The sequence below is a fragment of the Neolamprologus multifasciatus genome, chromosome 22, assembly GCF_963576455.1.
Source record: "Neolamprologus multifasciatus chromosome 22, fNeoMul1.2, whole genome shotgun sequence".
Classification (NCBI taxonomy): Eukaryota; Metazoa; Chordata; class Actinopteri; order Cichliformes; family Cichlidae; genus Neolamprologus; species Neolamprologus multifasciatus.
Window position 1 is genome coordinate 9,650,899 of NC_140459.1, and position 144,179 is coordinate 9,795,077.

At 40.8% G+C, this 144,179-nt stretch overlaps 3 protein-coding genes, 1 long non-coding RNA gene and 3 other non-coding genes across 12 annotated transcripts; 6 read left to right on the forward strand and 1 right to left on the reverse strand.

Annotated features, from left to right (window-relative positions):
* Positions 1-9,105: 9,105 nt before the first annotated feature.
* Positions 9,106-13,085, forward strand: LOC146492929 (uncharacterized). The gene is made up of 5 exons (XR_014871905.1): positions 9,106-9,545; positions 9,649-9,737; positions 10,235-10,334; positions 11,018-11,104; positions 11,211-13,085. It is a non-coding gene; the product is annotated as an uncharacterized LOC146492929 (long non-coding RNA).
* LOC146492930 (small nucleolar RNA SNORA9) lies at positions 9,428-9,562 on the forward strand. Its single transcript, XR_014872160.1, has one exon. It is a non-coding gene; the product is annotated as a small nucleolar RNA SNORA9 (small nucleolar RNA).
* Positions 9,776-9,910, forward strand: LOC146492931 (small nucleolar RNA SNORA9). The gene has a single exon (XR_014872162.1). It is a non-coding gene; the product is annotated as a small nucleolar RNA SNORA9 (small nucleolar RNA).
* On the forward strand, positions 10,388-10,521 carry LOC146492932 (small nucleolar RNA SNORA9). Its single transcript, XR_014872161.1, has one exon. It is a non-coding gene; the product is annotated as a small nucleolar RNA SNORA9 (small nucleolar RNA).
* A 108-nt stretch (positions 13,086-13,193) lies between the features above and the next one.
* rbm43 (RNA binding motif protein 43) lies at positions 13,194-17,720 on the forward strand. Of its 2 annotated transcripts, XM_085148417.1 has the most exons (4): positions 13,194-13,292; positions 13,746-13,835; positions 14,320-14,395; positions 14,489-17,720. In XM_085148417.1, the coding sequence occupies exons 3-4, from the start codon at positions 14,387-14,389 to the stop codon at positions 15,662-15,664; spliced, it is 1,185 nt and encodes a 394-aa protein (XP_085004543.1). In that variant the 5' UTR covers positions 13,194-13,292; positions 13,746-13,835; positions 14,320-14,386; the 3' UTR covers positions 15,665-17,720. The 2 variants fall into 2 exon arrangements, with proteins under 2 accessions (XP_085004543.1, XP_085004542.1); XM_085148416.1 differs by lacking the exon at positions 13,746-13,835 and having other exon boundaries at positions 14,489-17,719.
* Positions 17,721-17,725: 5 nt separating this feature from the next.
* On the forward strand, positions 17,726-90,939 carry myo1g (myosin IG). 4 transcript variants are annotated; one of them, XM_085148414.1, is made up of 22 exons: positions 17,726-17,760; positions 26,599-26,807; positions 29,128-29,221; positions 29,377-29,542; positions 32,009-32,062; positions 32,250-32,345; positions 32,553-32,669; positions 32,774-32,980; positions 33,140-33,285; positions 33,388-33,502; positions 35,113-35,283; positions 38,609-38,679; positions 47,422-47,496; positions 47,677-47,809; positions 51,026-51,192; positions 52,556-52,763; positions 53,273-53,496; positions 54,686-54,830; positions 58,306-58,410; positions 59,058-59,171; positions 65,570-65,727; positions 89,731-90,939. In XM_085148414.1, the coding sequence occupies exons 2-22, from the start codon at positions 26,666-26,668 to the stop codon at positions 89,891-89,893; spliced, it is 2,871 nt and encodes a 956-aa protein (XP_085004540.1). In that variant the 5' UTR covers positions 17,726-17,760; positions 26,599-26,665; the 3' UTR covers positions 89,894-90,939. The 4 variants fall into 4 exon arrangements, 3 of the variants coding, with proteins under 3 accessions (XP_085004540.1, XP_085004539.1, XP_085004541.1); XR_014871904.1 differs by lacking the exons at positions 17,726-17,760; positions 89,731-90,939 and adding exons at positions 19,361-22,135; positions 76,756-77,468 and having other exon boundaries at positions 65,570-76,708; XM_085148413.1 differs by lacking the exon at positions 17,726-17,760 and adding an exon at positions 19,361-22,135.
* Positions 90,940-103,025: 12,086 nt separating this feature from the next.
* LOC146492935 (cyclin-dependent kinase 5 activator 1) lies at positions 103,026-110,257 on the reverse strand. 2 transcript variants are annotated; one of them, XR_014871984.1, is made up of 3 exons: positions 109,698-110,257; positions 105,956-109,028; positions 103,026-105,881 (listed from the first exon to the last, which is right to left on the reverse strand). XR_014871984.1 is itself a non-coding variant. In XM_085148976.1 (2 exons), the coding sequence occupies exon 2, from the start codon at positions 108,890-108,892 to the stop codon at positions 107,900-107,902; it is 993 nt and encodes a 330-aa protein (XP_085005102.1). In that variant the 5' UTR covers positions 108,893-109,028; positions 109,698-110,257; the 3' UTR covers positions 103,026-107,899. The 2 variants fall into 2 exon arrangements, 1 of the variants encoding a protein (XP_085005102.1); XM_085148976.1 differs by having other exon boundaries at positions 103,026-109,028.
* Positions 110,258-144,179: the final 33,922 nt, after the last annotated feature.

Consider the following 144,179-nt stretch of genomic DNA (forward strand, 5'->3'; position numbering starts at 1 on the left):
TGTTAATTGATTTTCCCAGTAGAACTGCTGTGCAGATTAAAAAAGGTTCCCACATGTGCACCATTAAACCCCAAATACGTGGACTCCTGGCAGGAGGCGCAGTGACACTGTGGCTTCTTTTTGAAAACACCCACAGGTAAGCAGAGAAACAGACGACCAATTATAAGCGGCAGCAGAAGATCAGCATGTTCCGGACTTCCTCCCTCTAACCTGGCCTGCTGTCAAGCTGCTTGTGCTTTGCCCCCCACCTCTGTCTGCCTCCTCACATCTATTTCACAATTACTGCCTGTCTGATGGAGTGCTAGTCACTGCAGCAATCAAATCAGTCCGCTCATGAGTCTCTGCTGTGGATCTGCGATGTGTGCCAAGCTGCTGCCGCGTGGGTCAGGGAGGCTTCCAGTATAACCAGCAGTCACTTCCTCTGGCCAGATCATCACAAACAGAGAATGCTGGAAAGGTTTGATCGTACGGTATTAAGAACAACAGACATAGTGAAACCAGTGTCTTTGACCTGCACTCTGACCGGCGAACAGGAGGCAGATCCTCTGACAGATGAAAAAGTCCTACAGTGTTCACATGATTTATTATAGCAGCAATGCATTTCTCTAATACTTTTCAGTGTAAGTTCCCAGTTTTCTTTAACAGAGCATGATATTCATTTTTAAATTTATGGTCCCATTTACAGCAAAACAGACAATAAAGCAGGAGATGCTGAAGGTTATGAGTTAGTGCCATATGAGCATGCATTTGCCTCAGGAAGATTGCTGTGGCTATGTCCACCTTTTACTTCCAGTCTGTGAGTCTGACTCAGATCTGGCTGCAGATAAGGAAAATACTGAGATTTATTAGGCACCAATGCTGACAAGGCTCCTATTGAACCCCTCACTGGTTTTATTTGCAATGGCCAGTGAACGAGAAGAGAAGAAGAAGTGTATTTATTACACAAAAGTAGCCAAAGTCCTTCATTACAGCAGCCAAAAGTCACTCAGAATCTATAGCAAAATAGCTTAAATAAATTATCAAATTAAATCACATTTAATTCATTACATTTTATTTAATATGAAAAAACAAGACAGATTCAGTTACTTTCATTTCCCAAAGGTTTAAACAGCGAATTGTTCTGCATGTCGGATTTCACATAGACTTCATGTCGGATGGCCTTCCTGATACAAAACCTTCCATTATCCCAGGTTTGAGACCACCACGACCTTATGACATCACGAGGCTGTTGTTTGTGACAAAACAAATCATATAAAAATAACACAACACAAAAGAGTTCAATCAAAGTAAAAAAAAAAGAAGTGAAAAATAGAATATATCTGCTGTACTTAATCAAGATGTCACAAAAAGTAATACTTTCGTTCCAGATTGATTCCAAAATTGATTTTGAAGGCACTGAAGACACAACACTATAACAATTTGTTGCGTTTAAATATATAATTAAAAAGTTGCTGGTGCTTTTTTTGTGCCAAATTTGGTCATTGTATATTTCAAAAGTATCGTTACTAACAGTTTTTTGGAAATGTCTCATATAATCACATCACAGAGAGATTTAAATTACATTTTAATGTTGGTTAACGGGCTTAAAGAGCACCAGAACTAAGACTGATGATTTAGTCGAATAATAAAGAAATGCAAACATGACATCTAAAATGCAAACTAACAATAGTCAAAAATGTGGGACTAAAGCACTGAAACAGCAGTAAAAACAAACGGAAAACACTTAAAAACTCCAAAGTGACTTAATCAGAGGCAACGAGCATTTTGATCAGCTCCAATTTACAAAAGTGTGCAAAAGAATTTCTCAAGAAGCATGTGGCTGAAGTCGAGATGTGGTAATCTGCGAGTGTATCCCCAATGAAACCCAAAGATGATCAACAGAGTGACAGAAGAGCAGCTCCCTAACAGTTACTGTTAAGACCATAAAAGTAGAAAAGAAAAAAAAAATCCATTTGTGCTTTTCTACTTAGTGAGGCATTTTGGGAAGCAGGTACAATTTGTCCTTCACCAACCCCGAAGCCTGCATAGTTCATTCAGTCTGTGGCCAACCTCAGGCTGCACATAAATGACCATAAATTAAAGTTATTGTGTTCTTTTTCTGTTTTAGAGCTCCTACTGAAAGGAAATTGTATCTGCTTGTTTGCTGTGCAATGTTGATTATTTATGTTTAAATGGAAACACTGGGGTTTTTTTTTTCAGGTTTGATTGTGTGTTTTTCCATCATCCAGGCCCGAGTGTGAGAACTCAGGATGGATCAGATTAAGTGTGTCGACCGCATGTGGCTAAAGCCCTGCTGTGACCTGAGGATTTTTCCACACGCCCAGACGTATCAGTCACTCTTCTGTTAGCGTTGCCCTGCATGTTCGCCGCATGTGACAGCACAAGAAACCATAAATGCAGAAACGTGGAAGAAAACAACCGTGGCACTCATTCTAATACCTGATGTGACTCTGGTATTTTTATTGGCTTGTAGTTGCAGGGGCCGTACAGGATTGCTATAAACGGTGACAACAAAACAATCGTCACCTCCCATTGTGAAACATTTCCGAGCAGGCAGTGTAACTCCGGTTGCTTATCATAAAAATGCTCTTATCACTAATCCTATTGCTTTACCTTGGGGAAATCCTTTTTCATGTGCAATGCGTTCTTGTTTTGAAGTCTTAAGAACAAAACATTTTGATCCACTTGGACTGGAAACACTAATGAGTAACATTTTTTTTCTTACTCAACACTGCAGGTTGTGAAATGTACCAAAGGCAGCGTGCATAAGCTGAATAATGTTGCTCCGGACTGAATACACTCTCAACACTTTTTTAGATTAAAATAAGAATCATTTAAGCATCCTTCTTGACTTCTAGAAAAGGATACTGACTGCACTTCACTAACTCATGATGCACATTTCCCCCAAACCCTCGCAGGCAACGAGTATCTGCATAGTCATGAAGTCAGGAGTGTATGCCATCTGATAAGGCTATTAGCGGAGGATCTGGCCTCTTTAAATAACCGGGGTTTAAGCTTTCTATAGTAGTGCCATTGATAGAAAGAGAACCGGGGGGAAAGCTGGCTAGGAGTTGGGAGAGGGCATGGATTAGTGGTGCAGAGGTGGAGATATGGTGCCACACAGGAGGCAGGTGGGTGATGAGAAAAAGCTGACTCAGTGGGACAGCGAGGGAACATCCTGCCTTGAGCACTGTGTGGTGTTAAGAGCCTGACTCACAGGCACAGTGAGAATATCGTGCACTGGAAAACTTCTTAGTGTGTGTGATCCAGCTCCTGAGTTATAACCACGGGCGTAAATGGACCGGATGCACTCTTCCTCATCCTCCTGGGGTTCATATGTGATGTTTGTCAAATTTCAGTCGAGTTAGACAGAAAATCAGGTGCCGACTTAAACCATTTAACTCTGCTGGGTTTCCATGTTTCTCAACCTAGCGTCTTGGAGGCTTTCACCTCTTTTCAGAGGGGAGAGATCAGGTGGAAAGGATTATGTGTTCACTAAAAAAAACCTCTGCGTCAAACCTCAATTATTCCCAAACCGCAGTCCTGCAAATTACGGCGCTGTTTCATAAGAGTAGCTGGGAGCTCCTGTACAGGGGGAGGAACCAGCTGGAGCCTCAGCTGCACCTCAGCTCTCCTTGTTTTCCATCATTGATGTAGCATGCAGATCAGACCGAACTGAGAAGGGCCACAAGAATGTGCCCCAACACGAAAACAGAAGGGGCCCTGCCAGTAAAGATCAAAATCAGGGGGGTAAAAATGGAGACAGACATTGCAGTTTGTTAAATTGGTAAACTTGTTGTAATAGGATTTAAAATGTGCATCAATAACTTATGAGGCTGCTTTTTAGATTTATATGTAAACTTAACATGGTTTTAACATCTGATCAGTTCTGTCACAGCTCTCTCAAATTTAAAGCTCTTGTGGTTAAACAATAATCAAAATAGTAGTTATGGGTCAGTTAATCGTTAGCTTCAGCCGTCCCTTCATTGGTCAGCTGACTTACACAAAGGCGTTATTCACATCCCGACCCAATATGGTCTAATGCGCATTACATAAGTGTCACTTAAGTCAAACAAATCCTGTAGCTCCCTTTTTGCATACTGCATTTATATAAATATACATAAATGGGGGGATGTGAATGCACTTGGCAGCTGGATTTAAAGTAAATTATGTGACCTCAAAGTGATTCTGAGAAAAGGCTCTTAGGGTGGAGTCGTTACGTGTTACTCTCTCAGTTGGCCTCAGAGTGTCACCTTGAAACAAATCAGAGGCGGTGACGTCATGTGGAGCAGTATTCGCTGCTGTGCCTGCTCGCCAAAAGGCCTTTAGCTGGATTACACTTCAGGTTTGGCAATGAAGTGGTTTCTGTGACGCCAGAAATTTAATTTTGCTGTCTAACCTTTCTCCAGCCATTCAACTTGATTAAGACTCACATGGTTCCTGTTTCTTTCTATTCAGTATAATAAAGCTTTTTATTACCCACGACAATTAACTTTGCAAACTTTCAGGACATTTTTTGTGGGTGGGTACGCTAAACTCAATTATGCTCAGTATTAATTTTATTTCCTTGTAAGTTTATTGGTGCGGTCCTCCAGAACAGTCCCAGTTTCTCATGTGGCCCCCTGGGAAAATTAATTGCCCACCTCTGGTCTAAAGCAACCCACAGTGGTGTAGTGGAAATCTTTTGAGACTGGGTTCACTCATGCAGTAAGGACCAAGGGGCACCTTTAAGAGTTCACATAACAAAGAAGCCTCAATTGTATGAATGTAATGACTCAGCTTCTGCGTGGAGGCATCGAGGACTATCGGAGCTCCTCTTATAAGTGAACTGTGCTTGGTCCCTCTGGGAAGTGACCTCTGTAACCCCTCCAATGAAACAAAATGTTCTACAGCTGCCATAGATAACAATTTAGTGGCGTCATTATAAGATGATAAAGGTATTAATGTCATGCTTTTAAATTAGGGAATACAATACTGCCTGTGTTTTGGAAGGTTTTCTTGTATATAAGCCTTCTTCACACATGATCTCAGATCATTTTGAGAGAATAAGTTAGACATTTTTTGTATAGTTGCAACACACAAAGCAGGAAATAATCTGATTCAGATGACTTTACAATGCTGGGTGTGGTTTAGATACAGGTGCTCCCTGGGTAGAGTGTGCATCCAACCACTGGTGGGTAACACACTATGCTGTTACGTGTGCTATCCAACATTACAAAGACTTTGTGTTCAGGATCTGGCAGTGTAAAGACCAGCTAACGTCCACTATGACTTTTTTTGTGCATTTGTATCCTCACACTCCTGTGTGTGGTGATGTGGTTAAGAGCTCAAAATAATAAAATTATTTTTGACACTTACGTTGAAAACTTTGAGAAACTGAAAAATATGAAAATAAGTCCTTCTTAATTTTTATTCAGTGTACGTTTCCTGGGGCAGAATTGGAAGTAACACACAAACTTCAAACGGGCCATTAGAATAATTTCATGTTGGTATCTTTTCTTTTTTTTTTTTTGCCTGTCCCGTTTGGATCTTTAGCCCTCAGAACTGTTGTCTGAAGGCCAAGAAAGATGCCAAGTGGATTTACTTTACCAACTGGAAAATCATGGCTTTGCCATTTTGGTCCGTTTGATTGACCTTTATTATAATTATGTATTTATTTGATTTGATTTTCCGGTTGTTACAGACGGGACAGACATGACTGGCGGATAGGACAGGGAGAGAGAATGAAAGAAAGAAAAGGAGAGAAAGAAAAATAGAGGGGAGAAGAGATGGTGAGAAAGGGGGAGGAGAGAAAAAAAAGAAAGAAAAACAAGCAAAACACTTGGATCACCTGTAAGGGGATAAGAAAAAACAGACGAGAAAACAAACAAAACAGAGCAACATAATAAATACAACACCATCACAATAAACTAGTTAACAGTAGATAAAAGTAGATACTAAATATTACATGTTATTTTGCAGCACGCAAGATCGACAGTGTGCTTTGAGGTAGGTGTAGTTTGTGTCTGTGAAAACCTGTGTGTACACCTGTGTGCACACCTGTGTGGATTTGCACGCTTGTATTCAAAAGGTTTCTCCATGTAATGATCTGCTAGGGAGTGTGGGGAGCCATAGCCCCGTCCCCCAGGGCATGAAGCAGGTATGGAGGAGATCCAGGCCCCAGACATCCAGAGGCCCCAGAATACGAGGACCCGAGGAGGACCACCAAGAGGGCAACCGTGCCACCCTCATGGGAAGAGCTGAGGAGAGCCCCAAATGTCTTTTCTGTGATTACTTTAAATCAGTGGTGAGATGATCATTTGTTTTATCAAACTCAAATCAACTCACTCGCACAAAATTAGTTTAATTTACTGCAATCTCATGTCGGGTGTCTCAGTACACAGCGGTGCCATCAGTGGCACCATACTCACTAACTGAAGCCGACTGAAGCTGGGTTTGTGCAGCTGAGCTGTTGCTGCAGCTTTCCTGACTCACATTCAGTGCCAGTATGTCTCCTATTGAACATGTCTGGGATACACTGGGTCAGCATGTTCATCAGACGCAGCTACAACCAATCAACACAGCACAGCTGCTGCCTGCACTCACCCAAAAATGAGTTTTCTTCTGAAGATCTGGGACACTATTGTGTCCTTCTTCCTGGATAAATAAAGCTAAATCATTTTTAATACATTGTTTATATAAAACAGTTAAGACATAATTTAGTTGATTTTCTTTTTTATTTAAATATTGAAAAAAACTTGGTGGCAACACCCAAGTTTTCGATATTGTTTTGTAAAAATCCCAAAGTTCCATGTAAAAGACCTGAGCACATGACACCAGCAGGGACTACTTTCCTCTTTTTTATGATCTAATACCTGATATGTAAGGAAAGCCAACATTAGAATATAGAATTTGCTTATTTTTGGTCATTTTTGACCAGAGGCTGAAATAAAATCATCTCAATTTCAACCTCTCTCTGAGCTGTTTCGGGTAGATCTCATGAAACAAAACACTTTTGGAATTAAAGGCTGAAATAGGATTATTATATATTTGGTTTATTGTTTACAGTTTATGTAGGTTTTAAAAATCTATCAGTTTCTCTTTAAGTCTCAGCATCTTGCCAAAAATATTAACCTGTGTTTTGTCACTTTTAGGCCTTCATCTGTACGTAGGCCGTGTCAGCTGAGCGAGCGTCACTGCAGGCAAACAAAGCTGAAATTCTTTTCGGACGTCTGCTGATGGTGCAGGCCCGGGCAGACGGTTGCTCGTCTGTAGCTCGCATTGTTGTACCGCCATGCAATATGAGTCATCGACCACAACAGAGCTCCTCATGGACGCTCCAGAGCTGCCAACACCCACCACCAACGGCTGTCCACTGGGTTATAAAAGCCCTCCTACGTAGAAATAGTCCATGCTGGTAGATAAAAAGCACTTTTCAAAATGTTTTTCTTTTATGGGTAAGGTTCTATTCAGTAAAGTATTATGTAACATCCATTAGAGAAACTACTGCTAATTAAAAATTTTATTAGAAGAGCACAACAGCTCGGTCCAAGGAAAATGAAATATTTTTAAAGCACTTTCCTTAAACCTGCATGTATTTGCTTTGGTGTTATCCCATAATGTGGGGATTCTAAAAATAATTAACAGTAGTTTAGTGTTTCTGGCTTGAGAAAAACAGATTTATTAAGCCCAAGTTTTTAATATATTATGATTTGCTTAATATGTATTGGTTTTTGTAAATTCTTCTTAAGAATTTTTTTTTTCTCTATTTAACTTCAGTGTTGGTGATGTTTTCCCACAGACTGTACACTAAAATTCCTTTGCGTACTTACCAACCAACAGCATCAGGATTATGGATGAACCTCAGAGATCCAGGCCAACCCAAGCCAATATGCCCCCTTAGGTGAATTCTACTGATATACTTTAAGTTACAAATATTCTTACAATTTGGTAATGCAAATCTTAACCACCCATATTGCCATCAAGCTATTGCAGTATAGCATCAGTCTAATTATTCCTGTCACAGTAACTAGTGTTCTGCAGAAATCGTGGTACCCAGCATTACTAAGGACACTGAAACCATGAAGAGCTTTTACATCTAGTTTTTAAGCATAACCTTATTTGAAAACTGCAAAACAAATGGATATGTGTTAAGGATAATATCTGCTCAAAGTTAACTGTCCCAATGATGATCAGTTCATTGATCTGAACAGCAAAGTGACCTGAGCCAAAGGCCATCGTCAAATGACTCTGTGGCGGGGGCGTGGTTTGCTGGCCTGCTGCAGAGGAAGGGTGACACGGTGAGCTCTCTGGGCAGCACGGAGGCAGGGAGGCAACAGGTGTACGGGACTGTGTTAATGTCTTTTTGTGTGCCCACAGTGAGCTGGAGCAGATGATGCTGGCAGAGAGATGGAGTGGCTGCGTCCACGCTGGATGCCAAAAAAACGCAGATTATTTTCAAAATAAAAAGACACTAAGCATAACCTGTGTCACAGACTCCCATCAAAATTACAGTAGTTGCCTATCTGTCTTCAGTGGTCTGCTGCCAACCCTGCCAACCAACTACAGCTTCTTTCCTCACCACCACCAGCTTTTTTCTCTGCTTTAAGAACTGGAATGTACCTTTTGTTTGAGAATGTGATAACTGTAACCCACATAATATCCCTTAGGGATTAATAAAGCATGCTAATTCTGATTCTGATAAGATTGCTTAAAAATTCCTTTTTTCACTTAACAAGTGCAACAATCTGTGTGGAAAGTGTTGTCAATCCTTTATTGTTATTAGGGAGGCTTGCTTACACATAAAGTAAGTACTTCAAAACTGATCATGTATAAATCAGTGGATGAACAAGTTTAACATCCTGAGTAAGTCACTGAAACTGGTAACCAATAGAAAACCCCTATCCTTTAAACAGATTTTAACTTATTTTCATTTATTGTGTTTATTATTATTTTGTCATAGTTTTACATTCTTAACCGTGTAGCTTTACTTATCTATGCATGTATGTATTTTTCTATGTATTTATGCATTAAAAAAATTACAAAGGAAAAAAAAATCAAGCCAACATTCGGTAGCCATCTTTGGTGTTTTACTGCCCCCTGCTGGGAAACCCCGTGCACATGCTAAACCTACGTCACATCCGCACAGAGTCTCCAGTTGAATTCAGTGGACGAACATGGCGGTGCGTTTGATTAATCTGCTACCATCCAACCTGAAATATGAAGTGTTTCAGCTTTCACACACCAAGTTATGACTTTGAAGCGGGTAGGTTACGTTACAATGTACTCATTTTTACATTAGTCGCGTTTTAACGTTTTACACGCCGCGTTTCTTTTTCGTTTCTTCTAACTGGCTGTCTCACACACATGGCAGACTGAGTTTAACAACAGCCGGTGTTTCTTACTTTGGGCCCACAGGCTGAAAACTTTTTACGGTGTTCTGAAAATCCCGCAGACCTTTCCAGCGAGGCTCAGCCTGCGGTGGCTCTGTCCTTTCCTGTTGTGTCTGCTAGAGATATGTGAGGCTGTTTGAGGCCCTGCTGTGACCCATCATGGCAGGGTTATAGGTAAACCTCAGACAAAGTAAAACAGATTTTAAAGTGAGTGATTTTAGCCATTTTGGTTTTCAGTGTATCAAATAGTTGTCTCTGTACATTTGTGTTTATTCAGGTGGCTGGATTCTGCATTAATCCATAGGGGCAGTGCACGAAGGCTGGCCGCTGCCGTCGATGGCATATGGGTCACGAGATGTGACCATGGTAATTTCTTCATCATAATCTTCCTTCTTGTAGTTGGTTTGCAGACCTTTCCAGCGAGGCTCAGCATGCAGTGGCTCTGTCCTTTCCTGTTGTGTCTGCTAGAGAAATGTGAGGCTGTTTGAGGCCCTGCTGTGACCACTCGCTGCAGGGTTGTAGGTAAACCTCTGACAAAGTGGACAGGTTGTTTTCTTTTTTTTTCTTTTAAGTGATTTATCAGTTACAAAGCAGGCATTGCTAATGTCCACACACAGATGGTGTAAAAAAATAGCAGCAGCTTCAAGGTGTGAAAAGATGTGTGTTAAACCTTCTGCAAAGAGAATTTTGGTCCTGATGAATCTGAAACCTTCAGTATTTCTAATAAGTTCAAAAATACTGTCAGGAGTAAAGTTAGGTAACATTTCAGGCAAAATTCCTTGCTGAAGTTTACAGATGCTAATATTTGAAATGGATCTCAAACCATGTAAACCTCACATTTATCTTTCTCTGTGTTTACACAGGCGGCTCGCTTCTTCAGGAATGACTCATGAAGAGTAGCACGTGAAGATGGGCAGCTGCCATCTTCAGTTCCAACCGCGTGGACCACGAGTTGCAAATAAGGTAATCTCTCCATTGCCATCTTCCGTCACGCGTGATGTGAATGTGTAGGTGGTGTGCAGACTTTCCAGCGAGGCTCAGCCTGCAGTGGCTCTGTCCTTTCCTGTTGTGTCTGCTAGAGTAATGTGAGGCTGTTTGAGGCCCTGCTTTGACCACTCGCTGCAGGGTTATAGGTAAACCTCCAACATTATTTTACTGTGTTTAAATTGAAGCTGAAGGCTTGTTGTAACACTCGAGCGTTGTATTTTAGCTTCTTTACTGAACCACAGCATGTGTCTGCTGTTGATGTCTCAATAGACGCCAAGTGGTACGTTCACCTGGACATCTCTTAACTGTAATAAGTGTCATAGCAGCAGTTCTGGACTAACACAAAGGCTCTTTCATTAAATCCAGAAGTGCGAATTGTTTTACGGTCCTCTCACAGAGGCCTCACTCAGCTCCCGTTACCTACCACTAAATCCTGTGTTTACAAAAAGAATTACGTGTTTAACATCAGTAAGATATTTCTGTTAAATGCACCATGTTTCAGCATTTAGACGTCAGGCGCAAATAAATAAACAAATGTTTATTTAGTGAACTTTTGTGTGTGTACGTTTAGTCCTGCTCAGTCAGGTTGTTGGGTGATGTCTCTCAGTTTGCACATAAACAGTTCTGTAAGTGAAACCTGTGCTTCTCGTCTTTTCTAGCATGGCGGTGCTTCCAGAGAATAGCTCTCCAGTGCAGATGGTTGTTGTTGCTCAAAGCGCCAGAGATTTAAGAGTCTGGCCTCACAGGTGAGAAAATGAATCCATGAGTATCTGACATATTTTTATTTTTATTTTTTAAAACCATTTTACTAAACTGTCTTTTTTTTTTTCTTCTTAAATTTGTTCTCTGCAGATTTCATCCAGAGAGCTGGAGAACCAGTTGATCAAGCAAAAGAAATAAATATTAAAGTATTTTTTATTGCACTGCTTTAGTAATGTACAGGTTGACTGTCATTTGAAGCACTTGTTGGTTAAGTTGACTTGATTTTGTGGTTAAATGTGGAAAGAAACTAGAAAAATGTATTTGCACAGAGATAAATCGAATATAATCTGTTACACATTTAAACACATGAAAGTGTTCAAACAATTGAAATGAATACTAGAGAAACATTAAAATAAAATCATGAAAATGGAACTTGTTTTATTTATTTAATTCCTTTGAGGAGCCAGAGCAGGTGACGTTGGGAAAAATTGAAAACTGCTGGCTAAGGCTAAATGTAAATTCAGTAAAATTGTAATTCACATCGTCAGTAATGACACATTAGACCTGGAGTGACATGCTTAGCTGCTTGTTCTCTGTAAATTGCTGTCTGTCTGAGTGGTGGCCAAAAAACCGATGTGGGCTTTATAGATAATTGGGAAACTTTCTGGAGGAAACCTGGTCCTGTTAGGAGAGACTGCATCCATCCCACTTTGGATTTTGCTCTGCTCTCATTTCTAGAAATCTGGCCAAATTTATTAACCCTCCAAAACGTGACTATCTAGAGTTGGGACCCGGAAGCAGAGTTGCAGTCTCACACTCCTCTGCAGCTTCTCTGCTCCTGTTATCCCACCCAAAACCCCCTCCCCTTAGAGCTGGGTGGAGAACTCCAGGCCTGAAGGTCCGGTGTCCTGCATGTTTTAGATCTCACCCTGGGTCAACACACCTGACTCAAATGGTGAGTTCATTACCAGGCCTCGGGAGCACTTCAAGACAGGTTGAGGAGGTAAGTTAACTATTTAAATGATCTGTGTTGAATTAAGGACACATCTAAAACCTGTAGGACACCTTGAGGCCTGGAGTTCCCCGCTCCTGCTTTGGACAGAAAACCCAAACAGACTAAAAACCAGCAAAAAAAAGAATTTAAACAAAAAATTACAGAGACAGAACAATACAGTAACCAAAACTGCACTAAGATGTAAAACAGTGAAATACGGATTATTAAACAGAGGTCTCTCTTCTCTGCAGAATTTGTTAAATGCACATTTATCTGTCTCCTGATTGAATCTGTGATGGGTAACCAGCTTGTCTTCTTCTGGCTGCTCCCTTTAGAGGTGGCCACAGCAGATCATCTGCCTCCATCTCGTTTATAATTGCGATAACTGGAGAACGATTGGAGTTGATTTGATACTGTAGGTACATCTATTGAAAATCTTGTAGAGTTCAAATCTCAGTGACCTTGACCTCAGAGGTCAAGTTTTCTGATAAAGTCGTGAATGTGTTAACAAGGTGACAGGATTTTGAAACTGATGCCAGAGGTGTATCTAGTAGGATGCTGAGGGGTATGATGGAGTATTAGGGACACATTAAGAAAACAAATATTGAAAAAATTACTATTTCAAGATAAAAAGTTAAAACGTGGGGATTACAGTTGTTATTTGAAGACAAACTGTCACGGCTGCTAATGCCCTCTGCAAAATGTTTTGTGTAGATGCTTTATGTAGGGGGATTAGCAGCTGTGGAGGTTTGTCCCAAAACAACTAATTCTGCCTACATGTTTAATTCTGCATTACATCCACGTGAGGGCGCCATTGCACTACATGTAGACACTAAAGGTTAAAGACCTGTTTGACTTTAAAGGGTGACCGTGACCTAATTGGGCTTCTCTGTTTATCTAACACTAATAAATTGATATGACAAGTTTAATGGCTTTTAACGGCCTTTACACAGCAGTGAGACATTTTTAGTCTGTGAACGAGGCGGAAATGAACCAACACCTTTTTAAAGTGTAAATAAACCTATTTTAATGTATCCCAAGAGATTTCCATTTAAAACTGGTTTATTTTTAAGCTATAATTTAATTATTGATGGTAATAAATTATATGTTTTGCATGGTTTTCTGTGTAAAAAGTGTGTGGCGGACGTGACGTGTGAGTTTCGATTTCGTCCTGACTTCCACGGGGCTGTGGAGTAAACAAAGCCGGTGTCATGAAGACAGAGAAGTGAGCAGTAACAGTAAGTTGTGGGTCGTCAGATCCTCGGTGTCTGTCTGTTTCTGGTATCTTTACTGAAACTATGATGGAGTAATCTCATGAATCAGCAGGAGCAGTGTTCGTAAAAAAAAAAAGTTTAGAGGGGTTTAAAAAATGAAGTTTTTGCTTTGCATTTGCTGCACATTATACCTGCACATCTTTTGTTCAGTTTTGCGGGTCAGTAATGCTAATCTGCACATGTTTTGTGTCTATGACTGACCTCAAAGCGCTACTTTCACTTTCGATTAAACTAACTAAACGCGACAGATCCCGTGCTGCCTCTCTGGCACCAGAAAGTAGAAAACAAGTGAGTCTCAAGGTGTTTCCAGCTCCTTCCTGGACATGCATAAGCAGAGGAGCCTGGTTAGGCGGTTGGGGGTTCCAGGTGTTTCACCAGGTGACAGGACAGCTGAAAAACATCGGTTTATTTCCTCAGACCTAAGCACGGAGGAGGGGAGGGGCTGTAGGTGTGGTGTGCCCCTCTCACCAGCCCGGACAGGCTGTCATCATAGTCCAGGACCAGAGGGTGAGACCACCTGGACCTCAGCTGGCCTTAAACAGGGGGTCAGGTGGAGGTGAAGGTGTTTGCTGTGGGTTGGACGTTTCTGTGTGGATAATAATAATTTCAGCCATTCAGGGTGCATTAATCTGTGATACTTTAGCGCCCTCTGTAGGCATTAGAATGAAATGCAACAACAGTCAAATTGCCTCAGCGCTCCCGTTTTTGTCTTGGACTATGATAGAGTAGCTTTGCATGATTCACAGGTCAAAATAGTCTTTCTTTATCTGATCCTGGGCCCTAATGCAGACCCTCAGTTCATCCTCTGAAACAAGCTGTGCAGTGAATATTGTTGTTTTTACTTCAGTTTTATTTAATTTAGTTTGCAGAGTGGGTTTATTTACCAGGTGAGAGGAATAAGGGATTTTATTTTATTTTATTACAGTAAATCAGGACACTTTAACGCCCAAGTTGAGGCTATAAAATAATTTTAACATCTTTTTTTTAACAGTTCCTGCTGAGTTTAGCAGACTGATGTGCTGCAGATCGATGATCAACAGTATCGTTTAACCGTGAAAATGTCTGAGGTAACATTTACTGTTTTTTATGTTCTATTAGGTCAGATTTATCCTTTATGTATTTATGCTGTTGGTCCTTCTCTCCCTCTCCCTTGTCCTCAGATGGATTTCCCAGTGGAGGCAACACTACATTTGAAAGAGTTTCAAGATGAGAGAGAAGTGAAGAATATCCTCAGGTCGCATGGCTTTGAGATGTATGATCTAGGAGAAGGTCAGGTGCGTGTAAAGGGTCATTTTTCTAAGCTCAAAGAGGTAAAGGCTAAATTAGAACAGCTTCCCTTATCACAAACAAAGATGTCGCCATCCTCTTCATCCTCACCAACCCCAGCTGCATCCTCTGGAGCCATTCCCAAAAACTACAGTCACAGAGACAAGCCCCCACACGCTGCTCTGTCTTCCCCCACCTCCTCATCATCATCAGCGCCAGGCCCTTCTCGTAGCCGTCCAGCCTCTCATGGGTTCGCTGCAGGCTCATCCCCAGACCAGCGTGGCTCCCTCAGGCACGGAGAGAAGACTTTTGTCATTGATGCAGATGTGTTCAAGTATGCTGACCGGTTCAGGAAAAACGAAATGGACAGCATCCGGATCAGCCATGATGTGAAAATGAAAGCACAGGATTGTGGTGATATGGTCAACATCACTTTAACGGGGAGGAACTCAAAGACAGCACTGAGCAAAGTGCAGAGCCTTATGGCTTCTCTTAGCAATATACTACGCACACAGGAAGTTCCTCTGCAGGACATGAGTGATGATGGCAAAATGCTTTTAGCAAAAATTAAGAAAAAAGGAAACGTCGACGGTTCGGTGCTGGTGTGCGAGATAGGCGACAGGCTTCATCTTATTGGCTCGTCTCGCGAGAGCTTCTTGTTAAAGCAGAGGTTTGTGGATGGGCGTGACCAGCAGGGACGCACGGGGAGAGCCTCAGCTAAAGGCTCCAGAGGAAGGAGCAGCTCCGCTCCACCGACTAATCGCAAGAGCACAGAAACAGCTGCCAACCCTGACACACCCGGTGGAGCCACAGGTTACTCCCCATCGAAGCACCAACATGATGAACAGAAAGATGCCACAACTGGGCGGGAAGTTGATGCTTTCCACAGTCGGCCAAGAGCCCGGTCTCTGTCCCGTGAAAATAAAGATGCAAAGAGGGTCAATGGTAACCCGAAAGATAGAGAAAGTAAACCTCCACCTCAGAAGTCATTCAAGTTAAAAAGCCTTTTAACATTTAATGATATAAAGAACGCATTTAAAAAGAAAAATAGAAATTTAAAAAAGAAATGAGAGAGAATCTCTCTTGACACAAAACAGAGCACCGCTGCTCTTCTTGTGCGTGAGTATTAAAAAGGGTCTAAATGCATTTTTTTTCTTACTGAGTACCTGTGTGGTGTTACACCACTAATGCTGAAACCAGGGCTCAAGCTTGAAAGGAATATGCGTTCGCCTTTTAAGGAAATGCAGCCTGGATCAGTGGTTAGCTTAGCTTAGCATAACGACTGGAGAATGACAATAAACCTGTTTGTTGTTTATTTAATCCAGACAAAACACGTGTTTTGGGGGGAGAATATGTCCTAGCCTGGTGCTGTTTCTGCAAAGAATAACTTGACATTTAAAAAAAAAAAGATTTAAAATGAATCTACATATTTTTCAAAATGTCTGATTGTTCTTCTGAAAAGAGACAGAAGGTTATATTTTATTTTTGCAGATTCCACCAGTGTGTCTGACTTGGCTCTGTTAAACTAACAATACTGAAACAGAGCTCATCATTCAAACGTCTAAAAGCATCTGAAACCAGAAGTAATAAAATGTCTGCATAAAGCATGAGACTGTGGACCTCCCCACCACTAAAAAAACACACATCAGTTTCCTGTTTAATAATGACATACAACAACAGAGGAGGTAGAGGTGAGCCCTGCCTTCTTCCCCTTTTCTGAGTCTTCTGGTCAATATGTAGTGGATGGAGCCACCCAGTGATTATTTGTTTTAACGAAACAGCTCCATCCTAACTTTTTTGTTATTATCTGAGGAGTTTCAAACCTCACTGTTACTTAAAATTAACTAAATGAATAAATAGTGTGTGTAGTGTTGTGAGCAAACTTTCAAAATCCAAAGAAATGTGAATCAATGTTCTGTTTAAACAAGAAAAAAAAAGCTGTTTTCATGTTTAAGGAGCTTAAACCAAAGGATGGTTTCTGTTCATTTTCTGTTGATGATTGAATTGTTTTATTGCTGCTTTTTTTACACTCAGACTTGTTAGATGATGGTGTAATCTGTCAGTCGAAGGTCAGGCCGATGGCCGGGTCAGATCTAATTATCCTCTGGTGACCCTTGAATGAAGTCGGTCATTTATGCTGTTCAGACTTTGGGAGATTTTCCAGAGGTTCATTTGGATAAAGTCCAGACTGCTTGAAGAATGAAGGTTTGTGCCTTAAACCTGTCAGTGCTGGCAGATACACCACTACCAGTACGCCTGTCTTTATAATATCAGCTGTGTAGATGTATCAGTTTAGCTCCGTTGTTTACCTTTAACTTTTTTTAATACTTTAAGTGTAAACATCGACTTATTTCTGTTTTGTGGTGCAATATTCTGATTTTGATTCTGACACAACACTCTTCAAAAGTAGATTTTTTTAAAACATTTTAAACACTAAAAATAAGCTTTACATAAAAAGGATTAACATTAGAGAGGCAGGACACTGACATGTGCAGAGGAGGGATAATGGATATACTGGACATGCTTAATATGAAGGGGTAAAATAGGAAGACCTGGATGTCGTGACGGAGGGTGCAGAGGGTCGGTGTGACAGAGGGGGATGATAAGGACAGGGAGGACAATGAGACTAACTGAAAATACCATGACTCTGTATTTAATAGTTAATGAAACGTTTTTATTGTCAACTCAGTTGACTGACATCTCTTAATCGTTATTTTTGATGGTTGCACCACCATTCTTTAATATTTTCACACATCAGTATTTGCTCTGGATCATAATGGCTCACTGAAATGCAAAGTATGTGAATGTATAAACCAGTGAATAAAAAACAAGCACTGTGCACATTTTAAGGCTACGTGATGTTTATGAAATGTGGTACACCTGTGTTTTTCTTCTGGATCTTTTAGTGACTGTGTGCTCTGTGTTATTACATTTTCCCTGTAACACCGATGGAGTCAGAAAAAGATGAGGGGAAGCCAGAGCAGGAAGTGAAAAAGTCTCTGACGTTGATCTGACCTGAGAGAGGAAGTATTGATGAGGATCTAACAGACTCACTGTAGTAACTGAAAGACCAGCTGAGTGTTTGAGTGGATTTTGCTGCCATTTTGTGGTAATAAATTTAGGATTGGACACGGATGTCAAGAGGTAGATGAACGCCCTGTAGTAGGTAGGCGTTTTGTTTTTCGGTCAAAAAGTCCCTTTACACGTCTATCTTCCAGTAAGTGTATGTATCAAGTGTAAATCATAAAGACCACACACTGATGACTATCATTATGATTCAAAGGCTGTTTTTTTTTAACGTAATAATGAAAACACATTAGTATGGTGGGAAATGTCTCCACGCAGCCTAATGTTGTGGTTTCCCTGTTTTGTTATCGGTCTGTTGCTAGGTTCAGTCACACACTGAACATGAAATCAAATACTGACATATTTTTTATTCATCAAGACAGAAAACGTAAAGATAACCACTTTTACTTCAAGGATTAGAGTAGCCACATTACACCAATCCCATCTCAACCTCGAGTTAGTGCTTTATTGAAGCTTTCAGCTGTTTCACAGACTTCATCAAATGACTTTTGTGGGCATTTTTTATCATAAAGACTCCCCCATTCATGCTGACTTAAAGGTTAAGCAAGTTGGTTCTTAGCATTAAATATGAAAACCACAGACAACAGCTTCAGTGTCTGAAAAGTATAGGAGAACGTGAAAAGTGCATTCTTTTTATTGAGCACCAGGGGGCGACAATTCTAGATGCAAAAAGATTTCCACTTGCATAGTCTATGGGAAAACAACCCTCAACTTCCTTAATCTGTGACCACAGTACACTTTTTTTTGATGAATTTTCTGCTGAATTAATTAGGGAAATTAAGTGAATTATGATCACTAGTGCTTAAAGAGCTACAGTGTTTTTGGCCTGTTTGTGATGCTGGAAAGCTTACATACAAAGTCACAGGGGCTGTAGATGTTGTTAAAATGCTAAAAAAAAAAAATAGTCAGTGCTAGTGTTTTGCTAGGTGGTTGCTATACAGTTATGATTAAACTTTTGTGGATATAAATTACATAGTTATTGTTGAGCTACTGACAAGAAATTAAAATAGAAAAAAAAACAGGTATTTTTTAGCCTGTTGCTAGGTGGTTGCCAGGAAATGTAATGGTGTCATAATATACAATGCATAATTCAGCACTTGTGGATATAAATTAGGTGTTACTGTCATCAAATAAAAATGATATAATGTATTTTTTTTTTCCCGGTGCATTAAGACTTTTTAGGTTGTTGCTAAGTGTTCATAGCATGATGTCATCATTATATCTGAAATAGATAAGAATCTTAAGAGGCTAAGATGTACCTGCGCACTAAGTTTGAGTGCTGAAGGCATAGGAGGAGTTTTCAGATCCAGTTTGGTGAATTGACTGACTCTTATATATTGCTTTTCTACTCTACTTGAGCGCTTTATAGAAAGTAAAAGTACTTTATAGACAGAAACAAAGACACAGATTAGAGATTTTGTGTCATAGCCAGAGTATTAGAGTAAAAAAGAACAATTATTCAGGACATGGTGACCGATCACAAGTCATTAGCCAGTGAGTGTGTGGATTTACCAATTACTTGATTCATGGCGTGACTGACTGTGGTCTGACTTCAGGATACGGCATAAAGCCCGCACCCTAAAAACATTTTTCCCAAATATGGTTTCTATCATTTATAAGTACAAGTAGTTGTACTTGTACTTATAAATGTACAAGTACATTTGTACAAGTACAACACACTGATCAGGGTTCAAAAGTTCCATTTTCTTGTAAATAGACAGGAAAGTTTAGTTAACCCAGATCATGTGTATAATTCTTCTTGGATAATTGGTTGGGTAAGTGGGGATTGCCAAAATATGTCCATTTCCCAGTGTGCACGTTCTTACTTCCTCTCCTCACATCTTAATCTCTTCCACAAGAGATACAAGTGGAGGAGGCAAGGGAAGACAGGAAATTGAAGCAACAGGCATTTAACAAAATGAGACATCCTTTCGGTGAATGTCCTTAAGCACATTTAAAGGACAATATAAAACCAGGCTTCTTCGCCCAGAGGAGTTGCTGCTTGTTGGTCACTGGAAAAAATGCAGCTTTAAAAGCACTTCCACATTATATTAGAGCAAAATGTTTATGGTTTTTCATAAAGAGCGGCTTCTTATTCTTATCACAGACTCCATTTATCAAAGAGACAATACAGGCATGGATTTGGCTCATCATGGCAAAAACAGTCCAACTGAGTCATGCTGTGTCACTTGTCTGTGCTTGGAAAGATAAGTGAGAACTGCAGGAGCATGTTGGAAATGCAGATTGAGTTTAGACTCACTGACTCGGTGCTGAGAGGAATCCAGATGTAATCATCTGAATGTATAAGTTCATCCACATGGGCTAAATGGGCTTCAAGGTTTGAGAATAAATACATTTTTAGACATATATTCATCAAGTCTTTGGTCTTACTCTATACTTAGACACATTTAGAGGAAGTGATGTTTTTTTGTCATTTTCTACACATCACCGTTTTTATCTGAACATGCTCCTAATAAAGACTGAAGATATAATTAATCAAAGTCAACTGAAAGCCAAATTCATCATTAACCACTCAGAAAAGATGAGGTTGAATATACATATATATTTATAAATGAGACTGCCACCTTTATAAAGCAAAGCTAATGTGGAAGCGTCTGAAATACCTGCATTATTACTGATCACCAGCAGGGGGCAATGTTTTAGTTTCAAAAGGGAACTCCACTGTATTGATTTCTTTGGAAAATTGACCTAACTGCTCACTTGATTTTAGACCCCAATAAACACTTTCCTGATTAGTTACTGTCCTCAATCTCTACTTTCAAGTCCTATTTAACAAGAACTGATGCTCTTTTTGTGAGTTACAGCCCCATTTAGAGACAAACAGACAATAAAACAGGGAAACGCTTATATGCTGGGAAAGATCTGCCTTTCTAGGCTTCTCAGCCAGATTAACCATTCAACTGAGAAATCTACTTAAGAAACAAAATTGACTTTGATTTATGTTCCTTGTTTGTTCAGTTTAATTTGTGCATTTTTGCTACATTTTTTGATGTTTTCTTCAATGAATTATCAGATAATGGATAAAACACCCAGTGCAGTTGCTCCATGGTGCCAAAGAAGCAACTTAAAGTATCTTAAATAAAAGATCCAGAATACTAATGCTTGTTTTTGTTATTAGATTTGAAACTGGTGCAGTAATAAGCCCCGTGACACTAATGCTTAAAGTTGAGTGAGTGTCAAAGTGACTTTAGCTTGAGGTTCTGACTCTTGAAAAGGCTGTGAAATTAATTAGGTTGCAGTTTTTCACAGAGATTTAACACCTTTTGCAGTTGAGAGAATGAAACGGATCAGGCAATGTAAAGAGTGCCAACCCCACCCCAGTGTATGCACTACAAGAGCCTGAAATTTTCACAGTATGAAGATGAAATTTAAGTTAACTTAAGTTATTGTAGAAAAGAAATTGATGATTCTGAGTGTGTGAGGTGGGAACGTTTCCTAGATTTGAGATCTTGAGTGATCTTGAAGTTAATAGCTGCCTACCGTATGTTGATAGTGGATAAGTCTCGATAATTCTTTTTTTGATTGTCAACCTTTTATCTAAATTTAGCTCTTACTTATTCATTGCTTCATGATCTTTGACTAAAAGCCAAAAATGAGGCAATGTTTAGTCAAAATGGGTTTGGAAATCTGTCTTTGTCAACATTCCTGTAGCTCTGAACTAAATCACTAATACGTACATACTAGCATGCTGCTGGAAAACCTTATCTTCACCATCTACAAACTGGAAACTGGTTTGAGAGAAATCTCTGAGGAACATGATGCATTGCTGATGCAGAACTAAGAAAGGAAATGCCACGAGATAAAAACCATTTCTCTGCCCCCAAATTAGTAAGGTTAACTGCTCTTGTCTGGCAGCTTCTCAAATGTGAGTTTCTGTTCCTGGAAAGTAAAGATGTAAGTAAAAATAAGTGCACATCTACACACATACACACACAGACACACAAAAAGACAAGGCTGAAAGGCAAGCGCATTAAGCACTGTTCAGTGACAGCTAAGAAATTTGGACGACTTGTGGCAGGAAGACAGAGCCGGAGGAGGATGCAGAAGCGGTTTGAGCTTTTAAAGATAGCCTCCTCCTATTTATATAGGTCCGTGTGAGGGCACAGGCGAGTGACTGACAGCGTGACGTGCTGTAGCATGTTACCACAGCAGTGACTTGACTGAACACAGCCTCAAGACCCAACCAAAGATCACGCCACGCCTACAGCGCACTCTCTACACACTACCGGGTCCCAGAAGTCGAGCATACTTCTCTTTCTTCTTCCTTGAGGTGCTTTCTATTCCCCCGGGTTTGGTCTGTCTTTTATTTTTTTGTGTGTCTAGCGAGTTCAAACAGGGATGGCGGAGCTGGAAGGCCTGGAGTTTGGGAAGTCAGACTTTGTGCTCCTGGACGAGGTCACGATGGAGCAGTTTATGGAAAATCTGAAGCTGAGGTAAGGCCTGAGATACAGTTAGAGAGGAGGAAGGGAGGGGAGGAGGAGGGTGGAAGCAGCTGGATGGTAGAGATGCAGAGGGTTATACTTCACGTGTACCGGATGGTATGTGAAGGAAAACAGCTGGGTTTTACTTTGTTTAGCCAGCTATGAAGGGATAAAAAAAAAAAAAAGATAAATTAAGGTGAATACTGACAGGATTTAACATGTACAAGTTTAAACAAAACAAACAACGGTATAAATTTCAGACAACAATACTGATACTAACAGTTTGGCGTGTTGAATTTATAAGCTTGTGGCTAAGAGAGGATGTTACAATAAAACATAAAAGGGGAAAAAACGACCATGACTCACTTCTACCTCCACGTTCCCGCTCAGCTTCAGTGTAAATGCTTGTGGTTGATCTGTTCACCACCACACCTCGTTCACTGTCAGGGGAAACAAATGACACACATGGCAACAGACCAAACCTAAACAGTTTAATATCCTGATATAACTTTTTTCTGGTTTTGCTTTTATGACCTTTAGCGTGTAAACGCTTTCGGTCCAGACTTTTCTCGCTTCCTCAGAGACCTCTTAGAGGGGCACCGTGTCCTCGTTTCAAATTGTGAGAAGTCACACAGCACTTTTTATCCAGGCCGTCGTCATCCTGAAGGATGAGCAGAGGGAGCCAAAACACCAGAATGTCAGACACTGTTAAATGAGACTTAGAGAGAATAATCACACTATATCAGCTGACGTGTGCACAGCTGATGGCTCTAGATGAACATTTTTCACATCACTCTGGCCTAGAGTGTCACCAGAAGCTTGATTAGACTTGTCTGGGGCCAAAGAACAGCTACAAATTACAAATTAAAGGAAAAACTTTGAAATAAGGTGTCTGTTCACTTTAAGAAGTACTTTAGTGACAAGATCTAAGTCTACTAGCCTCCTATGAGGAAACACTCACTGAATCATTGCAAAGGTTTTGTGACTGATAGGCTTTTACCAGTAATGAAACATTTCTTTCCTAATGGGAGTGGTCTCTTTGAGGATGGGGTCCCCATTCATAGAGTTCAAGAGTAAATGTTTTGATGAATCATTTGCTTTCCACCTTTATCAAAATACCACAAAAGTATTATATCTTTTGGAAAAATGATATTCCTTCCTAACAGTTCCCGAGACCTGAAGAATGACTTATAAGGTGTGTAGGAGCTTTTAATGGTGGTGCCCAAACACCTTATCAGATTCTTCTTCTTTTTTTTCTTTAGATTTTTCAGTAATCTGCAATTTGGGAATGCTACTAAGTACCATCCAGTCAGTCAGAACACTTTTACTGTATGAGCTGACATGAATAACTTGAACGGGGCATGAATTTTAGACACTGAGGTCTGCAATGGTTGCACTCTCTCAATTCGGGGAAAGAAAGTTTGCATTTCTTGGCTGCATTTGGGAGACACTTTATAAATACTTACAGAAACTACACGATTACTGACACCTCTAAATCAAATGTAATATTAATGTAGTTTACTCAATTGATTTGAACTGCTCATTAGTACATAGATTGATGTATTTGACTGCATTCAAATTGTAAAAATAATTAAGGACTAACCCTCATTTACTGATATGTAAAGTAGTTTAACCTACGCTACAGCCATACTAAGGCACATCATGGCTGGGGACTGTGGCATGACCAAAAATAGTGCAATGGTGTGCAGTGAACTTGCAGCCTCGTTGCTTTTTAAATGGTTGCTTTGGAAATGAGGACTGGTTTGTGACCACTCGCTGTCAGTTGTTTGAAAGGGACGATCAATTTTAACATAGTTTCAATCCGTCTGTTCCAACACTGATGTGCTACACATAGATTTTACAGCTACTGCTAATTTCTAACTCTTGTTTGTTGTAGGCAATTCACAAAAAACCCCAAACAAAATTTATAACATTCAGTTACATACATTTCGATACAGTCTGCTATCCGCTTGCAGTTTAATGGGGTCACGTTCCCAATTACATGCAATCTGTTTGTGATAATACAACAACTGCAACAAATAGTCAAACACTTTTACAGCTGCTGTCTTCATGCACAGACACAGGATTTAGATCAAAATGTCATATGTGCTGGGCAACCTTGTTTTAATGTAGGTTTACCACTATATAATATAATGTAGGATTATAACCTGAATACAAACACTTTGTAACCAGTTCAGTCAGTCTGAGCTTGTGTGGAGACTTGCTCCCAGCAGGCAATCCAGCCATCACCTTGCAGTTGAAAGTGACCAATCTGGTCACCCAGAGGTTAAGTGTGCAACACCCTGTGCTTGACCCTCTGAGTTGACTTAGGTCTAAGCCACTGGTAAGTTAGACATAACCCCAACCCTAGCCCTAACCAAGAATATATAATTTTTGCTTTTTTAAAAAAATTTTTTTAAACAGTTTAGGGTGGTTTTAGTGTTGGAGTTACCACCCATGATGACTTAAACCACAAAAGGTAAACCTAATTTTTAGCAGCTGTAACAAACAAATTCTCCAAATTATGAAGAAATCACGTTTTTTTTCTTATTTTCTTAAATAATTTTAAGAAATTTAAAAGATGCTTGTAGTAGTAGTAGAAACAGGTTTCAGCACTTGTCAACTGTCTTGGAAATGCTTTTGGCCACTTTTGTCAGTTGTTTAAAAACACTATTCTAGTTTCCTGCTTCAAAACTATGCACAAGATAAAGTTTTAAACAGCTTTTTCTTCTTGAACATTATTATTCGATCAACATCTTTGCCATTATAAAATTCTCCAATAGATTTCAAATTCAGGATTCTCTGATAGAGCCACATCTCCCTCTTGTTTCTCTGGTATAGCTAATTATTGCCTGAATACTCAGGTTGGGAAAACTTAACTATAGATGCTTTCAAACTGAGCTTAAATACATAAACCATACACAAACATAAAAATACAATGTTTTTTTTTTTCGTGTAGTGCAGGAGGACATGCAGAGGGTTGGTTTGACAGAAGGGGATGCAAGAACTGTTCCTACTACGGTGACCCCAGTGGTAACAGGCAAAAGAAGAAGCAGTTTTGGTGTCTGACAGATAGTAGCATGACTAAAATCAGGAGCACGATGACCAGATTGGAGCAGATAAAATGAATTAGATGCAATAAACTACTCATCCATCTATTTTTAATCGCTGAACCAGTTCAGGGCCTGGAGCGCATCTCTGTTGTCACAGTGCCAGAGGCAGGTGTAATGTTATGTTAACAGTCAATCGCAGGACTGATGCAGAGAGACAGATAATGTTTCACACTCACATTCACACCACTGATCAGGGAGTGGTTAACACCACTGCAAAAATATTCCTTGTTTCCTATCTGCTGGCTGGCTTTTCTCTGAAGAGTTTGTGCGTTCTTCCTGTGCCGTTGTGAGTTCTGCCCAGGTACTTAAGCTACTTCTCACAGTCCAAAAAATAGTTGTTTATTGGTGATTCTAAACCGGCTCTATGGGTGAACAATAAACGAACAAATTACACAGCGGTTATAATAAAAGCACGTGCGCAAGTTTTATTATGTTTATGGTCTTTAGGTTAAAGTTTTAGACAATTATGAAAGTGGTCTGAACTTACTTTCATATCCTGGTGGAGCCTGAAACTTAGCCTGATGCAAAGAGCCAGCACAAGCACATTAAATGGAAAACACCATGAAATAAACAGGAATCATTCTTTAAGACAGATTCCAACCTCTGAGTTGAGACACAGCATTTCTGCCACATGTTGAGCAAACACAACACATACCATCTACAAAGCTACACATGCAACACAACTGTTAGGTCTTATTCATTCTAGCAACCTGTTTAACCTCTGTGGCATGTAGTCTTAACCCCTCCCAGCTCAACAAACCCACAGTCAGATTACCCAAGACTTGGTGACGCCCTTCGAGCCGCAAGTTTCATTTCCTGCTTTCAGCATGCAGACACTTGTGTCACTTCCTGTCAGCTGTGACATAGTGGTGCGTGATCTTCGTTTTCATGTGCATTGTGAAAAAATTAAGGGCAAATGCAGCTAACTTGCACCTGCATGCCCGTTAACAAAAGAGTGAATAAACGACATAATTCTATCTGACATACAGTCCAGACTGGACCACTACAGTCAAAAGGAGATTGGTAGTTAAATCTACAGTAACTGGAGAAACAGATACAGACAAATATAGGACATTGGCTGAGTCAGAAAAAGTATTGAAGAAAGGGGGCTGGGGTAGAGGCGGGTTGCACAGTGGCTTATTCATGCACAAAGGAGCTTAATACATGCGTCTGATTTGCTAACTTGCTGTGTAGAAGGGTATAAGTAGATATGAGCTAGCACTAAGATCAGCTGATCTGTGGTTGATCTTGACTCTATGGCTGAATGCTATGCTTTGTGTCATCTTTTAATCTCAAATGTGCACAGCAGCAATGCCATCTTTAATAACAGCAGGTGTATGTGATTGCCTTTTGTCTTGTCAGGTTTGAGAAGGGCCGAATCTACACCTACATCGGAGAAGTGGTCGTCTCCGTTAACCCATACAGACAGATGGACATTTACGGCAAAGATAACATTGAAGCGTACCGAGGCCGCGAGCTGTATGAAAACCCTCCTCACCTGTATGCAGTGTCTGATGCTGCCTATAAAGCCATGAAGAGACGGGCCAAAGACACCTGCATCGTCATATCAGGTCAGACTAACCTCACTGCTGTTTACTTTCAATAACCTCATAATAAGCTTGTAATGTCTGACTGGTGGGATTTCTGTTCAATGATGAAACCTTCTTTGGTTTCTCTGATTTTATGTTTATTAAATATTTGGAACAATCCAATGAGGAATTGTTAACAACTTTAAAGCTACTTAAAGGGAAATTAAAGAGAAAACTAAACTTTAGTCAAAATATGAACCCTTTTAAGTATGACTCTGCTTTTCTTCATTTATGCTTTGACAAAAATATGGAATTAAAAATGTAAAATTGATTTAGGTGCACCTTGCTAGCACCAGGGTGAACCCCTTTTGCCTTCAGAACAGACTTAATTTTTCATGACATGGATTCATCAAGGTGCTGGCAGTATTCTTCTAAAATTTTGGTCCATGTTCACATGACATCATCGCACAGTTGCTGCAGATTTGTCTGTTGCACATGATGTCATTCACCCCTTGCACCACATCTCAAAGGTGATCAAGTGACTGTGGAGCAAATTAGAGTACAGTGAACTCACTTTCATGTCTATAGTAGACATGAAGAGTGAAGTATTGGAATGTGATTAACTGATTAGATACGTTAATGAATAGTTGAACAAATGCGGCTAACAAAGTGGCTGGTGAAGTTATCAGGTTGTTATAATTTTAACTGTTTAGGATTTTTCTATTGTAAAAGTGACCTCATGACTTTGTAGGCTTACAATAGTACTATTGTTTAATAGAAGGTTGATTTTCACTCCTCTATCAGCACTTCAGAACACAAAAAGGAGTTTAGCTAGTCTCTTAGCATAGCAGTTAGCTTTACACAGTTACCAAGAAGAACAGGCAAGTTATGTTCAATCTAATATGAAAACATTGCACTTAACACTTAATATCATTGTTAATTCAACACTTAACATGATAATATGGTGAGCATTTAGGTTAAAGCACCATGCTAACATTTAAACGCAAAGCTAACTAGCTTGTATAGGTTCTCGGTCCTTCAGGTCACGGTAGACTCAGGATCTACACTACCAAAGAAAGCGACTGGACTTCTTTAAGCGTTGTGAAGGCCTTTCAATCCACTTAAAGAAGTCCAGTCGCTTTCTTAATTTTTTTTCCAAGGTCCTTAGTTAACTAGCATGATGCTAATCTCAAAGTTAACTGTTATGTTGGGACATTGAGGTTAATGCTAGAGACAAAAGTTATTTAATTAATTAGGAAAATAATTAACAGTTAGGAAGCACCGATGCTGTACTTGTAACTATACCAAATAAGGTGGCTATACCAGTAGCAGTATTAATAAATAAACTGGTTTTCTATCATTACCTGAACAGGCGGCCTAAATCTGGATTTAAAAATACATTTTTTGCATCCCTCTACTAAAAATCAGCAGTGACCTTTGACTGAATTGTAATCACAGTGTTCCTGGAGTTAATTCATACACTGTTTTCAGGCTTTAGAAAAACTAGTCCTATAATGGGAGACTTTTATCACTGTTAATCACAGATCAGATCAGGATGGTAGTATAAAATAGTATAGTAAAAACTATAGGGATACAGAATTGAGATACAGTCAAAACCAGTGACTGTAAAATCAATTTAGGGTTAAACAGGTGACAGCATGTGACAGCGTGGTTTTACTTATATGAAGGCAAAAAAATAACGCTGTGGTATTTTCACATACACAAATCAGCCCTATGTTTGGTGTTGGGTTTCGCTTTCTGCAGTTTTAATACTCAGCTAGGTATTTTTGGAAATTTAATTTATGCTCCTTTTTTGGTCAAAACCAAGATGTCATCAGGTGATGAGTCACACCATAGCTTAGGTGTTTGGCTTACGTTTGATTTTTTAAGTTTATTTCGGAGTGCTTTTTGAGTAGTTTTCACCTCATTGATCAAACTGTTTTATCATTGTGTAAATATATGTGTATTCAGATACATGCCTGTTCTGTGTATGCAAGCTTTTTTTGTATATATGTATTTTGTTGGCTGTTTTAAGAGGGGGATTTTTTCAACTATTGCTATAAATAAAGTATACTGTATTTTACTACTTATTTCTTTCGCTCTGTAGGCAGGGAGGACGTGAGACTTATTTTATGCAGAGAGGAATAGATATAGGACTATAAAGGTTGTCAAACAATATGATCTGCTGGATAGTGATTATTACTGCGTTGACCAAATGTCTGTATCCTCATTCATTAGATGGCATGCTTCTTAAATACATCCTTTTGTCAGTGAGATGCCATTTTTTCACATCATGTAAATATTCTGATATTATATTCACTTCCATGCTCAAAAAGATTGTGAAACATTTTTTGTGTTGTAGGTGAAAGTGGGGCCGGAAAAACAGAAGCCAGTAAATACATCATGCAGTACATTGCAGCAATCACAAACCCAAGCCAGAGGGCAGAGGTCGAGAGGTGAGCCCTCACATGATCATTAGGTTCATAAGTTTTATTTTAATGTGATGTTGCCATAAATAACTCGTCATTCTTCTATTCCTCTGACTGCGCTTTACCTCCCTCATGGCTGATTCTGTAAATCCATCATTGGTTACCACAACGTGATCAATCAGTGTGAAGAATGTGCTGCTGAAGTCCAACTGTGTGCTGGAGGCCTTTGGGAACGCCAAGACAAATCGCAACGACAACTCCAGCCGCTTCGGCAAGTACATGGACATCAACTTCAACTTCAACGGCGATCCCACCGGAGGACACATCAACAACTACCTGCTGGAGAAGGTGAGATGATGAAAGGGTTTAAACTGCAGAGAAAGGGCCTTCACAGCGAGAAGTACTGAAAAGTACCAAAAAGTTCTTCTCATTTAGCTTTTAAATTACATCTTTCCTGCTGAACATGAATGTTTCATGAGGTGATAACAAAGAGGTGTGAGGGAACATCCATGAATAGATGTGTCTGTGAAGCCTCTATCCTCCTGCTGCTGCGCGTTAATGAATTGCTCACCTGGGGGTACTTGATGCTGCTGTATTTATCCGCTCTGTTAAAAAACTGTCTGACACTCAGATCCAGTTTAAATGATGGTGCCATGATTTATTCTCAGAGGGCAGAAATAACCACGCTGTCTCGAAGCAGCAAAAAAAAATCCAGAGATGAAAAACTGAAACTAGAAATACAGAAGGTGGAGATTTGGACTTTTTTCTCCAAAACTAGGTGGTCTGGTCTTATTTGCATGGTGCACTGGAGTTGTTGCTGTCTAAAAAACAAAAAGCAAAGACAGTTTTTCCTGGAAAAATGAATTTTTGACACCACAACAGAGACAAAAGAAAACCATCAGCACTGTGAAATTATTTTCTTCCACACTACTTTTGCTGTTTAACTCATTTACTAAAGCATAATAGTTTATTAGGACGATACATGTGCAACTGCTTATATTTTTACTGTATGTGGACTGTACATGTGTAGTCTTCCAGTAAAAGCTCATTTGGTGTTCGGAAAAGGAATGAAAGTCCTTCTTGGAGGTAAATCTTTTCACCAGTGTTTCAGAAACATCCAGAGAAATATTAGTCTTTGATATCTGAAAATGACAGATGACTAGCATAACATGTGATGCTCTGTTCACATTGAGGCCTATCCCAGATGTGATAGGGTGAGAGGCGGAGTAAACCCTGGACAGGTGTGGGGCCAGTGTGTCGCAAGGCTAACACATAGAGACATACAAACATTTGCACGCATATTCTCATTTATGGGTAATTTAGCATTACCAACTAACTACTTAACTAATGACTTTTAACTGTGGGAGGAAACCAGAGTACTCAGAGAGAACCCACTGCAAACTCAGCCAGACTGTGGATTTGGATTTGAACCCAGGCTGCAGTGCTAACCGCCGTGCCACTGGGCTGTCAATCCAGACTTAAATAAGTAGGAAAGCTATGATTATAAGGCTTGATACAGAATTTTCTTTAAATTTTTGTACTTGACAGGTTAAACCACAATAAGTAGCAATAGCATCTACGTAGTGTGAGTTTGGTTTTCCTGTGGTTTGAAGTCTTGTGTGAACCTGTGCACTTCATGAGTCCAGTCAGCTAACCACTCCACTCCAACTAGACTGCATCATGTCATCTCAACTGGAACAAATTAAGTTGTTGAATTTCACGCAGATCCTACACGATTTAATTACGTTCACCATATAAACATGAAATTATTTTGTTCAAATTACAAGTTAGAATTGTGTAAATGTAACAACCACTAAGTTTAATTTTTCTGAGTGCATAGTGTTGTTTTCACGTTTCCCTTTTGGACTGACCCACTTGATTCAGCATCCAAAGCTTTTTTTGTCTCAAAAACTTAACCCAATGAGCTCTGACCTTTGGGAAATTGTATGTAGTATGTAGTAAAGGTGTAATGGTATTTTTAAATTTTAAATTTTAAGGTTAGAAGTTGAGTTTGTCAGATAAATATTTCATTTAATGTCAGTGAACAAAAGAGAACAAATTCTAACAAACAGACACAGATAGGCATTTATTGTCAGCTTTGCATTCAAAGTGACCAAATATATTTAGGATACATTTACTCTAATATTCAGTTAGTCTGAGAACATATATGAACATATATGGATGTTTGTGTTCTCAGTCATCCAGGTGATGGTGATCTGAGCTTGGAAAGAAAGTCCGGTTGCTTTTCTTTCCAAGCTCCTTAGATAACATGTATGGATGTATATTCCAGCTAACGCTAATTGTCTGAGGTTTGCAGATATATGGCAGTCACACAGGTCGTGTAATACAGTAGCAGAAAACTAATAGGATGTAGAGTGGTAGTTGTTAAATCATAGTAAGAAGGTCCCAGGTTTCAAATTCTTTTGGGGTTCTCTCTGTGTGCTCTTGCTTAATTAGGGAGTCTAACCTTGTTATAGGCTATTGAGCTGTCCAGGCTGTCTGCCTGCCTCTCACCTCATGACACCTGGGATAGCCCCACATGTGACCCTGAATTAAAGAATGAGTTGGATGGAGTAGTCTTAAGGTTTTTTCCTCCTCTAAGGAATAAGTAAAGTAATGCATTATTTTTCATTATGCAGCAGAATAATGTGTAACACATTTTGAGGAATGACCCTAACATTGGTTACAGAAACTGCACCTGACTGAAAGTAACTTTTGAAAAAGCTTCGTCATCACAGAATAATCGTATAACGCTGTAAGAGTACCTTAGCTAGCATTTTTTATTTGCTACCATAATCTGTTTTCCTGTTCAAGTCCAGGGTGGTGCAACAGCAAGGAGGTGAGAGGAACTTCCACTCGTTCTATCAGGTAAACTGCAGTCTGCACTTCTGCTGTAAAACGGTTATCGCAATTATCACATGAACACATTCACTCCGCAGCTATAACGAGGCTGTGCAGTGTAACCTCCACAAATAAATGTCACCTGCCCAGTGATGCCTGCACAGCTGTACAGTCACAATGGTGCTGAGCTGGTATATTTGCTGTGTTTTCATAGCTGCTGCGTGGAGGCTCTGATGAAATGCTGCAGTCGTTTCACCTGCAGAATGATCCTGCTGTTTATGTTTATACCAAAGAGGGAGCGGAAACTGTTGTGAGTATATCATCTTGAGAGTTTTAGTTTAAGAGTGAATAAAAGTTTGAATAACTAATATAAATTAAACAAACTGTCTGAATTTTAAAATGAATCTTTTTTTTAAATTTTTTGCATAATTTGGAAAAATATTCCCAGCAGCCCATTTGTCATGGGCAAGCAAATTTGTTTTATTTTGCATTTTTATTTTATCTCTTTGCTTTCCAGACCTCCAACAATGATCGCTCAAGCCACAAAGCCGTGTTGAGCGCACTGGAAGTTATTGGCTTCTCAAAAGAAGAGATCACCTCAGTTTATCAGATCCTCGCCACCATTCTGCTTTTGGTATTTTAGAGCTCGGATTAATGACTTTTCTTGACATACATGCAAAACATAAATTGGTCAATATACTTTAAGCATCCAATGAAATAGAATGGTGTCTTTTTCAGGGCAATATGCAATTTGAGAGCGATGGTGAGAGCGTTAATATTGTGGGACAAGAAGTTGTGAACCGCATCTCAGAACTGACGGCCACAGACCCGGAGAGCGTCAATAAGAGCCTCCTGTACCGCACGGTGGCCACTGGAGGAGGCGAGGTCATTGAGAAGGGGCACACAGAGCAGGACGCCTGCTTTGGACGGGATGCTTTTGCCAAGGTGCCAGAAACAGGCCCAAAATAGCTCAACAGTAAAGCTAAATGGTGTTACAGCTACTGAGGATGAATATAGATGTTTACAACATACAGTAACGTGTTTTCCTTTTATCATATTTTCACAGTTGTGACCTTTTTTTAAGCTCTGCCTTCTCTCCTACAGGCTCTCTATGAAAGGCTTTTCGGCTGGATCGTCAGCCGCATCAACAGCATCATTGAGGTGAAAGACTACGACCCAGTGCTGCATGGGAAAAACACTGTAATTGGTGTGCTGGATATCTATGGCTTTGAGATCTTTGACAACAACAGGTGGGTGTCACAACAGTGTTTTGACATCCGCCCTCTTTTCTTGTGAATACTAGTCATTGTTGACGTTGTTGCTCAAGTGTTTGTTCCGCTGTTTTCGGCCAGCTTTGAGCAGTTCTGCATCAATTATTGCAACGAGAAGCTGCAGCAGCTTTTTATCGAGCTGATCCTCAGACAGGAACAAGACGAATATCAGAGAGAAGGCATCACCTGGCAACATGTGAGGAAAACACACAAACACAAGCACTTGCACAAGAACTGCTGCGTCCATATTTGTTCTTACTCAAAGTGGGGCTGTCATTGTTTCTCTTGTATTATATATCCGGTTCCAGTGGTGGATGCTCATATGAAATATGACAAAATTTCAAATAACAAGGTCAAAAGGTCAGCTTTCAGACCACTTGATATGCTCTGAGCCAGACAGATTTCTCCCACCTTGTCTCTGTGATTCAAATATGGAGATGTCTTTATATGGTCATCTTAAACAGATCTTGCACTGAAGCCTCACACACCTGCTGTTTAAACCTTCTGTTTGAGAGAGGCAGCCAATCAGAGGAAAGCTGGATTTCAGACAGGGGATGAAATGGGCATCAAAACCCAGTATGAGATAAATAGCCATAATTTTTACAGTGAACTATGCAAAACTACCCATCAACTCTGACTTTGAAGTGTAATGTTGGGTCTATGTGTATCTAAAGGTCAGGCTGAGAGATTAAAAGTGTATTTTGGATTCAACATCAACTTCAGTGGTTCCCATCCCATCTCAAATTTGTGTTTTAATTATACTATAACTTTTACATAACCCATGTAGCATTACTGTCCCCCAACCCCAGAAAGCCCCTCACTGTTTGGTCAGTTCAAATGAGGAGCTGATCTGAATGGGAAACTGAGGACACTGCACTTGTCAGTGAGATTTATTTATTTTTTTTGCAAATTAGCATACCCTGGATAATCCTCAGTTCTGACTTTAATGAGGTCCATAAATTACAAATTAACTTCATGTTTTATTTATGATTTATCCACTGAAGTCTTCATCAAAGTGTTTACTGAGGACACAGACAAAGTGAGCCAAGGACCTTTTCCCCCTATGCAAGAAGTCTTTCTGCAGCCAGATGAGTCGCCCCCTGCTGGATTCTCTTAAAACTAATGCAGGTTAAAGAAACTTGTGCAATGGCTTCACTTTTCACTTCCAGAAGCTACAGCTATCCTTCATAATGTTGATCTAAAAAGGAAACTCTTAAATCACTGATTTTCAAATTGAAAATCTTCTAATTGAGTGTTGGATTTAAAGTCTCGTGAAAAGACACGAGTTTCGTGTGAGCTTAAAACCCTGACCCGTCTGCTCACTAGTGGACACCTGGTTGCTTAGGTAACCCTCTCATGTCTTTTACACACTTTCTTATGTCAATAAGCATCTTTCACTCCCATTTGTAGTCGCTTCAATCACTCACCTCAAAGTTGAGAAAAGTTACCATTCAGCTTTGCATTGCTGACTCTTATGTTGCCTTTTGTTGCCACATGTTGTTGGATTTCACTGAGATCCCATGGCCTCTGATTACGACATCACTGCTAGTCTCTTGTTGTGTTAACTCTCATTACTTGTAGTTTATTTTAACATCAGATATACAACAATCTGTGAATCTGTTTGTATGGGGGTGTCATTGCAAAACCAAGAAACTGACCGAAACCACACACTCGCTGTATGTGGACACATCTGTCACAAAAGCTCATAAACAGAACAAAATTCTCGTGCAGTAACAAGAGCAACGACTTCATTCACAAACCAATCTGTTCTTTCTTTGAACTGACAGTCGTGCTCTTTATGCGCAGATCGAATACTTCAACAACCAGATCATCGTCGACCTGGTGGAGCAGGCCCACAAAGGCATCATCTCCATTCTGGATGAGGCTTGCCTCACTGTTGGAAAAGTCACTGACACAGTCTGCTTGGACAGCATGGACACCAAACTGGCACAGCACCCCCACTACACCTCCCGCAAGGTCAGAACTAATTACTACATCTCCTCATGTGATGTAACATTTACACTACGATTCCCTTAATAGACCCGAAGGTTAGAAAATAACCTTATACTCTCTAACAGTAGCACACAATTAAAAGGGCCCTCAAAGAGCACATCCTCTGCCAAAGCCAGTGCATTATTTAGCAAGTTTAGGAGAAATTTGCTTCATACTTGGAAAGATGCTTTCATAATGACTGGGTTTCATTAGCACTTCTGCCAGTGCACAATAATGAAAGTATTTGTTTTTGTGAATTATAACATGATGAGGTTATCAAGCTTCTCAACAAAAGCAGAAGAACTTTAAAAACAGGATCTCGAACTTTCAGAATTAACTGGGAAGGAAGTGGTTTTATTTTCAACATGTTCTCATCAGACTTACAGTAAACCTAAAAGGCAAAAGAAGGAAGAAATCTGATCATTTGCCAAAATGAAAATGCTAATATTTGCCTTTTGTAGGTTAGAAAATTGAGTTTTGCTCATTTTGGGGAAGGGTGGATTGTAAACACGTAAAAACAAAACCACTAAAGCCGTGAAGCAATTTATTGGATAAAGGTTGAGACAAATCCGCACTAGTCAGAATCAATAAATTAGAGATGGACCGATCCGATATTACGTATCGGTATCGGTCCGATACTGACCCAAATTACTGGATCGGATATCGGCGAGAAATAAAAAATGTAATCCGATCCATTAAATATCAAAAAAGCACCTCACAAAACTTGCTACGCGGCATAACTCGGCTCATAACCGTAGCACGTAGCAGCAGTGTGCATCACGTGATAGAGCAGCTGTGTGTATTTGTAGCCTTGCTAGCAAACCAGCATTTCATCTATGAGGACGTTTTCCCAGAGAGAAGTAAAGTAAGTGTGTAAGTTCATCTCTGAATGTCTGTAAAGCATTCCCACTTAAGCTTAACAACCATACCTGGAGCGACTGCCTCTCTCTCTCTCTCTCTCCTGCTGCTTCAATCGTGAAACAGCTTAATGATCAGCTGATCGGCTTTTCTGTCGCGAGTCCGTCTCTCTTCTTAGTTTTTGGCCCACTTCTCACCAGAAAGAGGAAACCAGCGGCTGAACAACAGCAGCACGTTTAAGCTTGATAAGCTGTTGTTAGAATTTATTTAATATTACTTTCTACACCAGGATCTTTTTCTACGCAGCTGAAGGCTGGTAATTGTGCAGGGGCGGATCTAGCAAAGTTTAGCCAGGGGGGCCGATAGGGCATGAACAGGGAAAAGGGGGCACAAAGACATACTTTTCTTTCTTATTCTCATTTAAAATGTCTAGTTTTTAATAAATAATTATCTGACTCTTACACCCAAAGTTTTAATCTTGTGTAAAATATATAGAAGTCCATTACTGTATATAGTAACTGTTAAGTCTAATATACCCTAGTAAGCTATAGTACTTTTTCCTTTGGGAAGGTACCATCTGTGCAGTCTGCAATTCTGTTGAAGAAAGATGTTGAATCTATTTAATTATTCTTGAAAAATAATTTCTTTTTGTGCATTTTCCCCCTGCATCAAATTAAATTTGATTACATCGATTAAGCATCATGAGGTGGAGGGTGGTTCCCTATTTTTTTTTTTTTTGCTGGGAGTTTGCAACCCTATTAGTTAGGTTGCTTAAAATTTCTTCTAAGTACTCTTCAAAATACCAGAATAGGGAGGATGGAGCAGGTTTAACTTTATTAGATTGATCAGTGTTGCTGAACTATGACATATTTTGGACGCAGTGTATTTTTTACATACAGGTATAACAGAATAGCTTTAGTGTTGTTATTTATTTAAACTTGAGTATAAACTTATACAAAATGCAGCAAGATATTAAAAAAACGTTTTGTTGATTAAAAAACACACTATATCGGATTCATATCGGTATCGGCAGATATCCAAATTTATGATATCGGTATCGGTATCGGACATAAAAAAGTGGTATCGTGCCATCTCTACAATAAATGAGATGAAATCTTCTTTCAGGCAGATATTAGTAAATGGAAGGCAGTGCTGAGCCTTGAAAAACTTGAAATGTCCATTTATGTGGACGTATAATTTAACCAGTCACAATATTTAATGGAATTGTTGAGCAACAGTTCTTTAGACTGTCTGAAGGTCCTTCACTTTGGACATTGGCTGCTTTTTCACTCATTTCCAGTCCAGTCCTTTTACCTGACCATTTTCAGAGGATTGTTTTTCCTGTTTGTTAAGCTACTGACACTGACTTATACATCATTTGAGGATAAAAAGGCACCCAACTCAAGGGTAAGGGTTCAGCAGTCTTCAATCGTTATTGTCTTTACACAGACAACTTAGCAAAGAACCAACTTTAAAATATATCTGTGGGTGCTTATTAGCAGCCTGATGCAAAAGCAGTGTATTTGCATTTCTTTATTGCATATATGAAAAATACCAAAGATGACAGTTTGACAGGCATAAAATATATTTTTTACCAAGAGATTGATTCCCAAAGAACTATTGGTTGAAAAGTTATCATGCATAACTCAGCATGGTGTGCACTCTGTCATTAAGAAACTGAGGAAAACTAACAAGTGGAGATAAAGAGGAAGTGACAGTCCTAAAATCAAATGAACAGTATCTGAAAGTCCTGTCAGGAAATCAGACATAAAAACAGCAAAGACCTGACACAGAACCTGAGAGATGCATCTGGCCCTTCAGTTCAATCATCCACTGTTCACTGAAGCCTCATCAGAAATAGAAGGGTGGCGCTCAAGACGTCACTCTTAAGGAAGGGAAACGGGGAGAAAAGGCTGAGGTATGCCAAATTACATCAGAGCTGGAGTGAAAATCAGTGTCAGCAGGTGTTACGGAGTGATGAGACCGGATTTGAAATTTCTGGTCCAAATTTTTATCACTGTGTACAGAGAGGGTCAACAGCCATCTGTAAAACACGATTTAAGCTGTGTCAGGGTTTGGGGTTTTTTCTTATATACTGTGTTTGTATTCATGTTTGCATGTTTCAGTAAATCAATGATCTTGTCTCTCATTGTTCAAAATGTGAAGAAATGAGAGGCGGTTTGAGAATTTTGCACAATACTATTTGTTTTTAATTTAAATATAGAGGAGAATAAAAACACCCATAGTTACCTAAGAGAACAGGTGCAGTTTTGAGGTTTTACCACTAGAGAGCAGAGTTTCTCCAATATTTTTCCTTTTAGGTTTGCTCCAGATATGAGATGCTTTATGAAGTGCAGGATCTCCAAAACTCCTCGTAAAGTTGAGTCTGAAGATGTCTGTAATTGAGTTAAATAGATCATATTTCACTCACATTGTCCTCTCTTGTTTCCAGCTCAGCCCCACTGACAAAAGCATGGACTTTCAGAAACACTTCCGTATTCGCCACTATGCCGGAGACGTCACGTGAGTCGCTTGTCGTCGTTTGTTGTCATGCTTTTTAGTCCAAGGCCTCTCTGTGGAGAAAAAATAATGACAGGCTGCTGTGCTTGAGTTCACGAGTGTAAGCCATAAAATCCTATTAAAGGAGGTCAGCTTATGGCAATGACATCATTTGGGCTCCAGTGGTCCAGAGTGACAGCTTTACTGAGCAGAATATGCAGTAAATTCCCATGTTAACCAAAATCTGTGCAATCCTGGAAAGATGTTGTCACTTTTCATATCCACTTAATGTATAATTGTATGGACAGTGGATGTTTCCACAGATGACAGCAGGGTTCAGATGTCACATATGTGAGTAGGACACTACTCTGCACATAAACAGGGCAATGTAGTGGCATGGAGAGGACATGCACACATCTGCTTACAAGAGCTGGAAAGACATGATTTTCAACAGGATCAGTGGATATTCATGTCCAAAAATTGCCAAACCGCTAATATTTTATGTGTCAAATTTTAAATCACGTAAAGATCATTTAAATATATGTTTTACAACACATAGAATGAATTCCATCTATTCATTTTCTTGACCACATATGTAGTTTGAAGTCACAGGAGTGCTGAAGTCTGTTCCAGCTGTCGTGTGGAGACAGAGGTGGGGTACAGGTCTTCAGTCCATCGCAGGGCTAATACAGAGAGACAGACAACCATTCATTACTGATATCGTCTTTGTTGTAGTGACAAAGGTTATTTTAATTCACTAAAACTAAACAAAAAATCAAAACCACGTGTGAAAAATAAGATATTTTAATGAATGTTAATAAAAGGTAAGTAGAGATAGTAAAGATTTTTAAAAAGCGCGTTTCGTTTTAGAGACACTTTTGAATATAGATAGGATTGTGAGACAGTTTTGCTTATGATTATTGAGACTGGAGGGTAAACATGACTATGAGTCAAGTGTTTGTAAGTTATGTTCTGAAAACTTGCTTAGATCAGGCTTTATCATTATAGCAAAAACACTCTAAACGTAACACTGAAGCAGATAAAAGCAGTTAAAACTGTCTGGGCTCTGCCAGGAAGAAGTTCTACTCCTCCACCTTGAAAGGAGGCAGGTATGGTGATCCAGATATATGACTTTTAGACTTTTAGATGCCTCCTATGCGAGACATTTTGGGCAAGTCCAACTAGGAGATGTCCTTCTGGAAGACCCGGGACACTGGGGAAATAACGTTAATAATGTGAGGCTTTGAATGTCACGCTGGATGAGGTGGCCTTTAATAAGGAGGTCTGGGTATCTACACATGCCCCTGCAACCGTGACCCTGTAGTAAATGCACAGATAAATTATACTTGTAAAGTAGGCTAAATCTAAAAATTAAAAACTTTAGTTACCCTGGCAGCGGCTTGCAAAAGTGTACTTTACTAAAGTCAAACAGGAGGCGTTCTGAGCTGCTAGAAAACGATTTATAGGACAGATGACATCATAAATCACATGTATGGCTATAAAACTGATATATGCATATTGAGCTTTTTAGCTTTTAGCCTGCTCCAAAAGTTGAATTTATTTTTCATTGATGTTAGTGGTTGCTTGGTTTATGACACACAGACTAAAGAAGAAACACTTTGCTCAGCTTCCTTCTCCATCACTGCTCCATTTCCTTATCGGGATTTAAACACTGCAGCGGCCAGATGAGGCCCCTGGCCAGCAGTCAGCCGACGTGGCTTTGGATCCCCACAGCTCACGTGTACTGCCCTCAATCTAGAGAGGGAAGGACATTAATATGTCAAGGGAACACGCAAGTGGAGGAGGATGAGGAGAGATGGAGCCAGCTGATGAGACAATTTCGTCTCTGTGTGATACAGCAGCAGTAATCAAAGAGTACTGAAGGAGGTTTATTGAGGTTCTGTGACTCTGGGAAATCCAGGCTAACAGGATGTCAAACACACACAGAAACACCGGACAATTTCATGCATCAGCTCAGGATCGCTCTCACCCACAGTTAGCAATGGTGTTTCTATTCCCCTGAAATGCATAAAAGAAAAGGTTCTTGTAGTAGTGATGTAGTATATGAGACAAAATGTTATTATTACTGATGCAGTAATGTCCAAGTAGCTGTTCGTTTTATTATTTTTTATATTAATTAGGATTGTAACTAACAAGACTCTTTTAAGAATTACTCTATTAATTTTAATTATTTCACAAATTTATGCTTTTTTTTTAATGCAAATCCAAAAGAAAAAGTTTGAGTCAACCACTTAATCAAAATATTGTGACAGTTGGTTGATCAACATGAGTGTTAGTCAAGAACTTTTTAAGTTCTTTTCATTGCCTGCAGGTGCTTTTTAAATAGGGATGGGTATCGTTTAGGTTTTATCCGATACCGGTGCCAAACCGGTACTTTTGAAACGGTGCCGGTGCTTAAACGGTGCTCAAACCGGTGCTTAAAGAATGGAGAACACAAAATTGGTCCAAAAACCTCTCATGTTCAGCTCTTTATCTGTAAAAAGATAACAACGTTAGCCTTTTCTGCAGCTATGGGGCATATATGGCATCACTCTTGGCTGGAAGCAGTGCTTAAACAATGGAAAAAAAACATCCAAAAACCTCCCATGTTTAACTGTTTTCCACTTTTTCTTTGGTCATTTTAGCCTTTTTGGCCAGGGTGAAGGGAGTATCTGCCATCAAACAAGAAGACAGCTGCATGTAGCTATGATGATGTTTGCTAGTTCACCTTACATGCATTAATGTAATAACGTGGTTAGCCTACTCAACGTAAATTACACACGAACAACATTAAGCTACTCACGCAGAGAAGAACGGCTGCTGCTGCCATCATCATCCGTCATCATTTCTGCTACACTGGCAGGGCTAGGGGCCAGGACTCTCCTCTTTGGGTTTTTGGGGGATGTTGCTAACTCCGGGTCCGATAACAGGCAACCCACCCGCAGTAGATGCGCACAGTGTGAGGTCTCGCAGCAAACTATCAAATACGGCGCATTTCTCGGCTTTAAAAACAAACGCTCTGCGTCGCCAGGTGTTTCATCAGATTCGAGGTGTTACCTCCTTTGCACAGTATCACCTTAAAGCACTTGTTGCAGGCTGCTGAGTTTGCATCTTTTGCTGTGAAGTACAGCCAGACTTTTGACCGCTTCGCCTTGGGCATTTTTAATCTGTAGCTCTGCTCTAAAAGAACGCACGTACCTGGGCCCGCCTACTATCCTCGGAAACGTAAAATTATTGGCTAGAATCTAAAGTGTATAACATCTCAGGAAAAATAAAGCACCGAAATAAAGCACCGAAATGTGCGCTGCTTTTCGGTCTGGTTACTACCGTTTATGACAGAACCGGTGCCATCATGGCACCGGATACCGGTACCCATCCCTATTTTTAAATGAAGATTTTGCTTACAAAGAATCATCTTACAACATGCTAACCATTTGTCTCGTTGGACTGACCGCTCACTCCCTTTCAGCTGCATCTAGCGCTCTATGTCGAGTGGTTTGTTGATCTGATTGGATGAAATTAGCCAGTTAGACAGTGATAAACAGATAGTACAGAAGTACCAGGCAACTAGGCCAACTTCACTAACCTGGCAAATGTTCCTCGTATTTAGTTTTTCATCCTTGTTTATGTCTAAAGCTAAAACAGTGCTGTATGTTTTTGATTTTATACAAATACTTCAGTCAGAACACAGTTTTGTGTAAAATTCAACTAACTCCCTGTTAACTTCTAACACTCATAAAACCTCCTTTTCGTCTGGACATTAGGGTTAGGGCTAGACGTCATTGAAAGATCGCCAGACCACTGCGCTGTCAGAGAAAAAACACACACGTAAGCTGAGTCAGAGAGGGTTAAATTATTGAATGTTACGTTTGTTTAATTGTTTAGTCACGAGCATCCTAGAAAAACCATGTCATCGGGGTCTTGCCAGCGGTAATATGACGGGCTGGATAAGAGCGTGTGTCACAGACCTGCAGTAAGTCTTGACAGATGGCTGTCCCTGTCACTACGTGTCCCCATCATCCGGCCCCTGATCACCTCAGGGCCACGACGGGGTCTCTCCAGCTGAGCTGTCACCTCTCGTATATTGCTTCCTGGTGGCACTATCCCCTGTCCCATCCCGTCTCAGTCTTTCCTTACTCTGGCTAAATATACTCTCTTCCTCACCACCCGCTGGCCCCCCTTCTCCACTCTCACCAAACCACCAGTATCAGAAGCTTTGACCTACTTTGTTCTCTCCTCCTTTTCTCATCCTGTTTCCTTTTCTCCTGCTTCTGTTCTGCAACACTCACCTAGCTCTCATCGCTATGCGCGCTTTTAAATCCCTGCAGAATTTCAGCCTGCACATGCAGCACTTTCAGGAAAGATATACAGTTTCATATATTCCTACTCTACAGCTTTATATTGCAGGCATCTCACATCTTTGTCACCTGACTCTCCCTATATGTGCTGCCTTTCACCTTGTGCCACTCAGCGGTCTCCTTGCATCAGCCTTGACCTTCATACTTTAATATACATTCCTCTAAATCATTGTCGTGTCTCTGGAGACCGGCTGCCTTTGTCTTTGCCTGTCCTCTCCTGTCTGCTCTGTCGCAACAGCTTTCCTACGCTTTTAAATAAGTGCTGTGGCCTCTTGTTGTGGCTCCTGAACCCTCACCTTTTTTTTTTTTACACTGTCTTACTTCAGCGAGCCTCCAAGAAATCTGATCAGGTTATTTTGACTTCTGAGAGCCAAGGAGACACATCTGTCATAGGCACTGATAAGTTGTTAACGAATCCTTGACCATTTCCCCTTTGACTTCTATAGGCCTGGAAGTCTCTTTGGAGCCACAGGTATCGCCCCCTGGTGGCCATTAAAATACAGATTTAAGGCACTTCCACGTTGGCATCCCTTCTAACAGTGGTTCCCAAACTTTTTTTGCTGGGCCCCCCTTGTTTTACAAGAAAAATGTTCGCGCCCCCCCTCGCGCGCACACGCACGAACACATCCTCCAACCACACACGCCCATATTTTGCTCCATTGCGGTTTATTTCACACCTCAAACATTTAGTAAACAATTAAGCAAATACAAGTAATCTGCAATAAATGACAGGTAGTAAGAAAATAAACTACTAAGTCTTTTACGCTACGTCCACACCTACACGGGTATTTTTGAAAACGCAGCTGTTTCGTCCACACGTAAACGGCGTTTCGAATCACTGAGAACAGAGATTTTTTAAAACTCCTTTTTTGCGTTTACGTGTGGACGAGGAATACAGAGTTCGTCACGCAATGTCAAAGGTATGTGCCTTTTTTCACCTCACGCTGTGTGCACGTTATTGTTTACATGAGATGAATTGCAGAATGGCAGACAGAGACGAAATACTGTTAATCTGACTATCTGCAGGTTTTACACGCTTACATACCCACGCAGTTACTGTCCCTCCATTTAGAAAGGCAGAGGCGTCACGGTGTAATTATTTTACATGTAGTTGTTTTTTTTTTTCCTGTGTAATAATATTCATCATTGCTATCAATACATTTTTCAAAAAATCCCTCTGCAAAATGGGTTCAAAAACATAAACAACTGTTGGATGCTGTTTGTCCGTGATTTGAACCGGGGAACAAATTGTGGCAGGATGAGCCTGATGTTATTTGTATCCCACTGTAACTTTACTGTATAAAGAGCTAACATCTCCAAAATGTCAGGAGTAGTTAGTCATTACAACAAGTGTTTGTGAACTACAAATCAAGAATGTGGGATACTGTTTGTCCGTGATTTAAACAGCCCAGCGCTGCTCCCAACGAAGGGAAAACCAATCCTGCAGGGAGACCTACCTCGGCACTTGTGCAGGTGAAACCAAAGGGAAGATATGCTTTAGTGATGGGTCGTTCGCGAACGAAATGGCTCTTAGAGCCGGGTCTTTGAAGTGAACGACGCGAGCCGGCTCCTTATTGCGAGCCGTGAGGTTGTTTTTTTTGTTGTTTTTTTTTCCTTTCTCTCACCCTCTCTCTCGCCCTTTTTTCCGCTAAACTCCACATGCGCGGCCTGTACTTTGCGCTGGGCAGAGGGGGGAGGGGCGTTAGTTACACTGGCAGTAGCACAGGAACAGAGCCAGAGAGAAAGAGAGCGAGGGACAACAACGTCACATTAGAAAGGTATAGTAATCATCCGCTATTTTCAGTTGCAGATGATAAAGGATTCAGAAATCATGCAGGCCCATATGACAGAGAATGTGCATCTTCTTTTTGTTTTCATATTTTAATTTATATTTAATTGTGTTGTGGTTTGCAGTGTTTTGTGTTGTTTCACTTTAAATTTGTAAAAGGAAAAAGCTAAAAATTTAAATAGTTAAAATTTGAAATGTGAATAGTTGATTTTTGTATTATATGATTTATTTATTACATTTTATGCGGAGTGAATAAATAAAAGTATATTTACGGTGGCCCCTAGAGACAAAGCACAGACAAACTCCAAAACACGTACAAACTCCTAAGCATGTACAAACTCCAAAACGCGTAAAAACTCCAAAACACGTACAAACTCCAAAACGCGTACAAACTCCAAAACACGTACAAAGTCCAAAACACGTACAAAACACAACAGAAGTGCTCCAGAATGCTAGGGCGCAGTGTTGAGCTTTTGTTACCCAGTGGCTACACAAGCCAGGAAGTTTCAACAACCGGATTTGGTGTGTGGTAGTAACAGGTAAATGAACTTTTTTTTTTAAATTATTTGAATAAATATGAGTGCTTGTCTATAAATACACAAACAATACACACATGCTCTCAATTGTGTAATTTAAGTGATCTGGGTAGCTCTGTTTTGGAAGTTCAGTTAACGCTAGAAATGTGTTTTGGAGTTTGTACGTGCTTTTTGGAGTTTGTATAAGCTTTAGAGTTTGTACGTGCTTTGTCTCTAGGGGCCATATATAAACATATATAAATAAAACCACTTTTTTTTACATTAGTAATTCCTTTTCTGCATAATTTTATATTATTGTTAATGATTAAATAATTAAAGCAACAAAACAACCTGAAGAGCCGGTTCGGAGCCGAAAGAGCCGGCTCTTTTTAGTGAGCCGAGCCGAAAGAGCCGGATCTCTAAAAAGAGCCGGAAATCCCATCACTAATATGCTTCACCATAGAATGAAGTTGGTTTGGAAACATATTCAGCTATGCTTCATCTCCTGCTTTGCGTTCGTGTGGGCGCCCGTGCTAGCAGTGTCCAAGCGTTGTTTTTTTTTTTTTTTTCCCTTTTCATGCCGCGCCCCCCCTGCAATGGCTCTGCGCCCCCCCTAGGGGGCGGGCCCCACACTTTGGGAACGTCTGCCTTCTAAGATCTGGAGGCTATGTCCAACTTTTACACTGTCTATTATGGAAATCTATGGCCTTGAACGTAGGATGCTAGAGTATGCAGTGAAATAATTCTATCCAGCATCAGCCTTTCCAGACTCCAAATATGGACGTTTTTGCCCTCATATGCCCCCCTAGAAACAGTGCAAATGAGACCAGACACTGACTAATTTGCTCTGGCATTGAACTGAATATGAAGGAAAGCTAATTTAACATAAACAAGAGTATTCTGAAGCCTTTATTGAAAGTAAAATTCATGTTGAATACTTTATTATTGTTAATAATTGGATAAAAATGCAAATGTTTCAGGGTTTTTTGCCTTCTAAATGGACTGGTGGTTATATAACGCTTTCATTCACTCACATTTGTGCTTTTCTATATAACATACACACTCCAGTGAACACATCAGAGCGCAACTCTGGGTTCAGTGTCTTGTACACAGATACTTTGGCATGGCAGGGATTGAACCACCAACCTTCCAATTAGTAGATGACCTGCCTCTGCCTTCAGAGCTACAGCCACCTTAAGTGGGGAAAGACAGAAAACGTTTGAGAACCAGTGGTTTAGTAGTTGAAGGTAAAACAAGTCCTGCAGTAATCAGGGAGTTGGTGACTGGGTCCCAGCTTGTGATAGTCAGCATACATATGTGTCCTTTAGTGAGACACTGAACCCAAAAGTGCCCCAAACGTGTCATTGTTGTGAGTATGTTAATATGGATTATAGTCCAAAGTCCTGTAACTGGGTGATAAGAGTAGAGTATATAATGTAGTTTTAAAAAATGTAATTTTTGGGGAATATTTGTATACATTTTTTGTTTTGGTGCTTTTACTGGTTTTAAAGCTTCTCATTTACAGGTTATGTGCACAGTCCAATAAAAGGGATGCACTCTTTAAAGTCAGAAATGCATCCACACTGTGCATCGTATTGTTACACTGTGAATACGAGGGAGAGGTTTTTATGAGGCAATGCTTACACTACAGCAGGCTCATCCCCCGGAGCTGGACAGCTTATGTAACTGTGCCTTACAATGTGCCCGTGACCTCCCACTGATGCCTCATCAAAACCAACTGAGCAGTTTGTGGAGGGAAAAAAAAGGCAGACAGATTAGTTTGTAGACAGTTTATTTTATCTAAACGCGAGCCATGGGGAGAATTTGACCATGTACCTAATTTGTAAATTGACTAAGCAGCATGACTCTTGCTCTAATCCTTTGCCGGAGGTCTGTGAGTCATTAGTAGCAGAGAGTGCAGTTAATGATAGCGACCCTTTGAGTGGCAGACACTTACTCTTTAAACTCTGTTGCTATTTTAGTCTGACTTTTGTGTAACTTTAGCATCTTGATTGTTATTGTTCACTCCAAATACTCATCAATGGGGCCGCCCTCTCATTACTAAATAATTACTCTCATTTCACCCTCTCTACATCTGTTGCAGATATTCCGTCGAGGGCTTTTTGGACAAGAACAAGGACCTGCTTTTCCAAGACTTCAAGCGCCTTATGTACAACAGGTGCCAAACACAAGCATCACTGACAGTTTTTCCCAGCATCATAATGCTCTTGACAGTTCATTAACTGGGTCATGTGTATATATGAGTTTCTTCTTCCCTCAGTCTGCACATCCCTCCTCTGCTAGCCTAGTTAATGGTGTCCTTTCTTTACTCTTTACCCCGCTTTCTCGCTTCTCATAGTGCCAATCCAGTCCTAAAAGAGATGTGGCCAGATGGACATCTGAGCATCACAGAGGTCACCAAGCGGCCTTTGACTGCTGCCACCCTGTTCAAGAACTCCATTGTGGCTTTGGTTGATAAACTGGCGTGCAAGGTCAGTAGTTTCTGCTTATGATCGACGTCCTCGTTTCTTCTCTTAACCCCAGAGGGAGGCTGTGGATGTATTTTCAGCTAATTAATGCACGTTTGATGTCCACACAGTCAAAGAGTAGTAAATGAAGAAGCATTAAAGTTGAGAAAACTGATTTCTAAACTAGTTTGTAAATATATTAATCCATAATACTGCGGCTTTATGTTGGTTTTAAGATAATTATTTTAATCGCTACCACTCCATCTACTTAGAGAGCTGCCATGAGACAGTACATGATTGATGTTAAATGGCTAAAATAATAACAGTGTTTTGCAAAAGTGTGCTGATTGGATGGTTAAGGCTTTATAACGGTACCTTTTCCTTCCTTGTGCTACCTTGATAGCACGTGATTGTGTAAGATAACTGCTAGTAAATGTTAGTAGTTTGGTGTGAAGTCAAAATGGTAAATGCTCTAAAATGACTTGTGGCATCCACTACGGTTACAGTAAAGTATTTGCTTTTATACTGAAAATATAATGAAAAGTGCCAAATATGTTACTTTTACCCTATCACCATTACACTTTCAGGTTGTAGCGCCAGCCAGTCCATTCAAGCCAGAATTTGAAATAGTTGGATTTCCCCATTTATTGGAAATGTACTGAGTCATTCTAAAGGGCACTGAATTTGTGTGTGGTATTGTAGTAAGATGCCATCAGTTAGTGAAATGTCTTTCCTCTTAGATATCCCACAATATCTGTGGTGTTTAAGAACTACAAGAGCTCAGTCACAATGTAGCATAGCTCTTAAAAGTCCCATAGACCTCCTCTGGCATTAACATCGGCACAAAAACTGTGCACTGGGAGCTTCATGGTATGGTTTCCATGGCCTTGTAGGTTTAATGTGTAGGTGACCCAGTACTTTTGAACACATATACTGTAGGTGGCTGTCTCACCAGATGATATTTCATATAGTTCTCTTTATTATAGTGTAGCTATCTACTTATTAATGTAGTCTTGTTAGCTTTAGATGAGTTTAATTGTTTTTTCTCAATTATTAGAACGACCAAAATGTCACTTTATTAAAAGGCACAAACCAGTTAAGGGGGATTTGTTCAGTTTAGATTTAGCTTTAACTAAAACAAAGTGGTCATATTACCAGCTGCATATCTCATTTTATTTAGCTTAGCTGTGTAGTTAGATACCAATTAGTGAGTTAGTGAGAAATTTAGTTTTTGGCTCAGACCTTGGTTAAATTACCAAAATAAAATCTCACTAAAAAAGATAGCATAAAAATTATTCTCGTAATATTGTTCAGTTTAGTTTAGCTTCAGCTAAAGCTAATGTAGGTAGCTAATCACAAGCTTGCATTTAATTAGCCTTTTCTTGCTTTATTTAGCTTAGCTACCTAGTTTCTGCCCAGTTACCGAGTTTCTATAAGCTTGCTAACTTTAGAAATAGGCAAAATGCCTTTTCCTCAAATCATTAGATAAGTTACTAAGATATAATTTAATTAAAAGTAAGAAAGGATATATTTGAATCAATCATTTTAGCTTTAGCTAAGCTACATGCCAGTCTTATCAGGTAAAATTTCATATGCCTTTCTTTCATTATTTAGCATTACTGTCTAGGTAGTTACCCTATTACACAGTTGCTCTAAGCTTGTTAGCTTTAGAGGATTTTAGTAGACTTCTTTCTTCCATCATGATTGGATTTAGCTACTTCCTGATTTAGCTTTGTGGAATGACTGTCTGATTAGCTTTACAGTCAGCCGATAATTCTATGGTTTGTGTTTTTTATATGCTGTTTTCATGAACACATAACACATTTGTTTATATAGGTTACAGATTTTAATCTAGCAAAAACATATGAAAGATTGAGTCCAGTGGCGCATTTATTTTGGTTTTGCTTCTGTGCTTTGATTTTGTAGAACATGAATTGAAGTCAAATCAGATACTCTGGAAACCTACATATTTGTTTATATTTCTGTGTCAGAGTTTGTGTTTAGTGCCAGCGTAGATCATCTCCCCAGTTTACTCTGCTGTCTGTACTGATGCTCTGCACCAGTTATAGGCGGTTCTGGTCCCTGTAAGTCTGCATGACTCACAGACTATTCTGAGACTTCCAATGTGTTTGTGTGATGTCTCCTTTGGATGGTGCATAATAAACATCGGAAAAGGAAGAAGAGGTGTAGCCTTTACATGTATACATCGCAGTCTGTTCCTTATGGTGTCAGGGAGTAGCAGTGTTTCTAAGTTGTCCTCATCCTATCTGTCTTTTTGTGGCGTTTAGAGGGTGCTGAGGAGGAGAAGGAGATGGAGGTGGTACATAAAGTATGCACCTCACCTCGCCTGGCCTCATCTCACTGACTGAAGTCTGACATTTCTTGCTGTTATTTTTGGACAGCCTGCTTCCGGGCTGCTGTAGCATCTCGTCATGATGTGGCTGAGGTGAAATGAAAGTAAACTTCCATGCCTGAAGGTTTTTTTTTTGCTGTAGGTCACGTTGAAAGAGCAGACAGTTTTCTTCAGCAGCAGTACTGAAGCACCTGTGCTCAGGCTTCCCACTTCATTTCCTCTCAGCCTTCATTTTCTGACATTTCTCAAACTGCTGCCGAGCTGAGTCAAAACTCCAGGCAAAGCCTGCACAGGGATCAGTGTTTGGTGTCAGAAAGTGCTTCGCCTTATTTGTCTTTAATGGACAGAGCAGTTAAATCAATGAAAACACAACAGCCAGTTCTTTGACAGGATGTAGTGCATCCCCGCTATAACTGTCAAGGTTCAGGCATCCAGCCATGACCCTGCTTCATCTAAAGTGCAGCTCGGCGTGCTGCTAGCGAGTAGCTGCGTGGGGCTGGGCTGTTGTGAGGCTCAGCTGCTCACTGTGGCGTTTGTTGAAACATTCTGCAAGTCTGATTAAGGTCACTGAACTCAGTTTGCCAGTTTTGCAGCTTGGCTGTGGTGCAGCTCATTGACAGTTTACAAGCTGAGTTCAGTTTATTTACTCGCACAGTGATGACCGCAGCGGTGACGCGAACACTGAGAAAAATCAAAGACCTGTTCAAGTTTGTGCAGGTGATAAAACAAGAGTGTTATGAAAAAATACATTCAGAGTATCAGTCCAAGTGCAGTGTTGCTGTGTCACCAGTGATGTAGCACTTTATTGAAAATGCAAACAGGCTTGTTGAAATACAGCCAAAGAAAGCTCACACCATGCCAGCTGAACAACTTGTTCTATTTTGCAGGAGCCATACTATGTGCGATGTATAAAGCCCAACGAAATGAAGTCACCGGTGTTGTTTGATGACGCCCGCTGCCAGCATCAGGTGGCCTACCTTGGCCTGCTGGAGAACGTGAGGGTACGCAGGGCGGGCTTTGCCTACAGGCAGCTCTATGCTCGCTTCCTGCAGAGGTAAGACAACGTGATTACGGTCTAGGGAAGTGGTCTCTTCAGCAGCGGAGTGTAACACCATGAGTAAAATGTGTTAAAAAGTAAAAAAAAGTAACTTTTCTTACCCAAAATGTACTTTGATCTGAAACCTTAAAAAGATGGCACACATTTATGTAAATAGTACTACCCAAGAGAATTCGACTATTTGACAATTGGTGCCTCTTTTAACAAAACCTAACATGACTAAAAAAGACCTAAAGTTAACATTTAAGATGAGTCAAAAAGTTGGCTAAAAGAAAAAACACATTACCAACATTACCAGCCTGGTTTATGCATATTTTTTGAAGTCACTACGTGTTGGACAAGTCATTATAATGACCATAATTTAATTAGTATGACCTGAAACTAGAAAATGAGTCATTAGCCATCAGGACAGTGTTTAGAGGTCCCATCACAAGAAAGTGGAGGGCAGACTTCCACAGGACTGGAAGTTTATATTTGGGAGCTAGAGGGATCGCCCCCTGCTGGTAATTAAAAAGAAAAAGTTTATGGCTTCATTTGTCAGACTATGTTCAGCATTTATACTGTGGTTGCTTTCCCTTCAGGGTTGTCTTCTTGTGTAATTCTGCACCACTGCAAGCACCCTAGCTATTTTAGGATTAAAGTCCTGTTCTGACCATCTGCTGAATCTCCTCCACAGTTTCAAAATAGCAAACCTTCAAGTTGAATTCCATTTTTGGGAAGAAGAGGAAGTAGCAGTGAGCCCGATCTGGAAACTGGAAAGCTCAAATGTGATTGTGTTACTCATAAACTCCTGAGTTTTTCTTTAACAGCCTGTCAGCAGGTGCACAATGGCATGACAGCAAATGTCAAAGTTAAAGTTACAAAATTGTCTGGGAGCAGGAAAGTGCTACATTAGAATAAGGTCTCAGCAGATGTGGCAGAAGCATGGCCATGTAAGTAATTAAATACCGATTTTAAAAAATTGTAACGAGAGCCAATGAAAGGAAGAAAAACATGTCACAATGTTTTCTCCAATTTTAATCAAAGCTACACTTGACTCTAATACCATAAATTAAGATATCTGCCCTCCGATGCCTCTGGATATCACAGAAGGCATCTGGATAAAGTCTGACCCTCGTTGAGAGTTCATAGTGCACAAAAATGTGCAAATGTCAAAATCACAGTGACAGTGAAAATTCTCTCGGTTATGCTTCTGATATTGATCCCTCAATCTGACACTTGGAAACTGCTTGGAAACTCACGTTCTCAGGTAGCAGAGTTAGTGATGTTCACTGACATCAACTGTCTCTGCCCAAGTTTGAGGTCAGACTGCAAATACTTATGTGATCATCGTCTCTGATTCTTGCTGAATGTTGTTCAGGTATAAAATGACGTGCGAGTACACCTGGCCAAACCACCTGATGGCGTCAGACAGGGAAGCTGTGGAGGCCATCGTCATCCAGCACGGTTTCCAGGACGACGTTGCGTACGGCCAAACAAAGCTGTTTGTGAGAACGCCGCGGTCGCTCTTCACACTGGAGCAGGAGAGAAACCACCTCATCCCCATCCTGGTGACTTTCCTGCAAAAGGTGAGGCATGAAAGTGTCACCATGCTTCACAGCTGGTTTAATGTTTAATTTTAAAGATCCGTTGATGTGATAGTTTGACATCTGATTCAGCATCGGGAACAGTTCAGATGGTGTGTTGAAGTTAATAACATACAGTGATTTTTCCACCAGGCTTCAAGGTATCAGAATAGAAACTGCAGTTTGTCTCAGGCTCATGAATATGTGGCTCTTGGTTATGTTTGACTGAAATTCATCTGCCAGCTTGAATCCTAATTTCCTGTAACAATAATTGGGATAATTAATGCGATCCAGAGCACAGCTGCATTAAAGTCAATTACTTCGCTTGCTCAATGAAATACCCTTCTCTTTTCTCTTTCCTCTGACCTACTTTATAACTGCAGAGAAACCTGGAACTCTAACTGGAGGAAAAGTTTGTCTTAAGTGCTGTGGGATGCAGAGGCAATAATTTTCCTCTTGTTTTGTCTCTTTCACACGCCCCTTTGTTGTTGTTTTTTTAACCTGACCCACAGGTGTGGCGCGGGACTCTAGCTCGTGCAAGGTGCCGGCGGATGAGGGCCATTTATGCCATCATGGGCTGCTATAAGCGCTACAAGGTCAAGGCACACTTCTGGGAGGTGGAGCGGAGGTTTGCTAATGTGCGAACTATGGCCGACTATGGGAAGAGCTTGGAGTGGCCGACGCCGCCTGCAGCACTGTCGCAGTTTCACAGCATCACAGTCATGCTGCATCGCAGGTCAGAGCACATAAAAATATGCAACTCTGTGTGGTCTGTGAAATACTAAGGATATTTTACATTACATATACTGACATGTGTGTGTCATTATATATTTAATAAAAGCTCAGCCAAAAGAAGCAGTGTCCATCCTTACTGCATCCATGGGAACCCTACCAACATGACGCACAGTCACACAGTTTTAAACTTGGGTGTTATCAAATCGTTGTCTCTGGGGATTGACTTGATTTTGGAGCCAAGCTGAAGTGGCAGTTTTAGGAAACGCCGCTTTGGGGATTTTCATGTTGGCTTCATTTTTCGTCCCCAGAGGTTGCTGCTTAGATGTGAAACACTTTAGACACTTTATTACAGATGAAACAAAAGAGATGTAACTTTCTAATTAGTGGATTAGTTTTAGAGGTTAGTAAAGTATTAACATTTAGCGATATTGAGAAACAGCACTTTCTACTTGTTTACAGCCTTTTTGTTAAGCTAAGCAAAGTGGCTGCTGTCTAAAGCCTGAATTCACAGATGCGAGAGTGATTCATCTGTCTGTTCTTTGCCATTCTTTTGATCCACTTCAGACTTGGTGGATCTTTTCTGGGGTTTGAGGAAGAACAGCCCCGAGTTTGAAGTTGTTTGGATAAGTGGTTCAATATTTTAGCTGGAATTTATTCTCTGTTAGCAGTGTTTCCCATAAAGTGACTGCTGCCTGCCCGACTGCACATAGAGTTATACATATTCAAGCCTCTTAACCCTAGGTTTAACTATCTGAACTAAGTGCCAAACCCTAACCTAATCCTAATTCTATCCATTAGGGTTAAAGTCTTACTCCTTCTTCTTCATCCTTACCTCTTTATCCTCACTTCGTCTCCCTCACCCCCACCACTCTCTCCACCTCTTCTCTACCCAGCCTGCTTTCTTCCTCCGTCTCTTTCATCTTAATTTTGTAAAGTGTGCAAAAATCTGGTTTCTTTTTTAAGCACATGTGTTGAAATCAACTCATCTCTTCAGGTCACTAAATTCTCAGTAGCTGCAGAATAAGTCGAGTCAGTGTTTGCCTGTGTGATTGAGTGAGTTTTGGATCACTGATTTTTATCCTTTATCTGACTTTAACTTAAAGCTATTCCTCCATCTTTTCTTTCTTTGGGCCTTTGAAGTAATATCCACCCTCATGGCATGCTGTCTCGTTCTCATCCCTCGGTGTCAGGTGGTGGGCGAGGCAGATCGTGAAAAACATCCCGCCGTCTGACATGCTGGAGGTTCGGGCCAAAGTGGCAGCTCTGACGGCTCTGAGCAGAGAGAGAAAAGACTGGGGAGTCAGCCGAGCCTGGGAGAGGGACTACCTGGCAAATGTAAGAATCACAATAGTAACAAGATAAATCCTGGGTACCTCTGTTGTTTCTCAGCACATCATGTTCGAATAGGTCGTAAAATTATTTGTTTTGGGATTTATTTTGACCTCTGGAAGACACTTGATTTATTTTACCTTTATTTAAGCAAGAAAATTGGACTCTTGAGATATGAAATCTTTCACAAATTTGTGAGTGTCCACCTTAATATGCAAAGATGAGGCAACACACACACATACATGCACGCCACACTTTTTGGTGAGTAGATGCTGACTGTTACCATGTGTGATCAGTAAAGATGGATGGATAGGTCACTAGGAGATTGGTGCTCCTAAAGTTTGCTTAAAAGATGCCGACTTTTCTGCAGTCTCACCATTTACTGTCTGAAGATGAACAGTCTCTGTTTCTAGTTTACATCACACTTTTCATAGTTTCACTACAGTTTGGCAAATAGTTTGCCTTTGTAGACAAGTTAGCTGTGAAAACCTACTAGTGAGCAAAACAATAATAAAACAACTTTCTTTAAGTGTAAAGAAGTATATATATATATATATATATATATATATATCAGTGATTCATTAAAAAAAATCACATGTCTGAGATGTCATTAGAAAAATAATGCCACTCTTATATGTGTATTAAGTTTTACAGATAACAAAGTAAAAGTATAAAACTTTCACTTGTAGACCACCAGAAATCTGGAGTAGGGCTCATCCAGATTTTGTCATCCACCTTTCTGTGACGTCACTGTGACACACAGACAAAATGGAAACTTGTATGTGCATTTGATGACCTTTTGTGTGACAGCATAGTACAAAGAAAAACAAAGAAAATCCAACAGGGAACTATATCTGCGAGAAAGTAAAACATGTGAGCAAAATAAAAATGTATTGGCAACATTTTCAGAGAGAAAACACCAACAAAACACATTAAACCTGAGGGTTGTTGTACACACAGGCTACTTAGAAGAAATGAGTACAGCTGTGGAGAATACCTGGGTGCAAGCAATCAGTGAAACACAATTATGGGAGGCAAAACTGAATAATAAACACACGAGACAAACTAGCTCTTGAACATGAGAACACCTAACACAGATTTATACTTAAGACACGAGAAACACACGCGAGGCAGAATAAACTGAAACAGGGAATAAAAGCAAACTATAACCACCAAATAAACTAGATGGCAAAACTAAAACTAAGAAACCAGCCATTAATTCTGCAATTATTGTGATTCAGACAGCACACCTAAATTTCAGCTAGAAAAGCAGAACTACTTTTGAAATCACCTGAAATGATATTGCAATGCATTTTATTGAAAAGCTGGAGTTGACTTTTCTGCCGTTTTTACACTTTCCACTCCAGATTTAAAAGAAAACAACAACCAAAAAACAGTAGAAATAAGTGTCAGTGGCTTCCCTGGAAATGATGATTTCAAAATTACAAAAAACAAAACTTATTTCTTTATATATATTTTAACATATCAATGTTAAAATAGTGACATAAATTCTCAAACACTGGTGAACTAATAAAAAGATTAAAGCATTTTGTAATTTTAAAGTTTTCTGCTTGTTTTTTCTGCCTCGTTAATTTCCAAAACAGAAGAATTTCTTAAGCAGTTGTCATTTCACATGACTTCCGTTTAGTTAGTTCAGCTGGATATTTTGCAGCCCACTGGCAGGAAATTTTCACAGAAATTCATCACAGTAATGAAAAAAGACTTGAACAATCAGCTGTGTATAGGATCATCTTTTGTTGTGAATGTATACTGTGCATGTGATGTGCCTTGGGCTGTGACCAAAAGAGGGCTGTTCGTGTGAACACAGCCTTTTATTGATGAATACTACAGTTGCTTCATTTACCAGCTAATATGAGGTTGTTTTCTGACTTTAAAGATGCCTTCGGGGAGCATGAGCGTGACTGCCGCAGAGTCCTGAGTCATTCCCTTTGCTAGTTTGTCAGCCGGCCCCTGACTTGCTGGCCTCCTTCAGGGATCTAAGTTCATGTGATTGCATTTAATTCCACAGTGACCTGTAGATTAGTGCATGCATCGTGGCATTCAGTCAGGCTGAATCCTTACTGTGATTGTAAGTTTACTGAGTTCAGGGGGTTCATGTCCAGTCTTAAGCTTCAACAAAGGAAGATTTTGAAAAGTGCCTGAACCTGCCCTGTTTCATATTACTTAAACGAACATATTTTCCTATTCAGCATAAATGGTGGCTACATTCATCTTTTATATATAGTCAGAGATGTTGAATCTTAGCTGTTGGTAGAAATTTGGAATCACACTAGCATATCAGTTCACTCAGTAGCACTCAGATTTACCTCTGAAACCAAGGAAGCTGGTACAAGTTTAAAAAACTAAGAGGTTTTTTGGATACTTACCGTTTCCAAATAACACCAAACGATAAGCCATAATATAAGAGTACACCAGTATGCATCCCTGTGAAAAATATATCCTCTGTCTTCTGACATCATAGTTTTGATTACACCATCAGACTACAGAGAGATGTAGTTTTTTGAAGTGTCACCTTGCCTCCATCACCTTATGAAACACCTTCACACCAATTAACAGGCGGTCATGGAGCCTCTTGGTTGGCATCCGGTGCTCTTTTGAAGTAGGCCTAGTTTCTCTCAGAGGGGATATTTGGTTTCCAAGTGGCTCTTTAGGCTTTCTTGGCGTCATGTTAGCACACATTCAGATTAAGGGACGTTGACATCTCCAGGCAAATGAAGCCATTAGGCAGTTCCACTTTCCTCTATGCTCCCTACTGATTTTTTTTTTCTCTTTTCTTTAGTTGGCGAATAGGCTGGACTGGTGGTTAGTTGTGGTTTGATTCACACAAGAAAGTGAGCTGGTTTCCCCTTTGTATCCTCCCTGCTGTCAGTCAGAGCCTTTGATGTGTCATGCTGTCATAATACTCCTCAAACAGACTGAGGCTCACTTTGATAGAAGAGATTTTTTAAGGGAAACGAGTGTGCAGAAAGTACTGATACAGAGACTGAATTTATTTATATAGTTTGTCTGCAGTTATTTACTGCAAAATGAATGTACGATGGTCACACCTGGATTTCTTCAGTGCACACAGTCTGGGAACCACAGCTTTAAACCGTGTACTGTATATATTAAAGCATGTAAAATAGATTGTAGGAGAAATGTTTAAAAAATGACCGTGATAGCTGCACTTTATAGGAGGAAGACTATAACAGAGTGTTAGATTTACCACCAAATGTATTTCCCATCAGCTTTGGTCCCTCTCAAACGGCACGTCAGGCTCCGTGTCTGGTAACAGCAGCCGGGGGCCTTGAGCTTTGATCTGCTGCTTATGGAATTAAAGCGATGAAAAGGCTTAAAAGAGGCTGGGAGAGGTCACCTGGAGTTTTGTGACTAACAGCGAAGTGCATTCCTATTCCATCTGTACTGATGATGGTGGCCTCAACCAGCCTCCTGGAATAATACTGGTCTTTCATTTCTGCAGGCCCGAGACTGCCCTCAGACCAGCGCCAGCTTCATCCGAATTTCCAAGGAGCTGAAGAACAAAGACGAGTACAGTCAGGTCCTCTTCTCGAGCTTCTGTAGGAAGGTACAGTATGTGGGGAAAGAACACGGGGAAATGGAAATGTCTGTTTTGTAGCCACAAGGAGTTTCTTTCTTCGGCTGCTTCCTTTTAGCTTTGGGATGTTTTTCTGGTTCGATGTGTTTCCCATTCCACCCCCTCATGCTTCCTCTCTTTTGTAACAGCTCATCTTTCAATATTTCATGTTCCACCAGTGAACACAGCCTTCTCAGGAAGTAATCTGAGGATCAATCATAAAAAGGAACTGAACTATGAATTCAGTCCTCAAGTTCCCTTAACCTGAATGAAGCGTGCTTATTATTTTACCTCGTGCTGAACCTCTTATCGTCTCCCTGGGGATAATAATGGCCATACTTTCCATATCAGGGACTGAACATTGAGGGCTTCGCCTAAGTTATGAGTAGAGCTTAGTTATATTTGAAGTTACGTATCCTTTGATACAGTGAACTGAAGCAACCCCCGACTCACAGACCCACCACAGTCGTTTTTATGTTTTCTTGTGTGTTGCTTCTTTGCTGCTTTACAAGGACAAACCTGTTTTTGAAATGAAATAACCCAAAAGATCCTGCAAGAGGCATGAAGGGCTCTTCACAGAAAATAGAAAATGAACAAACATGCTGAAGCTTTTTCTTTCCCCTGTTCTGCTCTCTCAGGTGAACAGGTTCAACAAGAGCACAGACCGAGGCCTGCTCGTCACAGACAAGTACATCTACAAATTAGAGCCAAAGAAACAGTATAAGGTTCTGAAGAAGCTTCCTTTAGACTCAGTAAGTACTCACATGGGGGAACATACACTCTGAATGCAAGCTCACACACAGACTCATTTGCTAGTTTCTCTAGTGAATAAATCGCTTCTCTTACCTTCACTCCTGCTGTCTTTATCCAATATTTCCAGCATTGCAAACGTACCCTGTTGGGATCTGAGCATATGTTACTCATTTCCACAGCCTGATTACATTATAACTCACTACATTAGAGCACCACTCTCACCCTTAAACCCCAGACTGATTAAACATAGTGTGTCCCCAACAATGCTCATAGTTGCAGGCACTGACTTTTTACCATAAGACCATATGATGATTTTACAGTTTTTAATACAATAATAAATACTTTCATTTTTCATTAATTGCTTCAGTCAGTACTAAATTCACTTTACTGTCCTTATACTTATTTTGTGCTTTCATGTCGTCTCAGAGTGACTGAATGTCTGCTCAACTCTTTTGGTGCAGAATTTGCAGAGTTATTCATCATAATACATTTCTGATAAATAGTACAAACACATATATTGCATATGATGTTTGTGGCTGAGATTTAATTGTAACTGGACGGCTCATTGCTGCACTGGTTTGAATCCACAGGCCATCATGTTCTCTCTCTTCTCTCTCGTTACTTCCTCCTATAGTCCAAAGACATGCATGTTAGGGCAAGGGTCTCCAACTCCAGGCCTCAAGGTTCGGTGTCCTGCAGGTTTTAAATATTACCCTCGGTCAACACACCTGAATCAAATGATTAGTTCATTACCAGGCCTCTGGAGAACTTCAAGACACGTTGAGGAGGTAATTTAACCATTTAAATCAAATGTGTTGAATGACACATCTAAAACCTGCAGGATACCAGCCCTTGAGGCTGAGAGTTGGACGCTCCTGTGTTAGGGTAATTGGGGATTGTAATTAGCCACAGGTGTCAAGGCCTCGTGGCCTGTGACCGATCGCTCCAGCACCCCTGCAGACGTGAACTAGATAAACAGTTTTTAAAATGGATTGATGGATTGTAACTGTGGCCTTCCAGCTGGAGGAGCCTTGACTAGACAGAACATTTTGATATTAGCATGAAAATTACCAAGATTTCACATTATTATGTAAAGGCACATAAAAAGTAGATTCCCAAGTCAGGAACTGTAACCATCCAAATATTACTTAAGTGGAACATTACAGCATGCATGAAAGCACTGAAGAAACATATCATTGTACTTGTGTACAGCAAGTCAGTAAAAATAAAGTCCAGAAATCATGCCGCCCATAAGCAAGTACAAATCAGAAGGCTGATGTCAAAATGAGGACAGAAAGCAAGGGAGACGCAACTGCTGCAAAAACATGCTTTTTCGGCCAAGCTCACTGGACCCAGGTGTAGCTCACGCCGTTAGTTAGTCTCCTGTTAGCTCCTGAAGAACGAAGCACAGAACAAAACCAAGACAAATCACAGAGGAAACTCACAAATTAATTTGACAAAAATATCTCTTTTCATAACCATTTAGTGACCAAATCATTTAACAATCAGACTGCTTTCTTTGTTACAAAACAGAGAAAGTGGACTACTGTTAGATTAAGGTTTGAAAACCAGGAGATTTATGTAGATTTATTTTAAAGTCTCGTCTTCAGCGTGTCTTTGCACTAAGGAGCACTGGCCAGCCGAGTAAGAGATTAGCTGGACACAGAGCCCTGGAATTGTACCTAAGGTTTCCAGGTCTGCAACTGGCAACTTGGAAAATTTTTCTTTGGTGGTAGAAAATCACCGAAGCAGGAATATTGACAGCTGGCAGATTTATCTTGACTTTTTTCAGCTGAGGAAATAACATGAATATTTTGACCATGTTTGCTGAGCAAAGCCTTCAAGAAAAGATGTAAATAATTGTGGTGTTTCCTAGTTTATGAAACCAGTCTTTTAACTTAATTCAGGCACTTTTTTTCTTTTTACACCTTAGACGTAGGTTTATAAAAGGTTTTGTCCTTAAAGTGTGGTACAAATACAAAAATAACAGCTGTCATGAATGTGGACAGACTTTTTGTGCTTTATTCTGGCTGCTCTTTATCTCTTACTCCATCCCCTCAGTTGTGTACACACACACACACGCACCTACTCATCTTCCGTCCTGTTTGACCCAGGTCACAGTCATCCATCAACAAGTACAAGAGCAATAAGAGGACTCACACTGAGCGAACACTGTCTTCCTTTGGCTCTCAGGGCTGATGACCTTTAAGAATTGTGAGGTTGTTGATCAGTCAGTCAGTGTTTGTGTGTGTACGTTAGGTTTTGTTGTCAACATGTGACGCCGTGGTCATGCTTGGGAGGCAGCTGCCAAGCTTAGCTTTAGATTTTCTGCCATATGGGGCGAACCTCAGCTGAGAAACTGGATCAGGAATCTCAAAGGGCTGCTGGCTCTGCAGGGCAAGAGGCTGAAAGTGTTTAATATGATGCTGAAGTTCTCTTGAAATAACAGAAATCATAATTTTCTTCTACAGCTTGATGCATGAACCTTGGTGTTGGGAAAACATACAGAAAGTGAAGGGTTGACTAAAGAATTTAACATTTGGAACACTGGGTCTCTTTTTATATCTGAAAAAAAGGGGGGTATTGTTTTAGGTAGAGGCATTTAGCCAAATCTCTATGGTACTGTGATGGTGCATTTAATGCTAGAAAAACCTTCTTGGACATTTGGCATTTACCTCTGTCTCAGGTAAAAGTATGTTTTTATCACCACACAGATTTAAGGCGTCTTAAAGCAGGGCTGTAAGCATGCAGTCAAGATTGGAGGAGACCAACTCTAGAACTGTTGACCAAGCAGCTAACATCTTTGCTCTCTGATACATAATACATACATTTAAGAGAATTTAAAAAAAATCCACTTTGTCTTTACAGTGTCTGCATCTTTAAATGCATGGCGCTTCCACCATGTGATCAGCTGATTAGTGACTTAATGAGCAGTTTAACTGTTGTACCTAATAAAGTGGCTGTGTGTGTTTTGTAATAGCTAGTAGCACACCTTCTTTTTTGGCCAGAAAAACTTTTTAAACTGAACTAAAACATTGAGATGTATGTAATAGTTCGACTAGTTAATGATATTTCCATCCTATTTTTTTCTTACATTAGTTCCTCACTGAGGTAAATTCGTAGAGAATCTGAGACTAAGATGGATTCCAGCAAAAGTTGGAGATTACCAAGTGCCATCAGACTTTGAGGTGACTCAGGTACTGAATGCAAAATAGCTTTCACTGAGAACACCTTCGTGAGATGTAATGAGTCAGCACAGCTGGACGTCCAGCAGTGATAGAAGAGAGGTGGAGAGAAAGAGCGCTTGCATGCCAGAGGGTTAAAAACTATCATTATGCAGCAGCGGAGCGGCTAAAGATAGCTGGTGCCATTAGACTGTGGTGCTCAGAATGAGGAATATGAGTCTTATCCAGGTCAGAAACTCAGAATACAGCATTAAAGAAGCAGTGCACCTCTGACTCTCACACCAGAAATATCACCCAGGTCACAGCTGAGGTCAAAACCTGAAGCAAAACACGAGCTCTGTACCTCTGACTGGTCAAATTCAGAAAACCTGACTTTAACTGGCGCTTATGTTTACTCAGTCTTCAAAAAATGTAGACAAAATTAAAAACTAAGCATTCACTTTGCATAAACATATAGTAAGCTTAAATAGTTACTGTTAAAACATTTAGTCATTTAAATAACTGATAGAAAGTTAATGGACATTTCTCACACTGGAGTATTTCTAACTTTTGATTTGTTTATAAGATAAACTATGTGAAAAATGCCCCTTTTATTTAGAACAGTCAAATGTTCAAAGTAGAAATCAAAGTGAAATTAAAAGACTGCTAGGAAGGAATACTAAAAACAATAGGAACACTGGAAAACTTTACACAACAACACAATCTCACAGCAACAGAGGAGAAGGCGAGTTTATATACTGCAGGTGAGCTATTGGCAAATAGTAAACAAGTGGGAGTAATCAAGGTGGAGCAGATGATGACCAATGAGGGGGGACAAGGAAAAGGAAGAAATAAAAATGAAAGGAATACACAAGGACCAGTGATTTCAAAATAAAACAGGAAAGAGCGTGATCTTTGAGGTATAGAAGTCTCCCATAGATACTAATTTACAATTTAATGCTTTTTTGTATTATCTGTCTTTTGAGTCAGTCTTGATTGAATTTAGTTTCGATTTATCTACCATGAAGTCTTCTCCTAGATCAGGGACCTCAAACTCATTTTATACTGCAGGCCACACGCAGCCCGCTCTGATTTTCTGTGGGCTGAACCCGTAAAACTCCAATTTCTGTTGGTGTAAAAAGTTTAACTACAGATTTAATCAAGGAGATACGACAAAAAAGTGCAATATTCAACATTATTTCACAGTTTTCCGACATGGTAAAGAAATGCTGCTGTTGTAAATGAAAGAAATCAGTCAGCATGAGCCTTTGAGCTTCAATTGTAAGGAGAAATGTGTAAAATGACAGATATCTATCATTTTATTACTTGTGAATGAGGGAGATTTTTATGGGAAGGAAAAGCTGTAAAACTAGCAAAAAAAAAAAGACTTAAAAGTCCAAAATTCCTGCCCTCCTTCACATTTTCCAAAGCCATCCAGCAGGCTGGATTGGGGTCTTTGCCAGATCAATTCTGGCCCACAGGCCTTATGTTTGACACCCCTAGATTGTGTTCCAGTTTAAACCTTAATCATAAGAATAAAGCAGATAATCAAGGCAAAGTATAAAAACTTAAAACAGCCACTAATGTCTAGTGCAGGGCAGTTGCATTTCTTAAATTTGTGACGTTTATATTGTAATTATGAATTGGATATTTTTAGATTTTTTTGTTGGGTTGACAGAGTGAGCACCTAAAAGATATGGTCTTGTACTGTGCAGCCAAAGTTTGTTTGTCTATTTAGTGAGACTGAAGTAAATTCAAATTCAAATTTTATTTGTCACATACACAGTCATACACAGTACGATATGCAATGAAATGCTTAGACAACTGCTCGTGACCTAAAGAAAAAAAGAAAAGGCTATGAATAAGATATAAATTTGAAAATTAAAAAGGGTAAATTTAACTAGGAAGGAATAAAATAAAATATAAAAATTAAAGTTAAAAATGAGATAACTGTACAACACAAATTAGAATGAAGGGTAAATTTAACTGGGAAAGAATAAGATAAAATATATAAATTAAAGTTGAAAATAAAATAACTGTACAACAAAATACACAATACAATAACAGCAGCTGTACAAGTATTAACTGGAAATGAAGAATATAATGTCCAGTGTTGTGCAATCCACATTATTTAGTGTCTTGTGCAGTGCAAATATGCTTAAAGTAAACGATTAACTGAAAAGATCATAAATGAGCCTCAAATAAAATCCATCTTGTGTTATTTTAGAGCTGTAATTTAAGCACTGCTACTGCAAAGAGAAGTACTGCAGATACAATAGAACAAAGTAAAGTAATGTAATTTATAAAATATGTTTGGAACACAGTAAAAAGTATCACGCTGCTAGATCAGCTGTGCAACTTCCCCTTCACTGAAGGGCAGGTTTAACCAGCGTTTGTCAGTGCTGGGACATCCTGCACATTGTCGTCCCTGCTGGATTAACCTGTATGGCTGGAGGCCGTAAGAGGCTTAGTCCACTCTGTCCTTGCATTTGCTTTCTAAAAACCCATGACACTTTCTCTGTCTGCATGTCTCCTCTGGTTTTGTCTTTGACCTATATGGGTATATTTCTTTCCTCTCTCTTAGTCCTTCTTTCATTTGCACCCCGCCGCCTTCCTCTCCCTCCGTTGCGGTAAATCAGTACATTAATTCCAACTGGGTCACAGCTCATGACTTCCCCTTCACTGCACCCACACACGTGCACCTCCAGCTTACATATTCTGAGCAGAAATAATCCGCCGGCTTCATTTATGGCATTGAATTTTTTTGATCCAAGATATGCTGCGCTGTACTGTATTAAACTCACAGGTTTTGTACATTGATGTGATAATCCCTGACACTTTTATACAAATGAATCCCCAATGCTGCAATCTGTGTCGATGAATATTAAAGGTCACTCAGCCTATAGGCAGGTCATGCATGAGGCTTTAGAGGAAGGAGAATTCTCGCCTTTGGTCTTTTGCTAAAATAAAAATAGCATTGCAGCGTTTATGAAATACTCCTTTGGAGGTAAAGGGTATGGAGTTCCAATGCCGCCATAATCAGAAAAAATAACAAGCAATTTATCAATAAAAGCACCAAAATTATTAAAATATATGTATTCATTTATTTCTAAGACCCTCACTAAAGACTATTTATCTGTCAGTGTATCATATTACATGAAAAAGTCATACAAAGCATGAGCTCAAGCTTGGATCTGGCTGAGATCTTTCTTTAACGTGTTCTTTCTCTGCAGTTTACCGGAGTGAGCGTGACCACCGGGGTCGACCAGATGGTGGCGTTACACACGTCCTCCCAGGATGACGTGCTGCTGTGCCTGCAGCGAGGCGAGCTGTGCCCCAACCAGGACAGAGTGGGTGAACTGGTGGGAGCGATTGTGGACCACTTTACACGGTCAGTTACAGAGATTTTTTTTTCTTTGTCTTTTATTCCGCACTCATTTATACTTATGTTGTCAGCCTGTAATGCACATTACCTTCAGGGTAAAAGTACTCAATACTAACCTGCAGATAATTGCAATGCAAGTATTTGCTCCTAAAGATGACTGAAATGATAATAAACCGCCAAGTGCTGTGGCCTCGGTCATGGTGTCTTAAAATGGATTATTCAGTTTGAAATCTGATTCTTTGTTCTCTACAGCTGTGTGCGATTACATTACCTTACATCAACATATACTTATTTAACATCTGTGGGGGATTTTCTCCCGGAGCAATGGTTCCTAACCTGACTGTGGGTTATCCTATAAACAGGCACAAGTCAAACAACTTCTGGCAGAAAATAATTTCAGCCAGAATTTCTACCATAAATATGCTGTTATAATAATGATGATACATTACAGTTGATACAATGATGATAATGAGGTAAGTGTATGTACAAGTAATCCTTGTCAGCAAAAAACTGCTTCAAATGCTCTGGTTCAGTTTTTTTTTCATTCTCTTGGCTCTTTATGATGTCAGTGAGAGCAGATATCGAGTTATGGTCATCGCACACACATCTCTGATTCTCAGCCCCTCCCATCCGCTGTTATAACTTTCTATTTGCAAGGGGCAGCCAATCAGAAAAAGTTGGATAAAAGGAGAGGCATTGAAACAGCTTGTTTTAGACAGTAGATGAACTGAGGGGCTACAACAAGACCAACAACAACAAAGATAAATAAGCTTTATACTGAACTTCTGAATCATGCAAAGCATCTTTAGTAGAATCAAGGGATAAAAATATGGAGCTTGAAATGAACATAATGGGTTTACTTTAAGAAATTATAAACTCACAAGGGTAAAATATAACCTTTGGGCCAGACATAGCAAACAGGAAAACAACATCCATGAATCAGCCAGTCGATCAGAGGCAGCGTCATGCACAGGAATCTGAAGACTAATGATTGCAGGAAGTCTGTACCGCTGTTTAACTCAATTTCAGTGCAGTCTGTTTCATCAGTGATCTATGCAGTGGTATATTTCAGACAACTGGCAAGATGTTAAATATAACCTGGTTTCGATTGAGTTATCCAATGTCTGGCTCTTTGCTTACTTTATTGAAGTCAGTATGGCTCTCTGGGGAGAAATGCTGCCTGCCCCTGCACTAACTGAAGGGGTTCATGGCTCAAAAGAGATGCCACAACACTGCTGCCTTTCAGGAAACGTTTATTTCTACAAAAGAAAATTTACTTGCAAGTGTTGAACACAAATAAGAGAGGCAGGCGGCAACTCCCACCTCATCTAATAATAAGCAAAACTTCAAAAAGCATCTGAGGAATACCGATGCTGATGGAGGAGAGGCGAGGCTCAGCAGGTGTGCCTCCGCAGACAATCAGCACTAGAAGTGAAGCAGAGAAGAGAGCAGGTTAATGAGGATGCAAGAAAACACAATAACCAGATGGCGGATGTGTCGGCCCACTGGGGCATGCGTAACAGGGTGCACAGAGTGGTCATCATTCTCAAAGAGATCGTCCGCAAATTCAGAAACAAATTTGTTTTCTCATGCTGATAATTCACATCTTTGACATAGGTTTTAATTAGAACAAAACATTCTTCATAAAACTTTTAATGAATTAATCAGCGAGATGAGCCGGCGAAGTGACTGTTCAAAATGAAAACCTGCCGCTTTCCAGGCCTCGGTGTCACATGAAGAAACGACACGGCTTTAGCCCCATTGTCGCCCGCCAAACGTCTCGGTTACAACGAACTCTATTAACGCTGCATAACAATTACGTAAATCATATCCTTGGCATTTATCACTGTCATAGTTGTCGCTGTCTGTGTCCTGCTCTGAATAACTACCGTGAAATGAATCAGTCACACTGACATTTATCACATTTATCACTTGGATTCCGATTTTTCGTTGCCGTTTATAAACCTGATTCACATCCACCCGCATTCATCTCTGCCAGACTCCGTTTGAATGGCACGGCCCACCAGTTTTCACACACAGCAGACTGTTTTGGTTGTGCGTGCGTGGGCGGGTGTGTGTTTAAGTGTGGCCGTGTTGTCGTAAGTACTGCCCTCGGAGTCCTCACCCAGTCTGCAGCGATCGATCTCCTGCAAATCCTGCCAGCTTCATGCTGAGAGAATTTTACAAAAATAAAGAAATAAACAGTGGAGCTCATATCTGAATTCATTTCCCTTTTTGTAAAACTCATCAGACTTTTGCAGTCTTATAGGTAACAACAATAACAAAGAATCCAAAAACCCAGGACTGTGATCCCTTCATATAGATTCTAGAGTTGTTTACTGCATTAGAGGCTGAAATTGTTACTTTTCTTGAGTTGTGCTGTGTTGGAAGCCAAACAAAATGCTCTAATCATCATTAAAAACCATGTGATGTGATTTCTGGAATCACTGAGTGCAGCTGAAGTGTAGACTGAGCCATCAGCTGACTCACATCAACATGTTTTTTATTTTTTCTGTCCCGTCCGTCGTTTTGTTTTTGCTCTCAGCTCAGAATCCGGCGAGACAGCAGTCGCACCAGGGTGCATGTGTTTCTGTGTGTTCCCACTTTTATGAGTCTCTCTGTGTGTATGTTCAGCTTCCTGATCCCAGATCCCCGGTGAGGCTTTTGTGGATTTTACGAGTCTTAGACTTTTGGTCTGGGTTTTTTCAGGGGGGGTGTACGGGTATCTATATCACCAGGGTCCCTGTGGCAGCTGCATGGCTCTGTGTCGGGGTGCGGCAGGCGTCTCAGGGGGAGTCTGTTTCAGCTCTCCGCCTGTTATTGTGCCACCATCTGCGGTGAATGGAAGGGGGCGCGACCTCAGCTAGGCTACTCATCAAAAGGAGACTCATGAGACAAAGTCAGGGGTGAGATGTGCAAGTGTGCGAGCATGTGCGAGAGGGGGGTGAAGATGACAACACACAGACACACTCCTCTTGTGCTTCCTTCTGTCAGGAAATGGGATGCCAGACTCTGAGAGTCACGCGCACATTATTTTAGTTTTTATGTTTGGTGGGTTGAACGGTCAGAGGAGGAAACAGTCAATGGAGTGATTGTGACTCCTGCTGCTTTTCCTCGTCTCTTCAGAGTAAGTGAGTAGATCTGTGAGGCTGCCGGTGTTCACAGCTGAGAGAGTTTGCAGTGACACAGTGAGTTGTACAAAACTGGGTCAGAAAAGTCAGCGTTAAAGGCGCAAGGTAAAATCTGACTTCAAAGCCGCTCTGTGTTGTCGGTGAGGATGGCAAAGACAAGCTGTCTGGTTTGCTGTCATGTCACATCCGATTCTCATTCCCTCAGAGGACTGCGCTCCTTCACTCTCTCCTTTCCTGTACATAACCCCATCCTCTCATCCCTGATTCTCTCCTGCTTTCTCTTCCTGTCACCTGGGTCAGAGCTGTCAGTATGAATGAGCTGTGTGTGTGTGTGTGTTGAGTGTGTCTGTTTACTAAGAGAGAAATACTGTGTGTGTGTGTGTTTCTATGTGTGTTTTTCAGGGGGTTGGACCATCTGCTGGGACAGCTGGGGGAGTATGAGTGAGCTAAAGACAGGATTTAGGGTATGATCTGCTCCTGCCTCAAAAGATTTAGGAGGGTTTTTACTTAAAAGGCAATTTGGGGGGTTTATAATCTTATTGATCACGGCCACAGACTCCTTTCAGAATAAATAGAAGTTTGTACAAAATGTGCGGGTTTGTTAACATCCTTCATGGAACTTTTCACATATTAGATGCTTTAAATTGACAGTTTTGAACTGATTTTAACAGAACCAATTGTAAAACTCTGTCTGTGGATTGATTTCGATATGAAGGATATAAAATACAAAAATACAACTCTAGCTCACTTAGCCCAGAAATTGAGTTTATTGTTCCTCTTATAGAGGAACATTGTTTATTGTCTGTATATATTAAATATATCAATACTTATTTTATATAAGATAAAATGAACTTTAATTGCTTGATCAAACTGGTTTGGTCCAAAACCCACCCTGACATCATGTACAACTTATTAACTATAGTGCTTTGTCAGAAGTCTTGAGCTACCACTTATTCCTTTATATTTTGGTAGGAAATAGGTAGGTGAGTGGGGTGGCTTCTTGACAGCCATTCTTCCACTGAGACCATTACTAATGAGACTTCAAACAGCAGATGGAATAACTGAAGGGCCAGATTCATCTGTCAGGTACTACGTCAGGTTTTTGCTGGATGACTTTCAGATACTTTTTTTGTTTTTTAGTGCTGCCATTTCTTCTTTTGTCCTCCACATGTCTACATTTCTAATTACGATTTGTTGAGCTATGCCAAGTTTTTGGCTAAAAGCTCTTTGGGAATGACCTTGTTTGTGTAAAAATACAATTTTATACCTGTCAAACTGTGTTACCTTTGGCATTCTTTTAGACTGAGCTAAAGACATGGTAAGATGCGTTTTTGCAACAAGTTCCTCGTAATAAAGTGTCTAAAATTGGTTCAGTGATAAGTTGTGTGTTATGTGTAGAAACAACAATGGTTTATCCCTTGAGTTAGGTGCCTTTTTTATCCTTAAATAACACACAAGTCAGTGTTAAGAAAAATTAGAAAAATCACACACCACTAAACAAAAATGTCTCAAAAAGCATATTGGTCATTTTCCCCGCGTACCAGGTACAGCGGAATTGGCTCAGTTTGTCCCCACTATACGTTTTTTGCTTCCTTCTGACCACTACTCATGCTAGGGCCTTCATCTGGGTCGGAATTTTCTCCAGGACCCAGGTCAGATTGGCTACTTTTTCTTTTCATCTCACACTTCTTCGTCTTCTTCGGTTTTACTGGCAGTTCGCAATCCATTTAATTAGAGCAGGTAGCTGCACTGCCCTCTAGTGGAAGAGAATATAATTGTTCTGCCCGTTACGCTGGTCACTTAGAGCAGCGGTCCCCAACCTTTTTTGCGCCACGGACCGGTGTATGCCCGACAATATTTTCACGGAACGGCCTTTAAGGTGTTGCGGATAAATACAACAAAATAAAACTAGTACCGGTACCGAAAAGAAGAAGATTTATTCATAACACATGTGAAAAGACCCAGGAAAACAGAGTTAACGATAAAAACAATAACAAAATAACGCTGAAAACCGATAAAAACCCTGAAAACCATACATTTTACACCTGAGCCTCAACTCTCGCGGCCCGGTACCAAACGACTCACGGACCGGTACCAGTCCGAGGCCCGGGGGTTGAGGACCGCTGGCTTAGAGTACTAATCAGGTGGAACCACGGCACACCTGATCATTTCTAACGACACATTGGTTGAGAAACACTGTCATAAAGGACATACACAAGATTTTTACTTTATTGTTTTATGTATGAACAGAAAGCTGACTGCCTGACTGCTCATCACTGCTTACCAGGCTTTGGTTGCATTGCTGGATTGTGTATAGAAGACTGTATTGTACTGTGTTGTGTTGCATATAAGGCTTTTATTAAAGTTTTATCTTTTTATTTTTTAGTTGTTTAGTGTTTCTGTGCATCATCTGTACACATGGTTTTTGACAATAATGCTAACTTTGACCGATATACTCAGCTTTACTATCTCTCTGGGTCAGAGGTTCTTCATTGCTAGCTTTGCATTAGCCTGTTTAAGTGGATGCTGTGTGCAGCACTACAGCATTGATAGATCGATACCTGTCCTGAGCTTAGTTTGCACTTGACTGTCACATTTAAAGAAAGTTATTTTTATTCCTCTACTCCTTAAAATTTACTCTGTTTTTTCCTTCTCCTTCCACAGGAGTCAGATTATTGTAGCACGAGTGTGCAGGAAACGACCACGTTTCTTTTCTTTAATGACATATTTGTTTTTGTAACGTTGGTCTAATTACTGGATTTAGTTTGGTAAGATGTTATATTCCTGATATTACTCAACAATCTAAGATCACCCGTTTATTTTCTGATGTGGTTGAACAACATGTCAGTTCAGCTCCAAATTGCTGCGTTGCTTCATGTCGGCTGTAGCTTTTTGTTTTCAGGTTACTCATCAATCCCACTCATGCAAAACAGATACTGTTTTCATATTTAACACTAACACTCACTGGAACTCAAGGATGAACTGGTGAACGTCACAGTGACCACATGACTGCCCCATTCTTGATAAATGATTTGTCTAGAAGACTTGAAGGGGATTTAACTTAATTTTGCACAAACTAAAAAATGAGTTTACTCCACCTTCCTCTGCGTACTCAAAGCCCAGTTACAAGCCTCATTCACCCAATTACACACAAACAATGCAAATCCTTTTTTCTAAACTTAAGCACCTTGCCTAATATTCATGTGCACACTCACACCGACCTCCGACCTTCCAATTGTTATATCACTCTAACCTCCTTATTGGTAGGTTATATTCTGGAGGTTAGAGGTCTCTGTGATCTAGCAGACTATAAATGTCTATGTTAATGTTTTACCATATAATAATGAAATGATGGCATTTTACATTAAAAAGGTCAAAGGTCAACTTCACATTGACTTTCCATATTTCTGGTGTTTATACAGCACAGTAACTCAGGAACAGAAGGGAGATTTTTATCATATTTAATATATATAGATGCTCAATTTATTGCACTAATATTTATAGCCCACCTTAATTTAAAGTCTTCACTACCTATGTAATGAAAGTCTTAAACTTTGTAACTGTAAATAAACCTATACTTGAATGATTTGTGGAGTCCACAAAGTGTTAAGATCTAGTTTCCTCACTTGCACGCTCCTCCTCTAACTCTTATTTGCTTTCATTTCCTCTGTCTGCTCCTTCCAGACTCTTCTCCAGCATTTTCTCCACTCGTCTCCACATCAGCAGTTTCATTTATGAATATGGAAAGACCTGGAACGATGTTGCATTAATAGCAATCTTCTGGGTCACCCATCCCTTTACAGCTTAGCGAGAATAATGTGCGAGTTCATTAACCCTAAAGTATATGTGAGAGGACTTGTGATTAGGCGTTAATGCCCAGATCAAAGAGAATCACATAAACACATATGCTCACCTGCTAATGATGGACTCGAGGACTTGTTTGACCTCGCTGGACATCAACAGTTTGCCAGTTATTCTAGGTGTGAGAGAAATCAGCCCTCTCACTTCTAAATTCAGTTTTTAGGTCGTGAAAGGCGTCATCCAAGTCCTGAAATAGCCTCCCCTGTTTCTCTGCCTCCCCTTTTTTTTCTCCCTCAGTGGCTGTCCTCAATGTGCTTGTCTCACAGTCGGTCCTGCTGGCTGGAGCAACAGGAGCTGCATCTTGTGCTCCAACTCTCCTCTGTCAGCTCGTCCCCTCTTTTATGTTTTTGTCCCTAATTTTTTTTGTCTCTTTTAAGATTTTTCCAAACCTGCAGCTTCTGATCAGGTTCTTGTTTTGACTTGTTATTGGAGTTTTGATCAAATGCAAAGTAACTGCAGGAGCAGCTTTTAACCCAGACGGGTGTAAATAATGTGTATAAACTCTGACCCATTTCCTTCTTAGTTCCCACAGAGCTGGCAGGTCATGTGCTTCACTGATTTTCTTCATTTAGCCACAAAATCCAGCCTCAGTCACACTGCTAATTAAAGTCGGTCAAGTCGGTCGCCTTGTTGACATATGCAGTGTGTGGTTGACTTCCACCAGTGCAAGTGTGAATGATTCATCCCATGTGCACAAAATCACATGGCACAGCCACACACATTATAGTTCAGCAGCTATAGAAAGAACTGGCATACATTATCCAGGATATTCTTGGTCCCTCTTTTGGGCTTTGACCAGATGCTCGTTTTGAGAGATCAGACACACGGTCTAAATCAGGGGTGTCATTTTAGATTGTTTGCAAGTTCACATAACAAATGGTAAATGGTAAATGGCCTGTATTTATATAGCGCTTTACTAGTCCCTAAGGACCCCAAAGCGCTTTACATATCCAGTCATCCACCCATTCACACACACATTCACACACTGGTGATGGCAGCTACATTGTAGCCACAGCCATTGGGGCGCACTGACAGAGGCGAGGCTGCCGGACACTGGCGCCACCGGGCCCTCTGACCACCACCAGTAGGCAACGGGTGAAGTGTCTTGCCCAAGGACACAACGACCGAGACTGTCCAAGCCGGGGCTCGAACCGGCAACCTTCCGATTACAAGGCGAACTCCCAACTCTTGAGCCACGATTGCCCCCATTTTCCCACAATAACACATGTTTTTAATGTAAACAACATTAAGGTCATGGTTCTCAGCTGGAGTGCTCACTCCAGTTTGCAGATTAGTTGCTTTCAGGCACAGGAGCGCCATTATCTCAGGGTCGCCTTCACAAGTGAGGGGAGTGGGAGGTTCATTCTCCCCTCGACTGTTAATGCTGCCAATTGGTGCAGCTTTGGCAGTGATGCCGCTACCACACTGAACTGTTGTGGTGGAGAGTGAGCTCGTCATGAAAGCGAAGCTGCTGATTTGCATTCATACCATCACCTGTGGTCATAAGCTGTGGGTAGCGACTGAATGAATAAAATCAAAAGGGCAGAAATGAGTTTCCTCTGGAAGGTGTATGGGCACTCCCTTAGAGATAGGCTGAGGAATATGGTCATTTAAGGCCAGGGGACTCAAAGCAGAGCTGCTACTCCTCCACACTGAACAGTCCCAGTCCAACTGGGAATAGATTCCAGGGCAGACTCGCGACACACTGAAGAGATTACATGTCTTGGCAGGCTTGGCAATTTCTCAGCGTTCCCCCACAAGAGCTGGAAAAGGTAGCGAGGAAGTGGGACATCTGGGCTTCTCTCTCTGTTAATTATGCTACACCCACAACCTGGCTAAGCAGCAGAAAATGCATGTATAAGCACAAAAATGTTCACTTTTAATAATAAATATAAAGGTTATTATGATAAGTCGGAGTTGTCTTTAGGGAAAATAAGTGTAATTTACAAGTTTAATTTCATATATATATATATATATAATTGGTTTTAACCTTTGTTTTCACAACAATAGACACTATATTTGGTAGTGTTCATATGATTGTGTTCAGCATCTGGATAAACTTATTTAAAAAATCAACAGAAAAGACTGAGAGGCAGAGAGGTTTTATGAAACAAAAACATATGAAAAACATTCAATAGTTTCAAGGATACAAAATGGGAAAGTTAAATCACTGACTACAGGCAGTGTGTGCGGCGCATGACAGACTGACAACAACAACAAATTTGTTGTTTATTTGGACTCTCCAGTGTGACAGACTGCATGCGATGAGACTTCATATGAAACACGTGACTGTAATGTCTTTGAAAAAGCTTCATTTATCCATTTTAGAGAGTGACTCACAAAAGGCCAATTCAAAGAGCATTAATGTTACAGGAAGTTGGTAATACAATATCTCTCCTTCTCCCTCGCCCTTCTGGATGACACTTCAGCCACTGGCAAACCGTGTAGGAAAACCATGTGACTCATTACAGGCAGGCATAGTCATGCATTTGGTATCACATTATGTTGAGGAAATCATTTAGCTGTAATCATCCACACATTATTGTGTTTCTGCTAAATTGCTGCTTAGTATAGACTTAAGAGGATACCTGTAGCAGGGTTCACATTCAGAGCACAGCTCAGAATATGGGTTACAACATCACCATAAACCTTTTGTTTTTACTCTGTTGTTACCTTGTGCATGGGGTAAGGAAGTTGAGCTCAAACGCAGCTTCAAACTCGTATTTAAAATGTAAAGGTGTTGTCTGAACCTGCCTTAAATTACTGGGTGACCAGTGAGTTAGACCTGAGGAACAACAAGGAATTAGGACTGTAAACTGACTGGGTTATGTGGTGAAAAACAAGATTAAAATCTACTAACTGTCCAGTTTAAACGTCTTGTTTAGACTCCAATGATCTCATCCAGATGCTCCTCCGGAATGACTCCATTCCTTGCCCTTTTAAATGCTTGTCCAACACTCTTTAGAGGAAACTCATTTCTGCACTTGTGTCCATGGCCCTTTTGTAATGACCTTGTGTAAGTGTATAGCTTTGCTTCACACTCAGCGCGCTCTTCACACAACAGCTTCTTCATCCTTGCAGACGCTGCACCAATCCATCCTACCCTCACTCACAAACAACAACCTTAGAACTTGAGATTCTTGAACTCCTCCACTTGGGGCAAGAGCTGTTTCCCAAAGTCGAGTGGACATTTAACCTTTCTCCTACAGAGATCCATGGCGTCAAGGGTGTGTCCACACAAGAGCAATTCGCTTGTCGCCTGTCACTTTGTAGTTAGAAGTCAGTAGCTGGCAGACATTCCAGGCTCAAGTTGCCTAGGTAACCTTCTCATGTAATTACCATGCTGAAATGTTTCAGTCAGTGGCATCGTTTATTCTCACTGGTAGTTGCTGGTAGTTCAATCGCTTGCCTTGAACTTGAGAAAAGTTTAACCCAGGACTTGGCAACTTAAGATCACCAGCAGTAGTTTTACTCATTTATACTTGAAGTCACTGAATGTCGCAGAGTTTCTGCTGTTTCCCGTTGTCACATCACTGCTAGTTGTTTCAGTGTGGATGCGCTTTTTGACTTGGAGGTGCTAATTTTCCTTCTTGCTACTTCACACTGAGCTGCAAACTGCTCTAGCCTGAGCTACTGTAGATGTTAATGTTCAGTGAAGCCAGAGGGACAATGTGAAGACTTAGGCCTGTTTTTCACCACTTTGACTGCACCAAGAAATTCTGTCAAAAAAAAATGGCTACCATGGTGAAGCCCAGCTCCCAGCAGGAACAAGTCTGACTTACTGTCAGCAAGGCCAAACAGACTCACTACAGGTATACCAAATGGACCGAATAGCCTTTAACAACAGGCGCAGTACAGCAAACTCCTTAAAATGATGATGTCACAGAACTTTATGGCAAAGTTTCTAAATTCTCGTATTTGACTTTACTACCTGATGGTGTTCACACAGTGGAGTTAGAGTGCATATTGTGTATTTGCACTACTGGTTCTGTCAGGTATTTCTTCCTAACACAGCCCGTTCTGGTACTATGTGCTTTCAAAGTTTTTCTTTGGCTCCCCTCTTGTGTTTTAGTATTTTGTACTTTTGTACGTGTCCCCTGTGTTTCTGTGCCGGTTTCTTATTTATTTCTTGGTTTGTTTCTCTGCTAGTTTGAAGTCTTTGTTTTTTGCCCCCTTTTTAATCGGCTGTCTCTCCCTGATTTGTTTCTTTTGTTCTTTATTTCCCTTTCCGCTCCATGTGTATATATAACCTTCTCTTGCCCGACTCCTTCGCTGTCAGGACATCTGTTTGTTTCTGTTTGTTTGCCTACCTGAGTTTGCAGCCCATGTTCTCTGACTTCTTGTCTCTCCTGTGCTCCTCTCGTGTTCCTGTTTACCCGGTTTGGTTTTGCTCTATTTTTCTGAAAAGACACAGTTCAGTTTTCCCTCTTGGAATCTTAATATTCTGTTTCAGCTTTTATTATTAAAGTAGAAGTTTACTGTTATTTTCCAGTATTTTTATTAAAGAGTAGCTTTAAAGAGATACGTCTAATGAAATCATATAGATGAGAGAGTGGAAAATAATATTCTAAGCTGTTGGCTCACTGGTATAACTTGCAAATATATTAACCATATTTTTTTTTAAAGTTTATCCATCTTTAATATGAGCCACCAGCATTTTATTATCATTTTTATGACAGAAAATGAGGGAAAACATTATTCGCCCCCCTTTAAAGCTTGCTTTTTGTTGCTTTACTCCTGTCTGATTTGTGTCCTGCATATTTATCCGCATACTGAGCACAGTGTGTTTGCAAATGTGTCCATGTGCACTGTTTGCATTCACTTTTGTGCTTCTCATGAAAACATCTTGTTCCTTCCTTGTTCTTCTTCTCTCTCTTGTCACCCTCACCAACTGTGCATCCCTAACACTTGTTCTGCCAGAGGTCTCTACATGTTAAAAGTCAATTCTTCCTCCCCTCTGTTGCCGAGTCTGCTCGTTGAGGTTTTCTTTGAAACCATTGGCTCTTTATGATGATGAAGAGATGGCTGTTGTTGTGAGCCAGTGTTATATAAATCAAACTGTATTGGATTGAATTAAATTGAAAGCGGCATGAATGCAGATGAAGGAGATGCTACAGTACAGCCGTGAGATGTGTTCAAAACATCAAGTGTGCTGTGAAAGATTTAGACAAAGTGAATCTACTGCATCATGCTTTCCTAATGAGCGCCTTCTCACACATTTACATCAAAGACGACATCAGTGGAGGAGCAGGTTTATGAAGACGTTGGCTCCTGTTCGTTTAACTTTTAAAGCCTCCTGGGTGCACTCAGACTGAGCCACTGACCTTGAAACTGCATCAAAAGGCCTCTTTGTGGATTCAAACGGCACACGTGCTGCCTCCAAATCCTCCTCCGAGTGCAACAAATGGATTCCTCACAATCATTTTCATTCTTCACTGCAATGTTGCTTTAGTGTCAACTACTAAACAGTAATAAATGAAGTGTTTTTAACAAAGCACATGATTGGCTGTTTGTTTTGTCGTCGCTCAGCTGAAGATATCTGCACCAGTACGGGTTTAGTAGCAGGCATGACTAAGAGTTGCCTATCCAGTGACAAATGTTCCTGCTGCATAAAAACCCCTGATAAAGTTCGACCGCCTTATCGATAATCAATTTGAGGAGACGCTGGGCTCTTGCTTCGTGCGCTCCGTCATTGACTCTCTCTTAAACGGATTTGCTCTTATCTCAGAAACATGTCTGTTGTCCCGAGAATTAATCAGGACCAGGGAAATTATTTAAGTGCCTTTCACTCAGTGATTCAAGCCATGTGCATGAGCCATTTTTAAGTCTGCAGAGTGTTGGCGTCGCATCTTAAATCATATTTTATCCATTCGGAGTTGCTCTGTATGCATCAACTCTGCTGTTGTTACAGTATGAATCACTTTTTTTTTCCCAGAATGCCCCCCTGCTGAGGCTCACGACGCAGGGTGCAGCCAGTTAAGATAGGCCCACTGTTAGCGATGATGGTTGTCATAATGGATGGGTGGTGATGATCAACGCTATGACGCTAAAGCAAACCCTGCAGGATGGTCGGCTCCCCGCCTGCCCAGCCACCTCATACCCGAAGACTTGAGTGGCCTCAGCCCCCGTTGTCCCCGCTGTGGGGGCTGCAGATGATGCTGTTGCCCCAGCGATGGTTGCCAGGCAGCTGGGGAAGTGCTAATTAAGACTGCAAGGGGAAAACTGGAGGATTGTGAGGACAGAGTGTCAAATTCTGAGAAGAAGATGGATGGGATGGAAGATTGCAAAGAGGGGGAGACAGCAAACAGGGTCACGTTAAGTAATGACAAATAATTAATCGTAACCGACTGATGTTATGTAATGTGTGTGTGATCTATACAAAAAATGTAGCGTTGAAGGGAACGCCTGTTATCTGAGTAGCTTCAGGAAGTTTACTGCTCCAAACTAAGAAGTGGTTTAGCTGTGCATCTTATTTTTACACTTTTTTGTTTTACAAATTATACCCACCTATTGGCGTCTTGCATCAAAACAAGTCAGTCCCCATAGTGTAAGGCTCTGTGGGTTTTGTTATATTTCAGAGGTTAGGTTTCTGGTTAGTATTGTATATGTCAGTTTCTTTTTAGTGTCTTTACTTGCGTGTTGACTGCGTGTGAGCTTGTGTTTGTAGAGTGATGTCTTTAGGTGTCTTTGGGTAGTTTTTTGTTCTGTGTATGGCTACAGTCCAAAAACAGGTGACATGATGATGTCTGTGTGCATCTAGCCACAAAATAAACTACAAGTCCATTGACCACACGTGTGTGCTGGATCTCCTCCAACTCATCGACGTGTTAACGATTATCCATTTTGTATGAAAATTTTAGCAGGCAGGGCAAGGTGTGAACAAACAATGGGTTACTTTGCCTTTTCAGTGCAGGCCATCCAGCAGTATGCATTCGCTGTGCACAAAAATGAGCATGTTTCTGGTCACCCTTTTGAACTGATGTTCTGCCTTCTGGCTGGGACTGTGGGTTCGTCCAATCAAAATCGCTGTTTGGCTCTGTAACATTAAAATCTGCTCGGCTTGAATCCAAAGTTACAGAAGCAAAACTTGCGATTTGTGGTGAAATTGTGAGTTGCGTAGAGTGGTCAAAACAGTACTTAAGTGCTCTTGAGCTGAATAAACAGCCTGAGAGGCTGAAATTCAAATTTGCAATGGTTTTTCCTTTTTATAGGTAGCATTGCAGGTTATTTTGATCACCCTGCTTACACGATGTGTTTCCCTCTGTTTCTTTGTGCTAAGCTAAACATTTTCAGATGTACTAAACTGACAATATGAGACCAGTTTTAACATCATGAACCAAATACACGGTTTTATAAATGGCAAACTTCTCCTTTAATCCAGTTTCCAATCACAACCGAGTGTTCATACTGTATTCAGTTGTGCAGCTTCAACTGGATACAAAGTGAATGGGAAAGAAACAATTAAATGCAAATATGTCCAGGGTGGCAAGAAATGTTGTGAAAATGCTTCTGCGTGAACTGAAAATTTTCCCTCTTGCATGAAAATTTTATTTGTGAATCTTTTTCATAAAAACACACAGACCAAAGGAAAAGGAGAGTGGGCGAGGAAGTAACCAGAAGACTTTACGTTCAGTCAGATAAGCTGAACATAGACAGGCTTGTGTAGCACATACATAGTTCACAGTCTGCAAACTAAAGCATCTCATCTTGGTCGTCCAACATGCCTTCATCAGTTTTGCCTCCTCTTTGGACCTGGAGTCCCTTTAGAGCATGCTCAGATTTTGCTCTGCTCGGTCAGTCTGAGTACACCTGTGTAGTTCAAGAACCGGTTTTTCCTAAACCCGAGGATTCAGATAAAGAAATTGCCAGAGAACCCAGAAGAAGAAGAAAAAGAGGAAACCTTTCTGATCTTTTGCACAGTGCAAAAAGTTCTCATTAACAGTGTCTGATGGAAGGTGCCGTTACATGACTTCAGGTGTCAAGCTGTTGTTTCTTTTGCAAGTTTCTGCCTGTTCTTTCACACACCCAAGTGTTATCTGCAGGCTATGTGTGTTCATGCGTGTTTATGTGCGGTGGAAGCGGAAAGTGAAAGTTATGGCTGCACAAGAGAATTTGTGTGTTTTGACAGTCTGATGTTGTCTAGGGTCTGTGGGATCATTAGGAGCAGACGTTGTCGCTCTCTCTGCTTGTTATCTAATCTGACAGGCCTCTGATACAAGCTTTTTACTTCAGAGAATTAGCAACAACCAACAGACGTTGCATTTCCTCCTTTATTGTGTACTTTTTGGGGTTTCTTTAAGCAAAATACTATGTTTTGTTGTTGCAGCTCGACAGTTTGAGACTTCTTGAGTTAATTAAGATTTTACATAAACTGCACAGTGTAAGATTAGTCGTGGTGACGAGGGACAGATGGGCAGATGACAGATTGGGAGAGGATAAATTAAAAATCCTCACAGGGGTCATAGTATATGGAAGGTGGTGCACAGTCACATAGGGGCAAAAGCACAAGTGGCTTTTTTTGAATCCTTGAATTTACCTTTAAAAACTGCACAACCTGACTTTACAGTTGTCACAGGTCTGACACTTCCACAGTTCATCACTCCTTCTGGTTCCCACCTGGAGACAGCTTGTACAGTTTGCCTGTGGTGGCTCTTTGTCCAACGTCTGTGACATTCAGAAGTTGCCTCACAACAAACATTCGAGAAAACCAAAAAACAACAACACTAAATACAAATCACAGTATCACTGTCGTAACATACGATAACATACGTTGAAATGGAGACTCAGCGATGGTGTATCTTGCTGCCACATCGTTTTTAATTGGTCATTTGATTCGACTCTAGAGTGCTAAACCACTTACACTTAAAACTGTATAAATATCTATGGCAAAGTTTATGAGCTCAATCACAATTTCAGGTCACACTGAAACACTGAACATTATTTTTAAGTTATGGTCCCCATTAGACTTAAAGTATGGTAAACCTTTTGAGATCATTGGCTAAGGATCAGTCAGTCACAAGTCATTAGCCAGTGAGCATGCAGCCGCCATCAGATTTCGCCTTACACGTCATGTCTAGTTTCAAATTGTGACTGCATCCATCTTTTAGGGTCACAGCTGGTCACCATGATACCATCGCAGCACAGCAACATTGATGGCATCTGTTATGTTTTGCATCACCTCAGATGGAGGTGTTGACTTCTTTTGTATAGACATAACTTTAGCTGTCAGTACCCACACTGCCACCTTAAAGGCACAACAGAAAAAGTGAATCCACATGGTGTGGAAGGTGCTTTAGCTTAATGTAAGGCTAAAATAAAACAGTCCATCTACTATAAACTCTCAAGCACATGGTTTCTAGTCAGCATGTGAATTGAAATCAAAGCTTTCTAAAATGCAAATCACACTTATGATTTAATGTTTTATGAAATTATTTAACATAAAGCTGTTTGATGAACTTCAGATCTACTCGCCTTATGCGAATAAAAAATAGCTGTTGTTAGTGGTGAAGTTTGGGGGATGTCCTGAATCAGATTCTTCCATTAAGTTGATTATCTTATTAAGCAGGCTGATTTGCATCCACCCACAGCTGTAACTATAAGTCGTGGTGGCGCAGCTACGATAAGTTTGTTTGATAGTATTAGTTACAGTTTATTTGGCCATAATAAAACAGCTTATATTCATCCACCGTATAGACATTCGCTCTTTTTCCCAGTCATAGTTCTGTCAATGCGTGTATAGACTGAGGTCTTCTCTCCAGTCTGTTTTAGTGAAACTAACAGTTGATATGTGTATTCATCAGCTCCAAGTCTTGATGGCAGAGCGGTGCAGACACACAGGCTCATAAACATAAATGCAGGTGATGTTTCAATCATACTGTGCATATCCCATACAAGTGTGTCATGCTTCTGTCTCCTTGGGACAGATAATCTTTTTATTGTTCAGCAGTTACATTTTAATTATCAGTCATGATTTAATCGTGGTTGCTGTGTCACCGCTTGTCCCTTGGAGGCCCTGATCCCCGTATTCTGTTTAAAGCGGTGCAACAGACTCCATACTTGAAATGTGCAATTCACTTGTATTTTTATTTTTATTCCATCCATCCATCCATCCATCCATTCGCTTCCGCTTATCCTTTTCAGGGTCGCGGGGGGCGCTGGAGCCTATCCCAGCTGTCATAGGGCGAGAGGCGGGGTACACCCTGGACAGGTCGCCAGTCTGTCGCAGGGCCAACACACAGGGACAGACAACCATTCGCACTCACATTCATTCGCACATTCACACCTAGTGACAATTTTTATTCCTATTTATTCTATTTATCCCCTTTGTATATTTTATCTATATATGTCTTTGTATTTATATATGTGTGTATATATATATATATATATATATATATAATATTCTAACTCCGTAACTTCTGTCGGTGCTGTGCTTTTTTGGAAACCAAATTTCCCAGAGGAACCCACCCGAGGGATTAATAAAGTTTTATCTATCTATCTTTTATCTAAAGTGAAGAGAAGCTTCTGATAATATTATAAAATATTCAGTTTACTGAGCAGTGTCCTCCAGCAGGACAAACTGTTTCTAAAGAAAACTGTGTAAAAAGACATTAGAAGCATGTTTTATCTGTGTTGGCACATTACTCCCTCTGAGCTATGCTGCATGGGAGTGTTGTTGTTGATCTGATTTTCCTACAGTGGCACACACAGCATCAGAAGCCCTGTGTTTCAGCAGGCTCACTGGCTATTCCTCACCACACATGCAGCTCAGCTGTAAATGAAATGGCCTGTAAGTCTCCATAATGGAGACACCAGAGGCATGTACTCACATCAGATTATCAGCATCCAGCATCATATTGGGGTTGACAGGGAGAAATCCTGGAAAAAGCTGAAGAGGGGGAGGAGGAGGCAGAAAAAAAGGGGAGATGAGATGAGGAGTGGAGGGTCCAAGGGCTCCTCCAGGAGCTGCTGCTCGCCCCAGTTCTGTCTGCACCGTCGTCTCCATGAATTATTTGACTGCAGCATGAGGACGTTTTTGCAGACAGGAGCCTGTGGACCATGTTTATATACCACATCCCACTGCTCCCGTACAGACTGTCTCCTAATATGTGTCACTGATTTTATGATTTCCATGGAGGACATTTTGAACTCAATACCAAAGGGGAGATGTTCATAAAATAAGCTATTACAATGACAACTACGATGGGTAGTTTGCAGAGGGGAATCTTTACATCTTTCTTTGAAAATGTGAAGAAATTGTATATATAAAAAAAAGATGGATGAAAAATTATTATTATTATTAAACAGCTTTTCACTCCTCCTGTCATAGGCAGTGAGAGCAGCACGTGTAACCCTGCTAACGCTTTCCAATCATGGTGACTGTTTTAGCCACACAGCGTTCACAACAACCTGAGGTGTGAGTCTTCTTCATGAGAGGAAAGAACAAAAGACGACTGGTTCTGTTCATTACCAGCTTCATATTTTTTTATTTGTGGACTGTGATAGAGAAGCTTGTCCACAGCTCAAAGTTAAAATAATCTTTATTTACTTTATTTTAAGCCTTGGTGCAGCACCTCAGTTTATCTGAGACAAGCTGCTTTAGCTTCTCTCTGTATGAACATTTGGAAAACATTGGTTGGAGACGGCGGCCCAAACAAAATTATTGCGACCTTGTTCAGTGAGCTTGCAGTCTTGTTGAAGAAGGCGACCAGATGTGACCTGTCCTCAAAGTGAGTTTGGTGCATCAAGACACTGATAAAATGGCAATAAGACTGAGTCACACTAACATCAACACATTACATGCAATGGGTGTGTCATATATGTCTTAATCGTCCAATCATAAACAGAAATGTCTTTAATCTTGTTATCATATAGAAATATAACCCAAATAGTCTGCAACCAGTTGAATCACCTACTGTAAAGAGACGCAGCACAGACGAGTGTTTCTTATTGGTGCAGAATAACTCAGATTGATAGCATCGTGTTTGTATTCCCTGGGTTTATAAATAAGATTTGCAAACCTTTCTCTTTCGGAGAGTGATTACAGCCAGTCTGATTCAGGGCACGATTGTTTGGAGACCGGTTGTCTTCCACCAGTTGACCTGTGCAGTCACTTTACAACCAACTGGTCACTGCAGCAGCTTGCAATCAGTTTCCCTAAGCAAAAAAAAAACTTAATGCAGTCGTCAGGCAACCCGCCTCTTTAGCCTAGTAGCGAGAAGGTTGTCATCCTACTAACAGAGCTATAATTTAACTATCCTCTGACTAACTGCCCCTCCTGCAGGTAAAGATGCTCACAGATGATTACATTAAAGACAGCAGCTCTTATCGACATCATACAGAGCCAAGAATAGAAAAAAACTGAAACTTAGCAATCATTTTTTTATAAACATGCTGGCCTTCAGCCATGTTTAAAATGAACGGCCTTTTTAGACTTTATATATAACAGAAGATAAGAAAAAAAAGCCAATCCCAACAGGTTCACTTTTATGTCAAGGTCGAGCTGCATTTCTGGGCCTGCTTTTTATTTTCTGTATAGGTGCACAGTACAGACAGAGAATGCTAACATCTAATATCGAAGGTTTTCAAAGAGAATAAAAGAATCAAACCTTCACCCAAGTAAACTCAGACCACAAGAGCTCCTCAAACCACTTAACTGTCTCTGTCTTGGGGGGGGGGGGGTTGCCATGTTGTTGCTCATTAATAGATGTGCGACAAGATAGGAGACATCTGAAATCAATACTAATGTGACCTTACAATAGAAAACGAATCAAATCAAATTAAAGCCACCATCTTGTTTATTTTCCGCTACATTTATTACAGCTCTGCTCTCACTCTCGCTCACTGCTGCTCTCATAAATCAGGGCTGATAGGAGAGCATCTGTGTTTTTGTGGTGATAGTTTCAAACATGCCAGAAACTTCCGAGCGAGTGAGGATGCATTTCTGGCTACTGGGCAACAGGTTTGTGCAAGAATTTGGCCAGAATCTGGATTGTTTGTCTGAGCAGTTTGTCTGTTTTAAAAAAAAACTGTTAAATAGTTGTAGTCTGAATTACTCAAAACTACAAAATTATTGTGAGAAGCTTTAATATATTAAAAAAAACTATCCAGCAGTCCATAACTGCAAAAAACAATACATCAAAACAAACTAATCATTCATAAGGGTGTTGTCTAAAGGGTGGGTTTAGGTAAATGAAACAGTTTGGTTAGGGCAGGGTCATGGTCGTGGTAATTGTTGGTTAAAGGCTGGATGCAAACCACAGGCTGGACACCACAGTGTCAGACATTGACGGTTTGGTTGTACACCGATCCATCCACCCCAAACTGCTTCCTGGGAGGTTTGGCTGTAATGTAACAACATGCTTTGTGCAGCTTTAAAGCATCATTTAAGTTGGAAAAAATGGAAATGTGTTGAGAAATCGTGCACTCGGTCAGTGACTTCCATCTGTCCCAGTGCGCAGTTACTTCTTTAATCCTCCTGTGCACCTTGAGAGAATGTCTTTCCTGCTATGTACGTTATCTAAAACATTTATGTAGACTTAAAGATGGCTAATCTGTTCTTTTTTTTTAATGAATTTGCAAAGTGAGGTCCTCCAATGACCCTCTAGTTAAAGGTGGTTCCCCATCTAGTGCTTGTGAACATTAAATGTTTGCACAAGCAACAACTGGGCCGATTTCTATTGGTGGAGGACAGTCTGGTTATTGTGGACAATCTCAGCCTTAAAACAAAATTCTCTTGCTGCAGCAGAAAACTTCCCAGGCCTCTGCAGCCTGTCATCCACTGTCCTCAGGCGCAGCCAGAGGCTTTTCTCAATGTGCGCTGCCGGAGTTGGGTTTCACTTCTGGTAGTGCTACGATGAGGTCAGCATTGTGCACAAATTAAAAAAGCCCTCAGGAGGTCAGTGGGATTTTGTGTCAGGTTTATCATAGTCCAGCAGGGCTGGACAGCTGGTTTGGGGGTTCAGCCAGGCAGGGTTGGCTTGGCTGAGAAAAAAACAGCAGGGCCACACCTGTTGGGGTGATTCATGATGAATAGCATCACAGCTCTGGAAAATTGCAGTGACTGAGGTCAAACTCTTTTAGAAAGAGCACAGCAAATAATCATCTGCAATCATCTTCATCTGCAACTTTAAAAATAGAGATCTCAGTTTCCGTCAGATAATTCAAGAAATATGTCCCCACTGATTGACGTGAAACATATTTTTAAGCAATTTGATTACCTGATCCAAATATGAGGTTTTCCACCGGATAATCTTTTTGTTTTATTCAGAATGCGGCTCCATTTCTCTGTAATTGTCTGTTATGGTTTTTAAATAGAAACATAAATGGAAGGCAGTCACTATTTTATTACATTTGCCTGCACAGCTAATCAACTTAATTAAATCAGAATAAGCCTTGAATCCACATGACTAAGTTGTAACTGTCAGGCTCACATCAGTGACGAGGTAGTGACAGAACTGTCTTAACAAAGAGAAATTTCTGTTTCATTTTTGTGTGCTGGAAAAAACTGTCTTTCAAAGTAAAATGTCACATCTGATAGCTTAATGTGTTTAATCAGGTTTGTATAGTTATAAAAGAGTGACTGCGCTTAATTTTCTCCTATAAATGTTATAATATAAGCAGCTAAAACAGGAAATTAAGCCCTTTTACCTTCAAAGCAAAAGTTTCACTTTTTTAACATTTTGGCTACAGCACTAAGACATATGTTCTCCATTGCAATTTAGCAAGTGTTTGCAGACAACCTGCTGTTTTCCATGCAAACCATGAAGAACCTTCACAATCTGCTAGACATTAAAGTACAGGGAAAAGGAGGTTTTTGGTGAAGCACTCTTATTATTTGGCCTAGTGACAACCAGCAACCACTCACCAACCCGTCAGGGAGTACACACATGCACGCAATGCGCCTCTGACGTCACATGAGAAACCTGAATACCATCGGCTAGGCTAAACAAAAACTTCATGATTAGTTTATACCAAATGAATTAGAAAATTAATTTGCTGAACTAGCTTATTTGCTAGCTGAACTAGCTTATTTGCTAGTTTAGCAAATCAATTCATTTGCTAAACTAGCAAATAAGCTAGTCTAATCATGTTGGTTAGCTATAGTAAAAACTTGACAACCAGTTTCATGAAAATGAAAGTTAAATGTATTTAATACTAATTATCATCTTTAAATGTTCAATACAGACTTGTCTTTGCTCAACTCAAACAATTCAAACAAATGAGGTAAAACTGAAAGTTCCAGCAAATACCACTTCCAGAAAAAAAACATTTTGCTTGCTTGTCAAAGAGAAACTCGAGTATGAACCTGAGCCTAATTGGAGGCAAAAATACTTGTCCAAACAATGTTGGATCAGGAAGTTGCAATCAATATATGCAATCTAGTGCCAGGGGGCAAAGCCTCAGATTATATTTAATATGCAGGAGAATTTTTTTATTGTACTTTTAACCGACTTTATGAGAGGTCCCCAGAGCTGTGAAGGGTTAAAACACAATGCACACACAAAAACCTAGCACTTCCAAAACAAAAGCATTACCGCATACTTATAATCCAGTTCACCCTATTCCTATCTCTATTCCGCTAATGTATATAGCGTTATATATTTATATAACACTATAATAAACTGCATATTTAAAACCTAAGATTCTAGGTGTTTCTCCTCAGATTTGCACCAACGATTGCCAGCACTGTTGCATAACAATAATTATGCAATCTTCCCAAAAATGGGACTTTATCCTTTATGATTTCCAGCCATATTTTTGAAGACGACCATGCAGTCTGGGGAGAAGATGACACAAACACTTTGAAACAACACACTCGTCTGTCTTGCCAAACTAACCTCAAGCTTGCCAAGTTGGCTTATCTTTACAAGCCAGCCTTTATCATCAGTCGCATTACCAATATTCAGAGGCATCCACAAATAGTCATTATGTAAATATTGCCTTTCATCTCTTTTTTTAAAGCCATTAACTTGAATTGAAACTGAGAGTGTTTGCTGATTGGAGAAAAAGAGAATACATTCGCAAGAGAAACATTCTTACAAGCAGGAGTCTGAGCCTTAAACTCCCCTGGGCCTCTGACTATGACGTAGGTGGATTCAGTGTTAGAGTCTTTATAAGCATGCTGCACAGATCCAGCCATGTGCTGGGCCAGCTTGTGTTTGGTGGAGCAGCGGGGTCAAGGCAGCCACGCTGAGGCTGTAGGATCCCCGGGGGTCGAGGAGGAAGCAGCGACTTCACAGTGGATCATCTTCAGCTGACTGTGCAGCAGCCAAGCGAGCCCAGGCACACTTTCATGCCCCAGCTGTCAGCAGAGGGGCTGGATACTGCTTTGATCAGGGGAACTCAGCAAACAGCCAGGTGTTAGGTGATCAATAACAAATATTTTGTGGTGATGCTTCAGTTTTGGGGGGTTTTTTTCTGTTTTTTACTTTGTGACTTGCTCTGGAGATGTTGTAGTCTTGTTGCGGTAGACATTCAAAACACACTTCTAAGAGGAGCAGACTGCAACTTTGGTATCCCAAGATTTTGGATTAGCAGCAATAAATGCAATGTTCCTAAAACCCACGCACCAGTGGGCAGGTTTGGGACTCTTGAATCTTAGCTTGTGTAGACCTGTATTTTAATGTCTGGGTAAAAATGAAATAAAGATCAAAGTTAGTTTTATATCTGTGCATCTGTGAATTCAGTCAAAAAAGGCTTAACAAAAAGTCTGTCTCCAAGTGAATCAAAAGCAGCTTCATATTTTTGTCTAATATCCAAGATAATATATAAGTGGCAATAAATGTGATTTCTACAGCCCGTATATGGACATGGATGGATGTGGACATCTTTTAAAGCTGTGTAATTTTCCCACTGAGCAATTTTCTCTGAACATCTTCTGCTAGTTAACTGACCAGATCAATATTCCAGCAGTTTAATGGATGATCCTGGTCCCTGTAACCATGATAACCATCAGCTAATCACGTATCAGTTCTGGCAAAGTTATTGAAACCCAAATGTTTGCGTTGTTGTCTTCCAGGGTGAAAAAAGTCCAGTTTCCTGTGAAGGTTTGCCGTTCAGGTCTGGAGATTCACATGCGAGGCAAGCCCAAGAACATCTCGGTGGAAACCAAAGCCGGTCAAACCATCGCCGATTTCAAGAAGAGTAAAGACGGTTTCATCCTGCTGGTCCCCGCTAACTAACAGTCCCCCAGTCAAACCATTAACAGCTACACCTCATCGACATCTAAGGAGAAAATATCAGCCACAGACATCCCAGCTGGACTTTAGCAGGAATTTCTTTTAATACATATAAACAATTTTGCAGTATATGAGGATTTTAAAGTAGTAATCTGAGCAGTTTTTCTGGGAGAATCTGCTTTCTTCAGCCCGCAGAGGAAACTGAAAGCTGAAATACTTTTATATTCATTTATAACACGTTTATATGTATCGTACTGTTTATGCTTTTTTGTATTTTTATGAAATATAAAGATGTTTTTTTAAGATATGATTGAAAAAACAGAAACAAAAAGCACTTTTTATGATGATAAATATGGACATGTTTTTGTGTTGTAACACACCGCTGCCTGCAGACTGAGATAATTGTGTCAGAAGTAATAAAAGGGGGAAAGAAAAAAGACAGTGGGGGGAAATTCATTATTCAATGTTTACTTAAGTTCTCTGTATGTTAATGTTTCTCTCGTGTTTTGCCACATGAACAGAGTGAATGTCGACTTTACGCAGTAATTAAAACCCATTAAAATGTTCAGCCTTAAGTGGCTTTAAGGCTTCCGTGCAACATAATGAATCAGTAAAGACGCTTCTATCCGTCCTCTGAGTGGCAGCTATGAGGCCGCGTCCACAGAAAACTGGACCCCGTGACGCAGGAGCTGCTTCCTCTCTCGTCCCCTTTCCTGATAGTTAGACTGATAAACACAAACCAGCACTGGAGAGGTCATTTAAATGATTTCTGAGGAATGAAACTGAACTTTCCTTGTTTATTTATTGTGCTATCCGGTTGTCCAGATGTGTTTCTTTTATTGTGAACAAACTCACCATGAAACCTGCTTTTATACAAACGTCTTCTATTGCAGTCTTTTACAGAACTTTAAATAAAGTGTAAATTTGTCGTCTCAGGAGAAGCCGCACTAAACTGAAGCCCAGCTTGTTTATCATGGTTAAAGCTAACCAATCATAGAAAACTTACAAGAAACGTGTGATTAAGTTGAACCTTGTGTGTTTCTACAGTGCCGTTGAAAATCGTGCTACCTTTGCATTGTTCACGTTTTGTAGAAACAATAATTGTGACAATAAATGTTTTTTTACATTAATAATTATGAGTGTTTTCCAGGTCTAACTAACAGCAGCTGCAGATAAATTTGAGCTCTTTTGTGTAATTCTTCCCAGAATATTTGCTGAAGAACAGATAAACCATTTGGTATGAACCAGATTTACGGACATGCTTAAAGAAAATGATCCTTTAATGGTAAAGATTGCTGCATAATTGTCATTATTAGTCCTTTAGTTTGTTGTCTCAATGTTTGATGCAAACTGTCCACTGTCCTGTGGAAGGAACTGATACTTATATAATACAAGTGGTAAAAAAATAAAGCCAGGACTATAAACTACAGTTCCTCTGGTGGCCACTCGAGACTAACTCCAAATATGAGTTAATCCCCACAGACTCCCGTGTTACAGCAGGAATAAACATGCTTACAGCCTGCTACAAACATGGTTTCAGTCTCTGTAGCTGATTTACATGCTTATAACAACTGAACAGGGTTTGTTGTTGTTTAGTCCCAGAGGGCTTTTTACATAACCGATCATTTTAAACTCAATTAAGGCGAATAGTCTGTGACTGAACCAGACCTATCCAATTTGTTTGAGATGTTTTAGATGTGTTGTGTGGCTTACTGTACTAACAAATGACCCAAGAAGTCTCTGCTTAAATTTCACATTCTGGTAATTTTTAAACTACCAGTAAACACACAGTTTATACCTACAGCCAATGCTAATTAAATTTGATGTTGGTTGATAACTTAACACCTTTCTGACTCAAATGAAAATCAGCCAGTGGTGCTGATACCAATACAAATACTGTAAAGGCAGCTTGTGTTACATGATTTATAAATGAATCATCATCAGTTAGCAATTTCTTTTTGTGCCAGCCTCTAAAGCACTTTGGCTCAGCCACTGTTGCTTAAATGTGCTACAGGCTATAAATACAATTCACATGACAGTCAGCACAAAAAGGTTTGCACATTTTTCACAGATTATAACTGATGTATGTTTTTTTAATTTTCCAAAGAAAAAAATGTTTAACACAGTTCAGTACGCTTCATGCTAAGAGGGTAGAAACAAAGCATCCTATCAGTCCTAGCGCTAGCATCAATCAAATACCACTACCAGTGTTGGTATCGATATAGATGTTTAGATCAGTCTGCCCATCTCTAGGACGCAGTAGGTGGTTCATGCATCTGACTAGGATGCTGTGGCGGAGGTGTGGTCCCTGACTTAGTTGCAGGTCAGAAGTGGTGCATTGAGCTCAAGGGGGCGGTGCCGGGAGGCAGGTGAGGCCACAGGTGGTGGTGACTGGACTGATGACGGTCTCCGTTTCTTTTCGTAGTGAAGGAATAGACGAGCGGAGAAGGGAGAGACAGAGGTCTGGACTGACTGTGTCTTTGTCTGTGCAACTGATAAATAAAGTGAAAACCAGTAAGCACAACCATCGCATGTGTTGGGTCCTTGAACAGATGCATCCCGGGTGTACTCTTAGGAGAGATGTTACAAGCATATCCCAGCAGGAGTTGCCCCGGGGAAGACCCAGAGCATGCTGGAGGGATTATATCTCTCAGCTGGCTTGGGAATGCCTTGGTATGCCCTTCAGATGAGCTAGACGAGGTGGGGGGAGAGGAAGATCTGGGTTTCTCTGCTTTGACTGCTGCCCTCACAAGCTAAAACGTCCATCCTGCATGGATGGATGCACAAACACAACAGTGTCCCTCTTTTATACATGCCCACTATAGAGTGGATTTAAAACAGCCTTGGACTTTTTTATTCCTTTATTATTCCTTATTCTCAATGCAACTGCAGATTCGGGTGTGTTATGCTAGTAGCAGCTAATGTAGCCTTTAGCCGAGATTAGCAGCAGGTTTCCAAAGAAGGACAAGCAGACTTTAATGTGGAAAATTAGATTTAGTGTTTTATTGCAAAAGCTTCATTTCAAACACAACAAAACTTCCACTTTCTTTTAGTGAGGTTTTAGATACGGTTACTGCTCCACTTGTAGGGTTTTTCCCTCTGAGTAAATATGTGCGTGTCTCTGTTCACAGTCTGAGATCTTAATTCTCTGATGTGCTGCCAGTTTTTATCTGTCTCCACGGTGACCTGTTAGTGCGACGTCCTACCCTCGCCGTGACTCCTGCTCTTTGACGCACACCCTGCTGTGATACCCCAAATCTCAGTGCTACATAATACTCTGAGAGTACAGATGTGTGTGTGTATTTTTCACGAGTAGGATCTGCATAATGTGGAAGGAGAAAATATTGTAGCTCTGTAAGTTACTCCACCAAATTGTCCGTGATCCTGGACCAGGATGTTCACACCTTCTGAATACTGGGTGGAAGTCGGAAAAAGCATGTCTTTCCCCTGATTTAAATCCGTGTTTAAGCTTCTGAGTTCTTTATAAAAATAAATGACAATGATTTGTTGCCCACATCATTGTCTCAGAAGCTCAGAAAAGCAATGTAACTGCTTTCAGGGTACGCAACATATAAAGATAACAGCCAGTAGCTGATGATGAAATTTACTGGGACCCAAGCAGACTCGCAGACATCAAATAAGCTCAAGAGACGGGGAGTATTTTGAATAGTTTGAACTGGACCGTTTCCTGCTGTGTGACACGTGTGAGTGAGGACACCTGTGGGAAACATCCCAGCCTAATTCTGTTCAAACTGTTTGGACCTCATGTGTGGAAAGAGCCTTTCAAACTTGTTTCCAAAAACGTTAACAGATCACACTGCTCAGCTATCACTAAGCTAAAAATAAATAATGCACTGTTAAAGTGTATTTAGGGAACATTGCAAATTAAACAGTTAGTGAATGTGAAACATCAAAAAGTCTAAAGCTTGCTTGTTTTTTTTTCCTCTTCACTTTAAAGTGGTGCTGGGACTACAAGGCTGTCTTGACATCCTGTCTCAGGAGGTTTGATGCCAATTCACACCTTTATTCTTGCAACTGTAATGACTCCCGCATGACTGCAACGTGACATTAACGTGTGAACGATCCAGAGGAAGTTTAAAACACATAATCTTCCTCTGGGAAATGGGAGCTACAGGTATGTGAGAAGTTCTAAAGAATAAAACTGCTAAATAAAGCGACTAATAACTCAGGCCTTGTAAAGATAAAATATCTGGTGGTGTCATAAAATGCTGCATAGTGTTTAGGGGTTTGAAAAGGATTAAAGCCAGACATATATAACAGAGAGAGAAGTTCATGGGGCATGGAAACAATAAAGATGGAAGAGGCATATCTTCTAGAGGGCAAAAACCTACTTTATAAAACTGATTTAAATTAGTTTTTGTCTGGTAATTTTATACATGCAGTTTTTACATCCCTGTGACTAGTGAAATTAAAGTTAATTTAGATTATGCTTCAAGGAACTGACAAAAAAAATGCCGTGTTCCTACCTGACGGAAGACTTTGTTAAACTGGGGAAATTGGATTGTTTTTCATGCCTCGCTGCTATCTGAAGCAACACACCTTCGTGACGGTGCAACTTTTTGTGTCGTTTTATTACGAGGTGGTTTTGCTCGGTGCCCATTTCTCAGTGGAATAAATAAAAACAAATCAAATAAATAGTGTACAAAACACAAGGCATGATTTTCACTTTCATGTGCCATAATACAGATTACATGAAAAGTAGTGAAAGAATCATTTAGGTTGTTAAATAAAAGTCATTATCCTACCTAAGAAAAGTTTAGCATCAAAATATGCTTAAAATGCCCAAAGTAAAAGTAACTATTATACTACATTACTTTACTGGATCATTATTATTTATTTATTAATGTGTTTAGCACTTCAATGAGTGATGAGTGAGTCTTTTTGGTTTCTTCTCTGAACCTCTTGTGAACTTTTGACACTCAGGTTTTATTAACTAGGTGACCGAAGTCAGCAGCTTCATCTTTCGTGTCTCGTTATATTGAGATCTCATTAATCAAAGAAAAATTAAAGTAAGCATGCAGCAGAAATCACGGCCATCGGCACACCTCAGCCCTCTGCCCTCATGCTGCTATTTTCACAGCAAATTGCATTTAGTAGCAAAACAAAGTTAATTGTAAATCTAATTTCGACTTTGAGTCTCAGAAAATGAGAGAATCCCAAGGTCTCTACAGCTGCAGAGGGAAGATCAGGCAACTGACCGAGATTTGTTTACCAAGATGCCACGAGCAGCGCCTCAGCGTGAGCCTCAGACTCATGTGTGTTACTGTGAAAGCTCTGTGTTTCGGCGCCAAACGAAGGCCTCCAGAGTTTCTGTGTTAATCTGCTGTCGCTCCCGTGGATGAAAACCACAGCTCTTCTCCCAGTTACAGCTCCACCAATCACTCGCTGGAGGCGGCTGTATGTTAGAAAACAGAGATTATATGCTGCATTTGTTTGTGTGTAATCCTTTAATCATTCATGTAAAAGCAGTGATTTATCAATTACGTGTTAGAGCAGCATTTGAAGCTTCTCCATCTCCGATTATTAAGTGTGTTTCGCGTGCGTCTTCGAGCCATGCAAACACATTTTCAGAACAGATGAACAGTTAATCATCAGATCAAACCGGGATATTTTTGCCTCACCAAATCAGCATCTTTTACACAAAAGCAGAGTTGAAATTCATAGTGCTTCCCCTGCTTTTTGATGGGTTTAGCTTAATGGCATCTTTTCCATTAGCACAAATGCAACAGTTATTTTCCCAATTGTTTCCCCATCACAGTCACAGCTGCTGCTGCCAGGCTTTTCTTCGGCATCATTTTTGCAGTCATTTTCCTTTCTGACAGCTCCAATCACATCTCTCCTCGCTGTGAATAAAACCCAATCTCGCCGGCACAGACGCAATACTGCAATCAGCCATGTGGTTAGAATGTAGATCGACGCTAACAGCGTTTCATCTGATGTTTGCTTTGGATTATCGTGAAGTTTCTCGGTTTCTTACAGCAACAGTGTGCAAACAGGATTCTTCTACGTCTAATCTAATTTATAAGGGGTGGCAATTGTTGATGCAATCACTTAAACCGCCGTGCAATTCCATTACAAAAAGACTGGCACCTGGTCCGTCTCTCTTTAGAGCTTAGCAGCCCTGCAGTGAGGATTTGGTAATGAGTTGGAGAGGATTTACCAGTGGGAATATAACGTGTCCCAGAGCTGCTGTGTTTTTTCCCCTTAAATCCTCTCAGTGCAGAGCGGCCACTGGTTTGGTGAGCCCTGCAGGTTTTCCAGCATCCCTCCGTCAGAGGAGGTCACATGCTGCAGATTACAGTAACATGAGGGGGGAGATTGGTTTTTACTTTGGCTCGCTCTGAGCCAGCATGCCATCAGCCCAAATGCTTACTAATCAGGAAACGTTTGATAAACCACAGCGACCAAACATGGGGGAAAAGAGTCACATTTTATGTTGTTTGGGTAGCTTGCAAAGGTTCAATATGACAAAAATCTTCTTCTTAAACTGTTGCTTTTGTTTCTTACACTGACTTTCTTGAACGGTGCATCGATAGTGAAGAAGCAGGTGTTCGTGTTGAACATCACCAGACAGGGTCAGGTCTGCAGTGCAAAGCTTTATTTTTAGTACTATTTGTATTGAGACATACCCTGATATGTCTCAAACTGAAAAGTAATACGCAGTATAAAGGCAGTTCACATACTGTATATAAAATACGGACGTGGCAACCATGATGTCACCCTCTGGTTTCGAAGGTGCCATGTTTGGATGAAAGTGGAATCCAAAGTAACAGACTAGAATTTTACTGGATAAGTGCTTCATCCCGCCATGGGACATAAGCCAACAAGCTGCATCAAACTGGCTCCAAGTAAGGTCTAGCCTCAGAATCTTACCAGAGGAAAAAAAGTTTAACAGAAGTGAAGTACAAACTTTTTGGACACATGCTACCACACAGTCAGTCTTATTTGTCATCTAATCCAGTTAAAAAATATTCTAGAAGTCACCAACAGCGCAAATACGATGGAATTTGTTGCACAAAGTCGCAATAATTTTGGCTCTGACTGCTGTTGTGACTGTAGCATTAATGACTAACCTCGTCTTGTGGATGGGGTCATTGCACTGAAAGCAGTTTAGCCGTTTAGCAGTTTAGCCATTCTAGGTCTGCTAATGTGTTTATATTAGCTTAACCGTAGCGCAGTAGCATGCCACACAGTGATTTTACATCAAATAGCTCCGCTTTGCTAACCTCCAAATGTCACTGCTATTTCCTTTTCCATCTTCATTCATCCAAAATAATAGCAGCGCTGTTCTGGGGGGTTGTTTTGTTTAAGTCAGAACACTTACTGCCAATTTCTATTCCTGCTTCTAAACCTCATATATCCTATTTTTGTATGGATGTCTGGACTTCAAACTTTATTGCAACACCTAGAAGAACAGCCACTCTGATCATTTTAATGGACATAAAAGAATTTCCATTCTACAGCAGGAATCCAGTGGGATTTGAGATTACAGTTATTTCCCATGATTGAGGAATTCCCAGTGAGAGCGGATCACAGGCTTGCATTGATTAAGTTAGTGTGGCTGTGGCTCAGAAGGTACAGGGAAAGGTCCAGTTTACATGTCGACGTATCCTTGGGCAAGATAATGAACCTCAAGTCGCCTGTGATTGCATCCTTAGACGAGGCAGTTAGGTATACAAAAAAGTATATGAATGTGTGTGTAATTGGGTGAATGAGGCTTTGAGTAAAAAGCACTTTGAGTGCTCACGCAAAGCAGGCTGCCTTATATACGGATAGCTACTCTAAAGCTAACAGTCAAGAGCAAAAGATGTCCCTCGGTAGTTCATGGTATGTGCAGAAGGCTTGGAAATAAAGGATGTTCTGTTCTCGTACTGCAATCTAGTACCAGTTAGTCCTAGTCCTACATGTGCACCAGAACAGTTTCATGTCGTTTTGTCCGTTTGACCATTAGCAGGAAATAACGAGTCGATTGGCTTGTTTAAACACTAAACAAACAGCCTCCCCATTCAGTATTAATTAGTGTTGATGCCAGTGCTGTTTATAAGTGGTAAATTGGTAATTGCACTATGACGTGAACACGGCACTGAGCGTTGGAAATGACCCCTGTGTCTAACATTAGTGTCGAGTAGACACAACTGATATATCCGCCACAGAGGATATGCTTGTTCTTGTAAACAGGGTTTTATTATTATGACCACCACACACTAATGTGACCTAATTACCCAGTAATATGCTCCTTGCCCTTGCTTGCCAATAGCTGGATATGCTGGATATACAGTTTGGAAAGCAACTGTTTTGCTCTTCATATTAACACCTGAACATGTTTTCTTTTTTAAATATGTACTTAAAGCAGGGACTGAGGCAGAAAAGTGCAGCACAGCTTGGACAGATAATGTATTTGGAGACCATCTATGGGAAGAATGGCAGCAGGGTTTTGGTGCATGTTGGTTCCCAGAGGACCGATAAAAGTCAGTGAACAGCAGCCGAGGCTTTGAAAAGCCACAGGGAGCTCAGAGGCTCTATAGAAGAGTGACACCGGGAGGCAGAGAGCTGGTGATTTGTGTCCTCCAAGGACAGGAGAAAGCTGGAAAGGACTCGGTCAGGCCGCGGCAGCCATCTGCAGCGAATCCTCTCCATCTCGTCTCATCTGTCTTCTTCCTTTTTTTTCTTATTAAAGCACCCCAGGCCTCACCTCCCTCACCTCTTTGCCCTATGAGGGGTCCGCCGTGCCGGCCACTGACCACCGCTGTGTAGTTTTCCCCGACTGCCCTCTCACCCTCGCATTGTGAAGAGATAATAAATGGCATTTAAATAATCATTTTCTAGTATCATCGACAGGGTGACATAGTGCCAAGTAAGCTGCTTTCACCGAAAACTCATTTCTCAGTCATAGTTAGATGGAGAACAGCTGTTACATGACAAAAGCTAAATATATGCATTTAAAAGAAAAACCCATGTGTTTGTTAAGAAGCACTTAACCATTTCTAGCTTTGGTAAAAAGTAAGAACGTGGATTAAACACACAATAACGGTGCCACTCTCATTTAGCCACCTGTTAGCAAACGTCTCCTCTGGGACATTTAAAAGCTTTAAAGTAAAAAAATGTAGGGTTTTATTTTCATGGCAGACATTTGGACTCACTGTAAAAGGAATAGCAAAGGAAAGACCTCAGTCACAAAGGCTTAGAGTCTGGTCTGCAACTCCTTGGTTACCACCCGTTGCTATGGAGAAATGTGTGTTCTACCAACAGGTTGGGGAGTGGTTTCTGGCAGTTGCTAGGTGAAATTAGTCACAAGGTACGGTGCTGTGCCAGAAACCTCTCCAGTCGCTACCAGATTGCCTGTAGTTTGCATGAGAGATGCCAGCTTGTCTAATCAGTCACACAGTGAGGAGATCAAAGAAAAGGCCATTACACCGAGCGTTTGACAGAAACTAGTGTTATTTCCCTATTTTCATATCATTGTATGTTCAGTACCAGTGCGTGTTTTGAGCTATGGGTGTATTGTTGCCAAATGCTGTGGTCTGACTGGTCAGATCTATTTATTCGGATCTGAAAAATTGTTTTTTGTAAAAAAAATAACTAAATAAACTCATCCAAGGAAATGACTTGGTCAGTGTGGAGGGTTGCATTAAGGATTGGTGAGTCTGAAAAATGTTTTACCCACACAGGTAGGGCCTTGGGGTGCGGGTGTGTCACCAGGGTGCAGGGGAGACATTCCCCCCCCCCCCCCCCCCCCCCCTGTCCTCTTCTGGCCACCTGTGCCTCAATTTTATCTCACAACTTAGACATCCACATTACTTACACTCTCATAACACACACACACACACACACACACACACACACACATATATATATATATATATATATATATATATATATGTATATATATATATAGGGCCTTGAGGGTGGGCACGTTAACGGCGTCCAGTAGACGGTCTGTGTATTCAAACCTACCTCTGGCGCCGGTGCCCACCTCTCAATTTTAAATCCATGTAGACATTGAGGGTTCTCGGGAGGGGCCGTGCTAACACCTGCTGCTCTCTGGCAGCAGCACCATGCTCTCCCTTGTTTTAAATACACTTTAGAGCAACACGCAGCAACACTACACTTGAGTGGGAGGAGGGAGGTATGGGGTCTTAACACACCCCCGTTCTCTACTAGCCATCGGGGCGGGGGGGGGCTGGGAAGAGATGCTGGCTGTCCGATTGGCCTCCCTGCTGCTGCGGAGCCTGGGGCGGTCTGCTTGCCTCCACCCCGGAGGGAAGGGTAACATCTCTTGGGTCTGGGTGCTCGGTCAGGCCTCTTCCGGGGCGCGGGGGCCCTCGGGCCTCCGGCCTCTGTGCCTGCGGCTCGGTTCACTCTGGCACAGCTGGCTGCCGGCGGAGCCGGCGGGCTCGCCGGTCAGCCCCCTCTAGCTTCTGCCCGGTGGCTACTGGGTGACCCCTCGTCTGGGGATCCTCAGCCCTTCCCATGAAGGTGGCACGGATGCCCCTCCGGTGATCCTCCTTGGGCTCTTGCACTCTGGGGCCTCTGGATGTCTGGGGCCTGGATCTCCTCCATGCCTGCTTCATGCCCTCGGGGACAGGGCTATGGCTCTCTACATCCTCTTGCAGACCATTACATGGGGAAACCATTTGAATACAAGCGTGCCGATCCACACAGGTGTGCACACGGGTGTTCACTGTTCGTAGACTTAAATCACACCTTTCTTGGCTGCTACTTCAAAGCACATTGTGCGCTGTCTGTCCTGCGTGCTGCACAACAACATTCAATATTTAGTATTTACTGCTGTTTACACTTAGCTAGATTAATGCGATGGTGTTGTGTTTAGTATGTTGCTTTGTTTTGTTTTTTTTTGCTTGTTTTCTCTTCTTTTTCTCTCAACAGGTGATCCAGGAGATATTTTTTCCCCCCCCTTTCTCACTGTCCCTCTCCCCTTCTGTTTTTCTTTTCCTTCCTCTTTCTTTCTCCCTTTCCTATCCCTCACTCATGTCTGTCCCGTCTGTAACAACTGAAAATAAAATAAAATAAATAATAAAAACAAAGGTCGATCAAATGGACCAATACGGCAATGCCATGATGATCCATTTGGCAAAATAAATCCATTGGGTATCCTTGTTGGTCTTCAGACAACAATTCTGACGGCTAAAGAACCAAATGGGACAGGCAAAAAAAAATAAAAATAACAATAATAATCACACGGACGCTTCCAGTGTGTAAAGGCCTTAAAAGGTGCATTTCTCAAGTATTCAGGGGGTTTTGTTGTCATTCCAACATGTGCATTCACAGAGCATGGCATGTTTGGGCATGGCATGTTCCCACATTTGTACTCAGTCCTCATTTTTGCATAAATGTCTATTATATTTTTAACTTTCTTGGCTTTTATTTGGGACCAAAGAAGCATCTTGACCATGTGAATTAACTATCAATAATAAAATGACAGTGTGACAGTTTACAAGTTTCAAAGAAAGTGCAGTGACTAGTGCGAAGACTCAAGTGGTTTCTCATGCCTGTCATCTTTAGCTTGGAGCAGCAGACTACAGAGCACCACCCGAGGGGTCAGCAGTCTTACAGCCTCAGGGAAGAAGGTCTTCCTCAGTCTGGGGGTCCTGCTGTTGATGCTCCACGGCCTCCTGCCTGAGGGAAGTGAAACAAACAGTGTGTGTGCTGGGTGAGTAAGGTCTTTCGAGATGCGGAAGACACTTTTCCTGCATCTGCTGGAGTTGATGGTGGTGGTGGTGGATCGATCGTCAGCAAAGACTTATTTTCTGCCATGCACACAGTGATGCAGGAGCAGAGGAAGCCTTCACCACACATCTGTAGAATACGTTACGGACTGAGCTCCCAAGTCCAGCGAGCCTCAGAGAACAACACAAGCCTTACTGTTTCTGATCTTAATCACACTGTTTTAAGTTTCACTTGGTAGTCTTCCCTGCAAATTCCAGGTGACAGTGGCATTCTTTGAGTAACCAAAACAACCACACAGGGGTTTTTGGTGCAGCAACCATCACCAAGAAACAACAATCCGCTCACCAGCTATTGAGGGAATGTGCATTTTCCCCTATTGACCTGCGATTGCCAAAGGTTTGGCAACTAGACTCTAAGCCTGTGTGACTGAGGCCTAGAACAGGCTAACGATGGCTCAGTTAGCATGTTTAAATGTTATAAAGCAAAACAGTCAGAAATTTTTAGCTCAATTTATTACCGAGCCAGCCATTAAAACACCTTTAATGGCTTCTGCTAGGGTATCTGATTCAATATTACCTTTAACAATAACATTGAGCGGACGATGCCTATGATTGTTTTTTTCCTCAGTGCTGTGATTTTGTGCCAGTTCAAATATGTTGGAGCTTTTGGAGAATATTCTGCTTTCACAGTATTACATATAAAGTTCATGTATGCGGTTCATTTATGTAACTATTATTATTAGGTAGTAACAGTGCACCAATTCGAAGGTGTCCTTTTTATAAAATAATGTAAACATAACAAGGAATAAATGTTGTAGTTTCTGAATCAAAATTTTAATTTGATACATGATTAGAAAAATGCAAAGTTGTGGGAAGAGAAGCAGCTAAGATGTAGAGAAATCGGTGTGTGTGTGTGTGTGTGTGCATACGTGCGTGTGTGTGTGGGTGTGAAGGCAGCCTGAGGCAGACGCTCTGCTGACCACAGCTACTAAATCAGCAACACAAAACCTGCTTTCCTCTCTGCGTTTCTCATTTTAAACTGGTGTACGCGTTGCAGAACAGAGCCGTCTCAGCTCTGCAGCACCAACTTTGTTCTTTCATGTCGCATAAAAATCTTCTCATCGCACTCGGAGGAGAGCAGAGGCAGCTTCACATCGCAGCAATTCCACCTGTGGTAACAGAGGAAAGGGTGGCAACCGAGTGCAGAGAAATGCTCAGATGGAGCCCAGCCCTCACTGACAGGAAGCCAAAAGGCCATCTGCGGCGTGGCGCCATTGTGTGTCTGTGCATTAAGTTATTATCTTATGTCCCACATGAATTTACAGCCAGCCTTAAGTTAGCTGGATTGAATGCAGGAAATATATCATCATGTGCGCTGTGTGGAGGACAAAGGCAGTTTATTTAAGTGGAAAATGGGAAGCAGCAGGTTTGGATTTCAGCTCAATACTTTATTAAATAATCAATATAGTAAACATCATCATCGTCATCATCATGAAAAAGGAAATAAACAACAAAAAAAAGAAAAAAAAATGAAACAGTCACATTTGTTTTTCTTCAAGTTTTCCCCATCAACAGTATTTTCACTTTTAGAGAGACGCACACTTGAGTGGCTTTACAAAAGTTGCTCGAGGTGCTGCTTCATCTCGGTGCGACAGTTATAAAAGATGGCTGAGGAAAGTAACCATGGAAACTCAGGAGCAGCAGCAGCGGTGGAGGAGGAAATGGACTGGACAGTCACATATTTATCTCTGGACTAACATCTGTCCACTGCTGGCACAGGAAACGACGCAGAAATAAAGTGAAGTTGTGGTGAAATTTTAACGTGTTGTTTTGCATCAGAGAGGACGCAGGCCGAGCCGGAGCTGCCTGCGACGACCGCTGCACGCACAATGGACGCCTTTGTGTCACCAGCTGGTGCATCGATGAGAAAAGCCTCTAACTCGATCAGTTCTTTACGAAATTAGCAACAAGACAGGGGCGAGCTTGGGTTTTAAAAAAGACTCCAGATGACCACATCTAACTTAGCGAAGTGACAAATGAAGCCTGGTGTGAGAGTGAGTCACATGACACGCTTTGATCTTTCAGGACTTTCGAAAAACGAGCTTTTCTGTTTCGTTAAATGTCTCTAGTGTTTCTGAACATGAGCACACCATAATGTTGATCGTTACACCTGCTGCCATGAGAGACTTTAATACTGACGACATCGTGTTTCCTGTAACCAATGAGATCCAGTTTTAAATTACCATAGAAATTCATTTAAAACATCACACATATCCAACAAAAGCAGAAGTAAAAAATGAAAGAAAGAAAAATATCTAAGCTACCTGGCTGGCATGCATGCTACTACACAGCGACACTATTTGTTTTTGTTCATTTTTTCATTCTTAACAGCTCTTTTTGTTACGCATCCTCGTATTTACATCATCAGTCTAAGGCGTGCCATTGAAATGACACACCAACCTACAGCAGCACTGAAATAACACAGCTCACAGAGCTGTGGCAGCTTAAAGGATAAGCAGTGATGTACTTTCCAGATTTCTTAGTGTCAACAGATCAAATAATTATTGATACGCAGCAGCTTAAACACAAACACATGCTGCTTAATTTAATGAACATAGGCACTGTAGTTTTTCTAACTCGAACCCTGCAGCTGTAAATTCCCCAACTCATTTCCTCCTGTGTCATTGATGTTTGCTATAAACTAAAGTGCCCACCCTTTTTTCATAAAATAAAAGTATACATTCACGTCCCGTCTTCAGTCAGAACCAGCGTAAAAACCCAGTCTGATGCTTGTTGACAGTAAGAAAAATAAAGAACAATACCAGACTTATCTTTTAAGTCTTTTGTAACATTGTTCACAAACGGCCAAAGTCTCCTGCAAAGAGCCACCTGAAATATTCTGCAACTCTCAGTTGCCAAAGTCCCAGACGGAGGTCCCATCTACAGAGCGAGGTCCAAACTGCACTAAATGTCGTGTTTTATCACGGTTAAATCTCCGGAGATGTCACAGGCATCGCGTGTCCGCCGTCAGTCAGAAGCAAGAATCCGTTCGGGACTCATATCGGGGGGTTTTGATTGGATAAAACAGAATTACAGTTCCAGCTAAAAAGCGAGTTAGTTAAGGAACAGCTATACAGTCCAGCTGCCGACTGATTGGACAGATGTGCAGAAAAAAGGGGTGGGGGAGGTGATGCCTTTTTGTTTAGGGTCAAATTCTAATGATCAGGCTGATATAATCGTGGTTCTCTGCTGTGTCTGTGCTGCTACAGAGAGTGAAGAATGGGCCACGTGTAAGAAAAAGGCCTTTTTTATTAAAAGAAAAGGGTCGCGATGTGTTCCTCTACTCCTCGTTTCTTGCTGATGTCAATGAGATGATTTAATTATCACCCAAGTCTGCACGAGCTGCATGGTGGAAGCAGATGTTGCCCTTAACTTTGACCTGCATGCACACGCAAACACAAACCAAGCCGGTGCCAACAAACTGGCCCATTCTGCCCTTCCTCGTCCTGACAATGGCTGGCGGGTGCGGGGTGTCAAATCTAATGAAACAGGCAGGGAACAACAGCTGAGTGTGTGTGTAGGGAGGGGAGAGGCAGGAGGGGGTGAGTTAAGACACAAGTGTCCTTGTTAGAGAGGAAACCAGGCCGCAGTGAGAGCTGCGCTGACCTACAAGTCCAAAATGGCTGCTGGTCAACGCTGTAGAGAAAGCGATGTTTCACTTCTCGACTCTCCGAGCGTGACTCACCGCAGTCGCTCCTCTCAGGCTGGTGTGAGCTCATGCGAGACCCCTCAGGAGAGCAGAGAGGCTCGACTCCAGTAAGGTTGGATGAGCTGGAGTAGGCGGTGGGGCAGCCTTCACTTTGTCAGAGCTGGGCTTGAAGGCTTCACTCGAGGGGAACTGTTTGCTTATTTCTCCATGTTTTCATCCTGGGTTCCCTCTCTCTGTTTGATTGGGCTGCAGGATTAGAAGTGGATTACCCAAGGAGAATACATGTGCAACAACCCGTCTGCATGTGTGTAAAGCTCAAATCTGTTGCGGGGATGCTCGTGTATCGTACGACCTTGTGGCCGAGAATATAGCGAAGCATCACAGCAAAGTGATTGCCACGTGGAGAAGGGAGGTGGAGCACCAAAACCTCCAGATGCCCTGCTACAATAAGATTAAGGCATTTCCACTTCACACAATAAGAGATTTTTATGTTTTAAACAGCTTCTTGGTTCAAATTCATCATGAACTCCCTCAAGAACCCAAAATAAGGGTCACAGGAAAGACTCTGAAGGATCTTGAGGTGATTAAAAGAGGAGAACAAAAAGATACCTTTTTTCCACAAACATTTGCTTTCTTTATGTAAATGACTTACATTTTTCTTTTAAAAACAAGTTTTACAATTAGACAATATACGCATCAGTGATGAGTCACAGACACACGTTTAATTTTTAAAGGAGCATAAGCCCAAAATAAGTTGGGAAGCCTCTTCATTTTTCTCCCCCAAACCCTTTAAATATGTGAGTTTATCAACCTTGATTAAAAAATCTAAAAGAATCCATACGTCTAGCGTTTTTCTGAAAATTTGAACATTTGGCCTTTAATCGAGCTTTTATTGTGCTGTCAGCATTACAAGATGTAGCTCTAGTTCACGGCGGCCATGAAGTCAAGCTCAGCCGCAATCTTGGCAGATTAGCTGATTTTGACGCCAGCCCAGATCAGCTGATTGCTCAGCCGATACCCTTCTACAGAGTCAACTTGCTATCTCATATAGGGCAAGTCACTTTGCAACCCACTTCCACCCCAGCTCGTCCTTCCATGCTGTGTCTGACTTAATAAATATCACGTCTGCTGCCGCTGCTCTGTTCTCAGCTGGGTCTTGCAGCTGCTCTCCCTTCCTCTGGCTTCCCCTGCATGCATGTGAAAGAAGAGTGAGCTCCCAGCAAATATAAATTACTGTAGAACCAAATCTTCTTATGACTACAGTGGTTCAAATGCAGTTGATAAGCCCTTAAAATCTAAAAACGACGAACTTGGAGCTCATCTGTGACCCATCACTGACATGCACAGTAAAACACACGAGGACCAGGGATTAAAGCCACTGAAGCACAAATGCCAATGGCTTCATTCAAGGGAATAGTCGAGCGGAGGGAGGAACATGAGAGAAATGAACTCCCAGTTCCTGAGAGCCTCTTGATGGCAGATGAGGATGCGCAGGTGAGGGATGAGAAAGTGGGACAAATTCAGAAGCAGCAATAACAAACGCCTTTCGTCTGTCATTTCTGCCTGGATGGCCTCTGGAAAGATTTCCTGCCTCCACCTCGGACCCCGAGCTGCACACGTGTGCCGCACATTCACGCAGCATGGAGAATAAAGCACACACAGCAAAGTATTTTAATGTGTGTGTGTGTGTCTATAGTCCTGCCCAGTCCTGCCTGGGCTGGATTAGCCACTGAAGGTCTGCAGGGCTGCCGACCGGACAAGAAGGGGGGAGAGGTTGACGTAGGGGAGGGGCAGCAGTAATCGGCTAATCTCATTAATACCACGGCTGTGGGTGCCCTGTCAACAAGACGCAGGGAACAAAAGATGGGGTAAACAGCTGATGACCTTGGCTGCCGTCCAGCGCACGATGCCTGCGCGCACGGCCATGCGTGTGCTCGCACCAAACATGCCAACGGTAAACGCATGTTCGGCTTCCTCCTCGGGGTTAAATGAGACTTTAACACACGGGGTGGAGCCGCTGGCAGGTTTGAGTGAGTGAAGGGAACAACAAACAGCAAGTGTTCCCTCAAAAGGCTCCACAAAAACACACTGCCTGTTCGTTTTGTTTTACTGAGCAAACATGGACGTCTCAGCTGTTCCCGTCAGTCTGAACCGCGGGCACATGAGACGGCGGAGGATGTCAAGATGTTGCTTTGTATTATCCATGAAATTTTCATGTGGACTATGTTGTCTGAGCCCTATTTTCTCTCCTTGCCTTGTGCATACAGATTGATAACGTTAAGGTGAGGCTGTGCAGATACAGAGGAGTAGCTGGGACGACCGGGACCAGACACGGGAGGGAGCAGGTGGACCAAATGGTTAAAGTAAACTCACAAACAGCTGTAAGCCCCACTCAACCAGTTATCTGTGGACGGATGGGACAATGGCAACAAGCACAAATGCAATGATTCAATACTTCTGTATAATTCTTTTAAGATAGGCCTTCATAGAAGAAAAAGGGGTGGAGCAATCTGCATGACAATTATGTGTGTGTGTGTGTGTGTACGAGTGCATGAGTGTACACAAAGGCATGTGGTCAGCGAGGATGGGTGCTCACCGATCAAGCACCCGGCTATAATCCTGAGGGCCGCAGCCTCCTTCGCTCTTGAGTTCAGCAAATACTTGTGTGAAAAAGTGCGGGTCTGCATTGATGCGCAGCATCTTGGAGCTTGTGGCGTCGATGATGGCGAGGCAGCGGTCCCAGAAGGCCTCCTTGCCCGCCTCTACCAGGAAGGGCTTAAGAGGGTATGAGATCTCATTGCCCATGTAGGAGTAGGACAGGTAGAGGCAGGTGAGCAGGATGGCCTGCAGCTCGTGCTCCGACGCCACTAGATCACCATCCACTACGTCTCGGCACAGCATGTAGACGAAGACCACGTTGGCCGGAGTAACGAAGGCCTGGTCCTGCCAGCCCTGCAGCAGCAGCGAGCGGTCCACAGCCCGCAGCCAGAGCACCGGATCGGCCGGAGACAGATGCTTCAGGCGGTAGCAGCGACAGCACAGGAACTCCCCCAAACAGCGGAGGAGCTCGCTGGTGGAGGCCTGGACGATGACGCGCTTCGGAGACGAGGTCACCGTGCCCTGGGGGACTTTTTTCACAGAGGAAAGCTGCTGGGATTTGGTGTAGCCATATCCATGTCCCTGACCCATCCCCAGTCCGTAGCCGAGCCCCAGACCCAGACCGGCTGGGCCCTCGTAGCTGGACAGGTTGGCACATGACAGCGACTTCTTCACATTCTCACGGTTGAGGTGCAGCACGGGATCCTTCTGGTAGATGTTAATGTTGTTGTTGTTATTCAGAGGATCCCCGAGGGCCACCGGGCCACCAGAGCCTTTCTTCGAGTTGCCCTTCTTCTTTGTAGAGGCCACAAGTCTCTTCCACGTGAGTGCTGGGAGGAAGATGGACTGGCCCCTCTTTAGCCCGCGGTCTTTTTGGCTGTTGAGGGAGCGGCTGCTGAGGCTCGGGTAGTGGCTGAGAGAGCCGGGACGGTTGTCATAGTAGCCTGATTTGCGAGAGCTGGGTGATAACGATAGTACGGTGCCCATGGTGAGTCAGTCAGTGCTTCACAGATTATACTGCCTCACTGGTGATGAGGAGGAAGTTTTTCCTTTTCTTTTATTCTAAATATCCAGGAGGCGTGATCTCATGAAGAGGTGAGTAGTGCAGGCATGTCAGAGAGTGCTGAATGACAGAGAGAAAAAAAGAAAAGAGTTTAATCTAATGCAAAGTAGAACGTAAACAAAGCCAACTAATCCCACAAACACATCATCTATTGCCAAATGACCCGGTGGCTGACTGTAACCTCTTTAAGCTCATCTTGTGCAGCCAAAAAAGGACTCAAAGTGCATTGAATTTTAGAGGAGATCCCAAAAGCGCCTCCAACATCCTGGAAATGTTGGGTAAACATCATGAATTTTTGCAGTAATTAAACCATTTTGGGATAAAAATTCACTGAGACTAAACATCTCTGGGGAGCTAATTGAAACTGCTGGTGCAACGCTTATTTAACGTTTAACATATTTAGTCAATGTGGATTAACACCATTTGTTTCGACCCTTAAGGGCAAAAAGCTCACAGGATAAACTGGTCTGTAAGGGGTTAACCACCAGTCTAATTTAATCTCCCTCCAGATTCCTGGATTTTAAACTATTAAAGTGATTCCTCTCTTAATCAGCAAATGCTTGAACCAACATGGTGAATATATAGCACAGTGAGCACAGACTGCACTTCAGGCTGTTTACAGAGCTACATCTGGCTAGTCCTTGCTTTAAACCTTCTCTTTAGTTCAAAGAGATGAAAAATGTGACAGCAGAACCAGAAATGTACATGACCGTCCTCAGAGCAGCTCACCTGCGTTTACGCGCAGTCCAGGTACGAGATGATTGCCCGCTTGTGCGTTCCTGCCGCAGTCCGCGACGGCGCAAAGATGAAGACATAGGCTATAGGAGCGCAACACATGCACTGATTCTGCAGCTGCAGAAAATAACCAAGGACCAGAGAGAGCGGGACTGTGATCTGAGTGCAGAATGAGAGGCAGAAAGTCACTCTCGCAGAAGCTTTGACCTACTATTCAAAGATGTCAAGTGTGGTCCGCGCCAAGGGGGGTGCAGGTGTCATCCTCTGCTGCACCTCAAAAGAAGGCGAATGTGAAGCGTGACCGCATTCCGATTAATTGTCTGTAATTTGCTTTTCCACGAGAAAAACGCAAACTTTCACGGAGTCGGAGTCCTTTCAATGCATTCCATCTCCTCAGCAGAGCTGTGCGTAAAGTCTCCTCTGTCTGACTTCTCCCGGTCCCGGGGTCGGACTGAAGGCGCTGCTGGAGTGTCCGCACACTGCGAGCTTCAGTCACCTAATGACCAAACGTCGGTCGCGGTGGCCAGACCTCTAAGAGGACTCTCACACATTAGAGACAGAGCAGCCAGTGAGCTCACGGAGCGGCTCGGCACACACCGCCCCCCTCCGACACAGACTCCTCCTAACAGCGCTCAACTGCCGCACACACACACAGCGTACACATAGTATCTGCGCAAAAAATACATGTTTATATCAGAAAACAGGCTATAGTATAAGTCATATAAGTTATAATTATTAAAATAAATACAAGTGACGTTAAAATATAACAATTCAAGAAACATAAAATAACCTACTGTGCAATTTACGAAATGGTGCAGAAATTAAATAAGTACAATAAATAATATTTTTAAAACTATACGGATAAAATACTTAATTAAACAATTATGGGTATTAAAATTTAGGCCGCTGTAAACTAAAAATATTTAAAACTTTTTGAGATAACATATTCAACACACGGTCCATTTGGTCGCTCTTCTGGAGGCTTTAATTATATGTCCTGATTTTTATCAGTGATGCTGCGCTTTGACACAAGCCTAAACCTTCTTTCTCAGGTTGAATTTGTGTGTTCAAGATATCTGAAATTTGTGATGAAGCTAAATTGCAGAGAAACAGCAGCACAGCAAGGCAGGTGCTACTTTATTGGTCTATGTGGCAGTGCAGGAGCAGCTGTAGTATTATTTGTTTGTAAAGCAACATTTGCACAAATGTTGTTGCCAACTCGCAAAGCAGCACTTCACCTGCTGAATGATGGGATTGTCTAATAAACGCTCTCAGCTACATAAAGCGCAAATGGTGCAGAATGCATTCGGGCCAATAAAGGTGTAATGACTTGAATGAAGTTGTATAACAGTCTCCCAGAAGCCTGGAGAAAAGTGTCAAGTACAGGAGGAAGAGAGGGCCTAAAACTATCGGTTGGTGTTGACTTATAGGAACATTAAGGCAAAATCGTTAGATGAAATGTCCTCCTCACAGATATATGCACACGAAACACATCCCTGAAGCCTTTGCTCCTGTTTACTATTTTTATTCTATTTTTCTGCCTTGTTTTTGCTGCAGTGCGATTCCTGCTGGTCATGATAATCTTTTTCTTGACATTCCTCAGACGAATAACCCTTTGGACACAAATCAAATCACAGAGAAAATGAAATATCAGATGATGATGATGAAATGACAGTGAGTAACCTATACCTGCGAGGGTTTACTGTGGGTTACAGTGAGTAAGCCTCCCTCACGTGGAGGCAGGTCTGCTGGTATTATGCAACCGTCTTCATGTGTCCACCCTGTATTGCGGGTCATTTGTCAGCCTGAGCTGTTGCTCATAAGAGGATCAGATACATTGTTTGGAAGGAAGGATGATAAAATATCTTCTGTTCTTCTACTGTTTTGGATCTATGTGTGAGGAAACGAAGTCACGTGCAGAATAACTTAAACATGAAGCCACGTGCTGTGAAACCAAAGGTTTTTTTTTAGTGCTTGCCAGTATTAAACTAGAACAAAGATATAATTTACTAAAGCTTTAGAAATCTTGAATAAGTATTGTTTTTAGATTTTGTAAAATCCCATTGAGTCTTATTACCAACTTCCTAATAGTTACAACTGCAGAACTAATGCCTTATCAACTTGTTTTACTTCCTTTTATAACTTTGTATCTTTAAATAAAATAACAGTTCTGCAAAAACTTAGCATTCATAATGCATTGACCACTGAATACATCAAAATATTCCTGCAACTTGAAAATGTGTTTAATTTTGTCTTTAAAAAGATTTCCTGTTGGAAAGTGCTTCCGTGCATTTGTTTACCTCACTCTTTAATTTTCCATGCCAGGGACTCAGAGGCTTTCCCTGGCACTTTGGCATCAATGGAAAGCTCAGGACTTTCTGGGAAAACAGAGGATAAATTTAGACTGTATCTCAAGGATTCCTCAGAGATGAAGGATTGCAGGAAACCAGAGTTTTAAACAAGTAATAATAGGCCAAAGAGATTAGGAGGGACTGTGCAGAGGACGGGAAGAAGCAGGCGGGAGATAAACAACAGAGGAGTGAAGACAAGACAGAGGTGAAGTCTTTGGAGTTTAGACACACTGGTAGATGTTACTGTTAGAATGTGACTGCATATTTGCAGAGAGGTGATTTTTTTCCTGGTGTGCTTTAGGTTTTTTGTCCCCTTGGATTAAATTCTATTTCTTGCGAGCCACATCTGTGTGTCTCCCACACTGACCTGTGTGTGAAATTAGGATTCAAACATAAATGGGTATACATCAAACCACCAAACACTCTTTGATAAACTCCCCATCAGAAAACTGTTTTTTGGCAGTTGTGGGAAATCACAGTTCAGTTGTTGCTTTTGTTTGACTGATATTTTTTAAAGATTTATATAACTTATGTGTGCAAGCTTCACTGTAAATGTCTTGGACCTGATGTTTATGAAAAGGATGTGAGATTGCAATTCCCAGAAGATGTCAGCTCACATGAAAAAGAAGAAAGTGCGCTTTACCTCTACCAGCTTTGTGATTTTCACAATCACACAAAATACAGTAAACCGTTTTCTAATGGGGGAGTTTATCAAATAGCCTTTGGTGGACTTTGATTTTATTACTCTTCACCTTCCATGGTGAAGAGTAATAAAACACATCAATGACAATGGAGGAAATCTGGAGCTTCAACTACGACACATCCCAGTTGCTTATCTTTGCACACGGGATAATGAAAGTTTGAAACGAAGCAGGAGCTGGCAGCAATGTGCTCAATGAAAGGCGCTACATCAAGGAGTGATTCGTTCACAGAAGTAAGTGCATGAAATGGGCAAACTGGCAGGTGTTACAAAAGATGGCTGTTCAAATCTGTCAGGAAAAAATGTTGCTATTAAGTGGAATGAACCCAAAAGTGGTATTTTCGTATTTCGTATTTTCACAGGCAGGTGCTGTGTGAGTGTGCTCTTGTTGTAACTAAAATAGTTAACTTCATCAGGAAAAGATCGCTGAATCACAGTTTGACGTTTTGGAGGAGCATGGTGACATAGGCTGCCACACAGCTGTCAGGTGGCTCCGCCTGGGCAAAGTGCTAAAAGAGTTTGGGACCTGAGAGCAAAAATCTGAGAGCTTCATAAGAAAAAGGGAAAGACATTCGAGATCTCAGATGCAGAATGGAGCACTTTCATTTGTTGTTAATGTAACTATCCTTCACAGATCCACCTCAGACACTGAAGCTGACTTTAATTCACGTGTTCAAGCCAACAGCAGACTAGTCTTATCTCACTGAACAAGAAAACACAGGATAAAAACTGCAGATGAACAAGCAGAGTAACATCAGGTTCCTTTTATATTCTGACTAACCTGCTTCCATGAAGAAAGTTAATCAGAGTGTAAAACGCTCCCTGCTTAGGTCCAAATATAAACACATCAGATAAATTTAGCTGCCGACCACTCTATCATCCAATTAAAGGTGTGAATAGCGCTACAATCCTGTTTACAGTAAAAAGATTTAGCCCTGACACAGAGGTTTGTAACTCTCACCAAGTTCAAACAAATATTGAACTAAAATATTGAATCATTCAATAAAACATTCAATAATTTATCTTGAGGCCAGTGAATGTTTGCTTGGCGATGAGAACAAAATAAAATCATATGTTTGTACGCCAAATACGGCCTGTATCATCCACTGTCCATAATCGCAGTGAATGGAAAAGGACGTTAAAGGAGTGCACAGATGGGGAGTTTTAACATATGAGGAGTTCAATCTTTTCAAGGACGGCTACATCAGAGAGGAGAGTAAAGCAGCTAAATGAGATCACCTTGATGTCTTCAAATCTGTCAAACAGACTCTTCATTCCTTCCCTCCGGTGGTAAAATCCCCCAGCTCAGCATCTCTGAAGGACAAAAATCCCCCAGAGACGGTCAGGTCAACGGCACATCGCTTCATTTAATGAAAGCAGATCTCAGCTTTTCCTCCACTAGTGTTTAAAGTTCCAGTGTTTAGGTGCCCCAACTAGAAGATAAGACACATGGTAGTTACATTTCTAAGAGGTTAATTAGATCTTTTTCCAAAGACTGAATATAAAAGAACTGAATAATGGTGAAAGGGATAACCATAACAAAGGACCTCTCAAAAGTTATTTTGGTTGAAACCACTCACCTGATTGATCATGAATCACTTTTGAACCTTGCAGAATGTGTCTAAAAGCTTGTTTGGCAGCTTCTCTAACAAGCTGTCACAAAAACAGCCCTCCACTGTATTTATTACTGACTCATCCTCCAGAAGAGTGAAGGCTTAATAAGATAAAACTGTGCACTCGCAGCATCTCTTCATGGGTATGGCAAATGTTCACTGACGCATGAAGGATTTTGTGTTTGAAAACAAGATTTTAAAAAACAAAATCCTGACCCACTCGGCCCATCACATAAAGAACAAATGCTTTATAAGAACCAAACTAAATAAACTACATAGACGTATTAAAGGAATAGTGCAACTTTTTGGGAAGAAGCTTAATTTGATGTTCCCGGGAGTTCACTCTGAAGACTGAGCCCACTCTCATATCGAAACTAGTTAGCTCAGCTTAAAGACTGGAAACATGTGAACATGTACATGTAAAGTTAAGCATAATTTTTCAACATGCAATGGCATTTTGAATATTTAAACCAACATTGTGATCATTTTCTGCGAATTAAACCTTTTACCCAACAGTCTCGTGGCCTCCCTGAGTATACGCTGTTTTAAAGAAATGAGCTCTTACAGGACTAGTTTCCTGGAAAATTCAATACAGTTTAAAATATGAGTTTTCCTTATTGCTGTTTCTGAAAAGCCTTTCCTGATTACCGTCTGTCTTAGTGAAGCCTTCTGCCCAGATACAGGGGATAAAGATTGAAGATCAAAGTGCCGTGCATAATAAATCTGAATTTAATCACGGACAAATTTGGCACATTGTTTGAGAGCATGACTCACCACTATTGTCACAACAGCAGCAAGACTCTGTGACACCACAAAAGGAGAGCGCTGATGGGAAATGAAAAAAAAAAGAAAATACAGAAATGGAGGAAAAAGCAACTACACGCACCAAGATTCGCACATATTTCAACAGATTTCATACAGCGTGGCTCTCTGATGTAGCTCCATGCCAGAATTCAGAGTGTGAGAGGGGAAGATGCTCTGCAGAGTTTTTCATATTCGAGGTTATGTGTGTGTGGATTATTCAAATGGTGTCATATCACATGCTTAAAACCCAAATAACAGACAGAGGGAATAGTTTGAGTAAGCAGAAGCTGTCGTCTTCTGGCATAAAGCCATCTTTGTTTTCGCCTCTGTTTAGGTTTTATGTCAGAGTGAGCCGGCTGATTGGCTGCTCGAGCTGTATAGGGGAGATCTCCTCATTCAACAGACACACATGCACCCTCTCTCTCTCTCTATCACACACACACACACACACACACACACACACACACACACACACACACACACACACACACACACACATTGTCTATATCTTTGTTTAATTTCCCAGAGGTACACTCTCACCTCAGACCAGGTCTTCATACTCTAGTTATGATTATGTGAACTTTTTTTGTCCCCCAAAAAAGGAGGCAGGTTCCCACAATGTGACTGTGTAAAACTGATTTTTGTGCCCACAACATGATTAGCACACACACACACACACACACACACACACACACACACACACACTGCTATTCGTTCTCCATCCTCATTTGCTCTGCTGTTCTTCCCTCCAACAGCTGCAGGACTCTCAGCATCTCCTGCACAGCTGACCCGGATCTACTGACAGCAATGAAAAGAGCTGTTGTTGTCCACTGGTGACCCCTCCCCACCCGCTCCCTCTTTTGTATCCCTACACAAGCAGTCATACACACACAAGCACACGTGCACAACATCACTTTACAGCAGCAGGAATCACAAGCACAGACTTGTGGTGTCATCCTAATCCCCATTTATGGCGTTTTACTTTGTTGAACCGTCAGATTAAAGGTGGATGAAAGGCTCGTAGCTGCATCTTAGCTTTTGCCTAAAAATCTTTGAACTGTTCCCAGAGTTCCCTTGTTTTGAGCTGCTTTTCCACAGGTCTGTCATTTTTTGTTGTTTGACCTAGATCCATTATGCAATTGTGATTTGTACTGTCATGTCCCACATTTTGCAGCAGGAGAGGAAGGCGGGTGCAGTCAACAAATCGTTTCCTGTCAGTTTTCTCTCTCGCTCTCTCTCTTTTTCTTTTTTTTTTCTACAGCAAGGCTTCAGTTACAAAGAAGCCCACAAGCTGTATTTTGTTCTGCTCACATCAAAACACACAGTGGATCCATCTCGTCTGTCTGTCACACACCCACTGATCTTATTTTATTTATTTAATTTCTTTAAAAGACTTACAGAAAGGCTGTGAAATGAAGCCTTCCTGTTTTCTTTTCCTTTTTTGTAGCAGCAGAGCTCCCTGAGTTGTTTCATCTAAGTGTTTCTTGGTATAATTATGGCTCGCTGGTGCTTTTTGTCATTCATTTGCGTTGAATACTTTATAATGTAATGGCTTGTCTGCGTGCTACAGCCTCAACTGGCATTCTTTCAGGCCATTTGAGTTCAGTCAGTTTGTGCAGCAGCAGCAGCAGCAGCAGCAGGGGCACTTCAGGTTGGAAAGGATCCCACCCTGAGCTCTTTAAGGGACAAAAACAAAGCCAGCCGCATCAAAACAAAACAAATCAAAATGAGAGCAAGTAAAGGGATGCAGACACGAGGGAAATGAGGGCAGGGACTTCACAGAAAGGGAGTGGGTGAAAGGCGTAAAAAGGAGGACACAGACAGAAGGGAACAGCGGCAGGAGAGGGATGGATGGAGAGGATAAAGGAGGGCGAGAGTGAGAGGAAACAATAACGGGGGCTGCAGAACGAGGGCACAGACGGTCAGAGAGGGACGGTAAGCTCAGCTGTGGCTGCTGCCGAAGTCAGACTGGTTCACCTGATGACACATCTGTCAGTCTGACTCACCCAGACTCTGTAATCTCTCTCTTAGAGACCTGCATGAAGCAGCAGACAACACACTGGGAAAACACAACACACACCGCAGATGGATTACATGATGCTTCAGGACAGTTTTCAGGCTTATATTAAACAGCAGATATCCATTTGTGTTGTCGTGAAAGGAAAAACAATAAAAGAGGTTTTTGTTTGTGATTTGAACTCTTTTAACTTAAAGCTGAAATGCTCAAATTCAGTCAAAGGTCAAACAGATAAGTAGATTATCTGTGGATCAGAGATTCCTGAGTGAATTCTCTAACAAAATAACTCTCCTTATCCTTATCTCCAGGCTGCAATGATTCAAAACTTTAAACAGGAGGTTAAATAACAGCAATAAAATAAGGAGTTTCTCACACTGAGGCTTTTCTGAAAGCTCTTAAGTGCACCTCTAACCACATTTCATGCAACAGAAAGGAAGCACAAAAATGTGGCATCCTGTTAAAGTAACAGTCAGACAAGGTGACTCTGGAAGAGCAACCTGCAGATTGGAAAGAGCTAAGAAATTACATTAACACAGACTTATAAAATATGCAGGGGCTCTGATTAAACTAGCCAAATACATTAAGAAAATGTTCAAATTAGCCTCGCTTTGACCAATTATGTAATTAATATGATGGATACACCTTTCAGCAGGAGTAGCAATAATGGATGCAGTATTTTTCTTCTGCATTTAATAATTAGAAAACACTTTAAATTAAGTTTTACATTTTTTTGTATGTGTGTTTTTTACATTGCGTGCCACACTGATGCAAATCCTGTTTCAGTGACTTCCCTGTCACAATGCGGCAGAAATTCAGTTTGAACATTCACAATCAGAAATACTTTATTAATCCCGAAAGAAATGACATCACATTTGAAACTTCATCAAATGGAAAATATACGTTGTTTTAGCCTTCAAAAGTATGTGTGTGTGCCTCACAGAGCCTCAAAATTCTGTGTCAACACATATGTAAAGGAGTTCAAGGCTGCCTGCTTCTGTTTGAATGAATAAAAAGGCTTTTACAGCAGCATGCCGCTGTCCTGTATACAGACTAACCATACTGTGGATCCATGTGGTGATGCTGCCATCTAGTGGGTAAAAATGGTTGTGCAAAGCTGTAGCACGAAAGCTGGTTTACTTTTCCACTTCAACCCTTTAAAGCCAAGAGTGTCATTTTTGATACATGAGTTTTTGAGGGTTTTTGAGACTTCTGCATCATTAGTTATTTGTCTTCTTAAGCTCATGACAGTTACAGAATTTATAATGTGATCACGAAACAATAAAATAAAAACGTTCAACATGTAGATGGTAAAATCTGAATATCTTATATAGCTTTCATGTAAACCAATCAGACTGTATAGAAATAATACTCATATATATAGTCCTATACAGGTTTCATTTGTATAACAACAACACAACTGTTGCCTCAGGGTGTTTTTAGGTAAAGGCCCTAAAATGTTAGAGAGAAAGACCCCAACAATCAGATGACCTCCTGTGGGAGCACTTGGCGAAGGTGGGAAAGAAGAACCCCTTTTAAACAGAAAGACTCAGGCTCAGGGAGGAGGGGCTAAAGAGAGGAGAAAAAGGCCAAAACACAAGCCAAGGGAGAGAGATGACATTTAATGACATGCAATAGAGGGGAGATAAAGGTCTGAACCTGAAGTTTTAGGAAAGGAAAAGGTTCATGGCAATATCAAATCTAAAGACGGTGTCTGTCTCCTGAACTCAAACTTGGAACCGGTTCCACAGGTTCTTTGAACTTTGACCTTTAAGCTGCACGGAGGGAGTTTCATGACTGAACTGAGAGGATGGATTTTGGAGGACGCCGCTGAGCAAAAGAGAAATAAAAATGGAGAGCCAGGTGCTGGTGGGCGTGGCCTGCTAGCCTGTTGACAAGCTAACAGACCAACAACAGATGGTCGGAAAACGTTCATCTCTCAAGTGAAACAAAATAAAAATGATGGAAGAGGTGAAAGAGCTGCTCTCTAAAGATTTCAACCACCTGTTCAGCGGGATGAAGAGAGGACAGTGAAACGCACAGGTGAGTGTTTGCTGGTGTTTACAGCAGTCACTATTTGTGTGTTCACCATTTTTATTATCGGCAGGTTATTTCTGCTGCGCTGAAACCTATTTGTGTTTGACATATATTGAATATTAAGCATGATTTTAAGTGACCCGATGGGTGTGCTAAACATAGCCAGTCTTTATTAGCCTTAACTCGAGAAAACTTAAAAACCAATTTGGAGATGATGGGCACCGACCACAGTGGTTATCAACTTTCTCTCATAAACATTTCGTGTCGGAAAGTAATTATCGGTTTAAACTGTTGTTACTTGATTTATAATATGTCAAATATGTGTCTTATGAATTATATCAAAACATTTTGAACCAAAAATATTTTTAATCGGACATAAAGGATTGGATTAAACGGGTCATGTGACTCTTCTGCGCATAAAGGATCGCAAAAGTGCCGCTGCTCCAATCAGCGGCGTTATCAGATGATGCTAAAAACGTGATTATAAATGTGTACAGGAGACACAAATACAGCAGTAACATCCATCATTGTTGCAGATAAAGCGGTAAAATAAACATTTGAATTCATGTTAATTATTTTATTGTTGAATTTCCAGTCGGTGCTGTTAATTTCTAAGGTGATGGCTGCACGTAAAAATCAAATGTCACTGTCCCACAGCCTAACGACTTTCCTTTGCTCACTTTGTGCTGAGTATATTTTATTTCCTGTGATCTTTGTGTAACGAGAGCACTGCACAAGTGGCTTTAAATCGTGCAGGGAGCTGAAATGTTTTTGCGGGGTTTTGCTTCTGCGGTTGTTTCAAATATTCTTTCCCAGTAGAGGGCAGTAGATCCATGTGCATGGATGATGATTATTCCCTTGCACGCCAGCCTTAACTTCTCAGTGTATTGTTTGTGATTTTAAATCACTGACTGCCAGTTTAGTCTGGACCTAACCTGTTTAGGCAGAATACAACAGTAGTGACGCTACATCAGTGTGACTGTTGCAAATGAAGTGTGGGCTGGCTTTTACTGACTGCGCTGCCTTTTTCAACACTGGAGGAGCTGCTTCATGCATTGCTGTTGGGATCCCGGAGCAAAAAGAGGATTCAGGGTTTTACAGAGGGTAGATCCATCCATCCATCCGTTTTCTGTTCATCCAGGTTGCATAGGGTAGCAATTAAGAAAGAGATGCCTGGAATTTGAGCCATCTACTCCAGCGCTTCTGAGGGGATAGAGAGGCCTCCCCGGTCCAGCTGAAAGGCAAAATTTCTCCAGTGTGTCCTGAGTCTGCTCTGAGGTCTGCTCACAGTTTGACGTGTCCAAAACACCTCACAGGTGACCAGGAGAATCCCTGATCAGATGCCTAAACCGTCTCAAATGGCTCAGTTTGATGTTGAGGAGCTCCTTCATGAATCATAGGGGCTCTGTGAGCATGTGATCCCAGTGTAGTTGGGCAGCCCCTGGTCCTGGATGTGGAGTCATACTAACACCCGCAAGGAAGATAATAACTAGGAACACCAAACTTGTCAAGATCAGAGATACTAGGTCTCCCTGTTGGAGCGAAGCCCGAGGCAGGGTTGGAGGCCTTGGCTGTTTCATATCCGCCTGTCCAAACAAATGCACTACAGTAAAAAACAAACACATTTATTTCAGTCATCTATCGTTGTTGTGTAGTTTTTTTCTTCCAGCCTGTCATGTAAATTGTTTAATAATTTCCTGATAAATGAACCATTATCAGATAAAGAGACAAAAGCTGAAACAATTAGTGAATTTATCACTGGATTAAGAAGACAGTCAAGCTTTGAAGTTTTTGTTTATAGAGAAATACTTTACATTCTGTGACTTCATGCTTGTCGCTGTGATTATTTGCTCTTTTTCTTAGCAGCCTCTGATATTAAACTAAAGTATTTTGTTGCCTGTGAATAGTAGCTGAATATTTCAGTGTATTTGGTCCAATTTAGGACTTTTAAGTTAACTTAGGTCTGGACTAGCAGCTGTTCTTCATCATAAGTGTGACCTTGTGATTCTGCTTGATTTTCTACCAGCCTGAGGACTTTACCGTGGCAGACAGAGGAAACAGGAGGCCCATGTGGCAAGAGACTTGGCCGGCTCGAGGGGCCTGCACTGTTGCCACGGAGAGAAAATTGGGGGGCAAACAGACAACTTTGGTTTCACACCTTGAACATCCAGAGACAAAGAGCGATTCAGTTCTTAACAGTCCATCCAAAAAAAATTACCGACTGAAACTGTTTATGACTTTTATTTCCTCTAGTTGGACCAAAAACACTCTTTTAGTCATCTTGGCTTGATTTGAAATAAACAGTATTTGTTTGGAGAGATTTGGAGCTTTTAGAAATGCTGTAAAAAGAAAAGGAAATGCTGAATTTATAACACAGGACAAAATGAGAGCTTCATAAGGAAAGTTACTGCAAATAAGTCATAGTTTTTTTTCTTTTATGTTGTTTTTAGACTCATTGAAAGCCAAAATCCTGCCTGAAATTGAGATTTGACTAATCGCCCAGCTTCCGCCTGCTACAATGTTATTTAAAAAAACAAACAAACTGGAAATGAACTCAAAGAAGTAAAAAATGGTTAAATGAACAGATGTTATGACAGAACTCCATTTTACCTGTTCATTTTCCTCACCCGCTCATGTCCAATAATATTTGCAGGTAAATAATTCGTCGTATACAATGAATTCTATAAACAAGGTTAAATCTTTGCTTCCATCCTCTTCTTGTACATATGCTGATCTGCTGTTGTGTCCGATCCACCACACAAATAATAACTATAGTGACCGGGCAGTAGTGCATCAATCAAGTCAAACATATTGACTGCTACACACTTAATATTTGCCACATCTCTCATTATCAAGCATTTTGCACAGTGATCAGCTTTTTGCAGCTTGAGGTGACTGTGTTTGAGTGCACAGTCATCAGATATCACCACTTTTGCTATTGAAGGTGCTCTACAAGAGATGAGACCACAGATCCATTATTTCAAGGCATCAGGATCAAAACTGCCTAAATCATTAATTAATTTGTAAATAAATAAAGACAGAGGAAATAAAACCAGACATATCAATTTATGGTATATTTTATTAGTGCCCAAGTTATTATTTTCTTTAAGTAGGATGTTCAGTGGTTTTTCTGACTTTCGTTTTCTCTTACAAAGTACTTCTAAAGAAACAAAACAGCTCAGATAGCTTAACATTTTTGTGCTACATGTTCCTGTACGCAGTTTAATCACAGCTAAAGTTTCTACACATCCTCTCTGCTGGCGTCCTGTATGTTTGTGTGTCTGTCTGCCTGTCTGTCTGTCTTTGACCATGAGGCCTTTGGGGTCAAACTTGTTAACCTCTCCATTGAAGATCGCATCATCAGCGGGGATTTTGGTGCAGTTCACTACACCTCCAGGGGCACAAACAGACACCCTGATCCCACAGGCAGAACGTAGCTTTCATCGCCGAGCAAACGTTTCTTCCGTCAGCGGATCAGGCCTCTCGCCCTCATCCCCCATTAGCTCGACGTGTTTCACTCCATTACTCGTTTTTAATGCTGTAGATACAGAGCGAGGAGATGCAGTGGAGCCGACGGCAGCGTGGAAAATAGATTTGTCTTGTGAAAGACGAGATCCACATGCTCGCAAACTCATCAGCGGCTTTGAAAGAGACATTCACGGTGGCGCCTTGAGCGTGAAAATTAGCTGTTTATTTGGGGTGTGATGGGATTTATGGGACCTGAAAGTGAAGCCTTTCAGCTCCCTTTTGGGGATTTTGGGACAACTTGTTTGTTGTTGTAGAGCAGCCTGTGGTGTTAACCCACGACCCCGCTGCCCTCTGACCCCCAGCACAACAGCTCTATCCACGCGTCAGGGAGAAGGGCTTTCACAGCGGAAACATCCAGAACACGGGCAAGTCTCGCAGGGAGGGAGGTCAATTAGAGTCAGGATCAAAAACACCGCACAAGAGGACAACGTCAGGCTACTGGATACATAATCTGACTACAGGAAATATGCGAATAGATGCCAAAAGCAGCTTGGATCTTGGAGGTTTCTGTGGAGCAAGTGAGTGGATTAAACGACTGATTAAAATGGGAGGCCAGTTTGGATTTGAGAAACGGACACCCTCTCTGCTTCTATGATTGGACTCAAACGTTTATGGAAAAGTAAAGCTTAAAGTTAGGGCTGGTTCAGGTGACTCCATACCACCCCGTCATTAAGCTGCTACAGGCTCTTCTTTTCACTCCCCACATGGTTATACACCTCTGCAGCACGTCAGTAAACTTTAGTCTTTGCTTTAGTCTATATTTTGTCCTGACATCCCAGCTCTTCCCCCCCCCCCCTCTCTTTTCAATCACCAAACGACCTGTCGCAGCAGATGGCCCCGCCCCTCCCCGAGCCTGGTTCTGCCAGAAGTTTCTTCCTGTTAAAAGGGAGTTTTTCCTTCCCACCATCACAAAGTGCTTGCTCACAGGGTGTCATCATTTTCATCATTGGTACTGAAGCACCTTGATGTGGCTGTTTGGTGCTATTTAAATAAACCTCAGTAGAATTCAATTCAAGTGGCTCATTTATGATCCTAGCTGTATATTTATATGCGCCACTGTGATATGTCTAGTTATAAAACTATTTTCTAGTTTGAAATTGTTAACCTGTCGCAGGGAGAAGGTTCCTGGTTTGAAGATATGTTGTCTCTGTGCCTGTGAGTACAGAGCTTCTGGGTACTGTAGTTTTCTTCCTCAGCCAGAAGATGTGCTCGTTAGATTAATTTAGAATTTGGCCACAGGTGTGAATGGCTGCCTGTTTTTTAGGTATCAATTTTATTAGTCATAAGTAACCACACTAAAAACGCTGATGCTAAAATAGCTTGATCACATGGGCTTAGCTTGTTGGATTATCAGACTTACACATCCACAAAATATTAATGTTTTATTAAATGTAAAAGGCCTCTGCCTATGACTGGTGCTTAGTGACTGGTACCCTTACTATGACCACACGCTGTGGATAGTGAGAGGAAAAAATGAAATATTTGATGCATGCAGCCAAAATGAGTTTCTTCCATAAAGCATTTGGGCTCATTGTTAGCGATTGGTGAGCAGCTCAGACTCAGTAGAGCTGCTCCTCTTAGGTTCAGATGTTTGATCAGGATGCCTCTCGATGAGATTTCAGGCATGTCTTTTTGGGAGGAGTCCCTAGGGTCGACCCAGGAAATGCAGGAGAGGTTATATCCCTCAGCTGGCTTGGGAACTCGTCGGTGCCCACTACTGGGAGAGCAAGAGAAAGTAGCTGGGGAAATGGAAGTGGATGGATGTTTTCTACTTTTAATATCCATTTAGTCTAATTTTAAGAGTTTAGAAGACGCGTATACATATTTTTACAATTAATTAATTGTTTCTGCCTTTGTGGAATAGCTTTGGCTTAGGAGGTAGAGTGTGTTTCTCACTAACTGAGAGGCCAATTTTACACTTTGCATACATTGATTAGTGAGTGTGATAAAGTGATTAATTAATATGGCTCCCTGTGTAAAAGCTTTAAGTGGTCAATAAGATAAGGGAAATGTTAAATAATCACCAATCAATTTGATCTGTGCTGTAGGGCTGTTCGATATAACGATATATATCGGATGACGATAAAAACGTCTATCGTTTCATTTTATGCTATCGTTTGTTTTCGTGGTGTCGCAAAATAAACTGTTTACGGCAATATTTTTTCATCGTTATGATGGTCACTGTAGTGGCTATATTAATTTCTTAAAGTTCTCTCTTTCTCTTATATTTAATATACCCACACAACGGACAGATAAGCGCCTGTTTTTATGCGTTATGTTTAGCAACAACGACGGTGTCCGCTTGTTTATGTTCCACATAAACCTTTCACAATAAAGCTCAAGATCCTGTTGAGATTTTTCAAAATAAACTGAATCACGTGAAAGAGCAGATTATTTACGGATGAGAAGTAAAAAAGAGCCGCCAGGTGCTAAAAAATAAACCTTAGACTCAAACGTTAAAACAGGCTTTTCCCCGCAGCATGCCGTGTAATAAATACTCACAAAGAAAACGGCGGCCGTTACAACTTGTGTCTAAAAATGTATCGTTTCATGCATAGTCCAGGTACATGACGCGCAGCTGGAAACACTTCACGCAAGTCGAGCTGCCCGAGATTCACAGAATTTACAGAAGATGTTACATTTCTGTGATTTATATCGTTATCGGGACGATAGAATTCTAATATCGGGATATGAGATTTTGGTCATATCGCACAGCCCTACTGTGCTGCCTTCTGAATTATTTAATACATTTTTTCTGCCAAAATATTCATCACAAATTCCTGCATCAATCAAGTTTTAGTTGATTTTGCAGTTGGTTCCAGGAGGAAGGAGCTACAAATCTGAGCGCTCGTTTTCCAAATTCAGTGTGAACTTTTTGGGGACAGGCAGAAGGAATCGTCACATTTAACTGGCTAGTGTTTGGTGTTCCTCACTGGTAAATGATTAATAGAAAATAACATTATTATGAGACTAATGATAGGTGATAGTATATAAAAGTGTGAATAAAACAAATCATTCACGTTGCTGTATTGGGTAACACGTCAAAGGAGTGGAAAGTGGAAAATTCCCAGCGATGTATCCTCCAGTCGCAGGTTATTTGCGGCCTAAGTGGAAATGTTTCAGCTTGCACTGACGTTGCATGTGACATTTTTTTTGTCTTGATTTAAAAACTTATGATTATCTATCAACTCTTTTACAGTAAGATCATATCCCCGTTTTCGAAGCAGTGTTAAATATATTCGGGTGGGTCAGAGGATAGCAGGTGTAAAATCATGCACATTTAAATGTTCTCATTTGTTGCATTTAAAACGTGGTTTTAATTCAAGACATTTCACCCACATGTGCTGCAGGCCTAAAGCTTTTTTCCTTTTTTCTTCCACACAGTCAATGCACTGTATACAGTACATTGTTTTCCACCGTGGAAAGAATTTTTAGCTCCAGCTAATGAAAGCCAAACTTAAATGGGACATTGAAGCGATCTGGTCAGTGTTCCTGCTCTTTATCTTCTCTGAAACTCTGCATGTATCAGACGGTGACACCGCACTGAATTTTATCACTGTTTTTGTTGTAAGCTGCCTTCCAGTGAGATTACAAGGTGCATATTTCAATCTGTTTTTTCAGGTGACAAGTTTTCCATCCACCTCGGTGGCTTGACTGGACGCCTGCGTACCCCAGCCGAATAACTGCTGAGGGAGGGTTTTGTTCCTGTCTGTGAATCCTTCAGGCCGTCGTCGGGGAATGTGGAGGTGGGTGACCGCAAACATCCGTGTGCCAGCACCGTGCCACACATGCATCCAACGGGGTCGCATTATCTTCAAAGCCTGTCGCCTTCAACATGTGATACGACTCAGAGCTCAAAATAAAAAAAGGAAAAAAAAAAGAAATGGCAGACATCTTGCATTCCTGAGCTCATTCCACAAAGTACAATAACTTCCTTGAATTCTTCGACCCCCGGCGGCGGAGCCAGGGCACATCCTGTTGTCCTTGCAGCACTTCCTGCTCATGCAGCTCAATCAGGCTCCTTTGTTGCCATGGCCACTGGAAAACAGTGTAGTCATGCTTAATAGGCACCCAAACACGTAACGCTCGGATGATTATGGAGCAAAGATCTGGCAGATCCTTTTTTTTTTTTTTTAAACCTCTAACATCCAGTTTTCAAGCTTTACTGCTATTAGAATAACTTTATTCGAGAGTCTGACTGCATATCATTTAATTTCTGGACCGGCTTGTTGCTTCTCTTCATTCATTCCTTGTGATGTTAAAACTGAGAACGACTTTATACGAGTCATTAAGACTTTATGCTTTTATGCCTGCACCCTTCTATCAAATACAAATGTTGTTTTTGTGAATTATTTTGTACCCATCTTCTCCAACATATCTGAGTTACAGCGATGTATCTCTGGCCAGGCATCATCTGTGTTAAGGAGAATAAATGGTCCAGTCCCCACTGTGTGCAATACTGTTAAGATTTTAAATACTCAGTGTAAATATATGCATTCGTTTGAAAAAGAACGTTTTTACAGGACTTCTTGCTGTCGTGTGAAAAGCAAATTCTTAGTGCTTCCATAGGAATTAAGAGTGTAAGTAGCAGCCAGGTGCTGCTAGTCAAATGCACTTGATTAATTGACCGTCAGCAAGTGTGAACACCTTAGTAAAAACAGACATTTTGGCAGTTTGTTAGGAAGCGAAGGTGTTAACAGAGCGTTAAGGAGGAAAGACATCAGTAATGATCTTAGAGAAGCAACGGTTGTTGCGTAGCAGTGTGGCAAGGGTTTAAAGTCAACCAATTTAAAGTCTATCATTCTATTGTGAGAAAGATTATTAGATAGAAAACATTCAAGGCAATTCTCAGTCTGAGTGGAAATCCCAGAGAGTTCATCCCAAGGTCAGACAGTGCGATTCTTAGCAGAATTTTAAAAAACCCAAGCGCTACATCTCAGACTCTACAGGCCTCAGTTAGCATGTTAAATGTTGAAGTTCATGAGAGTAAAATTAGAAAAAGACTGAACAAGTGCGGCTTGTTTGTTAGAGGTGCCAGGAGAAAAGCTTCTTCAGTCTAGGTTTGAACAGTTGCTTCTGAAAAAAAAACACAAGACAGATTTCAATTTTTCCCTGTTATATTATGTTTAATTGCTGACAAACAGGCGAAGTACAAGATTTGATACTATAGTAGTGCATTTGTAGTCTGAGTTCATTGTGGTACAGCGGGCTATGGCTGCATATTTAGTTTCTTCAGCAGGAACATTGCACAATAGATGTATTGTGCCAGGTGCAGCAAAAAGATCCTTTTCGTATGTAGTTACTGGGTGGAGAATTTTAACGTGCATGTGCAAAAATGCACAAAAATGCACAAAAATGCAAAAGCAATCAAAGATGGCAGAGTTGTGGTAAACATTAGCTAAATAACATATATGCACAGTGTAAAAGCCTAAAAATACAAGCACAAATCCACTGGATCGTGACCTTTAATGCTTTCCTTAGTTTCATTCTAATTGTACATATTTGTTCATTTGAATTAGTTTCCCTATTACTGAGAGTAGCATGACTAATACATCATGTATTAGTCATGTATTAGACACTGGCTGTATTTTAAAAGATTGTGCAGACAGAATAGTTGATAGTAACTGAGGTAAAACTGTGTTTATTTCTTTTAAATCAATTCTGCCTATAAGATCATTCGATTTTTGTTCATTAGAGTGTGTTTGGGTGCAGATGATGAATTATTTGTGAGTGAATGAAGTGCCCCTTTCAATTTTGCCAATATATAAAGTACTTGGGATAAAGTTAGGTAAAGGTGGCTTTGCATGTGTGTGGTTGTGTGAGTCAAAACACTAAAGTAGGTCTGGATGAATTGGGTCTTTCACTTGTGGAAAGACCCAAACGGCTTTAATCAACAAATCAGTGCTCACTTTTCTAGACCGTGCATTCGCTTCACTCTGTTTACTGTTTCGTTTGTGGGCGAACACTGCATCAGAGTTGCTCTCTTTCATAACTACTCTCTCGCTTGCCAGCACAATGTTCATTTGTCAGCTTCCAGCATGGCAGCTCCAGCCAAACTTTCCTCCTGCTTAGTCAAACAGAGAAAGGAGCAAAGCGAGCAGGCTCTCCTGGGATCATGCTAACCCTGGAGGGATGCATTCAATTCTGCTTCCTGCACTGCTGTGTCTTTCCAAGAGTTTACAAGCCGGAGGAAACAAGGCTGGCAACGGACCCATTTTAAAGAGATGTTTAGCAGGTCAAAGTGTTTCTTCACTTTGCCGTCTTTGATTTCTTTATGTAAGATTTATTTTTTCCTTCAGCGATTAGATGATGTTTGCCTGTGAAAACAAAGCAGGGAAGTTACAAACCCTCATACCCTGATTTGATAGGGATGAGCAGTCGTTTGGTATGGACAAAGATAGCAGACAGTAGTGGCGTCCATGACATCATGTGTCAGGAATGTGATACCACCTCAACTCTGCTCTGGCAGGGTTGACCCGTATGACTGCAGGCTGCACGCCACCTCTCTGTTTTGGACAAAGATGGGAAAACCTCAGAATTTATTAATTTTTTTTCGCCTAATTTTTCTTGAATTATGTGGTTAATAATAAGATTTTGTCATGATGTTGCCGACAGAACCGTTTATTACACTTTAAAATGCATTAATTAGAGCTTAAAATGGCAATGAGGGTATTCGTGACTGTATACATTTTTCTTCTCTTATGATTCACCCCATATCTTTTCACGCAGAGGAGTTTTCACACCGTTTGGGCGAGGCGTATCAGATGGCATACCGGACGCTTTTGTCTCAGCCAGGGCATGGTTATCCGCGGATATTCTTGAGATTGGGTTGTTATCTGACGAACCCCTACACGACCAATGGCAAAACATACAAAAACATAATTGTAACGCGGTATTAGGAATGTGAATACGTTTTGCGTTTGTTCCATGTGACGTTTTTGGGGTTTGTGCTAGCAGATGATTGTGTAAACTTTTTCCAGCGCGTCATCATGATGCATCGGTGTCAATTTTTCAGCTCGTTTCATTTGCAGTTATGGAGGTAGACAATCATTGGATATAATCTCTTATCTTAGATGGTGATGAAGTATCTTCCAATTTTTTTTCACTGTGATAATGTGTTTTTTTTCAGACTATATGATAAGAAAGCTATCATTTTTCTGTTAATCATGCTGTTTATTATCAAAACTATGTGCTTTCTATAAATATTATTTACATATATGTCATAACTTCACCCACCATGACTTCAGTGCTGTACATTACATGTCTAATGTAACTCCTTTGTCTGTTTATTCTTCATTTTCGCCACGACGCCACCTTGTTTCTTTGTTTTTATTGATCATGTCATAAGTGTTGGATGGATGTGACTGAGAAACCAAGAGAAGAACAGTGCACACCCACGCTGCCAACTGTTAATAACAGTGTAGCCATGTTGTAAACCACATCCTGGGGGTCTCCAGATTCATAGGCCGCATCTTGATGCATTCTCAATCATCCAGGTAAGTAAATCTCCAAAAGTTGATTCTGTTCAACGTAGCGTTTTGTGGGAGAAACGTTTCGTCACTCCATTCCCCAGTCTCAGTTGACTGCAGGTTAGGCCGCATCCTCCTGAGGCTGCATTTGTAGGCCAATTACATCACAGCGACACGACGAAGGCTGTCCAAATTTGTGCACTCCTCCAAATTCAGCTGACAAATGATTCTTTCTTTTCCCCGAATTTGAAGGATGGGTCGGGTGTATCCTTCATGGCCCAACATGTTCCAAAATTCATAACGCGGCCCAGGCAATTCCAGTTTCCAAAAATGGCGGCAGCTACTAAGTGTTAATATTACTCTTATTACTCTTTCTGGGTCACAAAATAAACTTTTAAGATTTTTTCAGGTGAGAATGTAGCTGTGTAAACTTCAAATATCTGCTCGGTTTATCAAGACGGCACATATTTGTAAAAGTGCTCCGACGTTTTCGGAGACGTCTGTTACCCACCAGCTCAATAGCTAACTGAGGCGAGAACAGCGAACTTGCATTGTTTTCAAACCCCTTGCGGTCTTTCGCTACTCAGGTTAGACATGATATATAAGTCACTTAACTTAAAAATGTTATTGTTTGGCTTTTTTCTGTGTTTTATTTGTTCTGAGTAAATCGGTTTGGTTTAGATTACAGCTAATTAAACGTCAAACGGAAAACTGATTAAACAGAAGTGTGAGTTGGTCGAGAATTTACGGTAGTGTCCTGTTATATTTTACATAGCAGGGAGCAGACAGATGAGGTTATTAAACTCCACCGAGACAGCTGTTGATGCAAAACTGAAGGCTAGACTGTCTAATTTCACAGCCGCTCACTTCCGGCCTACCCGGTCTTCGGAGGATCCGGCCCACGTAGACCGCGAAGGCTGGGTCCTCAGAAGGATGCGGCCTATGAGTTTTGAAAAGTGCAACACAAAATGTAAACATCGACTGTCTTGAGAGTATTAAGAGAATTATGTTCCAGCAATTGGATACAACTTTTACTTAAAAGGTGGAAAATTCTTCATATCTGGTTTGTGCAGCACTTTTTCCCGTGTTTCTGCAGGCAGGAGAGTAAACAGTGATTGTTTGCTCTATAAACAACCACAAGCCACACAGTCGCCCCCTGCTGGCCATTAGAAAGAATGCAGACTTATGTCTTCACTTCATAGTCTGTTTTAATTGTAAGTTTTCTGCTCTTTGTATGTAGTGGTTCTAAATGCATTTTACTGAAACAGTGTGTGCAAAAAATATAAAGTAAAATTTATAATAACGCCAAATAATAATGCACCGGAATTAATGTAGACGTATCACAGACAGTTTAACAGATAGAAGTTGCCTCAGTGGCATCACCAACTCACTTTGCACTCTGCAGTTGTTGCCTCTGTGTTAGCGCTTTGGCTCCCACATGTTAGTTGTTCTGATGCCAGAAGTGAGAGCTAAGTTATCAGCAAGCTGTAATAAAAGATTTTCAATTACTAAAATGGGAGAATAAACTACTTGGATGGTCTGTACCAGAAAAAAACAGTTTGTTTGTTTTTTTGCCCACTTTCTTGTTTCAGATCATGGAGCCATTGACACAATTGTGCTCTGGGACATCATTGCCTTTAGAGGCCTTCTTTTGGCTGATCAAAGGCTTGAGGATTTGGTGTGGCTGTGTGTGTGTGAATCACCTCAGTAAATACTTTACATCACACTTGATATCTTTAGAGATTTTAAAGAAGCCTTTTGGACTCAAAAGTGAAAGGCTACTTTAGTTACATTAGAAGTATCATTACCTTTAAATGGCTTTAAAGCACTTGAGGCAAACAGCTGGAACACACCGGCCTATTTGCATTTTTTTGTGTCTCGACATTAGACCTGTTGAAACAGATTAAATGTCTGAATGTTTTCGATGTCACAGTGATTTTCCTGTCTAATATGCTCCACTCTGAGCTGAACTGAGCAACACCATTTATTGGCTCTAACGCGATCAGTGAAATCCTCTCTAAGCCTCTCCCCCTCAGCTCTGCACGCTCATCACACTTCACTCAAATATGTTATGATCTTCTAACTGCTTTCCCCAGCAGGGCAGCACGTAAGGAATGCTGCTTAATGTCACCGGCTGTCAGTCTGACTTTAGACGAGCCGCTCGGTAACACACGGATATGTTAACCCTGTGATGTCACGGTGAGAGAGTAGGGAAGCAGAAGCACAGTCGGCACGCTATGATATTATTAGAGTGAAGTGTGTTCATGCAACACGTTTGCCTAATCAGAGCCCTCAGAGGTATTAAATAAGAGTGTGGGTGTGTGTAGATAGAGCAGGGCGATATGACCAAAAATATTTATCACAATATACATTTGAAAATTTGCGATAACGATATAACTGACACGAGACAAAATACTTTACAACTCCACAACTTTATTAATGCAAAAAACCCCATCAATGTATTTTCACTTTAACAAGCAGCTGTTTTTTTATGTGCATTAAAGTTATATAAAAATTTAACAGTGCAAATGCAAAATCCTTGCTGACAGTTTAACCAAAAGGCTTTTCCAGTGGAAATTGGCCGACATATCCTCAGCATAACCATGTATAATATCCACAAAACTTAAAAAGAGGTTATAGACACACAATGCGGTAATATTATGTTGAAGCACAGTACGTATCACTCCGCGAGGCTCCTGCCTAATATAGCTGTAATGCTCCGAAAATCCATCAAGCGGTGCGGCTTCGTAGCTTAGCAAAGTCGCACTAAAACATTTGACAGATTTTCGAGCGCCGTGTACGACATAAAATCGTTTCGAGGTCAGTAAACACAACCAGAATTCATACAGAAGGCACACGGGATTATAAGGGGCACTGTCGATTTTCAGAAAAGTCAAAAGATTGATTTTAAGTGTGCTGTATTTTCCAAACAACACGGTAATAACGACGGCCCGCTAGCATGCTCTACCAAAAATAGTGCTTTGTTGTGTGTCTGACGGACGAAAGCTAAACCAGTTCCACACCACTGAAGTTGCAGCATTTTTACAAACCAATTCTGGTTCATCTGTTTCATTTAACGATCCACTTTCGCTCTTCTCATTCTGTGTTGCCGCCATGTGCGTATGTAAACAAAGGCACTGCACATGCGCATTTTACCCATATTCTATCGCCATATTTCATTTTCCTATCGTTGCCCAAAATTACACCGGTATTACCATGAACGGTATGATATAGCCCAGCCCTATGTGTAGAGATCAATGTAGTTTAACTGCCATGTATGGAACTGCACTGCACTTCTCTTCAGAGAGCAATAATGATGGGTTGTTGTGGTGAGAATAAGGCACGACGGGACCACAGATCATCATTCAGAGCCATCTTTATTTACACTCACCACAACACAACCCCCCACACACCTGAGTCCCTGTGTTTTAACTCGGCGGGCGTGATTACGGATGCCGTGCAGGTGCGTCCGCCCTCCCTGCACGGCACCGCAGACCACGCCCAACCACAGTTGTCTTTAAATTGTCTTTAACTAAGATCAAATTAAACCTCAATGTTCATTCTTGACTTTGGAAAAGTGTTGATAGAATAAGCCGACCCTGAAGTCCATTTTAGTGTCTGTTCCAGTCACAGTGAAATTCCAAGAACTGATACTTCACACCAAGTTGATGCCAGAATTCTTAGCTAGCACTTTTCTTTGGTACCAAACTGGAGATACTGGACAACAACATCTGGGATGGTGATAGTAAGTGCAGATAAAACACCTGGTCTATTGGGGTCCTTTAAAAAAAAAAGTTTATGCTCTATTATTAGGATCCACTGAAGAAGCTTGTTGTTAATTTTACAACTGGTGTTTCTTACTTTATTGTTTTTCTATTCAATTACAGTTAGACATTTTTGAAAAGTGCCAGAGTTTTGGCTGTGTCCTGTAGCTCTGCACCGAGTCCTCACCTCTAACATTTAGAGCTGAGCGCTGCATAGTTCTGGTATTTTGATGTCACAAAGCAGAATATAACTGAATGTTGGGCATCAGTAGGGAGGAGAATCCCAGTATAAGACACATGGATGCACTGGGTATTAAAGGCAAACAAGTTACTTTTGCCAGTAAGCAATGGGCAGCGCTGGGTGTAACACGTTACGCCTTAGGCATAACCTGTTGCTGTCATCACATTACATTTTTCTTTAATGAATTACATTTTTCTGTAATGCAGTAAGTAAGTCATTACTGTAATAAATTCAGTAATCACATTGCAGTTACAGTTGTCATTACTTGCATTGCAAAGGTTCTGCCAATATCTGCATCAAAAACAAAGGAAAAAGTAATAAAAACGTCCTTTTTTTTTTTCCTGCGCTTTCAGCTCATGTGCAAGAAGGCAGAAAGTCATAGAGTCATTTGCAATTTACTTCAATTACTGCATTATACCACTAACAGGGCACTGGCTGTTTGCAAGCATTTACACCAAGAGCTAGCAAAGAACCCAGAGTAATGTTAGTGGCTTATTAAGTGATTGTATGTTGAGCCCAGATAAGCAATCACAGTCTGATCTTTGATGAGTAAGAACAGCATCAATAAGCAGAATGGTACCCTGTTCCTGTCTCTACAGCAGAATCTCTGTAAACTCTTTGCTCTGGTTGTGAAGTTTGCCGTCCAATTTGTGTTAATACGTTAAAAGGATCTGCATCCTCATTAGAAGAATTTATGTCATTAAATCATATTGCCTAATTTTTGTATTGTTACCTAGTAATTATGTGACGCATGTTCCAATGGGTAATACAAAAGTAATGTAATAAGTAGTGAAATTAATTAGTTTGTCCAGAGGGTAATTAACTTAACAATATTAACTAATATAATGTTATTTGTTAAAAAAGAAACCCCCAAAAACAAGTCACGTGTAATACTTTTCTCTTTTCTCAGCAGTTGCGGCACTCAGAGCTCCGTAAGCTCACAAATCTGCTTTCATGCGAATTCACAAAAGACCAAAACCCATTATGCAAACAGTGCCACAGAGCTTTTCAAATGAAAGGAGAAAACACGTAAAGTTTACAACTGAATCTGTACACAGAATGGACAGTGAAACTTTCTATTCACAACTTGTTGTGTTGCCGTTATTGTTTGCGTTGTATCGTATACATTCAGCCCATTCTCACTCCCAAGGCGTCAAGTGTTTCGGTTTGGTCAGACGCCACCAGTGTCACAGAAACGGTCCAAACAAAACCAAAACAAAGAAACGTGACACCAACAACAGCCTCGTCTGTGACACACAGTGGATTACTGAATGGTGAGATTTTTTTCGTGTCATTCTGATTCATGACTGTAAATTCCACACATAGTTTTGGAAAGCTGCTGAAATGAAAGAAACAAAAGGTGTGTGCGTGTGTGAGTGTGATGCTTTTGTGCAAAATAATCACCTTGAAATTATGTTAATTTGAAATGACCAGACAAAGTCAAACCCTTTTTAAAAAAAATCCTATTCACTAATTTATTAAGACCTCCAATTAATATGTATCAAAAGAAAGAACAGAGGATTTTTTAATAATTTTTTTTACCTTACATTTACCTTAAATGTCTGTGAAGTTTAATAACTGGATAACAGTAAAATAACTGTTTGCATCACTGAGAGGGTGGGTCTTGAGTTGTAGTTGAGTTGAGTTGAGTTTTCTTAACTTTCTGGTAAGTGATTAAAGCAAAAAACAACAGAAGCAAAGATGAAAATTTTTACGCCATATTTCTCTTTTCTCTGTATTATTGCTACTTGAATCAGCTGTGTTGTGATTTGTTCATATATACATACAATTGAATTGACTTAATTTGGACTCATTCTTATGTTTTTCCTGCTAGACCTATATGCGGTGCCCAATGCTGTCGACCACAATATTTTATTATCAAGATTAGAGCATGCCATAGGTAATAAAGACACTGCCATGCAGTGGTTTTAATTTTATCTAGACTCCAATTTGCCATAATGACACACTAAAGTTCATTATGGAGTTCCACAGGGTTCTGCGCTGGGACCACTTCTCTTTACATTATACATGCTTCCCGTCAGGCACAATTATCAATAGGCATAGCATACGTCTTCATTTCTATGCAGATGATACCCAGCTTTATCCATAAATCAGTTTGACTGCAGCAGTGTCTTAAACACATATGATGACCTCTAATTTCCTGCTCCTAAATTCCTTAGTCTAACCAGATGCTTATTCCGGATGGCATTACTTTGGCCTCCAGTAACACAGTGAGGAATGTTAAAGTCTTTTTTTTTTTCCTTCAATGCGTGTATTAAACAAATATGTAGGACTGCTTTCTTCCATTTGCACAATATCTAAAAAATTAGAAGCATCCTGTCTCAGAGTGATGATGAAATATGAGTTCATACATTTATGACTTCTAGTCTGGGCTATTCTAATTCATTATTATCAGGATGTCCTAAAAAGTCAGTGAAAAGCCTCGAGTTGATCCAAAATGCTGCAGCGAGAGAGCATATTTCTCACTTTGGTTTTACTCAGAATTCTTTTGTTAATGTGTTGCTTCCATAACTTTGCCAGTCTTCTAGCTTGCTTACTTGCCACAAGTGCACTGTGCCACCTACCAATAGAAAGGAAAAGATAATGTGCATGTTTCCACGAGAGAAATCCCACGCCTGGACCGTCATTGACTGCTGCCATGATTCTAGCCTACGTCACAGCGTCATGTGTGCCTTTTACATCCAACACAAAAACTGCAGTCGTGATGCTTTGATTGTACTCAACTTACTGTACTGTAACTCGGAAATTCTGCCTTCTGAATAGGAAGGTGTAGGTAACACCAGACTGCAGATGAGCTGCATACAGGGCTGGACGGGGACAAAAATTTTTTTAAAAGCTAGACATTTTAAATGAGAATAAGAAAGAAAAGTATTTCTTTGTGCCCACCTCTCCCTGTTAATGCCCTACCTGGCCCCCCTGGCAAAACTTTGCTAGATCCGCACCTGCACAGTTACCAGCTGTCAACTACCTAAAAAGGATCCTGGGGTTATCTGTCTCTCAGAAACAGTTCATAACTTCCCTTCAACTCATTCATGTCACCTAAAAGGTAAACCTGTTTCTCCATCACCTGTTCAGCTCTGATGATTCAGTAAGGACATCTCCTGGTTTCATCTTCATGTTTCCCTCTCACCAGATAACCAAACCAATATCATGACCAGCAGCTTTTTTGCAGCTGTGGCTCCAGCAAACATCAGCTGATACTAGAAATTAATATTAAATCAATTCTAACAACAGCTGATCAAGCTTAAAAGTGCTGCTGTTGTTTAGCGTGACATCGGCTGGTTTCCTCTTTCTGGCGCAAAGTGGGCGATAAACAAACAAGAGAGCCGATCAGCTGATCATTGATCAGTTTTCATGATTGAAGTAGAAACGGGAGAGGGAGGGGGGAGAATGAAAGAAGAAGAGGCAGCTGTGCAGCGTAAAGACAGAATAACTCCAGCTTTGTGCCTTTTTCATTGTAGCTGAATTACGGGACAAACTGTTCCTTTTCGCCTCAATAAGAAACGTAATATTTTCTCTGAATACCAGACGGGACGGTTGGCAACTCTAATAACTTATGAACAAAATAAAGTTCAACATCATTAACTTCATAGCACCCACCCAGCTGTATAGAAACTCCGTCATGCTAGCTAGTACACAGTATGGAAAAGTCAGAATAACGAAAATAAACTCCACCTAAACTTGGTTTAAATCTGACCCAGATAGACTGCAGGTCATAACTTCTTACCTGAAGTTCAGTTCACACTTGGACTGGCGGCCGCCTCGGGTCTCTTTTCCTTCTGCGTCCCCTTTCCCTCATCCACCTGCTGGCCTCCACCACTTGCCAATGTTACAGAATCTGTGGTGGAAGCTCCGCGATAGCCACCACACAAAGTAACGAGTAACGACCCTATCTAAATCCCAGTAACGACTAACGCGTTCCTGATTTTGGCATAATAACTAGTTACCGTGCTCATTACCACAATAATAACGTAGTTACTGTAACGCGTTACTTAATAACGCGTTAGTCCCAACACTGGTCGTATGTATGGACAGCTTTGCAGATCTTCACCTAGTTTGCTTAGGTTTAATGTACACAAATACTAGGGGTGCAACGATGCACAAAATTCACGGTTCGGTTCGGTACTTTGGTGTCACGGTTCGATATTTTTTCGATACAAAAAAATGTTCATGCCTTTTTAATTTGTCATTTATTAAAATTATAAATATATATTTTAACTCAAAGGTACAGTTTTTAAATTTAATGTTGCTGAAACAACAAAGTAATAAAAAAAAATCTATCTGATCGAAAAATCACTCATCTTTGGAAAAGAGAGTTTATTACAGAGAAATGGCTCTTTCCAAAATAAAAGCTATACTATACGCTTCTTCTGGGCTATATTCTCAGCAGCATATTAAACATATCAGGTCCCCATAAGGAGAATCATGTGCTAACGGCTGTCTAAATGACTGTAAATGATGAATGTAAAGTTTGTAGCATGCGTGCTTGTTGTTTTTGTCTGCTTCCACTTGTCTTTGCACTAGGATGATGTTGGAGTAAATGTGCAGTCATATTCGTTGTGGCTATGGCATCTAAAGAAGCCTATGGATCTTACTAATGTGCAGATGCATTTTGATGATTATGGGTTATGTTTTAGCTTTTCTCCTTCATATTTCTCTCCTTTTAAACACAGAGATATAAAATCTTTTTTTTTACTCTTTCAGAGTCTTTTCTAAATGTTTTCTACCGAACGTAGTGAGAAACATAGTGGGACAGGTGTAAGGGTGTCCACTGTTACCTGTTTTGTGGTATTGCAATTCCATATGGAAGAACTGCCAAAGCATTTATGATAAATCTGATCTTGTGGGCTGTGAATTGTACACTTGGCATAAAGGAGTTGGGCTACATTAGTTCAAAACACTGAAGACTTGGAAGAACATGCACTGAAGCTTAAGTGACTCAACTGCAGCACTTACAGGGAGTGGTTTGTTGTAGAAACATTTTCGCCCATAGCAACATTTTTTCTCACAACTAATTAGAAATACAGTAGCACTTAATAGATCAAAGTCAGAAAGCAACAAACGCCGAGCACAACACAACCTTTACGCCTATCAGAATTACCTGGCACTGTTCCTTGTCCCCAGTGAGGATGAATGTGTGATTGTTCCTGTTTAACCTGAATAACCAGCAAACATTAGCAGAGGTAGGGTGCAGGACAGTGGTGGCAAATTTGTTTTGAAGTGTTTGAAGGGACTCCAGTTTCTCGCTTCTGCTTTGGGGACCTGTCTTTATCTTTTTTTTCAACAAAAATTCTTCAAACGCCATCGATTTGAAGCAGTCTTTCGTCTCGACTTCCTCTTTGCACATGAATTGTTTTGATTGGTTGGGAATACTTCGTAAGGAGTGGCAAGAATGTGATTCTGGCTCGCATGCCAGTGTCCTCAGGGCATCCATAGTTCAGAGAGATTGAGTTCTCAGCAGCTTAATGGCTGACTGGCAGTATTAAAAAGGTGCTTCATTAGAGTTTAATGGAAGACGGTCAGAATGACTTCTTTCATACGTTTGTGTCCTTTGATTACACAACACATAATGATAGCTACTAGCCTGAAACGGGAAGTTAATCTGAGATTCTTTGTTAAAATTACATTGAGCAACTGAACCCGTCCCTTTATGTTATAACTCCTGCCAAAACTGGTCACAGTATGAGAACAGAAACAGCACCACCGATGGAGATGCTGACATTGTTTCTAAGGACAATAGTAATTCAGTCAGCCCGTCTCATAAAAAGAAGAAATATTGTTCACATTTTTTGCAGTGAAAAAAGCAAGTTTAAAGACGCTAAATAAATCAATAGAATAGACAATGTTCACTTCAAGTGCACAAACCACTATTACTGGGAGAGTGTATTTTAAACATAAACATAAATGTATTATGCGGTATGAATTTGTATCTGTTCTGATATGTCAATAAAGGTAGACATCAACAGCTTGACTTTCATTTGTGCAGCAGTTTCTTTTTCAATTTCTTTTTAATTCTTTTTTACAACCGAGAATGTTTATGGTTTGTTCTCATCAATAAAGGTAAAATGGTTACTGTACAAAAACCTCCCCTTGCTAGAAAGCCAGAGAAGGCCATCCAGGTGCTGTTCAGGAAAGTTATGTCTTCAACATTAGCACAACTTTGGTTTTGGAGCTACTTTTTAACCAAAACTAAACGTCTTGAAGGGACAACGAGCCGACAGTTATTCCCCGTGTTTGCTGGGTATTTTACCTTTTGAATTGTAGTTGGGAGAATGGCACCTAATTCATTCTAAATCCTCAAGCATGTCAGCGATTTTATTTTATTTTTTTAATGTGCTCTTTATTTGTTGATTTATTAGTTGTAGTCTGAAACTGTAAGGGTCACGTAGCCACGAAGGTACTAGTTGTTATACATGGTTTCTTTGATTAGCACTTAAAAGACACAAAGTGGTGGCTAAATGGGGACCTGGGGTGGCAGTTGATGAATTTTTAACACAGTTTCATGTTCTTTGTTGTGGTTGTCATTTCTGATTTTCATGACTGGTTCCTGGTCCCAGTAGCCCTATTTTTAACAAATACTGGAAGATGGCATAGAGGGTTTTATTTTTCTTTGTTTATGTGTTTGTTAGCAGGATTATTCAAAGTTTTATGGACAAATTTGCATGAAATTTTACTTAATGGTAGGTTTAGCATATGACTAAGTTTTGAAAGCAATCGGGATTTGAATCTGGATCCAGGAATGCAATACAGAGCAAAACTGCACATTTTTGGCAAAGCTTCACAAATGCATAGAAAAATTTGTGAGACATCACTTTGCTGTTCTCACTAAGGAATCCACATTCAAATTGTATTAATTCAGCCATAGATTTTCATATGTATTCAGTCTTTGCATTTGTCTTCGGCATATTTAGAAAAATATATATATTTGGAATTGTTTTATACATTAATTTTTTAAAACATAGTTATGATTTGACAGAACTAAGGACAGATATAACACTAAATAGAAGATCATTAGCTTGTTTCAATACCCATTCATATGAAGTGTTTATTATAATGACCATATTTGGTGATTTTATTTATTTATTTATTTTTAAAATGCACTTTATGTTTTTCTTTTTTTTTAGTGTCGTTTGTTTCATCAACCAATCTGGGAACCCAACTTCCACTCTGATGTAGTAGCTGGGGGTTTCCATTGTAACCAGATGAGGCCAGGGCTTCGGCAAAATAATTTAAATAAAGTTTTCATACGACTCATTTGCCCTTTACACATTGAATGTTTACCTGTATGCGAGTTGGCTGTGTAATTTGAACTCTGCTAAGGTGGTAGGGGGTGGAGCTTATACCGTAACAAGCCACCAGGGGCTCGAGATCAGGCAATTGAGATCTTTGTGTCCATGTTTATATACAGTCTTTGTGATCAAGTGAAAGTGTGTAACTACATGTAACTGTCTCACAAAAGTTTATTCTGTATTAATTGAGCCAAAGGTTTGTTGCGTACACAAAAAAACCACACACAGTTCAGGAACATAATGATACCTAAACTGAATTCCTAGTGTTCCAGCCAGTAATTATGTTTCCATTTAAATGTATTTGGAAAAACAGTTTAGCAGCGTATAAATGTAATTTATTGCAGACGGGGGTTTTTTAGCGTGTCCCTCCACAGTTTTAGTCACAAATCTCAGATTGAACTGAATTTCTGTTCTAATTACTGTTTACCCTCCAATTTCAGCAATTGACAGATACGCCTTTTATATCCTCCTTTTCTGTGATGTTATTTTTGTGCACCTCCACCATGAGAAAAGTTGTACGCAATAGCCTGTATCTATATTTAAAGTGATTAATCTAAGTTGTGATGATTACGAGGCCTCGAAACGCAACTCTGCGCAAACTATGGGGTTGTTTATGACAAGTATACCCTTCGAAGGAACAGATTCATTTTGCTTTTCATAATCACAGAGTGGAGCGTCCACATTCACTCCTGCAGTTTGTCAGGAGGAGCACACCCAGGGCATGCAAACTTGTATTAAATGGTATACAAGATGTAAAATAAAGGGAACTCCTGACCTCATTTTAGCACCAAGAATGCCTCTTTATTAGAATTGCATAACACAGTGGAAGCTCTTTTCCTCGGGCTTCTTCTGTTTGTTGATGATAAAAGCTGATAAGCCTATTTGTTTTTCAAATACTGGTTAGTAGTTTCATAATATTTTCATTCACAGAGACCGACAGCGAAGATGTTTGACATTAACTGGAAGTGGTCCTGGATTCTTGTCCAAAACAGTGTACAGCAAAGCAGTGTGTTGTATACAATTATTCCACCTTTACATTCATAACCACTTCCTGTTGAGTGTTATGGTTTGAGAAGGCGGAGGTGCGTGAAAAGCAGTTAAAGAGAGCTGCATTCCAGAAGTTGCTGTCATTTATGTGTTCCATTACGCCAGCACAATGTAAAAGACATAAATAGAAGAAAATAGCTAACAATTAGGGAGACAAATGCATCTCGTCGACTTCACGTCATCGTGAGCTGTGACATTGTCTGATGCACACAGGACCTTGGCGATGAGCGTGTCATTTCCAGTTTGGCTTTGTCCCTTAGATTCCAGGTACTATGTTGTCTGAAATAGCTGAATATTATCAGCATTATTCATTACTGGAACTTTTCATGTGGCCCGAGGTCCTCATTCAGCATGGCTCTTATCTGCAGCGCTGCAGGAGTCGCTGTGCGTGTTCCTGTTATTGCGATCCCCCGGCCTGCAGGCAGATACTTGCACCCACTTTGGCTGCGGCCGGGCTCTTTTTCCTCTGCAAGAAAATTCAGATTGTATAAACCTCAATGGTAGAAAATAAAGACTGTTTGTTATTACAATGCCAGTCCACAGTGGCTTGAGCGTGCGTTGTTTTGACTCTGAGAACAATCAACTGTGGCAATAAAAGAGCCTCCCTTTCTCCCTCCCTCCCTGCACAACTCACCCCCTCCCTTTAACCCCCTTCTCTTCTGTTTATTTACAGCAAGGAATCCTCTAAAGATGTAACTCTCAGATCCTCAGTCTTACTTTTACTGGGGCAGATAAACCTCCTCCAGCTTTTCCATTTTATGATGTGAAACGAAGTAGGAATTTCCTGCGGTGTTGACAGCTGTCAGCAGCACATCCAAGTTAATCAATAATTAAAACTTTATGTAAAGTGTTATGTAAAACTGGAATGAGGGCATCTTAAAACTGCAGTACAGGTGTGTTGGTTACTAAAGTAAAATGAATATGTTCAAAGTTTTTACAGCAGATTGCACTCTCAGCACATCCATAGTGCCTTTATGGTTCTGTGCATTTACTGCACTGAAGTGCACTCACTTGAATCCTCTGTAACTAATCTAACTGGCTAAGTCCCACCTCCTTTGTAGTGCTTGCCAGGCAGAGCTTTGTCTATAATGACAGTGCTGCTGGATTCCCAAATTAAACTCACATTTTAGTATTGTGTTTAAAAAGTAACCTCTCAATTCATGGTACAAAACAAGGTGATAAAATAATGGAATGGGGTTTATTTAAGATATCTCCAAAAAGCACAAACATGGTGTAGAAGATCCAGTTTGGTGACTCCAGTTAACACAGTCAAAAAATATTTTTTTTAAGATGACACTAACAAGCTTGGTGTGTCGATACACTGATGGACCTGAAACGGATCCAAGATCAAACAGCATCCAGGTCAGCATCCACCTGTTTCACAGAGCCCAAAAATCTTAGTAAAGCATCCACCGATCTTTATTCAAATCAGGGTCACGTAGGAGGAGGTCTGGAGCTTATCCCTTATCTGAGGAGGTGAGCTGTAAGCAGCACCCCTAGGTAACTCAGTCTGGGACAGTGGCATGCAGCCAGTTTAACCAAAGTGTCACGCCTGTCATACTGTAATCCAGGTGAAGTCAAAGAGGACAGGAGCCTCA

Bases quoted from the DNA above. Each gene is read 5' to 3' on its own strand.
- myo1g (XM_085148413.1), top strand. From the start codon at position 22,041: ATGGCGGAGCTGGAAGGCCTGGAGTTTGGGAAGTCAGACTTTGTGCTC. The intron at 32,346-32,552 runs GTGAGTATATCA...TTTGCTTTCCAG, and splicing joins AAGAGGGAGCGGAAACTGTT to ACCTCCAACAATGATCGCTC. The intron at 47,497-47,676 runs GTGCCAAACACA...CGCTTCTCATAG, and splicing joins AAGCGCCTTATGTACAACAG to TGCCAATCCAGTCCTAAAAG.
- LOC146492935 (XM_085148976.1), bottom strand. From the start codon at position 108,892: ATGGGCACCGTACTATCGTTATCACCCAGCTCTCGCAAATCAGGCTAC.